This window comes from Xyrauchen texanus, chromosome 33, assembly GCF_025860055.1.
Source record: "Xyrauchen texanus isolate HMW12.3.18 chromosome 33, RBS_HiC_50CHRs, whole genome shotgun sequence".
Classification (NCBI taxonomy): domain Eukaryota; kingdom Metazoa; phylum Chordata; class Actinopteri; order Cypriniformes; family Catostomidae; genus Xyrauchen; species Xyrauchen texanus.
In genome coordinates, this window is record NC_068308.1 from 11750980 (window position 1) to 11868459 (window position 117480).

The 117480-nt window shown below is 41.2% G+C and overlaps 1 protein-coding gene across 1 annotated transcript; it reads right to left on the reverse strand.

The window, feature by feature from the left end:
- Nucleotides 1-9278: 9278 nt before the first annotated feature.
- LOC127627237 (uncharacterized) lies at nucleotides 9279-104050 on the reverse strand. The gene is made up of 60 exons (XM_052103579.1): nucleotides 103968-104050; nucleotides 98659-98767; nucleotides 97993-98096; nucleotides 97830-97900; nucleotides 95408-95522; nucleotides 95178-95305; nucleotides 89140-89285; nucleotides 88851-89001; nucleotides 86954-87101; nucleotides 86176-86249; nucleotides 85755-85872; nucleotides 85359-85495; nucleotides 81867-82013; nucleotides 79666-79866; nucleotides 79377-79510; nucleotides 67874-68022; nucleotides 67434-67582; nucleotides 66426-66557; nucleotides 64368-64441; nucleotides 63792-63933; nucleotides 63345-63443; nucleotides 63119-63198; nucleotides 62875-62961; nucleotides 62674-62752; nucleotides 62462-62557; nucleotides 60993-61073; nucleotides 60387-60497; nucleotides 60176-60283; nucleotides 59913-60023; nucleotides 59308-59347; nucleotides 55822-55971; nucleotides 49736-49853; nucleotides 43249-43352; nucleotides 43059-43129; nucleotides 41562-41673; nucleotides 35332-35462; nucleotides 35097-35239; nucleotides 34762-34912; nucleotides 34387-34537; nucleotides 34190-34263; nucleotides 33051-33168; nucleotides 32823-32959; nucleotides 32567-32713; nucleotides 32208-32411; nucleotides 30603-30736; nucleotides 26312-26454; nucleotides 25959-26107; nucleotides 25649-25780; nucleotides 24716-24789; nucleotides 24407-24548; nucleotides 17617-17715; nucleotides 17382-17461; nucleotides 17123-17209; nucleotides 16954-17032; nucleotides 16631-16726; nucleotides 16293-16373; nucleotides 16042-16152; nucleotides 14941-15054; nucleotides 10279-10389; nucleotides 9279-10168 (listed from the first exon to the last, which is right to left on the reverse strand). The coding sequence occupies exons 1-60, from the start codon at nucleotides 104011-104013 to the stop codon at nucleotides 10085-10087; spliced, it is 6894 nt and encodes a 2297-aa protein (XP_051959539.1). The 5' UTR covers nucleotides 104014-104050; the 3' UTR covers nucleotides 9279-10084.
- Between the last annotated feature and the right edge of the window lie 13430 nt (nucleotides 104051-117480).

Here is a 117480-nt window from a genome sequence, read left to right on the forward strand (position 1 = left end):
TGCGTTTCCTTCTAATAAGTTCATATTACAGAACCAGCTAACTGCCAGTTTGCTTCAGTTTTGGAGTCTCTGTAGAAAGAACTGTCAGCGGGCACTTGCCTCACCACTGCCAGGTTCTATGTGGCCTCCACTTCGGTTTGCCATGCCTCGGTGGGCGGGTGGGCATCCTTGCTAGGACCTCTTCATAGGGTAAGACCCCCCTTTTTAAAACCTCCAGAGTCAGCGTTTGGTAGACTTCTGACTCTCAAGATGGTTTTTCATATGGCAATTACGTCTCTAAGGAGACTTGGGTACCTACAGGCTCTGTCTCTTTTGCCGGCCTGTTTTGAGTTGCCCCAGGTAGGACCAAAAGCATTCTTTGCACCCTCACCCTGACTACCTGCCCAAGGTGCCTTTCGCGACCCTTGGCCAGTCATTCTCTAAGCCTTCTGCTCCCTGCCATTTGTAATGCCGGAGCAGCTAAAGACTACTCAGACTTTGTCCAGTCTGTGCCCTTCAGAATTATGTCCATTTGCTAGTGGCGTAAAGTCAGGGCAGCAGTTCTTCACTTTGAAGCCGTGACCGGGTTGTCACTTTGGGTGAGGGACCTTACTGCCCGGGTCTACGAGGCGCGCGGTCAAGCTTCGCCAGTAGGTTTTAGGGCGCACTCTACCAGAGGGCTCTCCTCCTCTAAAGCCTTGGCTAGAGGTCTCCCTCTGCAGCAAGTTTGTGGTGCGGCAGGTTGGTCCTCTCCGCACACATTAATCAAATTTTATGGTTTAGATGTTTATGCTACTCCGGGCTCTTACGCCCTTGAGTCAACATCTCAAGCTCATGTCTGAGACCTCTCGCGTTCTTGTGAGCACACCACAACCGTAGGGGTCTGGACAGCCCCAGTGCGGCGGCGTGGGTATTGCGTTCCCCTTAGCGCTTAGCAAAAGCGCAGCATCAAAGTGAAGCTTTTTGTAAAGGGAACGTCTCGGGTTACATATGTAACCCTTGTTCCCTGAAAAAAGCGGAACGAGATGCTGCGCTTCTTTGCCGCACTGGGACGTCCCAGGACTGCTCTTCAAAAAGAAGTATCTGATGACACCTGGTGACGTATCCATTTATAGCCTGGCCGCAGGTGCATCTAATGATTACATCAGCCGAGGCTATAAATTCCGGTCAATGTTCATTGAAGTGTTACACACATTATTCAGCTTGGTTCACAGCTAGAGCTGTTCCCCATAGCGCTTAGCAAAAGCACAGCATCTCGTTCCGCTTTTTTCAGGGAACAAGGGTTACATATGTAACCCGAGACGTTTTTCATGTTTCAATAAATGTATATAATTTTTAAAGCAAAATTAATAAAGCAAAAATATTGGTAGGGGTGTTTACCACATAATTGGATATCGCGATATATTAAAGGTGATTATCACTAAAATAATTTTTACATTATGCCCAGCCCAAGGGAAGTAACCTTTCTCAAAATGTTTGAACAATTGTAAATTGTAGTAACTGTAGTAAAAAGTAATATTTTGCATATTTGTTTGTTTTTGAGTAGTCTATGGGCAATGTACAATTTTATTTTATTGAAAAACTTTATGAAAATAGTAAAATATTAATTTGTGCTATAGCTCTTTTGAAAAAATGCATCAACCAAAAATGAAAAAAAAAAATGGCTCCTTAGTAAAAAAGGTTTATCAATTTGTGTAATTATTCAGCGATTATTGCACCTGAGAAGACAATGTTTCGGAGATTGATGCAATAACAGATTCAGATCCAGTTTTATTATAATTTCAGAGACTTGTGTTTAAATCTTGTCAGTTAAAAACAACATTTTATTTATTGGAATTAATTGTTAGAAAGGATTAGTAACAAAAATAACAAAAACGAAAATCACAATGAACAGTCTATGGCTGTGTAACAAACATTCAATTTAAGGTAGCTACAAGTATTATGCTGTTAAATCTCAATAAACATTTTCTAAACTGCTTCATCCACTTCACTTCACTTCCATCATACATCAGATTTGTGTGGGGGTTTAGCACAATCTGTGCTGTGATAATATTATACAGTATCTCACAAAAGTAAGTACACCCCTCACATTTTTGTTAATATTTGATTATATCTTTTCATGTGACAACACTGAAGAAATGACACTTTTTGCTATAATGTAAAGTAGTGAGTGTACAGCTTGCATTACAGTGTAAATTTGCTGTCCCCTCAAAATAACTCAGCACACAGCCATTAATGTCTAATGTCGACTGTGTCGATGTAGTGACACTAGGGGTCCCCATATGAAACGCCACAATGGCTGAACTGTGTTATGTGAACTGCCGATGCAGGGGTAAGCAAGCTACTTTGAGCATAGGAACAGAAGCACTCGGACTGCACGTAGCCTCCTCAGACACCCCAAAAATAACGTGTAGTTCCCCACATCCTTGAGGAATGTGATGTATCTGCGCCAGTCGCAGCCTTTTCTCTCTAAGATTTCTCTCCACAGAGTATTAGATTCGGCTGGGGAATTTAAATGCTCATAAATTGTGGGAAGGTGTTCTTTTCCTTTCCTATTCTTTCAGGGGGTAAAAAACCCCGTGGAGACCACACCCTGCCCCAAAGGGGGGATAAACATGTGGCAAATATGTAATATGGGCTCAAGGATGCACATGGAAGAGGCGCGGCATTAAGTTCTGCCCTTCGAAGGGGAGGAGCTCTACAAGCACAGAGAACGGGCAGAGAGGGCTCTGCCCAAGTGAGACATGGGTCTACGAAAGGGAGACCGTGCCGCAGAAGATACATCACTGGAGGTTACCAGGGTAACCGACACCTGTGGAGCACTTACCCCAGTAAATTGTATGTTAGCACATATACTGGGTCCGACTACGAAATCCTCCACTGAATTCGTGAGCCAGAGGGCTAGGAGGAAGGACATCCAGGGTTCATGGATCGTGAACACGCATGGGAGAGGAGAGCACACTGCTCTATAGGCACTATAGGCAAGCAGTACACGCGGCCAGCTGCCCCGCATTACGAAACTTACCTGTTTACACCTGAACAACCCGGAGATTGTAAAATCTCAAAGGTATTGGGTGTTGCCCAGCCCGCTGCTCTGCAGATGTTTGATAGAGAGGTGCCATTGGCCAGTGCCCACAAGGATGCCAGACTCCTTGTAGAGTGTGCTTGTATTACCCGAAGGGGCGGGAACGGCCTGGGCCTGGTAAGCCAACACGATGGCGCTCATGACCCAGTGGGCAAGCCTCTGTTTGGGGACAGCTTTCCCTTTCCACTGTCCACCAAAGCAGGCAAAGAGCTGCTCAGAGCATCTAGAGCTCTGTGTACGATCAAAGTAGATGCGCAAAGCATGCACCAGACACAGCAATGATAAGGCTGGGTCTGCCTCTTTCCGGGGCAGCTTCGCTTGCAGGCACACCATGTTCCCACTAAGGGGGATGTGGGAACCTTGGGCAGATAGCTCGGTTGGGTTCTCAGGATCCCGTGAGAGTCTTCCAGACCAAACTCCAGGCACTTTTTGCTGACAGAGAACATTTGCAGGTCCCCCAACCATCTTGATGGAACTGAGTGCAGTCAGGAGGGCGGTCTTTAATGAGACGGCCTTTAATTCGACTAACTCTAGGGCTCAAACTGGGCTCTCCAAAGGCCCAGAGGACCATGGCAAGGTCCCATGAGGGACGAGGCATGGCCTAGAAGGATTCAACCTACTCGTGCCTCTCCAGAACCTGATGATCAAGTCATGCTTCCCTAAAAACTTACCGTCTATTGCATCGTGGTGCGCTGATATAGAGGCTACAAACACCTTCAAGATCCTCCCACAGGATGGAAAGCACTGATCTGACTGCGCATCTCTGGGGGTCTTAGCGTCAGGAAGAACACCACTTAGCGAACACACGCCACTTCAGGGTATACAGCTGCCACTAGAAGGAGCCCCTGCCTGAGTGATCGTGTTTATCACTGCGGGCAGTGGACCACTTAAGTCTTCTGCCTCCCGTCCAGGTACCAGCCTTTGAAATTCCAGAGATCTGGACGTGGGTGCCAGATGGTGACCCGTCCCTGAGAAAGAAGATCCATCTTCAGGAGAATTTGCCAGGGAGGTGCTGTTGGTGCCCCGTCCCTGAGAAAGAAGATCCTTCCTCTGGGGAATTTGCCAGGTAGGTTCTGTCATGAGGAGCATGAGGTCTGAGAACCAAGTATGGGTGGGCCAATTACAGTGCCATGAGGATGACTTGTTCCTCGTCTTCCCCGACCTTGCATAAGGTCTGTGGAACAAAACTTCTTAAACTACTTCAAAGAATTCTCATTAAAGAGCCTTGGCATTCTAGTAGTCAGTTTGTCCAGAAACTCAGGTGACATTTCACTCCACGCTTCCTGTAGCACTTGCCATAGATGTGGTCTTGTTGGGCACTTCTCACGCACCTTACACGCTAGCTGATCCCAAAAAAGCTCAATGGGGTTAATATCCATAACACTCTTTTCACATTTTCTGTTGCCCAATGTCTGTGTTTCTTAGCCCACTCTAAACTTTTCTTTTTGTTTTTCTGTTTCAAAAGTGGCTTTTTCTTTGCAATTCTTCCCATAAGGCCTGCACCCAAGTGTTCTCTTGACCATTGTACATGAAACTGGTGTTGAGTGGGTAGGATTCAATGAAGCTGTCAGTTGAGGACATGTGAGGCGTCTATTTCTCATAATAGAGACTCTGATGTACTTATCATCTTGTTTAGTTGTACATCTGGCCTTCCACATCTCTTTCTGTCCTTGTTAGAGCCAGTTGTTCTTTGTCTTTGAATACTGTAGTGTACACCTTTGTATGAAATCTTCAGTTTTTTGGCAATTTCAAGCATTGTATAGCCTTCAATCCTCAAAACAATGATTGACTGATGAGTTTCTAGAGAAAGACGTTTCTTTTTTGCCATTTTTGACCTAATATTGACCTTCAGACATGCCAGTCTATTGCATACTGTGGCAACACAAAAACTAACACAAAGACAATGTTAAGCTTCATTTAATGAACCAAATAGCTTTCACCTGTGTTTGATATAATGGCAAGTGATTTTCTATTACCAAATTAGCTATTTAGCATGATTACTCAAGGATAAGGCGTTGGAGGGATGGCTGCTGGAAATGGGGCCTGTCTAGATTTGATCAAAAATAACTTTTCAAATAGTGATGGTGCTGTTTTTTTTACATCAGTAATGTCCTGGTTGTACTTTGTGATCAGTTGAATGCCACTTTGGTGAAGTACCAATTTCCTTCCAAAACAGCTAAATCTGTTCATTCCAAATTTTTGGCTGCTTGTATAATTAAAATTATAGTGACATATACAGTATCTCAAATAAATAGGCCTACAATAGTTCTTCCAAAACACCATTGTTTCTATAGTTAGTGTAACTAACCACAATGCAGTAAGAATGGCTATGTGTGGATTGAAAAGAATGTAATAACCATTGTGAATGACACATTGTTTTCCTGTTAACCTCAACACTGCTGTTTAGAATGTTTAATCTGCTTTCAAAGGGCTTTGCACGGCTTATTTAAGGTTTTCATATATTGCGCTGTGTTAACCGCTCTGATCTCGTGCTGCATGGTTTAATCGGGTAGTGGTGTTTAGTCATACTTCTGGAGTATTTGATGTTTTTCATTCAGATGCAGTAAATGGCAGTGCTTAATAAATTAGAGTGGGGTGACTGACTGGCCCAATACTCAACCGGCCCACCAGGAAAAGTCCCTGTGCTCCAGATGGCCAGTCCATCACTGAAAACATTAGACTACTTAACATAGTCTTAATTGTCTCTGGAACAATTACTGTAATTGTATTTATTGTAATGTACTTATGACAATGTGTAATTAAAGATACATGAGTGTAACTTTAATAAAAAAAAAGTTATAAATTAATAAATTAAACACGCCATAACCTTTTTTTTTGTATTATTTATTTAAAATATAGTTAGAATCTATTACTGCTTTGAATATAGGTCTCTAAAAAGTCTGCAAGCAAACCTTTTACAAGAATTGTATTCAATGTATTTCTAATTTGATATATCTGCTCTGTAGCAGAGGGTAGTATTTACAAATTGAATTGTATTTCACATTTCCAAATAATTGGAAATACAATAACTGTGAGCAAAAATTTTATTTTTAAAATTGTAATTGTAGTAATCAATCAGCCATCTAAAAATCAGCAAGCCTTCTCAATAATATGTTACATTTACATAACTAATTTCCAGTAGCCTACAGTAATGTTACAAATTATTAGGAGAGAGATATATTTATGGCTATATTTTACATAAGAACAATAAAGAACTATCACAAAAAACATACAATGTTTGCAAATTCACTGTGCCCTATAGTCAACTAGGCTATAAGCATTAACATAAAATCATTTTTTTTTTAATATTAATAAAGTATTCTCCTTCAGATTTTAAGTAATAAATTAAATCATTTTTCTTCTTGCAGTCGATCATGCAAGCCCTGTGCCTGGCTTGCCGATTCAGAACTGCAGTTACTTGCAGCCATCTCCTCCAGTGCATTTAGCACCATTTTGTATTGGGTCAGAACAGCATGAATGGCAGGTGACTGCACAGTCCACCTGGTGGGACATAAAGGCCTAATTGACAGAACTGGTCATTCTCCGGCAGCTGCAGCAATAGATTTAAAAGTATTTTTTAGTTTACCTGACCGTGCAAAGAATGTGCCAAGCTCATGTATCCACTGAAGTGCATTTCTAACAACGGGCAAGGCTGATCATGCCTGTTGTGTCACCAATTTTACACAATGGGCTCCACAATGTACATCTGGTGCTAGTGGCTGTGTTTGGCAAATGACTGCCTGTGCACCCGAGTATTTCCCAGCCATATTTGCTGCACCATCGTATGCCTGGCCTCTAAGGCCTGATATGGGCAAATTCAGTCTCAACAGTACATCCAAAATAATTTTGGCAAGATTTGCACCTGTTGTTGATGTTGTCTCATACAACCCAATTAACTCTTCGTGCACCACCAAATCAAAGTCGACATAGCATAGGCACAGGGCCTCTTGCTAAGCACCTGACACGTCCTGTGTCCCATTCATTATTACAGAAAACTGTAAAACAGGCATGGCCAGATTTCATCTGTGATTGCCCTGACAATTGATGAGCTCATCAAATTGATTAGCTCATTCTGACAATCCCAAGAAGTGTACACCTCCCTCTTGGCAGACAACCACCTTGTTAAAGATGGGTCGTCCTCAGCTTTGTATCTTAAAAGCTGCTCTAGGTTCCCTTTTCGATGATCATGTCCTCTAAAAGCCAAACCCTGTCTCACTAGAAACATCTCACCACCAATAACTTTTAACAGATTAGCTCTGTTTTCTTTTTGTTGCTCAATGTGCGCAGTGCTCAGCTGTGCACTGACTAATCGCTTTTCATACACTGCAGTTGTAAGAGCAAGTTTGTGGCCCTCTGTCTTCTCATGTTTGCTAAATTTTTCCAGAGCTTTTTTCCAGTTTTTAAAACCGGCACTGACAAAAGCTGTCTCTGTACTCTTTGCTTGTGTTGGTTTTCCTGTCTTAAAGTACTTAGAGCAGTGAAAACACAGAACGCCATCAATACCCTGACTGACATGCAGCCAGGGGATCTTATCATACCAGGTTTTTTGGAATGTTAATATCCGCTCACCAAGCACTTGCTTTTGAATAACTACAGGATCAGGTTGATTTGGACGTGTATATGTTATTAATGTGTCAACTTCTCCTCCTTCTATCTCTCCTTTTTCTCCTTCTATCTCTCCTTTTTTCCTTCTGTCTCTCCTTTTTCTCCTTCTGTCTCTCCTTTTTCATGCTGATCCACACTGTGATATAGGTCTCTTTCAACCTGACTTGGGCCTGCCTCAGTGTCATCTGTAATTGGCTGAAAATATTATGCCATGATGAAATGCTGTCTTTAGCAGTGACGATATAAAATTCTGATTGATTACTGCTGTAACAACAAATATCTAGATATTGAATGTTGACTGAAACACTATGACTAATCTTATCATTTTATTTAGAATTCATCTTCGAGTGCACTTCAAGTGCAAAACGTATTTGGGCTATTAGAGATTATTTCCCCATTTAAAAAAATGTCAAATGTATATCTGAAATAAAGAGTTGGTGGTGACCATTGCATTGGTGACCATTGCATTGAACATATGCTGTGTATGCATAGAAATAATTTAAGCCTACTTACATTGATTGCTTTGTGAAAAAACGCTGTGATGGTTTTTTGTTTTTTAGCTGGCTTCATTTAACATTTTGAATTGTGCCACCGAGCTAATTTGTGACAGGCAGAACTGAGGCAGCTGCGCAACTCAGTTTCCAGCATGTTTAGGACCCAGGAAAAGAAGGCAGGTTATGCATCGGGTAAACAAACTGGCGTATTTACATTTGCAATAAAATGTTTTAGAAACTAAAATCCAACGTTGCATTAGACTTGTCAAGCTTTTAGAAGGAAAAATACTGAAACGGTGCACATCATATTTGCACGTAATTTTGGGGGTGTCATACCGGTATTTTTCTGCTTTTCTGATGTCAGAAAAGCAAGAGGAGAGATACCAGCGTAGACACACAAGAACAGGACATGTATCAAAGGGATAGTATGTGTCTGAGCTTCCAAACCTGGCTAATAAGTGGTAAGTACCTTTACCTCTGTTATTATTCTCTTTGTTTGGGCTTGTGAGAGAAATCCTGGCACGCTAAACAAATGTCTAAACCAAGACAAATTGAATGAAAGATATAGGAAGTCATAACTAAACATTATCTTAAAATAAAACAATGTATTGACCTGTTGTGTAAGGACATTGTTGTTCCTGTAGTCTAGCATACATGTCATTCACTTGAATTTTTGATGGTGCTTAATGATTGAGACCAGTGGAATTATATTGTTAATAAGCTACTACTCTCAAAAGCATTTTTTTTTGTTCTTACTTCTGATATTTCAGAACTAATAAATGAGAAATGTGCTATCATTTCCTTTGGAATATCTCTCACTGTTAACATAAACACCATTAGCCTACATCCCAGGTGTAAATAGCTTACAGAACTTTACAGGGCATGCCTACCAACAGTAACTAAGAATGGTGGGGCACTGAATAGTGGACTATAGTGGACCAATGCTGGTAGCCTTATGATGGTTGTCAAAGTAGACAAATAAGCGAATGTAACTCAGGTTATGCTCATCGGACGTTTTAATAATAATAATAATAATAATAATAAGTAAAAAAAAAAATTATAAAAAAAAAGTGTGGGGGGTTCCCTACAAAAGTAGCCCCCTCCCTACTGCGCCCCTGTAGCTGAGATATTCATAAAACAAAATCTACTTTTATGTTTAGCAGATGTGAAGGTCATTCACATCTGGAATGGCATAAGTGTGTGAGTAATTGACGAGAGAATTTTAATTTTTGGGTGAACTATACCTTTAAAGCACAATTTATTCTGTTTATTTATTTATTCTGGTTTGTCATAAAGAAAATCTTCTGCTCCCTCCAGTATTAACAGCACTTAAAGGGACACTGCCTGTAAGTATTACTTATTTTGCTTATATTTAGTTTAATTTTGTATTTTATGAAGGATTGCAGTAGAATAATTGTTTTATATGCACTGACATGAGCTCTATTTCAGGCAGTAACCTTAAAGGCATCTGTATATTAACACTTTAGTGTATTCCAATGAAGAGAGAGGCAAACCTGCCATAAGAAGTCCAATATTTCTATTACGGTTCACACTCATTATCACTTTTGTAACATTTTCTTGATGTTACCACATTATTGAGCTCACTAATATTCTAATCATGTGCAATGATTATGTTAATTTGAGTGGTTAAAGAGATTTCATGTTACATTCTAAAATCGACCAAACTACATTTACATTTATGCATTTAGCAGACAATTCTATCCAAAGCAACTCACAGTGAATTCAAGGTATACATTTTATAAATTTGTGTGATTCCTGCATTATCCTGATAGCATAATGCTCTACCAGTTGAGCTACAGGAACAGTAATCAACCCTTACAGAATATAATTTATATAGGATTTTAAAAATTCTCATAAAACTTAACACTTAACATTTGGACTAAATCTATAGATGTAAACATTATTGTTCAGTCAATGGCTCCCCTCCTGCATCCCTATTTGCATCTTCCAGCATCTGCTTGTATTGGCTTTTGAAGAACCCAGCCTTGTAATTAAAGAAAAATACACAGTAACATTAATTAATGTAGATACATGCAAGTACATTTTTAACTGTGAAGGCAAAAATTGTATTATGCTGGTGATATATATACACACATAATGAAGGGCCGCTGTGATGAGCGCCAGTAGCAGCAGTCCTCCTATTACCCCACCAATGATCTCTTTTGTCAGATCCACCTCCTCATACACCTCCACTTGGGTATTAATCTACAGAAATGAAAGAAAGGGTGAGTCTTCAACCATGGTAAAAAAAAAAGAAATACAATGAAAGCACTGCTGTTTTCACCCTTAAAATAATCGTAATTGAAATTCATCAACCTTTTCAAATTGGAAATGTATTCTCAATAAATGCCTGACCTCATCATCTATAAACAAAGAAACTGCCCTGCTGAAATGCTGAAGTGCTGTGTTCCAATGATCTATAAGTTTGTCCTTATATAATTCTGCATGTTGTAAACGTGACAACATTAAACAAATAATGTCAATAAAAAGGCAGGATCTTGAAAGTGTAGTGTAATGTAGTGTAATTTCTCTGCCACTAGAGGCAAACTGAATTGAATTGTTTCCAAACAGGTTTCCCAAACACTTCTACCTCCCCTTAAGATTGCCCTAACACTGTTTGTTGGTTGCCAGTGAGTGGCTTGTTATTGCACGTGTTCTTGTGTTATCATCAGACAGTCAGCCTTGTCAGCATGTCAGGATGTAATTTTCCTGCGGCTTTAGAGTGATTAGTCGAAAGGTATTTATAGCTGAGGTGATTGGCTTAAAAACCTGTAAACAGAACTGAGTGCCCATGTGCAAAGATGGCAACAAGTGCACACATCCTGGGGCCACATACCAGTCTAGCAGCTGGCATTGAGATTAATGGGAATGCAAATCGTTATGGTTACTGTCGTAACCTCAATTCCCTGATGGAGAGAACGAGATGTTGTGTCGATGTAGTGACACTAGGGGTCATTGTTGAGAGCCCCAAACACCTCCCATTCTTTGAGAAAAGGCCAATGAGAATTGATGAGTGGAATTTGCATGCCATTTGGGTATAAAAGGAGCTGGAATGCCCACTCCGTTCAGTTTTTGTGCTGAGGAGCCGAGACAAGGTCCGGCCATTTCAGTGGCTACTTTGTGTGCAAGAGGGACACAACATCTCGTTCCCTCCATCAGGGAATAGAGGTTAAGACAGTAACCATGATGTTCCCCTTCTGTCACTCACTCAACATTGTGTTGATGTAGTGACACTAGGGGTCCCTATAGAAAAACGCCACAACCACTGAACCGTGTTACGTGAACTGCTGATGCAAATGCAATCAAGCTACTGTGTGCGTAGTAGGTGGAGCTTCAGTCTGCATGTAACCTCCCCCAATGCCCCAAAAGACGTCATGTAGTTACCCATATCCCTGATGGGGGGGAAGTGACGTAACTAGCATGGGAGCAGGCCGCACCAGCCGCAGCCTTTTCTCTATATGTTTTTCTCTCCAGAGAGTATTAAATTCGGCTGGGGCCAGTTAAAGCTATTGCGCGCACCGGGGAAGGTGTTCTTTTCCTTTCCTATTCTTTCAGGGGGAAAAGACCACACGGCGACCACACCCTGCCCAGAGGGGAGGGTAACATGTGGCGATACATCAAGTGGGCTCAAGAGTCGCACATGGAAGAGGCTCAATGGTAGGTCCTGCCATGAGAGGGAGGAGCTCTACAAACACAGTGACCGGGGCAGAAAGGGCTCTGCCCAAGGGAGACGTGGGTCCACAGACTGGGAGACCGTACCATAGAAAATACATCACAGGGGGTTACCGGAGTAATCGGCACCTGTGAAGCACCTATCCCAGTACAGGGCATATTAGTACCCATAGTGGGTCTGGCTGCAAACTCCTCTGCCGAATTCATGAGCCACAGGGCTAGGGAGGAAGGACATCCAGGGTCCACGACTTTGTGAACTTGACTGGGGATAAAAGTGCATGTTTTTGCCTCAGGGTAGTGGAAAGGTGCTGTACGAAAGCAATACACCCGGCCAGCTGTTCCATATTACCAAACTCTAACTGTTCGTACCTGACAAAACACAGGATGAAACCGGCTCAATCCGGAGATTGTTAAATCTCGCTAAGTGTTGGGTGTAGCCCAGCCCACTGCTCTGCGGATGTCTGCTAGAGAGGTGCCATTGGCCAGTGCCCACGAGGATGCCACACTCCTAGTAGAGTGTGCTCGTATTCCAAAAGGGGCGGGCACGGCCTGAGCCTGGTATGCCAGAGCAATGGCACACATGATCCAGTGGGCAAGCCTCTGTTTGGAGACAGCATTCCCTTTCCGCTTTCAGCCAAAGCAGACAAAGAGCTGCTCAGAGCGTCTAAAGCTCTGCGTGCGATCAAAATAGGTGTGCAAAGCACACACCGGACACAGCAACGACAGGGCTGGTTCACCACCTGATGCCTGAAGGGGGTCGTGTGAACCTTGGGCACATGGGCACACGTCTCAGGATGACGTGAGAATCAGCTGGACCGAACTCCAGGCAAGTGTCGCTGACAGAAAATGCTTTCAAGTCCCCAATCCTCTTGATAGAGGTGAGCGCAATCAGGAAGGCCTTCTTAAAGGAGAGGGCTTTCAGCTTGACTGACTCTAGCGGCTCAAAGGGGGCTCCCCGAAGGCCCAGGAGGACCGCAGAGAGATCCCATGAGGGGAAGAGGCATGGCCTGGGAGGATTCAGCCTCCGGGCGCCTCTGAGGAACTTGATGATCAGGTCGTGCATCCCTAGGGACTTACCGTCCACTGCATTGTGGTGGGCTACATTTAGCGGATGCCCACTTCCCTTAATGGGGCAAGAGCTGCCTCTGCGAATATCGTGAAGACATGAGGGGACAGGACGAAGGGGAGGACCTTCTACTGATATGCCTGAAAAAAACAGAGATGTGAAAGTACGTGTCCTTCTGGTCTACCGCAGCAAACCAATGTTGATGCCGGACGCACGTCAAAATGTGTTTCTGCATCAGCATCTTGAACGGGAGTCTGTGTAAGACCCGGCTCAGAACTCGCAGGTCCAAGATTGGCCACAACCCACTGCCTTTCTTTGGCACAATGAAGCAGGGGGGGGGGGGGTTCCATGTACCTGTGGACCGCCCCGCCGTCGAGGGAAGTGAGAGCGGACAACCCGGAAGTCTGTTTCGGGCAGAGTGTTCGGGGTGTCGGTACACGATCCGTTCCACCTGCAAGATCCGTTCTACGCATGCGCGTAATTACGTAGTAGAAAACGTCACGGTTTTCCTACACTATCAGTACCACGCATGCGATGAAACACTTGACGGCCAGGCGGCACAACTTGCGGCATATTTGTGTAACGTTAGTTGTATTGTGTTTAACATTTCACAGCGGGTCTATTTTGATGCTTTTAAATGTAGCTTACGCTATGCATTACGATATGCACGATGTGTTTACGTGGTTGCCAATCCAAAATAATAAAGGAGTTGTGAGTTGTTACATGAACATACATGATCAGTTTCCTCCATACTCTCCTTTGCGATTCATTGCTGTATGGTATTAGGCTTAACATACCGTGTTTTGGTCTGAGGTCAGTAGTATTGTCAAAGACGGTTTGTGTCGTTTTTTATAATTAAAAGCTGCTAGTATTATTTAACTTTTAAGTTGAGTAATTTTGTATTAGTATGGGTCTATATAGGCTAATATCTATATAATCTAAATGATGAAAATAATCCCTTCAATGTTGTTTACAGAAGACTATAAAGAACATAATATGCATTTCTGCCTAGACTATCTGCACTTACATGAAGAAAGAACTACAAACAAGTCTGGGGAAACGTTATAGTGTATTTCAAACTGACAATGGAAATGACTTGAAAGAAGCATGTGTACACACAGAAGTGACATGAGACCAGCGGTGAACAGTAGTGAAGCACACTTTTTGAGTATCTTTATTTAAGAGTAAAAAATTCTCTCTCTCTCACACACGCACACACAAACACACGCAGAGTGTGGGGTGCACAGTCACCCAGATACACTAACAAAATGTATATGGGTGACTGTGCACCCCAACTCCAGCATTTACTCTCAGGTTGAGGGTGTCTTTGCAAATAATCATGAAGGTTTCCATGTCCTGGATGTTTTCAAAAATTAACGTGAAAGGCTCCATGGCATAGCACTTCATTGACTCCTTCAGCACCCTCCACGCTTTCATTTGGTCATCATGATCCATCAACATGGATGTATATGGATGTATATGGTTGAAATGACAATAAACCCACTTGACTTGAACTGTTTGTTACAATCTTCTATTTTTGAATATATCACGTGACGTAACATGTTGTATAAATCTATATAATATATCAGTTTCAAGTTTTTACATTTACATTCCATTTGCGTGGAACAGATCGTGCAGTGTCGTAAATCAAAATCAGCGTCGCAAAACAGAATTATCATTTGCGCATGTGCGTTTTCTACTGCGTCTACTACGCATGTGTAGAACGGATCGTGCAGGTGGAACGGATCGTGTACCGACACGGGGCTCTCAAGCGCGACCCCTAGTGTCACTACATCGGCCACAACATCGAGTGAGTGGCAAAAGGGGAAGGATAGCTCTGGTTTGGTTTTTATATTCAACCAGTATATCAGGACAGACATATTACTGTATCTGCAAATGGCTTTTATGTCTTGTGGCTTGCAAGTCAGAAACATTTATTATCAACAGTTGTCAAGCAGAATAATATCTGTTAAAATCCAAGGTTCATTAAACTTTGACATGAACCATCACAGAATTACCTGGACAGTTGGAGCAGTGTCTTGAGAATCAGTGGAGAAGAAAACATATTTGCTCTTGTCATAATCCAGAGATGCTGTACTGACCAACTGAAAAATAGCAGCTCTGAGCCCAGTCTAAGTGATACAAAAATCATGAACATGATAAAGGTTATGCAGATATAAAAATAAAAAAAACTGTAAAACTACTGTTTTATATGGAAGCTCAAAGAGGCCATGCGTTATTATTATTTTTCTGTCTCGTTTTCTCGTGATCTCGAAATAACTAAGGTTGTTTTCTCGTGATCATGACTTAATTTTCTCGTGATCTCGACATAACAAAAAGTTGTTTTCTCGTGATCTCGACATAACAAAAAGTTGTTTTCTCATGATCATGACTTAATTTTCGAGATCTCGATGTCTCTCTGTCATTGACAACTTCCAGATTAGTGTCAGACACCTTAGAAGAAGACTATCACGTCTACAACTTTTTCGTAGAAAATACAGTGACCCTGAACGTTAGGTCAATTTCATTGCCAGCCAACTTGAGGGACCGGGACGTCTGCATGACTGCGGTCAAGCCAGCCGCGATTTAGATCCGAGTGCGCGCATATTACAGTATTAACGGTACTTTGCGGAAAGCACAGAAAGACTCCTGTTGAGCGCAGAAGAAAGCGAGTATTACTATTGATGAAAAGCGTTTATTAAGTGTTTGTGACGTGCTGCCTGGTGTTTATTAATATGTTTGATTTAGCCTATGTGAAAGGTGACTGGTTAGAATACTCTTGGATAGGGCAGGTGAATATTTTATAACCAAAGTGTAATGAATTAACATAACTTTACATTTACATATAAATTGTACTTTTCTGCCAAGGATCTCTCATTGTCCTTCATACCTTGTAATAAACATTTAATTGTAAATCCTGTAGTTCAATTAAAAACTGTATAGAAAATTAAAGGCAAAAACAACTTTTTGTTATGTCGAGATCACAAGAAAATTAAGTCATAATCACGAGAAAACAACCTTAGTTATGTCGAGATCACGAGAAAACGAGACAGAAAAATAATAATAACGCATGGCCTCTTTGAGCTTCCGTAGTTTTATATCCATTAAAATTTATTTACCTCCTCAATCCATCCAGAGCTCACATTTTCAGATATAAAGTAGTGTTTCCTTTCATTTTTCAGGAGATGTAAATCACAACTGAACACTGCACATGCTGCAACAGAGCAGTTCTAACAGAGATCAGGAGAGAGGGGGTCTCTTAAATGGGCAGTTTACTATCTCTCATAGTTTACTTTACGGGTTTGGAACAACATAAGCGTGAGTAATTGCTGGCAGGATGTTCATTTTTGGGCAAAGTATCACAACTCACCACCACACGTTTTTTTTTGACAACTTCCATAAAATTGGTTATTACAGTTTTTTCCTCTGCCATCTTTTTGCAGTCTGAAATCTGTAAATAAATAAAAAAAAAACTCCTGTAATGGAGGTTTGTTTATCACATTTAAAGCAAAATTTGTGTAAGCTGATGCAGTTGGAAAGTGATAAAGTTTTCCTTTGTGACACTGTCAATCAAATTACTTAGTATCAATGAGCGATGGTTGGGTCTTCTAAAAATACTATATGTGTATAGGGTAGTTATATATTAAGTTAAAACCATTTTAATACTACTTTCAAAACATAAGACAAGAAATTAAGAAAGCAATGTACTTGTAAATTTGTATTTGTCCAGATGTTAAAATCACCCAGTCTCACTGGCACTCTGATGACAACTTTGAAAGCTAATTCTCTGAGGTCATTTTCAACCTGAAAGAGAAAATAGTGCAGAACAAATGAGGATTTATTTACAGTATGGACATCTGAGTGATTTTCTTCTGTTGTTAATAAAAACAAGTGTGTATTTTCATTCCATTTTCCGATTATTTCCTGTTACACTGAGTAATTTGGTCTTTTGAAACAATTTTACTGTACTAAATGAAATGTGTTAAAATCCTTTTATAAGATTTTTCAAGATACTGCACTTGAACCAATACCTTTAATATTTGTTGCACTGGTCTCTGAAGATCCTTTTTTCCTGCAGTAAAATTAATGTGGATGCTGGAATTTTCATGCCTTATGATGTAAAACGAAGACAAATAATTGCAGTAGTCAGGATGAACAAAATATAGGTTCAGAAATGTAATAAAAGTGCAGATCACTGACCTAATCAAGGCAATATAGATGGCGTATTTGACACCAATGGTTTTCTCCTTGGATAATTCACTGTTTTCAGAGTGTTTGTCATTCCCACTGTAAGTGACAAAGGGTTTTGTTTAGTTGTTACATTATCAATTTCTGATATGTGAGCAGTCTTCTAGAGCTATAGTTCAGAGGCTGCAATACACTTGCTCTCAAACAACTTCTGGTAATTGCAGCAAAAACAATTTAGCCCACACAAGCAAAACAAAAAAAGATGCCATACCTTTTGACCAAAGCACTAAATGTCACATTTTGACCAAAAGTACTTCCTTTATTTATACTGTATGTAATCTCAAACACAGCCTATAATTGGGGAAAAATCCACAGAAAGATAAAAACAGATTTAGTTTTTATTGTTTTATTTTTATACTTTTGAAAGTCTGATTGCATTGATAATAAAGGACTAAATAAATAAGCATAAGTACATAAATGTTTGTGCCATGGGTGTTTTCGCTCACCTGAGCATTGGCTTTGAGGATGGGGTTACTGATGTGGCAAATGGTCTCTCCCAATAAAACCCCTGGCTCACCATCAAGAGGCACACACTCCACTCTGCCCTGTACATACAGAAGATTTTTCACATATTTGTATATACTTATACATTATTTTCCATATATATAAGTATATATATACACTCACCTAAAGGATTATTAGGAACACCATACTAATACTGTGTTTGACCCCCTTTCGCCTTCAGAACTGCCTTAATTCTACATGGCATTGATTCAACAAGGTGCTGAAAGCATTCTTTAGAAATGTTGGCCCATATTGATAGGATAGCATCTTGCAGTTGATGGAGATTTGTGGGATGCACATTCAGGGCACGAAGCTCCGTTCCACCACATCCCAAAGATGCTCTATTGGGTTGAGATCTGGTGACTGTGGGGGCCATTTTAGTACAGTGAACTCATTGTCATGTTCAAGAAACCAATTTGAAATGATTCGAGCTTTGTGACATGGTGCATTATCCTGCTGGAAGTAGCCATCAGAGGATGGGTACATGGTGGCCATAAAGGGATGGACATGGTCAGAAACAATGCTCAGGTATGCCGTGGCATTTAAACGATGCCCAATTGGCACTAAGGGGCCTAAAGTGTGCCAAGAAAACATCCCCCACACCATTACACCACCACCACCACCACCAGCCTGCACAGTGGTAACAAGGCATGATGGATCCATGTTCTCATTCTGTTTACGCCAAATTCTGACTCTACCATCTGAATGTCTCAACAGAAATCGAGACTCATCAGACCAGGCAACATTTTTCCAGTCTTCAACTGTCCAATTTTGGTGAGCTCTTGCAAATTGTAGCCTCTTTTTCCTATTTGTAGTGGAGATGAGTGGTACCCGGTGGGGTTTTCTGCTGTTGTAGCCCATCCGTCTCAAGGTTGTGCGTGTTGTGGCTTCACAAATGCTTTGCTGCATACCTCGGTTGTAACGAGTAGTTATTTCAGGCAAAGTTGCTCTTCTATCAGCTTGAATCAGTCGGCCCATTCTCCTCTGACCTCTAGCATCAACAAGGCATTTTCGCCCACAGGACTGCCGCATACTGGATGTTTTTCCCTTTTCACACCATTCTTTGTAAACCCTAGAAATGGTTGTGGGTGAAAATCCCAGTAACTGAGCAGATTGTGAAATACTCCGACCGGCCCGTCTGGCACCAACAACCATGCCACGCTCAAAATTGCTTAAATCACCTTTCTTTCCCATTCTGACATTCAGTTTGGAGTTCAGGAGATTGTCTTGACCAGGACCACACCCCTAAATGCATTGAAGCAACTGCCATGTGATTGGTTGATTAGATAATTGCATTAATGAGAAATTGAACAGGTGTTCCTAATAATCCTTTAGGTGAGTGTATATATACATATACACTATATATATATATATATATATATATATATATATATATATATATATATATATATATATATATATATATATATATATATATATGTCAAGCCACGTTTATATCAAGCCATGTTTAGTTTAGTTAATGTATGGAGTTAGGGTTTTCACATATGTAAATAAACTGCACTTGGGTTCTCCATCTTCACGTCATTGCCAGCGCCAGCAGCTACATTACACAGGCATTGTTGTAGACAAGACCACCTAAACTGAGACCAAGACAAGAGTGTACCGAGACAAGACCAAGACTTTGAGGGGTTGAGACCAAAGTGAGACCAAGACCAAGACCAGACCAGTGTTTGTCCCTAACTGCATGATACACTTACGATAAAATGTGTAACATGCAAATAGGCACTCCTCAAATTGATCTGAAAGATTCACATTCCCATAAAAACACCCACAGAAAACAACTGAATTTTCCTGTGTGTAATAAAACTGAATTCACTGTGTGTGCGCGTGTGTGTGTGTGTGTGTGAGAAATGTCTTGATAAAATAATAAAAAGGCACTGCAGAGGTGAATTATATGTGTGTGAATTGGCCTTTGTTTTCTATGAGCAAACAAATACAAACAAACACTAAGGAACTGAAATGAACTTAATATTTATTCAACACTCATTTTCCAAGTTTTACCATCCACCTAAAACAATAAAATATTTGTGCAAGCATCGCATCAGGTTTTTTGGATGACTCCTCTCTAGAAACCATCATTAAGTACAGAATACATCAAACAATTATTCAATACTCAAGTCTTCACTTTCCTCTGTCTTTTCTTAAACAATATATTAACTTTCCGAGTGGAATGGAATGCAGCAAGAGGCAGATTACTAACGTTAGCTAGCTACCTTTGCTAACATCACTTACACTTAGCTTCCCTATCTTTATCCTTCTTTTCTAAGTGCCGGTTTGACGTGGTCCCAGCTGTCTTGGTAAGCATTGCATTGCATAATTTACATCCTGTTGTGTGTTTTCTTTTGGACACTTTTTTGCAGATGAACTTTTTGTTGTTTATGTCTGTGTTTCCCAACCTTTTTTCTGCCACAGCACACTTTTTACGATAAAAAAATCCCATGGCACACCACTATCCCACATACCCATCGTCGATGGTTTTCCTTTTCAAGAATGTGTCCATGTTTTCTGTCTGTCTTTGCAGCGTGAACTTGTATTGTTTTAAATTCGGCTATGTAAAAAATGCACGTAACATAGGTAGTCTGTATAAGGAAGTCACAGATGCCAAGAGCGCTAATTGGATAATGAAAAACCAACAAATTTGTGTCTTTTCCAATTTGTAGATTTGTTCTTTCAAATTAATTCTTGCAACGGCACAGCAAAACATTTTTGTATTATTATTTATTTACTGTATTTTGCACCTAACTATAAGTCATAACGGGTAAAAATCGCATTGTTGAAAGAGCGAAAAAAAGTTGCACTGACAGAGGTTGGATCCGGCAGGCACCAGGACCTGAGAGCAGCCGACCGGCCTCCATTCACTGTTTAGATGTCAAACACGCTCTGTGAAGATTATAGTACCTAAGAATCTACACATCTAATAACAGTGTTTTTGGACTTGTTTAAAAAAGGAGAATTTGCTTTTAGTAATTGTATGTAACAGTTTATCATATTCTTTTTATGTTTCATGAGAGAATCTGTTCATAACATCTGTAACTCTATGCTATGCACAAATAAACAGCTTTTAGTCTTTGAGTAAAACAATACACCTGTTGTATTCTATTCATTCTTTCAGTTCACTGACTGAAAGTTTTTACTACAAGTGTGTTGATGAAGCATCATTTTGTGGTCACGTGAGGAGTTGCATTTAATAATGGACAAGTTTGTTAGAACAATAATTTTATGATGGACAAAATATTTAAACTGGTTGTATAAAATACTTAATATACATAAAAATATACTTAATTGGCATAGTGGCTGGGAAACACTGGTTTAAGTAGCAAGATTGTATTACAGAATATTTGGCTGACATCTCTCAGACAGCCACAGTTTCTTCTCCTGTCTCCCGCATTCACTTTCTTGGAGTGTGTGTGTGAAGGGGGGTGAGGAGGGATGACAGCCATTAACAGTAACAAAAATTTCAAATTGGAAATTAGTCAAGTTATCGCTTGCCTTTGAAGCAGGAAGTTTTACATCCAATCACAGTAATGATGTTAACAAAAAAATCAGACTACGCACAGGCAATTTAGTGATATCAACGAGCAATGAGACCGAGACCTTCAAAAAGTGGTCTCGAGACCAAGACCAATCTCGAGGACAACAACACTGGCAGCAGGACAATGATCATTCAAACACTGAAGTAAACCCACTAAAGAATCAGAATAAGAATGAGCTTTATTGCCAAGTATGCTTACACATACAAGGAATTTGTCTTGGTGACAGAAGCACAAAGCTTCCAGTGCACAAAATAATAAGAATAAAGAATAACAAGAATGAAATAGAATAAAAAGTGAAAAGAAAATACAAGTATATACAAATGTATATATATATATATTTATTTGTGTAATGAGGGAGGGTGTGGCGAAAGTGACTAACACCTTATATCAAGGTGTGCATCATTATTAGGCAGATTCATTACTGCAAATTAACTGCAAAAGACTTGAGAGGAATTAAATGTGAAGCTACCAGGAACCCATTATCCTCCAATACCACCATATTCCAGAACGGCAATCTACCCGGAGTGTCCAGAAGTACAAGGTGTCAAGTGCTCAGAGACAAGGCCCAGGTCAAGAAGGCTGAAACATGACCACTACTGAATAAGATTCACAAGTTGAAGCGTAAAGATTGGGCAAAAAAATACATGAAGACTTTTCTTTTTTGGACAGATGAAACAGATGAAGGTTTTATGGACAGATGAAACAAGAGTGACTCTCTATAGACCAGATGGATAGGCCCGTGGCTGGATCACTAATGGACACAGGGCACCACTCCGAGTCAGGTCCCAGCAAGGTGGAGGAGGGGTACTGGTATGGGCAGCTATCATTAAGGATGAGGTAGTTGGACCTCTTCAAGTTGAAGATGGACTGAAACTCAACTCCCAAAACGTCCCTACTTCAAGCAATGGTACGGGAAGTGGTCCTCAGCATTCAAGAAGGCCATGATCTTTATGCAGGATAATGCTCCATCAGCAAGGGCCTCAAAGATGCCCAAATAATGACTTGGTCCCTTCCTCACCTGTTCAAATCCTACTTAGAATTTGTGGGACCTTCTCAAACGTGAGATTTACAGTGAGGGAATTTAATAGGCCTCTTTGAATAGCATTTGGAAGGCTGTGCTTGCTGCTTCAGCGAAAGTTGATTGTGAACAGATCAAGAAACTGACTCATTGATGGAAGGCTCATGGCAGTTATTGCAAAGAAGGGTGGCTATATTGGTCACTGAATATTTTTTAAAGGCCAAAAATTTTATTTAATTGTCATTTGTGTTACTTATTTGTTGCACTTGCTCTAAAAATTGAGAATAAACAATTGAGTTGGGAGAAATTATTTTTATAATTTAGTTGCCTAATAATTGTGCACACTTATATATTCCCCTGAGAAAGGCAAAACTCGCTTTTCCTTTGTTAAATATTCAGGTTTGAGGTTCAATAACGCTTTGGATTGACTTAGAGCATTGTGTTTGTTTAACAATAAAATTGATCCTGAGGAATACAATTTGCCTAATAATTGTGTATGTGTGTATAAATGTGTGTGTGTGTGTGTGTGTGCGTGCGTGCATGCGAGTTTGTTTTGCTAGAAAAGTGTGCTTGTGCTATATTTCTTTAAAAATAAATGCAACTTTTTTAGATATTTTGTTACCTACTCCATTGGAATTCACATTTTTACGTGTGCCTTAACCTCATGCAACCCCGCATCCACGTGCGTGGATGTTGTATCTTGGCTTCACTATACGCAACACATAATTTAAATTAATAAAAACTGACTGAATACTGTTCACAAGACACTAGACATTTAAAGGCTTCTGTCGCACAAAACAGCATGCTGTCGATTTCCTTGAATTGCTCCTACTGACACAGCGCCACCAAAGAACATTGAAACCTGTTTGATTGTAAAGAGTAGCATCTTTAGTTTCTTTGTTATGCCACTTAAAAAAATCTGTTAATTGTTCACGTGTCTGCACACTGATAAACTTGATTGTCAGGCACTGCATTTCCACAAAAGTAGATAAAACATGCTCAACCCTAACACATCTGTGGGTGATTTAGCTTAATTTTAATATACATTTTGTTATGTTTAATTTTGTTATCTCTGTGCAATACAATTCAATTCATTAACATTAGTAAATGCATTCCTATATACTGTGTTTACTGTGCCTTTTGACATTGAGATTAAATCCATCCAAAAGCTGAAAAATTTTGCTTTCAGAGGCTTTATATGGAGTTAGGATGAAAATAAGGTGCATTTATAACTGTTCTGAGACCAGTGCAGACAGACAGCACACTGGAGGTTAAGTCGTTTACTAAAAAATGAGCAAGGGAGCATCTTAAAGCTTTCTATGCAGCTAAGTGCATTCAATCCTAAAATACAACCAATAAATCAGTTTCAGGTTGCAGATGATATTTGGACCACTCAACATGTTTGGCAGACATTGGGCAATGGTAATCAGTACATATACTCAGAATTGTATAATGCTACATTTTATTTTGACATGGTTGGCAGTGATTGGATGATGCTGGACATTACTTTGAACAAGAATTATTTTATTCAGCTTTACAGAAATCAGCTTTAAAGTCTGTAATGTCTCAAAAACATGAATAACCAACACTGCTGGAAGCATACTTAACAATTTGATGAAAAAAATCGGACTTCTATATGTTGTCGCGCTGTTCACATGTGTGGATATTCATTTTTAGGAAAACTATTTTCTCTGAAAATTATTTTTCTTGCTTGTTTATTAGGTGCTACTAGTTACAAATCAAAAAGGGAAATGGAAAATGCACACAGGAGTCACGCTCGGGTCTCAGGAGGTTAAGTATTCAAAACATACAATTCCTCTTCCTAAGTTAAAACATTAGTATTGTCTTGTTTAAAATGAATATGAGCTTCTTTTTTTTGCATTATTCGAGATCTGAAAACAATGAATATTTTTATTAATTAAACCATTTCTCATTTTCTGCAAATAAATGCTCTAAATGACCATATTGTTATTTGGAATTTTGAAAAAATGTTGTCAGTTCAAAAATGTTAATTTTACTCAAACACATGCCTATGAATATTAAATCCAGAGTAACTGACAATTTTGCAGTGGTCTCTTAATTCTTTCCAGAGCTGTATATAGTATCATCATTATTATTATATATAGAATTACTATCACCATTTCTGCAGTCTGGTATTACCTGTTTAGAGGTGATTCTTCTGTAAGAAAGTCCAAAAGGGTATTTGAGGGTGAAGTCCGTGTTGTACGAGTTTTCTCCTCTGTTCTCCACAAACACTGTCACATTAATCTCCTGCATGATCCCAACCTCTATGTTTGTAGATCTGAATCAGGTAAACAAAACAAGAGTTAATTCCTTCATGGGCATACAGACAGTTATAACGATTAATTAATTATCATTACAAGAGTGATAAAATAATTAACTAAACAATGAGTCATCTTATATCAATGCTGCTTTCTCCAGTATCAAAATATGAAATAATTAACTCACCCAGAGAAATTGAAATCCATTCTGAGGTTATCAATACAGATGTTATCAGTTCCACAGTTTATCTCAAAATCCAGCTGTAAAACATAGTGAGAGCAAACAAATATTTAAAACAAAATTGTTAACTGTTAAACATTTTTTTTTATTTTTTTATATAAAGATAAATTACACAAAAAGTACTGAATATAGGTAAATTTTTCATATTTGCATATTTTTCTGTACTTCGCGTCTCCTTGGTGTTGATGTGAGAACTTTGTTTATTAATGTAGCATCAGATAAATGAAATGAGTGCATGCCCATAATAGTCTGTGACGTGCAATCTATGGCATGTTTATTTAGCCTGATTGTTAAATCTGATGGCCTCCCCAAAAGTTTACAAGTTTATGATTAGTTTGCTTTCTGCATTTTTGTTTTGTAATATTGTGGCAGCGGGGGCAGGTGTGAGCGCCCTTACCGCTTTTCTCTCCCGGACAGGCGCTTGACCAGGCCCCCGCTGACATAAACATAGTACTTGAATTGTTTGGTATCCATACATAATGATATTGTTCCAGTTTTGGTCATTTAGATTTTAAATGAAATTGCACTGTGTGTAATTCTATTACTGTAAGATAGTATTAAGGAAGTGTTCATAATCATAAATATAAACTTTATTAAAATAAATAAAACTGCTGTTAATTGCATTTTTTCCAACTTTTTTTATTAGACAGGAATTAGTGGAGGAAATGACAGGGGAGAAGAACTGGGAAAGGACCTTGAGCCTTGACTCAAAGTTAGGCTACAGCTAAGACATGTATTTGAACATTAAAACCACACTGCAAAATGTATGAATGCCATTACATTAAAAACAAAATACCAATTGGCATTTATTTTTAAGAAAGATTGCACAAGATATATGAGATGGTACTCAATATGAAATAAGAAAAATGTAATTCTTACATTGTGATCTGAAGTGTTTTTTATCGCTGGCAGGAGTACTGGCCTCAAGTTTTCCATTTTTGTTGATGGAAGACCTTCAAATATGAAAGTTAACTGATTGGACAACGGGTTCAGGGCATCTTCTGAACAAGCCTGATTGATACAAGTAAGCCTTATAAGCAATGTTAATAACATAACAGCATGCATGTGAATAATCAAATCCTAGGGTATTGCATTATTAATACTCAGTCCAAGATTTTAGGCTTAATCAAAGTCACAGAACTTATCACACATATTAAAAAAGAAAATTCCAATGGCATTTGATGCTTACATCTATGAAGAAACGATGATCCTTGCATTCTTTCCTCATCCCAATAGTCATCTGATCATTGAGGACACGTTTTTTGACTGAGAAGTGTGCTCGAAATCTCTGTCGCTTGGCATCCAGCTTTATGGTGTAATTAACATTGGCAGCCACATCTAGAAAATGTATTTATTATATTTATTCATGTAGCAGATAACTTTATTCAAACCACTTGCAAATGAGGAAAACACGTGCAAAACAAGTGCAGGAGCCAAAAAATATTGTCATGGCCACAATACCAAATTCCAAGACATGTGATGTAATATAGCTTTCAAGACACCAAAACATTATTATAGGATGTAATCAGCCTATACATAAACCTGCAATGGTATGTTTGTATGCACTCATGGCGAAGCACACTGTCAGAGTGTTTTCCAGTGTCTTTTGGCAGTCTGTTTCACTGGTTGGGATTTTAAATGGAAAGTAAGTTACTCTTGTTTCCAAGCGCATGATAGGTCTGGACCTGAATGACACACACACACACACACACACACACACGGACAGACAGACAGACAGACAGACAGACAGCATGTTTGATATAAGAATGTTTAATACACCAACTTGTGTGCATCAATGAAAGCACAGAGTTTTTGTATAGAGCAGTTGACATGATCAAAAGATCGCTTATTTGATAAGTGACCTAGAAATCATTATTGATTTTATGTCATAATGTTTCTTTGTTTTATATTTTTCAAAATTCTAAACTTTTTTCATTTACAGGTTAAGATTTCATGCTGAATCCAATATTTTCTGTCTAATTCTTTTGGACACCATTATATACTGTAAGAAGTGGTAACCTGCAATTATTAGTTTAGGAGCTATTTCTACCTGATCTAACCCTTAAAATCAGTTTTGTTGGTGTAACTTAATGTATTAAGGTTGATTAAGTGATGTTAAATACAAGGATCAGTCAATTTTAGCCAGAATGACAGATTGCTCTCATGGTATGGAAGTACTGTACAAGCATTTAGACACTTACGTTAGCTGTGCTGTCCATGTACTGAATGAATTAATGCGCATCCTTGGTTTTCTGTGCATTTACTTGAACTGCTCATTCATTTGTATGACCCATTTTATGGCCCAGATTAGTCGAGGCTAGCAGATTTGTGATTAATTATCAAATTCAGAAATCACTTGGGAGGCAACAATATAAAATAATAATGAATAAGTAAAAAAAACAAAAAAAAAACAAGCGGAGCAGTATAGGCCAAATCAGTCACCTGTTCACTGGGATTCCCCCCGCCACTTCTGATGGCCAGTCCGGGCCTGAATCCACCCTAATATAACTTTGTATTTCAATAAAATAAGATTGCATCTGTACGCCAGTGAATGTACTGTATATCACGAGCGGTGACACATCTGTTTGCATTTTGCCTTGAAATATAACGGTAAAGGAGTGTGACCTGCGCAATAGCGCGGTGATTGGAGTGCATGTCTGGATCAGACACTATTTAGCAGAGAGGTGCCACTTCCATTAAAATGAATGGGAGAAATTGGAATGTCCAATGCCCCTCTTACAGGTAAAAGAGCCAATCATCTTTTAGATAGAGACATCGCCTCTCAATCAACTTTGAAAAAGTTGCTTTTAACTGCTTTTAAGTTGCTTTTGCTTAATCTAAGATAAAGAGACAAAATGATACCAGTGTTCTCAGATTTTACTGCTAATTTGAAATATGTTCTTTGATAGTAATCTTGACCAACCATTTTGGAGATTTTGTTTTTCCCCATTCAAGTAGACTGGAGCTGCACTTGTATGCTGCTTGAATCCGTTGAAAATAGTTCCCAAGGAGCGTTCCAAAGATGGCTGCTGAGTGGACTGACTTTCCTAGAAAGACACTTTGGTCTGTATATACGAGAGAACATCGTCGCACGTTGTCACTCAATATCACTGATAAAAGCCGCAACAAGGACGAATCATCACATTAAAATAACACATTCTAGTGCTGGATCGCCATTTATTATAACTCACAAACTAAATTGAAACTCCTGCTCGAGAACTAAAGATGTTTCTTTTGCATTAGACACATACCTGAAGAATACTTTTCAAAAAGTACAAAATTTGCAAATCTAAAAAGTTGTGAGGTAGGGTCCCAACTGTCCCACCTATAAATTATGCCTAGGGTTAAATAAATTGTTTGACTTGAAAAAAACTTTTGTTCCCCTTCTGTCACTCACTCGACGCTGTGTCGATTGTAGTGACACAAAGGGTCTCTTTTGAGAGCCTTGCATACCTCTAAACTTGAACTTGAGAAAAGGCCAATGTCAAGTTGGCAGACAGAATTTCATGCCCCACCCCCGGACATACGAGTATAAAGGGAGCGGGCGAGCGAATGCCAGACACATTTTTTCTTCGGTGCCGAACGGTTGTGTGATCAGGGAGATGTGTGACACATGACTGCTTCATCAACCTCTGCAAGAGAGCTTTCTGTTGAATCTGACGGCGCATTCCAGCGGTTTTCTCCTCTCTGCACTCTGTGCAGACTCTGCCACTGGGCGCTTCGACAGCGCTTCTCTTATAAAAGAGTTCACTTCTCTCGAATAATTTATTTTCCTCTAAAAGAGTTTGTTTTCTGGTAAAAGAGCAACATACATGTAACACAGTTAAAGGATGGGCAATGAGGAGGCGAGAACCGGCTTGTCAACATAAATCATAATTTTAAATGAAAACTTAAACCAAAAGCATAAACAAACACACACACGACGGACATGACCGTAATTCTCTCTCTCTCGAACCATCGTCACCGGCCACCTTTATCCCTCGCGCGCCTCATCAGGCCGATTGGGGTCCGGGTGCGTGATATTCCGACCCGGTCCCGCCCCCTCCGCTCCACACTGCACAAGTGAGTGTTGAACGTCCTTTTCAGGACGCGTCTTTTTAAAGACTTTCTTTTCTCACAAGAGAAAGCCACTTCAGCTCCCCCCGCGTCGTTCCTTCTTCCCACAGGACTGAGGATGACCCGGCTGGTGTTGAAGGCGATTCGGGGATGACGACGGGCTCGGTTTAGCCGGGTAAATCCCCACGAACCACCCACCCCCCGGCACGCTTGCTTGCTTCCGTCCAAGCTCGGGATGAGTGTGGCTCGCTTCGCGGCCAGCCGGCATTCTCCTTTGAGCCCCCGGAATTGGATGCCGATTTCGCTGCTGCATCGGAGAGTGTCAAAGCGGCCATCATAGTACACGCAGTCAGTGCTTACGTGCCTGGAACGCTTCAAGCCAGGCACAGCAGTTCCTCTCAAACAGTTCCAGAGGCTCCTGGGGCATATGGCATCCTCGGCCGCGGTCGCGCCACTCGGGTTGTTGCATATGAGACCGCTCCAGCACTGGTTTCAGACTCGAGTCCCGAGATGGGCATGGCGCCGCGACATATAACGTGTGTTTATCACCCCTTCCAGCCATCAGACTTTCAACCCTTGGCCAGACCTCAGTTTTCTGCGGAGAGGAGTACCCCTACAGCAGGTGTCCAGACGTGTTGTGGTTACCACAGACACCTCTCAACTGGGTTGGGGCACCGTATGCTATGGGCACCCAGCTGCTGGCTCCTGGATGGGTCCCACCTGCATTAGCACATCAACTGCCTTGAGTTGTTGGCTGTACTCCTTGCAACAGGTCTTGCTCAGCGGAGAGTGGAGGCTCCACCCCCAGTTGGTCCAGCTAATTTGGGGCCGCTTCAGCAGGGTACAGCTAGATCTCCTTGCCTCCCAAGACAACTCCCACTGCCTGCTCTGGTACTCCCTAACGGAGGCCCCTCTCGGCACAGATGCGCTGGCACACAGCTGGCCCCGGAGGCTGCACAAGTACGCATTTCCCACAGTGAGCATTCTTGCACTGGTGCTGTGCAAGGTCAGGGAGGACGAGTAACAGGTCACATTGGTGGCTCCTTATTGGCCACCAATTGGTTCACCCGGACCTGGTTCTCGGATCTCACGCTCCTTGCGAAAGTGCCTCCCTGGCAAATTCTCCTGAGGAAGGACCTCCTTTCTCAGGGATGGGGCACCCTCTGTCACCCGTGCCCAGACCTCTGGAATCTCCACGTCTGGCCCCTGAATGGGACGCGAAACACTTAAGTGGTCTACCACCTGCAGTTGAAGACACAATCAACCAAACCAGAGCTCCCTCTACCAGGCAGCTTTACGCCATCAAGTGGCATCTGTTCGCAAATTGGTGCTCAGTGAAAACCTGTCTGGCATTCGCTCGCCCGCTCCCTTTATACCCGTATGTCCGGGGGCGGGGCATGCAAATTCTGTCTGCCAACTTGACAATTCTCTCAATTTCAAGTTCAGAGGTACGTGAGGCTCTCAGAAGAGACCCCTTGTGTCACTACAATCACTTGTGTCACTACAACGTCTCGTTCCTTCCATTGGGGAATGAAGGTTACAACAATAACCATGACGTTTTCTTCTTTTTTGTGTACACCCTAATAAATGTGTTGTAACTTATGTGCTTCATGTTGTAACATCTAAATTAACCAAAAATTTAATAAATCTGAATAAATTAACATAACAAATGAATTATCACCAACACGTGTTAGATCTAGTAGAAATAGATCCTCGAGGTAACTGCAGGTTAACACTTTTTTAGTGCCTGTTAGTTTCTTTTTAAAAGCAAACAGACCTGAGAAGCAGAACTGCTCCCATGGACCCAACTGCAACATCAGGTAGGTTGTCTCCACTCTGGTCTAGAGAGGACTGACTTAATGAAATCCCAAAGAACCGCAAACCTGGTTGCACAGATGATCCAACGATTCTCTGTCATCACATACAGTGGAAAAAGAGGGAATTGGACAGATAAAGAGATATACACGTAACAGTCCAAGAAGTTAATAGAAAATATAGTGCAAGAGACAAGTTTTGGACCAAAAATACAGGGTTAATGATAGAAAACAAAATATCAACAGAGGCACAGTCTCTGTCCTGACTGACTGAGATGCTTTGTCCTTATTGCAAAAGAGCAATTCACTCCAGACATACCAAGAATATTGTGGAACTGAAATAAAGGCATGGTGTAAAACTCCTCCTGACTGTTTTGCAGATCTGAACCACACCTACTTGAAAGGTTTGGTGGAGGTCATTATTGCCAATGACAGTTGATTAGTTAATAGATTCAAGGGTTCATATACGTTTTCCACCATGCACTGTCATTGTTTACATGACCAGTTTATTAAACAAATGAAAATGTATTGTCTGCATGTAATTTGTTAAAACAGGTTGTAATTTTATGAAAAATTGTACATGAATACTGGTAAATCTAAGAATTCACAATATACTGTTTGATACAAGATGGTGCCATGGATGGCAGCCTCGGTGTGGAGCTCTCAAATTCTTTTGTTGTTTTTGTTTGTTTGTCCTGTGTTTAGTAATTTTTTTCCAAACAGTTTTACCAGGGATGAACTGCTGAACATTTGGCAGCACATACCAGTCTTTTCCCGGTTTTTGACTGTTTGGATGTTTTTCTGGACATTTTAGTCAGAGGTGCAGTTGTGTTGTTCAAGTGAGGGAAGTGAGCTGTGGAAAACAAGAGATAGTGGAACATGCTTTTACATCAATACAAATTGGTGTACAAAGAAGATGTACCCAGCAGAGGTTGTTCTTCTTTCGCCAGTTGAGGAAGTTCAACCTGCCACAGGTGCTGCTAATGCAGTTACTCAGCAGTCATTGAGTCTGTCCTCTGCACTTTAATAACTGTCTGGTTTGGTTCAGCTATGAAATCAGACATCAGAAGACTACAAAGGACAGTTCGGACTGCTGAGCAGATTATCGGTTGGCCCCTGTCCACCCTTCAAGAGTTATACACTTCCAGAGTGAGGAAAAGTGCTGGATAAAACACTCTGGACCCCACTCACCCAGCCCACTGCCTCTTTTAACTGTTGCCTTCTGGCCGACACTTCAGAGCACTTAGCACCAGAACCATCAGGCACAATTAAAAAAAAATCTCCCTCAGGTTATCCATCTCATGAACAGTTAAAACTGCCCCATTGTGCAATAATTATGTTCAATACACAGCTTAGTCTATTTATATTTATCCAGCATATCCTACCTCTTCTACCATACATTCCCTTGCACTATCTATATATAGCAAATTTGTATTTGTGCATAAGTACATACACACACACACACATATATATATATATATAAATATAAAACAAAGACTTGAACATTTTTCTAAATATTTCCTTTTGTTTTTTGATGAAAGAGATAAAATCATACATGTCTCTTTTACCTGTGAATATGTTGGCATTATTCTATCTACTCCTCCATTAAAAATGTAGATGCTGCCCTGTCCATCTTCTTCTAAGGGAGCTCCAATCAGAACATCCCTGAAACCATCTCCATTCAGATCTGCTGGACTGGACAGAGAAGAGCCAAATCGTCCTCTCTGACCTGCCATGCCCACCAGAACCGTATCCGATGAAGTAAAGATTGTCTGCATGATCAAACAGAGAGAGAGCATTACAAAATGTTATCAAGAATACTAAAATATATGTAATGCAATAAAAAAGAATTCTTGTTTAATTAAAAGTTTGTTGGTTTGTTTGTTTGTGTAAATATGTTCTTGATTATTTTTTCTCCATCACTTACCCATTTTGAATAGACGTAAATAAACACTTTGCCCTCTCGGTCAGCCTCTGTATATGTTGGTGCTGAAACCAACAGGAGGTCTGTGTTGGAGTCCGAGTTCAAATCCACCACACACACCTCAGCTCCAAAGTATGACCCAATCTGAGGCTAAAAAGAGAGAAAGAGGGATACAGTTTGAAATTTAGCCTATTTTGTGCTTAATTGCTTCACCAATGTCTGTTGTGCCAACAATTTACTCAAATATGAGAGTCACAACCTCAGGAGGATCCAATTGCAAGTCCCATTGATTAACACCAAGTTTTGAAACAATTACTTGTCCCTTATGCTTGTGTCTCGGAGCTCCCAGAACTGCATACTTTGATCTGGATATTGTTGCTATTGTCAAAGAATAACCTGCAAATATAATATGACACTCAGATTTTTAAAACAATTCTGACTGATTTGATTTCCATTCTAGATTACACTGTCAAATAAAATAACTCACCTAGATAACTGTTATGCTCACTTCCAGCTTTAAAAACATTTGTTTGATCATTTTGTGTGTATAGTTTATGTCCACCTTTCCACTGGAAAGCTCCCACTGCAGTCATTATCATATCTGTCTAAATGGAAATAGTGTTTTTTAAAAAAAAAAAATATTATAATAATTTAGATCTTTCATGTAAGCAGCTTTTAACACTCAAGCAGGGCTGTAGCTAGTACGGAGAAAGATGCTAACGATTCTAGGGGCCCAAAGGTCCAGGGGTCCTACAACAAATTCTAAACTGTATAGGAAAGGGGCCCAGAGTAATATACAGTCAGAGGGCCAAGATCACTTTGCTGCGGTCCTATATTCAAGTTCTACAGTATATTGAAGAGTGGTTAAAAACAGTGCCCTTCATAAGTATTGGGACAGTGAGACACATTTCTGAATTTTGGCTCTGTACGCTACCATAATTATTTGAAATGTATCAATATATGATTCAAGTAAAGACTGTCAGCATTCATTTGAAGGTATTTACATCCAAATTGGGTAAAAAGTTTAGGAATAAAAGCATATTTTATACACAGACCCACCATTTTCGGGGGATCAAACGTAATTGGACAATTTAATTTTTGAGTATCCACTAAAAAAGCCATGTGCAAGTTTGCTCTGTATGCCACCATAATGGATTAGAAATGAATCAATGTGTACAAAAGTGGAGACTGTCAGCTTTAATTTTAAGGAATTTACATTCAAATTGGGTGAATGGTTTAGTATCCACTAAAAAAGGCATGTGCAAGATTAATGATAACTAGAAAAGCTGTGGTTTTCAACAATGTTTGAATGTTTTTCAAGACATTTATGTACATTTCTGAGCATTATACAGATCTGACATGACTCAAAACTACTTTTAGTGCACGTATTGGGTACTTCTAAAATATGGTTTGCTGTTTAATTTAATTTAAATACAATTTTTATTTGTTTCATTTCAGTTCAATAAGTATTTTTTTTTCACAATATACTGTAGATAGACTTTTAATAAGATGTCTGATGCATGCATGATTTCTACAATAACTATATTATAACAAGGTGAAAAAGTGCATTTAATAAATTTGGTGTCACGTGCATTGAATACACATAAACATAATACATATAATTACATTTGATGACAATGCTGCACTAAAGCCGTCCTGTGCAAACTCCATTCTTGATGAATCACCAGATGTTTGGGTTCCTAGCAAATAAAACAAACAATAAACCAGTTAACAAGTAATTTATTACAAAGCCATTTGCTGAATAACAGTAACTACATTGAAATGACAGCTGCTAACTGTTTTCCTTTCCTCTGCAAACACACCTTCAATGGCAATAATGTTCTCTTTGAGTTTTTCACGAATACTTTCCAATGCATCAAAGTTTGTCACTTCGAACCTGTGGCTACTGGTTGGTAAAGATGCAATAGTTGTCAGTTCCTCTAGTGCTTTTGTGTCTGTAAAAGCATTGCCAACCTAAGAAAAAATTAAAGTATATTTCATAGAATGGATCACATTGAAATGCAATCTCTTCCAAGAGAAATCACAACAGAAAAGGCTGCATTTTAATTTTGCCAAACATGTTTTGCATCTAACATTAAATCAATATAAATAAGCACTGTGCACAATTGGGGAGTGCTTCAGTCCTTTTTAATCAAGCAGAGTAGGCAAGCCAAGAAACAGTTAAAATCAGATCTTACCCCAATTGCATATCGAATTATTTGATTTGCTTGTGCTTCTTGAACAGCATCAGTCAATGGGGTTTTATCAGTTGATTTACCATCAGTGATAACTAGTAAAACTTTACTGGATAATGGTCTTGCACCTCCCTTGCTTACAAATACATTTGTTCTGTGTATGAAAAACAGTACATGCAGAGGAACTGATCAGATTATTCAATATCTGTTTGACTGTCAAAACTCTAGGACCAATTTCTTATCGATGGTTTTAATTGTATAAGGAACTGAAAAATGCTTTAGGGTTCTGAGTACAATGACTGTCACACCTAAAAGAAATATCAGCAAGCATATCTTACACAAGCTGTTTTATAGCTGTTGCTGTGTTTGTCCATCCTCGAAGCTGATCTATGTCATTCACTTGACGTTGCCACAAGTTGCTTGTGATTTTTTTGAAAAAGGAATGAATTACACAGTTTGTAGAAAACTGTGCAATGGCAAACTGTAAAATAGATTAGCACTTGACGTTGATAAAAAGTAACAAATAAAATGTACACTCATGCTAAATCAAAATAAATGCATTGGCTATAATACCTGTACATCCTGGCCCATAAAACTTTGGATCATTGCTATAACAAAAGCTTTCATCTTTGTAAAGTCCTCACGATTCACACTTCCAGATCCATCCAATAAAAAGGCAATATCGATTTGTGATGTAGGGCATTCTGCAGAATCATGAAATGAAAAAATGATATAAAATTATATTGTACATTAATACACAGCCTGTGCAAAGGTATTTATATTAAAAGGAAACATCTCATAGTTCTAAGTATATAAACGGCTCCACAAGGACGTACAGTTCAGTTTGTATGCATTTTTTGTACTGTTAATGAAGAATAATGATAACCAGAAAAAAGCCTCATTATCAGGTTAATGCAGCGATAAGCGTTAGCAATAAAACTACATTTCTCATCATTATATGAGGCCACACAAGAATGATACAATATATAGATAAAGCATTTATTACACACCTAATGCGTGGCTTTCCTTCTCATTTGGTTGCATTGGTGCTAAAAAATCTTTTAAAAAGGCTTCCTGCCTTTACTAGTAAGTGAAAAAGAGAAAGAAAAACTCGGACAGAGTGAAAATATGAGCAATTAATCCAGACAGACAGACGGACGGACGGATGGATGAAAGTACACATCCAAAGGAGAACATACGCTGGTCTGGAGAGGGCATATACAATTTAATAGATAATTCTGCTGACCTATTTCAGAAACTCCCAATTCATTTGAGTGGATTCTCCTGGGGAAAAAGAGCGCACGTGATCACCTCAGTGGAGGAGAAAGGCAATATGTGCAAGCGGAACACCCGGTCAGACGTTCTGCATTCCCGAGTTCTAAGTGCTTAGACCTGAGAGAACACGGGACAAGACCGACTCAACCCTGAGATTGTAAAATCTCATAAAGGTATTGGGTGTTGCCCAGCCCACTGCTCTGCATATGTCTGCTAGGGAGGTGACATTGGCCAGTGCCCACGAGGATGCCACACTTCTTGTCGAGTGTGCTTGAACCCGCAAGGGGGCGGGCAGGGCCTGGGTGCGAATGCGATGGCATCAAAGACCCAATTGATGAGGAAAGCCTCTGTTTGGAGACAGCGTTCCCTTTCTGCTGTCCGCCAAAGCAGACAAAGAGCTGCTCAGAACATCTAAAGCTCTGTGTGCACTCCACATAGGTACACAAAGCACGTACCGGACACAGCAATGAAAAGGCTGGGTCTGCCTCTTCCTGGGGCAGCGCATGCAGGTTCACTACCTGGTCCCTGAAGGGGGTCATAGGAACCTTGGGCACGTAGCCCGGTCGCAGTCTTAGGACGACATGTGTGTCTGCCGGACCAAACTCTAGGCCAGTGTCACTGACAGAGAATGCTTGCAGGTCCCCAACCCTCTTGATGGAAGCGAGCGTGATCAGGAGGGCCGTCTTGAAGGAGAGGGCTTTGAGCTCGACTGATTCTAGTGGCTCGAACGGGGGTCTCTGAAGGTCTGAAAGGACTACGGAGAGATCCCATGAGCGAAACAGGCATGGCCTGGGAGGGTTCAGCCTCCGGGATCCTCTAAGGAACCTGATAATCAGATTGTGATTCCCTATGGACTTACCGTCCACTGCATCGTGGTGAGCTGATATGGCGGCTACGTAAACCTTCAAGATGGAGGGGGACAGTCTCCCCTCCAACATCTCTTTGACAAACAAGAGCAGTGACCTGACTGCGCATCTCTGCGGGTTTTCAGATTGGGAAGAACACCAATTTTGAAGAACACCTTACGGTGTAAATATTCCTGGTAGAGGGAGCACTGGCTTGGTTGATCGTGTCTATGACAGCAGGTGGTAGGCCACTTAGATCTTCTGCATCCCGTCCAGGGGCCTGACCGTAGGAAGGGTCATTGTCGAGGCAAGATAGAGACGTGGAAGTATGTGTTCTTCAGGTCCACCGCTGCGAACCAATCTTGATGGCGGACGCAAGTTAGAATGTGTCTTTGTGTGAGAATTTTGAACGGGAGTTTGTGTAAGGCCCGGTTGAAAACTCCCAAGTCCAAGATCGGTCGTAAGCCGCTGCTTTTCTTTGGTACGATGAAGTAAGGGCTGTGGAAACCCTTCTTCATCTCGGCTGGAGGGACAGGCTCTATTTCATATTTGAGTAAAGTGTCGCGATCTCCGCACACAGGGTGTTGGCGTATTCGCCATGCACCAAGGTAAAGCGGACGCCGGCGAAAGGGGGCGGAGGCCTGGCGAACTGAATCGTTAGCCGATTCGGATGGTCCTGGCACACCAGCATGACAGGTTGGAAAGTGAGAGATACGTGTCCAAGCTCCGTGTGAGGGGCACTAAGGGGACGATCGTTTTTGACGTACCTGGCGAGGCTTCGCAGTGGGGTGAAGCAGGTAGTGTGGCATCGGGAGGCAAAAGCGCGTCCCGAGGCTTTGGTGCTGAGAGAAGACTCGAAGCAATTACCTCCCTCCGCACACCTGGCAGGAGGTCCCATGTAGGCATCCTCTTAACTTATCAGTCGTGGGTCCGGAGGCAAGGAGTCTGTGTCCGGTGTGCCGGGACTGATGGAGTGTGGCACTGGGTTGCCGTGAGAATGGCAATTGCAGGCCAGGTGACCCAGGAAAAAAGGAAAGGGGGTGTGGCAAAGAAAATAACTTTGAGGATTCTCCTCCCAGTCCTCCACCAAAGGACGGAGTGGTCTGTTCACCAGCTCCGGAGTAAACATGTCGTTCCCTGGGTCATCTGTCTCAGGAACACTTGGGACAGATGACACAAACTAAATCGTTAGCCGAGTCGGATGGTCCTGGCACACCAGCATGACGGGTTGGAAAGTGAGAGACACGTGTCCAAGCTCCGTGCGAGGGGCACTAAGGGGACGATTGTTTCTGATGTACCTGGCGAGGCTTCGCAGTGGGGCGAAGCAGGTAGTGTGGCGTCGGGAGGCAAAAGCGTGTCCCGAGGCTTTGGTGCTGAGAGAAGACTCAAAGCACTTACCTCCCTCCGCACACCTGGCAAAAGGTCCCATGTAGGCGTCCTCTTAACTTATCAGTCGGGGGTCCGGAGGCAAGGGGTCCGTGTCCGGTGTGCCGGGACTGATGGAGTGTGGCACTGGGTTGCCGTGAGAACGGCATTTGCAGGCCAGGTGACCCAGGAAAAAAGGAAAGGGGGTGCGGCAAAGAAGATAACTTTAACTGAGGATTCTCCTCCCGGTCCTCCACCAAAGGACGGAGTGGTCTGTTCACCAGCTCCGGAGTATACATGTCGTTCCCTGGGTCATCTGTCTCAGGAACACTTGGGAGCCTTCCGGGTCCTCGAGGACATTCAGGAGACGGGGGGGCGTGCGCTTCCTGCGGGGTGCTCGACACTGGGGCTGAGAGCTGGGCCCAGGTTGAGGCGGAGCTGCCTGACGTTTGGAAGCCACATGAGGATGCCCTCGGCGAGTAGACGGAGCACGGCATGTGCTGGTACGGTGGTGGAGCATAATGTGGGAAATGGTCTCTGTCTGTTTCAACGCTGAGAACTGCTGGCCGAAGTTTCAACGGTGTTGCCGAATAGACCGAGCTGGGAGACAGGGGTGTTGAGAAAGCATCTCGACCAGGTTCAGCTCCTGGACCACGAGGGTGGCCATCGCCTGCCCGAATGTCTGCACTGTGACCTTCGTGGCACTGAGGGCGAGGTTGGTCACAGAGCGCAGTTCCTGCAACACATCGGGGTCAGGACTACCCAAGTACAGATCTTTGAGTACCTTGGCATGCAGGGCGGAGGTGGCCTGTCCAGAGGCGCTGCGGGCTTTGGCGGTCAGTGACGACGTCATCCTACAGGCCTTGGAGGGGAACACCGTGCAATCCCGCCAGGTGGCGGCGTTCTCGGGACGCAGGTGGATCACAACCTCTCTGTCCACCTGGGCAACCTCCGATTATCTGTGGGCCACCCCGCTGTCGAGGGTAGTGAGAGCAGATGAACGAGGAGGTCGGTTGCGGGCAGTGAAAGGTGCCCTCCACGACCTCGTCAGCTCATCATGCACCTCCGGGAAGAAAGGAACTGGGGAGTGGCTGTGAGCACCGCCCAGACCCGAGGAACCAATCGTCTAGCCGTGAAGGCTGTGGGGAGGACGGAGGGTTCCAGTCCAGTCCCACGCTGACAGCGGCCCGGGCAGGCATGTCGGGCATCTGGGCATCAGCCTCAGGCTGGCCGTGCGGACCCGAAGGCGGCAGTCCAGTCGAGTCTTCCACGTCAGAACGCTCTCCGATGCAGTGGCGAACTCATCATCCAGCTCGGGGGCTCGAGGGAGTAAGCAGACTGGCCCTGAGGCGAGCCGCACTCACCAAGAGATTGGACGGAAGTCAACGAGCGTTCGTGGGGATCTTCCAAGCGAAACCGAGCCTGCTGCCATCCCCAAATCGCCTCCAGCGACACGGGGGGTGGCTGGAGTGCCATCCACAAACACCACCTCAGTATGATCGCTGCCTAGACACACAAGGCTGCGCCTGTGACTGTCTGGAGCAGAGAGAAATCGACCGCATCCAGGAACTACACAGGGGCGGAAGTGCATCTTTATAAAGACACGTCCTGAAAAGGACGTTCAATGCCAGTCGTGTATTTTCTCTTTTAGAGAAAATAAACTCTTTTACAAATTATTCTCTTTTATCAGTGCTGTCGAAGCGCCCAGGGGCAAGCTGCACTGCCTTGCAGAGAAGAAATCTGAATGGACTGACGCATGATTCCCTCCATTTATACCCGTATGTCCAATTTCTCATTGGCCTTTTCTCAAGTTCAGAGGTAACCGAGGCCTTCAAGAAGTCACCTAAGTCACTTGACACAACGTCGAAGTGAGCAACAGAAGGGGAACTAATTTTACAATATAGTGCAACAGTGCTCACCCACTTCTTCAGCTGTCTAGGTTACGGAAGTATTTTGCCCATTAAGATTTCCCATCAACTTTTCATGAAAACCTTCATAAAAGAGTCATCACAACATCACAAACTTTACTTTGGGGCAAAAATGTTTTTTTTTTAATTGGACTGTTGGACCTTGTTTCATGAGGGCACAGACTACAATCCCCTAAAGCATTGTGAATGATATCATTGAATAAAAAACAATGGGGATATTCAAAACTATTGATTTTAGGTTGTTGATTATAAGTATAGAAACAATATTTCATGTTTATTGCTAAATATTTCGATATGTACAAATATATAAGTAGTTTAAGGGTGATTAGAAACTGACTCTATTACATCATTCATAAGTGCATCATGGGAGTGTAATGTTTCGACAAAACACATTTTGCAGGCTTGGTTGGCCGTGGCTTTCTGATTGGTATTATAATATTTGAATGTTCTATTATTACAATACATTGACTCAATTGCAATTCAGGTGATACCTTTTAAAAAGGTCAATGTTATAATAATATTCTAAAACATTGTTTTCAATGTGGATTTACGGCAGCAGCCATGTGTCTGATGGTTTGTGATTCACTGTTAGAGATTTAGAAGTCCTCAGGATGACATCTAAGATGTCATAGATTTGGGAGATACTTTGAATGTTAAAATACTTCATGAATTACTATTATGTAACATATTTGAGTCCTAAAATTAGGACTTTTAGTTGCTCCTAAATTTCCACGTTACGAACACAAACTAAGATTTTTAGAAGAATATTTCAGCTCTGTACGTCCATACAATGCAATTGAATGGTTGCCAGAACTTTGAAGCTCCAAAATCACATAAATGTAGTGTAAAAGTAATCCATAAAACTCCAGTGATTGTCTACTTTTTTGTACTCTAAATATCCACTTTCATTTTCAGATAAATTTCACATTTTCACTTGCATTGCATGTACAGTACAGAGCTGAGATTTGCTTGTGTTATGCTGGATAAAGAAAGTCATTCACATCTTGGATGGCATAAGGGTGAGTCAATGATGAGAGAATTTTTATTTTTGGGTAAACTATCACTTTAAGATCTTTTGCGAATAGAGGCCCTGCACTATAAGAGGTATGTATTTATACATTACATATATTATCATATTCTTATATATTACATATTCTCTATTTTTGAGGTGTTGTGTTTATAGGTGCTATTTAAAATATATAATTTTGTTTATATATGCTGTTACTACCTGATTTTCACTTATGTTTTACCTTTAATTAACTTTTTTTTTCATTGATTCCATTGCACAGCTATCTAAAACTATTTGAAACAACATTTGTTTATTTTTTATCCTGTAATGGGCAGTGTATTACACTATGGTTGTATTTGCCATTCCATAAGAAGCAAATACCTCTCAGAGTCCTTGGCACAGGTCTGCTTACAACACCATTTTTACTCAGTTTGAAGCACATGCCATTGTAAGTAGTTACTTCGCAGTTCTTGGGTATGGTTGGACCACAAACCTGAGAGACATTAAGATGTTATTTCAACAAGGCAAGCTCTAGTTTTTACATTTAAAAATAAATAAAAAATCTATTTGCTTAAGGTCCAAACAAGCTTCAAAATACACCCAGCTGCATGCACCAAATCTAGCATACCACTGTCTGTCAGAACACTATCTGGTCATTGACAAGCTTAAATTTTCTTAGCCAGCAGCCAAATCATCCTGTAGCTCTCGCCTGATTACACACTGAAGCTATGCAGGGTTGAGCCTGGACAGTACCTGGATGGTACACCTCCTGGGGAAAACTACATCTGGAGAAGTTCTTCAGCATTCTTCATTCAGAGGTAAAAAGACATTGAAACAGCAGTGCAACGGTATACTGTTCCCGAACATTCAGACACCTGCTACACTGCTGTAGGAAGCATTTAGAGGAGCATTTAAATATGAGGACGATCAGTAAAACCTCAAATAATGTGACATTAAAATGCGTTATCAATGACTTTATGCCTCATTCTATGAATATAATTCACATAAGGTCAGTAAAAGAAGCTGAATACTTTAGAATATTTGAGTAGATTTGATTGACAAATTGACAAAATAAAATCGCATGACATGGTCTTGGACGCAGGCGTGTTTACACTGAATACTGACTGTAAAACATAAATGAAGTAGTAGGTGGAGCCTCAGATCACATCTATCGATGACGTGGACCAATGGCAGCAAGGTGTTTAGCAGCCGGTTAGAAGATTTCTTAAAAGTTTGCCCAGGTGAGCTGTTACGAACCACCTAATTCCATCATACCCATTCGTTCTTAATTTTTATACGAATCTGAGCCTTAAGGTTTTTGCTGGAAGAGGTGTTAGGGAGGTCAGCAGGGGGTGCTCACCCTGCAGTCTTTGTGTGTCCTAACTCCCCAGGATATTGACGGTGACACTATACTGTAAAAGGGCACCGTCTTGAGGTCCCGACTCTCTGTGGTCGTTAAAGATCCTAGGGAACTTCACAAAAAGTGGTGGAGTGTAACCCCAGTTTCCTGGCCAAATTCCTCCTATTGGCCCTTCTCAGTCATGGCCTCACAATAATTCCCATCCATTAATTGGTTGTATCTATCTACTTTCACCTTTCCACCAAGTAGCTGGTGTGTGTTGAGTGTACAGGTGCACTATGGCTGCTGTTGCATCATCCAGGTGGATGTTGCACACTGGTGGTGGTTGATGAGAGTCCCCTGGTAACTATGTAAAGCACTTTGAGGGTAGTGTCAGAAAAGCGCTATTGAGTAAAACATTCATTCATAGCTGACACTTTTCAATCCAGTTTTAAAACTGGATTTCCTTTCATGTTTATGCAGTTGAATTTTTGACTGTGGATGGAATGGTGTGGATAGATTTAACATATCAAACTTACCACTGCCCTTGAAGACTGTGGATCTAGCGACATTGAAAGTCCAAGGGACATGTTGACAGCCTCATCAGGGACTTTGTAGAGACATAAAAGTGGATACATCATTTTATATAAATTTTATCATGGAATATATAAATCTACATTACTGAAACATTCAGTTCTTCTTGAAAGCATAATATAAAAATCTAAATACCTTTAAAATCCAGTGGTAAGCAGGTTTTTTCTTTGACATCACAATGATAAATTAGTCCTTTTTGAGTTTTACTTTCTTGTATTAAAGGATCACTCACAATTACACTGAGGAGAACAGGAATATTATGAGAACAGGAACAAACCAGACAAAAAAATACTGTGGCTTTTTTTAGTTTCGTTGGCTGTTTGAGATTTTGCAAACAAATGTAATCATATTACAAATAAATAAACCAAATAAAAAATGGTCAACATCAGCGTGGTCATTATTGTTATTATTTTATTATAAAAACAAACCAAAATATTGGTTTATATTAACTCCTTTTTCACTGTACATCTTGCCATTGCAGTCTCTCAACAAGATCATGATTTCAAACTCAATTACACTTCCTAGTGTTTGACGCTAGATGGAGGTATAGGAATTGAAATTGAACTTGAAATCATGATCGCCATTTTGTCTAGAAGTACAGTGAAAAATGTGTTTAATTTTGGTCAGTTCTCACCCAAAATCAACTAGATCGCTTCAAAAGACATTGATTAAACCACTGGAGTCTGATGAATTATGTTTATGATAACTTTATCTGCTTTTTGGAGCTTCAAAGGCCTTTTTCTAATTATTCTTGATGATCATTTTTGTGCCCTGCGATGGACTGGCGACCTGTCCAGGGTGTCCCCCGCCTTTCGCCCAATGTTAGCTGGGATAGGCTCCAGCCCCCCGCGACCCTGTACACAGGATAAGCGGTTGACGATGGATGGATGGATCATTTTTGTATTGTATTTCTGTAGAAATATATGAAAATCCTTAAAACAAGATAAATTTGCTTTATCTTCCTTTAGAATCAAAACTGAATAAGATGTTTACGTTTTTTTCAGAGAGAATATTTTTAATATGTGTCTTACTATACTGGCAGATTTTTTTTGTACTAGTTATTAACTTATTTATAGTCAAAATAAGTAAATAAATCAGCCAGTGCTTAAGAAGTAATCCAAAATATTTAGATTACGTTACTGATCTTGAGCAATCTAACGGAATGTGTTATAAATTAAAATTTTCAGCAGGTATTCTGTAATCTTTCGTGGAATACACTTTAAAAGTAACCATCCAAACCCTGGGTAGTTCATATAATTCAATACAATTATTGAATTACATGATAAAACCATGCTGTAAACATGGTTTACAGCAGAACTCAGGCAGCTTCGTCAGGCCAAAGAGGATGCTTACAGAGGTGGGGATACCAGAAACACACTGATTATGGAAATCAGAGTGTCTAAAAGAAGCTACTCTGAGAAGCTCTGAGAAAACAAGTTTTCAGCTAACACCCTGCATCAGAGTGGAGTGGCATGAAACAATTTACAAATTACATGACTTCTACCCCCAAACCTGTGGTGGACCAACAACTGGCTGATGACCTGTATGTGTTCTACTGTAGATTTGAAAGTCCCAATCTCACACCCCACACCCGCCCTGACCTTCACTTCACACAAACACCAACACCTCCTGCAACATCCCTCCTGCTACTCAAATTGCACTAAAGGTCTGTGAAGATGATGTGTGCTGTGTCTTTCGAAAACATAAGATAAGGAAAGCACAAGGCCCTGATGGTGATTCATCTGCATGTCTTAAATCCTGTGCTAACCAGCTGGCCCCCAACTTCACACTGATCTTCAACAGATCACTGGAGCAGTGTGAAGTTCCCTGCTGCTTCAAATGCTCAATCATCATTCCTGTCCCAAAGAAACCCAAAATCACAGGACTTAATGACTACAGACCTATCGCCCTGACGTCTGTGGTCCTTTGAGAGACTGGTGTTGGCCCACATGAAGGACATCACTTGACCCTTTGTAGATCCCCAAATAGGTCTGTGGATGATGCAGTCAACACGGTATTGCATCATATCCTGCAACATCTGGCCAGGGACATATGCAAGGATCCTTTTTGTGGACTTCAGGTCACCTTTCAACACCATCATCCCAGTTATTCTCCGGACTAAATTACACCAACTCTCTGTTCCCACGTCTATCTGTCAGTGGATTACGAGCTTTCTAATGGACAGGCAACAGCTTGTGAGACAGGGGAAATTCACTTCCAGCACCTGTACAATCATCACTAGTGCCCCCCAGGAATGTGTACTCTCCCCACAACTCTTCTCCCTCTACACCAACGACTGCATCGCCAAGGACCCCTCTGTCAAGCTCCTGAAGTTTGCAGACAACACCACTGTCATCGGCCTCATCCGAGATGACGATGAGTCTGCATACAGAAGGGAGGTTATACAGCCGGCTGTCTGGTGCAGTCAAAACAACCTTGAGCTGAACATGCTCAAAACAGTGGAGATGATTGTGGACTTTAGGAGGAACACCCCAACACTGCCACCCCCCTCACCATACTAAACAGCACTGTGGCACCAGTGGAGTCATTCATGTTCCTGGGCACTACCATCTCACAGTACCTGTAGTGGGAGACCCACATTGACTCCATTGCAAAAAATACCCAGGAGAGGTTATACTTCCTTCGCCAGTTGAGGAAGTTCAACCTGCCACATGTGCTGCTGATACAGTTCTTCTTGGTAGTCATTGAGTCTGACCCCTGCACTTCAATAACTGTCTGGTTTGGTTCAGCTACGAAATCAGATATCAAAAAACTGCAAAGGACAGTTCGAACTGCTGAGAGGATTATTGGTTGCCCCCCGCCCTCCCTTCAAGAACTGTACACTTCCAGATTCAGGAAAAAGGCTAGAAAAATCATTCTGGAACCCACTCACCCTGCCCACTACCTTTTTCGACTTTTGCCTTCTGGCCAATGCTTCAGAACTCTGAGCACCAGAACCATCAGGCACAGGGAGTTAAAACTGCCCCATTGAGCAATAATTAATATGCAATACACAGTTTAGTCTTTTTATATTATCCAACACATCCAACCTCTTCTGCCATTACATTCCTTTGCACTGTATATAATAGATTTGCACGTATGTATGTGTATGTGTATGCGTATGTGCATGTATGTCTGTGTGTGTGTGTATGTATGTATATATGTGTGTGTGTGTGTGTGTGTGTGTATATAATATATATATTAGGGCTGTCAAACGATTACAATTTTTAATCAAATTAATTACATGGTGTCCCGATTAATTAATCGTGATTAATCGCATATACAAATATTTGAAAGCCCCTCATATAACAATAATTCAATATATAAAGATTATACATATTTACAGTATATCAATATAGAATTATACATAGTTATCGTTAAATAGTAAAAAATTATATATATAAAAATAATAAAAAATATTCAGATAATTAAAATGCATTACATTCTTGTAGCAGAAGAGTTCATCATTGATAAGACAATACAAAAAGTACGGCTTTAGAATACAATGTATTTTTTACTACCATATTCAAGTCAATCATTGGCATACAGTTCACAGCAATCCATTTCACAAGTGAATTTGTCAATCAGTTGGAGATTTATTATGAGGGCTTGTTTAAGAGCCCGTCAATCTACACCTGCGTCAGACATGCTTGTGTGCCATTTAGGGTTCATTGCATCATAAACATAAAATGTTTAGTTCAATGTTTCAAGTTAAATATAGTTTAATACTCAATCTTTAAACACATCTTGAGATCCCTTAGTTCGCATTTGCGCTCCTTCAAGTGTTTTGAACGCAAGAATGTAACGTATGTTTGCGTTGTTCTTCCTACTGAAGTGTTTTCTTCACTGTATAAACTGTGCGCTGCTCATACAGCTGAAATTTCCCTTACTAATGGATAATGTCGACTAATCATTTCAGCCCTAATGTTAACATTAGTTACAATTAGTTGTCATCTGCCATAAATTTAATAGCGAAAAATAGGAAACAGCAAGTGCCTTATATCTTCTGTGTGCGTTGTGTGATTTTGATAAAAATTCAGCACTATGTTTGGTAATGGGGGCTGATCACATTGATATAGCTATAATAGGTCACGGTCATAGTGCCAAAAACTGACAGCAGGAAATATTGCACTTTTAACAGACTTTGAAATAGCCCACTTATGTTTACATGAATTGTTTCAAAATTCTATAGAATAATGTCAAGACACTGCTGATGTAAATTTGTCAAGGGATATTTGATATCTTAAATAGTGTTGCCATGGCAACACATTAATTGTTATTATTACTTTCTTCCTATATTTGGGTGTTTTTGACGTACTTGGCATGCTGAAAATGTCTTGAAATTTTGTACACACATCAGAGTCGTTGGCCATTAGAGCTGGGCAAATGTTCACGCATTGGTGTGTGTGAGGGTGGAGGAGAGGTGGGGGGCTCTGTAGCACTACCACTAAAATGGATGTGTATGACAGCCTCTGTAGCACCCCCATTTTTTATATTGCAGTCTCTGAACTTTTAAATACTTTTAAAATGTTAAATTGTGAACATATTTTTGATATATCGAATGGTGTTGGTATGGCAAGGCATTAAATTAATGGTGACAAATGGGAAACCGGAAGTATCTCATATCTTCTGTGTGCAATGTGTGATTTAGATAAACATTGAGATGTATGTTTAGTCTTGGGGGCTAATAACATGGATGTGGCTATTGTGGGTCACCGTCATAGCGCCACCAACTGGCAGAAGGAAGTATGGCACTTTTAACAGACTTTGAAATAGCCCTCTTATATTTACCCAAATTGTTTCAATTTTTTTTTTTAATAATGCCAAATGCATGTGTCCACTATGCATTGTTTTCCAAAAGCCACCGGGTGGAAATGGACCCATGATGCTTGGGCCCGTCATCACTGCTTGCAGCTATATTAAGTTGTTTATTTTTGTAATTTACACAAACGCCAGTGAATAAGGCTAATTATTTTAGTGACTCCAGAATACAGCATACATATACAAGTTATTTGTTTTCACAACAAATTTTTATAAAATGATGTGTTGTTTTTCAATGCAAAATTAATTAGAAATGCATAATCCACTTGGATCCCATATGCCATAAGCACACTGCACTGACAATGTCATGCAGTGATGACTTGAAAAGTTAAGATAAAATCCAGTAGAGAGAGTATTTTTTCACATTTAAGGAATGTGTAAGATAAATTTATTTCCACCAAAGTCATCACAGTGCTGACATGTTTCGAGTTTCACTGGATTATTTTTAATTTAAATGTGAATGGATATAATGTCAAATGGAATGCTACAAACATGGATTAACTTGTTTTCAATGCAACCATGTTTTAATAGAAGAACTGCACTATATACTATTTGTTGAAAAATTTAAAATCATTGTTTTTTGGCCGAAACCTCTTATGTAAGAGGAATTCGTCCACAGCCAATGATCTAGAGTGAGCCTTCACTTACTAGTTATTAATATTTGAATTTGAGGTGGGGAACATGATCCTAGACCAGCAGTTACCAGCCAGCATTTTCATGGAGTGACAGTCATAATTCTGTATCAGTTCACACATCACGCCCATCACCCGTGACTAGCCTTACACACGCTCTGGCTATGCTTATGAGCCGCAAAACAAATTAACATGGTTTGAAATGAATCACTTTAAAATATTTAATTCCAAGCAAAAACAGTTGTAAATCAAAATAATACCATTTAAATCTGTGTGCTTAGCATCTTTAATGAGGGAATTTACTATATGCTACTCATCCCATAAATAATTGTGAATGATGTAGGCAAATCAAGAGGTTCTCAAATGTAATAATCCAATGGTCCTCTAAGAAATCAAATCAAATGACATTATATTTTTTACTTTACGCCAAACATTTATGAGATTTTATGAAATAAGACAAGCATTCACATCTTTGCAGAGAAATTAACAATGCATATCCATAAAACATGATTCAAATACAACAACATATTTTCCCTACACAATGAAATTGTATTGTCTTTTAAACTAGCATAATACAAATTTTCAAGGAACTCTTGGCCTCCTTGCAATAAACGTGTAGCAGCCCACACTTTGGAAAAATGCGTGTTTGAATCAGTCTCACTTTCAATCAAAATGCTGGACTTTGCAGTCCAACATTTCTCATCAGAGCAAATTGTAACCTTTATATTAAATATTTTCTAATACCTTTCTTACAAGTAAACAAATTAAAATGTGTATGAGATATAATATTACAATACCTGTCATTGTAACTGGACAGAGTGGTGTGAGTGCTTTCTCAAGTGTTCCATATTTTGAGAAGTGCAACACATGTATTTTTATTCTAAAAAGCCCGCCTGGGGTATGCAGAGTGATGTCTCGTGATGGATTGAATGATGGCATATATTTTTCAAAGGCTGCATCTGTAGGTAACTACTTATTGAAATGTGAGGAGGAACAACAGGGCTCCAACATTGTCTTACTCTCCCTGAATTAAACCAAAAAAGACATATGCTTTCTGACCTCCACCTGGTAAGTGTTGCATTTGAACATATATTCAATGCATATTGCTCTTTTTCTATGGTGTCACACAAACTAGGTAGTCTAGTTTTCAGTGGTTATGTTTCTCTTACCTTAACGGTTCTCTTTGCATTATTCTATAGCCGAAGGCAACATTTGATTTCTGTGAAGGTCCTGTGAAACTTCTCCATGTAACAGGGTCAACGTTGAATGCCTTAACTGACTGAAACACTAAAATGTTCAGATATACAAAGAATGAATCATTACATTTACATTGATGCATTTGGCAGATGCTTTTATCCAAAGCGACTTACAGAGCCCTTCTTACAGGGACAATCCCCCCGGAGCAACCTGGAGTTAAGTGCCTTGCTCAAGGACACAATGGTGGTGGCTGTGGGGCTCAAATCAACAACCTTCTGATTAACAGTTTACCAGTACTGTGGTTTAGACCACTACACCACCACCACTCCATCTTTCCAGAATCATTACTCAATGAAAGTTACTTCAATGGCCAAATCCTAAATGTAATTTATGTAATTAAAATAGGTTAAACATTTATAAACATTTACAGTAGGAAATAATCTTTCCAGTCCTAGAAACTGATTGGTCAATACAGCAGTCCAGCTGTGCTAAAATACACAATATAGTAACAGTTATGATATTGCAAATCACCTGTTCACCTAGCTACTGTGTATATTATTGTGCAGCACCCATACAGGCAAATTAATAACTTTAGATGTTAGGGACTTTGGGCCCTATTTTCATACGTGCATTAGGTGCATGTGCTACAACCATGCAGAACTTCTTCATACAATGTATCCAGTTTTTACGAGTGTGGTAAATATAAGTTTAATTTCATGTCAAGGCAACTGGCCGTCAGTGGGAGCATTTGCGCTGTCTGTGGCCATTCGTAGTTGTATTCACAAAAAGATATGTGAGGTTCATGTAAATGAAGTGAAAAAAAGGTCACTGATTTTTAGACATCTGAGAACCATGGCCACTAACGTAGCGCATATACCACCTTGCATAAGAGGTACCGCTCTTAATACAGGGCCCTATCTTCTAGTAAAATGTGTTGGATTTACTTAAACTCACTGGCCACTTTATTAGGTACACCTGTACATCTACTTATTCAAGAGATTATCTAATCAGCCAATCAGCCATATGGGTCAGGAGCTTCAGTTAATGTTCACATCAACCATCAGAATGGGGCAAAATGTGATCTCAGTTATTTAGACTGTGGCATGTTGGTGCCGGACGGGCTGGTTTGAGTATTTCTGTAACTGCTGATCTCCTGGGATTTTCACGCACATTCGTTTCTAGAGTGTATAGAGAATGGTTGGAAAAACAAAAAACATCCAGCGAGCATCAGTAATGTGTGTGAAAACGGCTGGTTAATTACAATGGACAGACTGGTCCAAGCTGACAGGAAGGTAACAGTAACCCAAATAAACACATGCTACAAGAGTGCAGAAAAAGCTTTGATGAAGAAAAGCATTTCTAAACGTACAACACGTCGAACATTGAGGCAGATGGGCTACAACAGCAGAAGACCCCTCCAGGAACCACTACTGTCAGCTTAGAACAGGAAACTGAGTTTTTTCCCCCATTCTGATGGTTGATGTGAACTGAAGCTCCTGAAGCTCCTGACCCCTGAATGATTTTATACATTACACTGCTGCCACATGATTGGCTGATTAGATAATCGCATGAAGAAGCAGATGTACTGGTGTACCTAATAAAGTGGCCATTGTGTGTATATGTAGCATTTTTGTATCACATTTTTAAAGTAAATTCAACTTATGGTAATTTAATGTCAGCATAACAAAAAACACACAAATGTATCAGTTCATTAAACTTTTTTTACTTAAAAAGATATGTCACTCAAATATGAATTAACAACTAGTGGCATGTTTTTTCAAATTTACTTTAATATTACTATTTCAACTTAATATAATTGTCTTAAAAGAATATGAATATGTCATTAAACAATTGATTCCCTAAAATCTCTATGAATTCTTAATAACAGCTAATTAAATGCCCCAATAAGGTTTGATTTGACCAAACAAACATGCTTAAATTATTCAAGTGTAAAAGCTTATGGGTATTTTTCACAACCTCAGTTCCCCTTCTGTCACTCACCTCGACGTTGTGTCGAATAGTAACACAAGGGGTTGCACTTGGGAGCCCGATCCACCTTCAGATCTTTGAGAAAAGGCCAATGAGAAGTTGGTGAATTGGCGAGTTGAATTTGCATGCCACTTCCCCCGACATACGGGTATAAAAGGGAGATCGGGATGTGGATTCAGTCAGAATTTTTCTTCAGAGCCGAGCGGTCGTATTATAGCCAGCTGAATACCACTGCCGTTTCCCATTCACCTGACTCTTCAAGAGCATTCTGCTGTTGATACGCTCATTTGCTTCCGTCCAGCACTGGGATAACGCAGGCTTGCCTTACTGCCAGCCTTGCTCTTTCGGCACTAACGAGCCAGATGAGATGTTGATCGCTGCATCGGAGGGCGCCTTGGTGATGTCAGATTTTCCAGGCGTCCGCCCCGATTCTGCGGCATTCTCTTCACGTCAGTGAAGGACAAGAGCGCCACCGTCCTCCGGGCGGAGATCGTGGTCCTCCTTCAAAAGGACGCGATAGAGCCTGTCCCTCCAGCTGAGGTGAGACAGATGTTTTACACCCCTTATTTCATCGTTCCCAAGAAAGGTGGTGGGCTGCGGCCAATCTTGGACCTGCGAGTTCTGAACCTGCCCAGACTCCCGCTCAAGATGCTGATACAGAGGCACATTTTGACGTGCATCTGGCATCAAGATTGGATCGCGGCAGTAGACCAGAAGGACGCGTACTTCCACGTCTTGATTTTGCCTCGACACAGACCCTTCCTACGGTTCCCGTTCGATGGCCGATCGTATCAGTACAAGGTCCTCCCCTTCGGCTTGTCCCTGTCCCCTTGTGTCTTCATGAAGGTTGCAGAGGCAGCTCTTGCCACGTTAAGGGAAGTGGTCGTCCACATACTGAACTACCTTGACGACTGGCTGATTCTAGTACACTCTCGAGAGTTACTGTGCACACACAGTGGAGTAGAGTGGAGACGCCACCCTCAGCTGAGTCGATTCTGCTTGGCACAGGTAGACTTGATTGCCTCACCTCAGTACAGACTCGCTGGCGTATAGCTGGCCCCGAGGGCTACTCAAGTATACATTCCCCCCAGTGAGCCAATTTACACAGGTTCTGTGCAAAGTCAGGAATGACGAGGAGCAGGTCATCCTCATGGCTCTGTACTGGGCCACTCAGACCTGGTTCTTGGACCTCATGTTCCTCATGACAGCTCCTCCCTGGCAAGTACCCCTGAGAGTCTTCTCTGCCCAGTTGCTGTGCTTGTTAGAAACCCATCCCCTCCCCTCCCCTCCTGGGTTGGACCTACCACCGCACCTTTCTCATGTGTGGCCCCTGTGGGCCCAGATGACACATCAACGACATTTAAACCCCACCCCCCAAGAAGGGCAGGGTGTGGCCTCCGCGGGGTCTTTTCCCACTGAAAGAATAGGAACAGAAAAGAACTCCTTCCCCGGTAGCACCTGACGTTTTGGGGCATCTGGGGAGGCTCCGTGCAACCCAAATGTATATGTTCTTACGCTCGTAGTAGCTTGCCTACACCTGCTTTGGCAGTTCACGTGACCGTTCAGCCTTTGTGGTAGTTCCTATAGTGACCCCTAGTGTCACTATTCGACACAACGTCGAAGTGAGTGACAGAAGGGGAAGTCTCAGTTACTGTCGAAACCTCCGTTCCCTGATGGAGGGAACGAGACTTTGTGTTCCTCTTGCCACAGGCTGAACTGTACCGCTGTAATGTCCGGCACCTTGTCTCAGCTCCTTAGTGCAAAACCTGACTGAATCCGCATCCGATCTCCCTTTTATACCCGTATGTCGGGGGAGTGGCATGCAAATTCATCTTGCCAATTCGCCAACTTCTCATTGGCCTTTTCTCAAAGATCTAAAGGTGGATCAGGCTCCCAAGAGCGACCCCTAGTGTCACTATTAGACACAATGTCTCGTTCCCTCCATCCGGGAATGGAGGTTACGACAGTAATCGAGATGTTCTGTACTTAAGCATTTTACTTAGTAGTACTTAAAACTAAGTTCAAGGAGCTAATAATTATTATTTTAATTTATTTTAATTTTAATAATTTCATTTATTTAAATTAATGTGTCACTCTAAGATCACCTTATTATTAATATTTTGTGTTGTACACATTAATGCAAATTAAATAAAGCTCAAAATATTATAAATATGTACTTTTCTGAGTAGAAGTTATTTATTTTCATACATTATTGTTGTTAAGCCAAAGAATCGAGTTTTTCAATGTAATGTAATTAGTGTAATGAATATTACAATGTTTTATTAAGAGTAGGGACACACTTAATGTAAGGTGTCTTTAAATACTATAAGCATTTGCTGCAATGTACGTCTTATGTACATACTTGTTGTTGCATTGCACTAACATTTGAAGTACCTGCATTTAATTACATCTTTATTTACACTGTTAACCTTACCCCTAACCTAACCTAACCTAACCCTTATCCTAACCCCTACCCTTAACCTAAACTCTAACTCCTACCCCTAACCCTACTACTAAAACCAACATGTACCTCGACCTCAGTAGCAGCAAATGTTAATCTTGAGAGAATTTTGCACAACAACATGGAGTTACACAATAAATACATTGTATGGAATGTATACAAGTACAGAGAATTTAAAGACTCCTAATATAAAGTGGGACCAAAAGTTGTCTTTAAAATTTTTGATATGTAGTAACCGTTTTAAAAAAGTAATTAGGGCATTGGAGGTCATGCTGTACATCACAGCTGAAAGGGTTGCAGGAACTAATGTGCATCATGCCTAACAACACCCTTTAGCCATCTCTGTTTTCACAGACTAGCACAGCCTTGAGTGCTTTATTGCAAAAAAAGAAATGTGCTTGTTTAATCATATTGAAAGATCAGTTCAAAGCAGTCAAAGGACTTCATCACCCACAAATGCACGTTTGAATGTGTGAAATAACATCAAACAGGTCTCATGCTCAGACAGAGAGAGAGAGAGAGAGATAGAGAGAGATATTTCACCAGATAACACATTAAGATTATACCATACTCTTCACTCATTACATTTGGAAATATTAAATCATCATCTTTTACAGAACATAACAAATCCTTATATTTCCAGACATTCTTAAAACCTTCAATGTTCTTCATAGATTTATAAAACAAAAATTCTTGTTGCATTCTTTCTTTTATCAGATTTTTGAAAACTCAGTCTATATCTTGCACATCTACTTTTTTCGTTCTTGTAAAAATATTGCCATCTTTGCTTGACCAATAATGAAATTCTGTAGCTGATCCTTATAATCATATATAAAACCGACATTTGAAAATACAAAATTAAACAAAAAAATACTGCTTTTAAAAATAAAACCCCAAGACTTTCACAATATAAAAAACAGTGGAAAATCGTTTCTCTATGTTTGCAGAAAGGACATTTAAGGGAGAGAGAGAGAGAGAGAGAGAGAGAGAGAGAGAGAGAGAGAGAGAGAGAGAGAGAGAGAGAGAGAGAGATTTAGAAGTTCACACTTATTGCAAGCATTTTATTCTTGCCTCATAAGGACAGTTTTTTTTTATCAATAAAAAACTGTCATGGAAGGCATTAGTCACTATTTTGGGCATGTTTAGTCTTTTAATCTAAGAACCACATTCTTTATAAATAAAATTTTTGCTCCAAGCGTAAACCATTTGACACACATTTAAAACCACCAGTTTCGATTTTCATACACTCTCACTGGTACATTGGTTTTTCTTTTCTCAAAGTGCAATGATGTGGAAATACATTTGTTTTAAGAAACTATTTAATTTAACACTGATATAATAATATAATATATGATATATATAATTTTTGTCACTAATCTATTTAAAACCCAATCCTACTTTTAAAAATGTGTGTGGTTTTTAGTTTTGTTCAAAAGTTTGATGTGCTTGATGCGTCAAACCATGAACAATGTCTTGATATCAACAGTTAATCTAAAACTTTTTTTGTATTACTCTCCATGTATCACGTTATTGAGGTAGTGGTGATTGTGGAAAATAAATAAGTAATTAAAAAATAGATAATGAAAAAATCTAATAAATTGCTCTTACCACACAAGATATACAAGCTGATACACAAGGAATTCTGGTCCATCATTACTTGTGAAAAGATGTGGAGAATGCATGAGTTGAGACAGTCAGCAACATAATGTATGATAGTGAAGAGTAGTTCTCTGGTGCATGGGGGGTGGTAACCTCTAACTAAAGAGGAACAAAATTGAGGAAATGGACAGGGGGTGGGGGGTGGTAACCTCAAACTAAAGAGGAACAAAATTGAGGAAATGGACAGGCATGATGTGTCAGCTAAATTATGGTGGGTGGGGGGGGGGGGTTCTCTCTAATGGGAATAATCTTACATTGTCAATAGAGACTCTAAGAGGGCTATTCTGGGGTTTTATTCGTTCTTCAATGTCTGTTTGTTAATGAAAAGCACTTGTCATGTACTGTATACAGAGTGAAAAGGGATGAGAAATTGAACCATTTTAATCTATACAAAAACTCCATCTAGTTGTTCTAGTAACTGTGGTGAGTTTCTTTATCTAAATATGAGTTAAAATCAGAACTGTGTGTAATTGCAATCACATTCAGAAGTGCTATATAAACAGGAAATAGATGGTGATTATGTATACTGCGACTATTACTTAGTGAGGAATTTTTTTATAAAATGTTCTCTTGTATGGAGTGATAGCTACATTATTATTTTCTTTCTAAATGGACAGAACTAAAATATAAATCAACATGCAATAATCCAACGTGATCTCATGAGGACTATGTACTCTTCTGTAAAGTTTGATTCTAGCAACCATACATATTTGCATAGACACCAAAACTTGCAATATTGACATATTGACAGCAAGTAAACATCATAATTTTAAATATTAACACCTATAGAAACGTACAAATGTTTACGTGTACTGTTAATGTTGATTAATATTGAACAATTCATAGAATTAATCATTTAAATACATTTAATGTATAATCACTGAAATTAGTTAAATCAGTTAAAGTTTCATTCAGTTCTGCTGCCTTTAACCAAGACTACATTTTAAAATGTTGAAGACATTAAAAAAAATTACAAATAAAAAAAAGAATAAAAATGCTGAAATAGTTTCATCATTTATTAAACATTTAATTTATTTATTTTTTGTCATGGGACACAAAAGGGGTTTTTAGAATATGGCAAAAAAAACTCAATAAACAACAAAAAGCACCATAAAACAACAATAAATATAATCTATCTAATATAATCTATAATCCAAACCCTCAGACTGCTTTCTGTGAAGAACAGACTTAAATTGAAGACTTTTATTCAACGATCTCCGTCTCCAACCGCCGCAGGATTGTCACATCCACTGTAACCATCAGGCCGCGTTGGTTTCGTTTTCAAATTAAAATTCAAAAATTGCTGCCCCTGTGTTTTTACTCAGTGATGTCGAATGCTCATTGGCTCTCAAGTGTCTCGTGACCATTTGTGACGTACGGTATTTTGTGACGTAAATGTTTGAATGAGAAATGATAATGCCGTTCTGGAGTGCATCAGGAGAAGAGTTACAGCGATTAATAATTTAAATTCAACTCTCCCCCTCACACAAAGCTATTGTATGCTGTCAGGGAGCACATAGGATGCAGTGCATCGACCTTTGGACTACTTTTGTACTTTGCAATTTTTATTAATAAATTATTGAGATTAAATTGATCTGCCTGTTATGTGTTTTATATGCTTAATACACGTTTATGGTTAGGTTTAAGAGTGGGATTAGTGGCTGTAAAATATATATAAATTAATATATTTTAAGACAAAATTATTGCTACTGTACATTAATCTACTTGTTACATGTTTTTATATTGTTGAAATGGTTATGTTTAGAGGTTGGGATAAGGTTAAGGGATCTAAAATATCTATAAAACAGTAAGAAATTTACAAATACATTTATAATCGATTTGTGTATTCAAATATAGTTGTTATGGATTTGTCAATATCTTACGTTTCTAAAACTGTAAATACATAAAAATGTTTTAGATTCTTTCAAACATAAAAACGCAAAATGCTGTTTTTAAGTAATAGCAGTAAGTTGCTGTTTTCCGCAATGCATTATGTGAGGACTTGGTCGCTTTAAATTGCGTGGTGATAAGCAAAAGTATGACACATGTTATTTAACAGTATTAAACCATATTTTCTCCATGTGCATGGAAGAGGCAAGAGGTTTTGGATTGTCAACATGAGGTAATTTTGCAGCTCAGCCTATGACGTATTATCGATAAATTACCTATTACTTTCAAATATAATATTTTAAACATCCAATGAAGCTTTTGTGATTTAAATCTGATTATTCAATTGTGTGTTTTAATCAAGCAAAGGGGTTATTGAGCGAGTTCGTAAGCACACGACTGCATTGCATTTGCGCCGTCATATCAGACACACCTCCTCTGTGTTCTGCCCAAAAAAAAAGGAATTCATGAAAGTATTTTATAATGTACTTACCCTCATGTCGCTCAAAGCCTGTATTGATTTCTTCAATGGAACACAAAATCAGACTTTTTATAGATAATTTTTACATGGGGCATTCACTGACAAGCTCCATAAAGAACACAACGGCACCATAAATGTACTCCATATGACCTGTGTGATGTATTCCAAGTCTTCAGAAATTATACAATATTGGTGAGGAATTATTGCTTATTATTTGCTTATTATTTTTCAGATGCTTTATTGGAATACATCCGGAAAAGGGGATCAAGGCTGCTCAGGGAAAAGTGGTGTCTAAAAAACTGGAAAAACTCAGAAGAAGACTGTAACTGTCTTCAAAATCTCTTACAACTGATGGACTTTGAGTGGGATTTAATTGAAAATGTAGCTGACACTCCCCACTAATGCAGTTTGTTTTTCACATAAAATGGTGGGCTGAAGTGTTGCTGAAGCATTATTTTATTTTTTTACTTATTTGTATTTTATAAACCATTTGTTTTTATATTAAAAAAAAAAATGTGCTGGTGTTCGTTGAAGCCTGATTTGACTATAGATTTGTATTTTATGTAAAGGTAAGTAATTTAACCAGTTTTTGGATTGTTTTGATAAATGTTCTGCTTTTTACTTATTCATTTGTGTATTTTGATTGTTGATGGGTGCTTTTTTGTTACACCACAGCACTGAATATTATTTGAATACTTTATTTATTTATTGCCTGTTTTAGGACATATTGATAAACATGTTGTTTCAGAATAAGAAAAAAAAAACATAATTTGGCTTTGTTTATCTTTTGTAATCCACATATGCAAATAGAAAGTGTAGGGTGTAATATGCATTTAAAATTGTGATTATGGGGTTGTGACTGGTACAGCTATCTGCTTCTAACTTACAATTGTATACTGTAGTTAGCTGTAATACAGTATTTAGCTATTATTTATAGGATTCTTTTTACAGTGTATGAATTAACATTTTACACAATTTGTATGCTAGAACTACAGTAGAAGAAAAAGTAATTTATCAATTTAACATTCAATTGTTTAGATCAAGCTCATCGGCTTCTTGTGTCGCACTTTTCATCTGCTGCATGGACTTTCTTTTGAAAAACCCAGCCTATAAAAGAAACAAAGAGACATTATGAAAGTTGTATACTTTGTTCTACACTAGTTTTCCAAAAGTTTGTGGACACCCCCTTTTAATTAACATGTTTATATATTCCATTAATTCCTGTGAAGTTAAATCTTAATGCTGCAGTGGGATTTTAATGAATTGTGTGCTTCCAACATTGTAGTAAAAGTTTGGGGAGGGGGGCTTTCCTGTTCCAGCATATCAATGCCCCTGCGCACAAAGCAAGATCCATATTATGTACTGAGTCTGGTGTGGAAGAACTGGCCTGCACATAGCCTTGAACCTGAACCCACTGAACAGCTTTGGGATGAACTGGATGCTGACTGTGAGCCAGAGTCCACCACCTAACATGAGTATCTGACCTCACTGATGCTCACTCTGATCCATGCACCTATATTTCTACATCAAGTGGAAAGCCTTGCCAGAAGAGTGGAAGTTGTTAGCATTAAAGAGTGTGATTAATCCCTTTGGTTTTTAAATAACTGTTCAGGCATCCACATACTTTTGGCCATATAGTGCTAAGAATTATTAAAAAGCTGATGTATTGAACCTTAAGGAGGACAGCTGTGATGAGACAGATGAGCAACAGTCCTCCAATTACTCCTCCAGCGACCTCCTTGATGAGACTGGGTTCCTCATAGACCTCTACCTGAGTATTTACCTTTGAAAACAAAAAGGTCAAATCCAAATATTTCATAATTTTGAAGCATAGAAAGAAGCATGTTGAAAATGTTATATACACATCTGCACTTATCTCTGGTTATAAAAGTAACAGTTAGGAAATTCTGACTTGAGTGAATGCATATGCATTACCTCGCAAATTGGTGAAATATGTGAATCAGAGAAGTAAATATATTTATTCTCATCAAAATCGAGAGACGCTGTACTGATCAGCTGAAAATAAGCTGATCTAATCCCAGTCTAAAAAAAACAAAACAATTGACTATTAGAATGTAGATAAGGTTGACTATTACAATGGCAGAAATATCATATCTAATATTTCCAGCTCTGTTATTTTAGCTACCTGCTCAATCCACCCAGAGGTTACATTGCTAGATATATGATAGAACTTCCTTTCATTTTTCATTAGATTCAGATCACATTTGAACACTGCACACACTGCCACAGAGCAGTTCTGAAGCATAGACAGGAAAAAGAGATGGAGCCTCATCATTGTCTTTAATTATAGTAATAATTATTAATCATAGTATTACAGGTTTAGTTATCCAAATTTGAGTCACATCATTTTAAAACACTTTACAGTAAGGTTGAATTTGTGTTAACATCAGTTTATACAATAGTTAATGTGAACTAAAAATGAATAATACTTTTAGAGCATTTATTAGTCTTCGTTAAAGTTGATTTCTACATAAACCAATCATTATTTTACATTAAAAGTTGTATACATTAACATTAGTTAATGCTTAATGAATACAAATTAACAAACAATGATCAATTAACATTCATCAAAATTAATAAATACTTTGAAATATCCTTGTACTGTATATTGTTAGTTCATGATACCAAATGCAATAATTAATGATAACAAATAGAACCTTATTGTAAAGTGTTATCCAATAATTATTTAAAATTACAATTTAGAATAGCAAGTAAACAAAATGCAACTCACTATCACATATTTCTTTGTGAGTAGTTTTAGAAAGTCTGTGCTGTTGGGTTGCTCATCCCTTTCCCTCAGGCAGTCTGAAACCTTTTACAACACCAAAACATTTTAGTAACACCTAACTGTAATGGGGGATCTCAAACACATCGAACCAGGAAACACAATATTAGAGTCATATTTTTAATGTTTTATTATTATAAAATTATTTGACCTTATTTGTATATACACTGGTGGCCAAAAGTTTGGAATAATGTAAAATGTTCGCTGTTTCGGAAGGAAATTTGTACTTTAACTCACCAAAGTTGCATTCAACTGATCACAAAGTATAATCAGGACATTAATGAAAACAGCACCATCACTATTTGAAAAAAGTAATTTTTGATCAAATCTGGACAGGCCTCATTTCCAGCAGCCATCACTCCAACGCCTTATCCTTGAGTAATCATGCTAAATTGCTAATTTGGTAATAGAAAATGACTTGTCATTATATCAAACACAGTTGAAAGCTATTTGGTTCATTAAATGAAGCTTAACATTATCTTTGTGTTTGTATTTGGGTTTGGGTTTCCACAGTATGCATTAGATTGGCATGTAAAAAAGAAAGCTTTCTCTAGAAACTCATCAGTCAATTATTGTTTTGAGGAATGTAGGCTATATAGTCCTTGAAACTGCCAAAAAACTGAAGATTTCTTACAAAGGTGTACACTACAGTCTTCAAAGACAAAGGACAACAGGCTTTAATAAGGATAGAAAGAGATATGGAAGGCCAGCTGTACAACTAAACAAGATGATAAGTCAGAGTCTCTAGTTTGAGAAATAGACGCCTCACATGTCCTCAACTGACAGCTTCATTGAATTCTACCCGCTCAACACATGTACAACAGTAGACTCAGGGGTGCAGGCCTTATGGGAAGAATTGCAAATAAAAAAACACTTTTGAAACAGAAAAGCAAAAAGAAAAGGTTAGAGTGGGCAAAGAAACACAGACATTGGACAAAAGATAATTGGAAAAGAGTGTTATGGATCTTAAACCCATTGAACTTTTGTGGGATCTGCTAGACTGTAAGGTGCGTGAGAAGTGCCTAACAAGACAGACATCTTTGGCAAGTGCTACAGGAAGTGTGGGGTGAAATGTCACCTGAGTATCTGGACAAACTAACAGCTAGAATGCCAAGGATCTGTACATTATTCCAAACTTTTGCTGTACATATATATATATATATATATATATATATATATATATATATATATATGCCAAAAACAAAATCAAAATTCAATCCTTCACAAGAATCACAAGTTTTGATGTTGATATTACTTTATTTCAATTTCATAGTTCTTCTGGTGTATATCAAGCTCTTTTAATCCATCAGATTAAGGACAATTTGATTGCCTGTGATATGCTGTGAGATTCCATTTGTTCTCAATACTAATAGTATCAATAGTAAAATGTTAATTTTCCTTGATTTCTAATTTACCTGCAAGTTTCTATCAGTCCAGATGTTTTCAGCTCCCAATTTTATAGGCACTCTAATGTAAACTGTTAAATTCAGTTCTCTAAACTCGTTTTTCACCTTAGGGTGGAAAACAGAATGTATGGAAGATTTATTGATACTGACAACTGATATTATTTCAGTATAGACACAAAAAGAAAGGACACAGAGTACTATGTCAAAATAAATTTCTTCACCTCTAATATATGTTTTACTGGTTTTTCAAGATTGTTCTTCCCTCTAGTTAAATTGATGTATATGCTGGTATCTGTGTGCCTGCAGGAATGACAGCCAATATAGAACAGACAAGGTTTCAAATATAAATAGAAGAAAAGCTAAATATTAAATGGTCAGAAATCCAAACTTTTAATCATACTACAGAGAAGAGAAGCACTGACCTCAACAAGGTAATGTAGATAGCATGTTTTACACTGATATTTTTCACTTTCAATAATTCACTGTTTTCAGAGTGATGTGTATTGCCACTGCAAAATTATAAAGAAAGTTGGTTAGTGCTAGTATAAATCATATTTATTTCTAATAAATTTGACACATTTTGCTCATTTATATTCTCATTACAGTAATTCAACATTCTATAGAACAATTGTAATGGCTATTATTAGTAAAAATCTAACACCATACCTTTTAACAGATGCACTAAAAGTTACCATTTGGTCAAAATTACTTTTTTCATTAATACTATAATTAATCTCGAACATAGCCTAGAAGAATAAGGTGTGAAGAAAAATTGTAAACAACACAAATACAAAATGGATGCTTTAAAATAATTACAATTTTGAGAGTGTTTGTGTGTTTAAGTGTATGTGTGAGATATCTGTGTGTGTCTGTTCAACACATTTTTACTTACAAAAGTGCTTCCTGGAAATAGGGGGCTATTAACCTGACAATTTGTTTCCCCTGGTGAAACTCCTTGCATACCATCTGAAGACTGACAATTCAATCTGCCCTGCTCAAATAGAAAAGATTATGCTTTTTTTTTTTTTTTAGCTTAAAGGAGACCAGAATATCATAGAGACTTGGGGGGTGGGCTCTTTTTATTTGGGCTTGTAAGAAACCACCCAGAACACCCTAGCAACCACCTAGGAAAGCCCCAGCAACCCCCCCCAAACATCTCTTTTGCATGAGCAATTACCATTTTCTTCAGAAAATGGACTTACCTATCTAGTACTCTCTCCTCTATCTTTACAACACTATTGGTCAAGTGGATGTTTTATATTCCCATATATTTCCATTTGTTACACTTTTCATACCCTTTAAATCCACATGCCATGATCCTATGCCATCCTGGTCTTACCACTGTAGAGAAAACTCTCCCGTAGGAAAGTCCAAAGGGGTATTTGAGGGTGAAGTCATTGTTGTATGAGTTCTCTCCTCTGTTCTCTACAACAACTGTCACAGTAATGTCCAGCATGATCCCAATCTTTATAATTGTAGTTCTGAATAATAAAAAAATCCCATTAGCATAACACAGAAATTTCCATTTTTTTCTTCTTCTTTTTTTTTTTTATCTCCCTTGTTGGATATTTTATCTATGATAAATCTCTAAACATTTACTCAAATTTATGCCGGCTCAGATTCATATGAATTTCTTTCTTTTTTCAGAAAACAAATGAAGATATTTTGAAGGATGCATGATGTGTTATTGTGTATATAATGTAAGAAAATTTTGTCCAAAACTTTAAAGCTCCAAAAAGGTAATTCACTATAAATCTTGACATCCGTTCTAATTGGACTAGAGTGGTATGAAGGTGAGTAAATGATGAGAGAATGATCATTTTTGGTGAACTATTCCTTTAAGGCATTGATGCATGTACTACTAGAAATAGTTAGAATTGGTCAACTTTATAATTGTCAGTAAACATTAACTTACCCACTAAAGTTGAAGTCCACTTTGAGGTTGTCAACACAAAGGTTGTCTGAGCCACAGTTTATCTCATAATCTAACTGCAATATGAGGTCATATTTTAAAGATATGTAGTTGTTCTCATATAAATATGTGTCATACAAATGCTTTCACAGTAGGTCAACTACTATATATACTAGCATATCTTATAATGTGGCATCCCAGTGCTGGGAGGAGTAGCCCATAGCCAAGAGAGAAGGTCCCACCTAGGAGAAATTGTTAACCAATAGTACTTCCACATGCTCACCCTCCAAATGTGTCATCACCCACAGCTGAAGCCAATGATGAGCTAATTGAGATCCCCATAAAAGCTTGCACCCAACATTACTCCAGAGAAGATGTACCAATTGCTGGCTTGCCAACTACCGAAGAAGCAGAAGAAGAAGAAGAAGAAGAAGAAGAAGAAGAAGAAGAAGAAGAAGAAGAAGACGGCCCAGATGCTGGTCAGTCACTGAGGATCTAAAACTCTGTGGATATCCTGGTTCAGGAAAAACGTCTCGGTTTCTGTCGTAATGTCGATGTAGTGACTCACTTGAGAGCCTTGGTTACCTCTTATCTTTGAGAAACCTCTATTTGGAGACAGCGTTCCCTTTCTGCTGTCCATCAAAGCGGACAACTAGATGCTCAGAGAGTCTAAAGCTCTGCGTGCAATCCAAATAGGTGTGCAAAGCATGCACTGGACGCAGAAATGCTAAGGCTGGGTCTGCCTCCTCCCGGGGCAGCATTGCAGGTTCACTACCTGATCCCTGAATGGGGTAGTAGGAACCTTGGGCACATAGCCCGGTCGGGGTCTCAGGATGATGTGAGATTCTGCCGGATCGAACTCCAGGCAAGTGTCGCTGACAGAGAGCGCTTGCAGGTCCCCAACCCTCTTGATGGAAGTGAGCGTGATCAGGAGGGCCTTCTTTAAGGAGAGGGCCTTTAGTTCCAGCGGCTCAAATGGGGCTCCCCTAAGGCCCGAGAGGACAACGAAGAGATCCCATGAGGGGAACAAGCATGGCTTAGGAGGGTTCAGCCACCGGGTGCCTCTAAGGAACCTGATGATCAAGTCGTGCTTCCCTAACGACTTACCATCCACTGCATTGTGGTGAGCCGCTATGGCAGCTACATAAACCTTCAAGGTAGAGGGGGACAGCTGCCCCTCCAGCCTCTCCTGCAGGAATGAGGGCACTGACCCGACTGCAAAGCTCTGTGGGTTTTCAGATCGGGAAGAACACCAATTTAAGAATAAGCGCCACTTCAGAGCATAAATCTGCCTGGTAGAGGGATCTCTGGCTTGAGTGATCATGTCTACGATGGCTGGTGGTAGACCGTTTAGATCTTCCGCATCCCATCCAGGGGCCAGACGTGAAGGTTCCAAAGGTCTGGGCGAGTACCTGTACCTGAGAAAGAAGGTCCTTCCTCAGGGGAATTTGCCAGGGAGGTGCTGTCGCAAGGAGCGTGATATCCGAAAGTCAAGTTATAGTGGGCCAGTGGGGGCCACGAGAATGAATTGTTCCTCGACCTCGCACAGTACTTGCTGTGTATGCTCTTTAGAGTTGAGTGGAACAGCAGTGGGTTTTACTCAGCTCGCTGAAACACAACCGCTCTGCTCCGAAGAACAAATCTGTCTGAACAGATGCACGGTTCACTCCTTATGTCCGAGGGAGGGAAATGCAAATTCTGTTTGCCAATTCTCTTTGGCCTTTTCTCAAAGATAAGGGGTAACCCTTAGAGAGACCCCTAGTGTCACTACATTGACACAGCTTCGAGTGAATGACAGAAGCGGAACTTCAGTTTAAATTTCACACCCCTGCCTTTTTCCCACTCCCATGTTTTGGTCTAAAATACTTTTTTTAATGTGTTTTTTTTTTTGGTAAAACTACTCCCTCTGACTCTGGTCTTTTGTTGCAACTCATTCCTCTCTTTGCCTTGGGGTGCCACAATAAAATCTAAAGGATAGCACAGAAAAACAACTTTGTATACAACCATAAGAGTCATTGTTAAATGTAAGAGTTATTGTCTCTTATTATATACATCTCTCACATTGTGGATGGTAGTGTTCTTTATCCAAGGTAAGAGAACAGGCGGCAAGTTCCCCAGACTTTGGGAGGGCAGACCCTCAAAATTGAATGTTAATTCATTAAGCAACGGGCTCAGAAAATCCCCTGGACAAGCCTGCACAGATCAAAACAAGGTGATCAACTTCCTTTTTTTTGTAGCCAAGCATTGTTTCTCAATTCACTTTTAGCAGATGATTTTAAAAAGTACACTTTTGGGTATAGAGTAACAAAAACAAATATTGGTGTAAAGCACATTGGCATATACTGCATTAATTTGGTCCACAAAAAAAGCTCTAAAACAAGAATGTCCCTCCCCCTAATACTGCCAGACAAACAATATTAAGTAGTAAATTAGTGTTCATGAGACAAACTAAAGGCTATTGGCAAGTTGACTTTTATCAAGCCATTTCATAGAGACTTTCAGACAGCACCCTTTTGGTCAAGTAGTCAAGTGCACTGGCTTATCTTATGACCATTGCTCAAAGTGAATCATATGACATGGAAAGAGTTTTTGTTTTCACATTTCAATGATTAGTGTCTGAAGGGATAGCAATCTTTCACAAAAAAATTTAATAAAAAATACAATACAAAGTCAAAATTTGAAATTACTAATAAGCACATTTGGCAGTCAATACAACCTTTTATATATATATATATATATATATATATATATATATATATATATAAAAGGTTGTGTCAAGGTTATGTCATGTGCAAGTCTGAATTATTGTTATTCCAAAATGTTTTCTGCTATGTTTTTGCAGTAGAATGGAAAGGCCTCAATTGTACTGTAGCTCTAGAGATACACTTATCAATCAGACCAATGACAAAAGAAGGGTCAACAAACATTTTCTAAAGTCTCTGGTGCATCTATTTTGGTCTCTAGAAATTCCCTGGTTCCATTTCATTCTTAACGCACATAAATTTCAAATGGCTGGAAGAGAAATGTTTGATTGTTTGCTGTCTCAAAATGAGGCAATATGTCACTTACCTCTATGAGAAAAGAATGGTCTTGGCATACCTCTTCCAATGTAATCTTTACAACACCATTTATGACATGATTTTTGTCAAAGAAGTATGCTCGATGGTTATATCGCTTGGCATCCAGCTTTAACATATAGCTAATATTGGCAGCCAAATCTAGAAAAGAAATGTCTATGAATATATAAAGTTGTATAACATTGTATCAAAAGTTGTTTATTTTTTTTATTTTTTTAAAGGTCTGTTACTGTTGGGGGGGTGGGGGATGGGTGTTGGCACTTGCTATTACTATTCCATCACTGGAGGCTTGTCTATTGGCGCTCCAACCAAACCCACCCTCCCCCAGGTTGTTGGCGCCTATGACGCCGGCCTTGTTTGCCTATGCACAGTGAAGCAATTAAAGCATGCAGTCCATTACTTTATATTTCATTCACAGAAATTTGGGAAAACCTGTTATATCATGTTTGTATCCACTCATATTGAAGCACACTGTCAGGGTGTTTTCCAATGGCCTGGTGCAGTTTATTTCACTCAGTTTGGTTGGGATTTTGGATGGACTGTAGGTTACTTTCACATCCAAGGACACAATGGGTCTAGACCTGGTTGTTGTATATAAAAATACACTTATTTAAAGTTCCAATACATAAGGAGTGCTTTGTTGTCATTGATTAGAAGTAGTCACTGATTATAAGTTTAAAAATTATATTTTGTAAAGGTGATGTGTGCAATGGCTGTGCCACTTGTGACACACAATCAATATAAAAAATAAACAAACTTTAAAGCGATTTATCACAGTTTCAGTGTTGGTGTAGATTCTGTGTTCCCTTTTCAAAAAGCTACACTTCTGATGCTGCGCTGGAAAAACGCTTTGGGAACAGCTTTAGGTGTGACCAGCTGTAAATATGTGTGCAACACGTCAATGAAAATTGACCGTAATTTATAGCCTCTGCCGGTGTAATCACTGGATGCACCTGCAGCAGGGCTATAAATAAATGAGTCAGATCTTTTTTCTTCAGATCACTCTGTGTATGTGTGTTTCACGAGCCTGTCAGAACTTTCCTCTGTTAGGAGTTAGAATTTGTTAGGCAGTGCACATAAACCTTTCTCTTTCTCTTTTCTTTAAAAAAGAAGAAAAAGAATGACTGATAAACAAACAAGCAGTGTGTTCTAATGTTTACGTTCTATGGCAGAAACTGACACACACCAGTGTTGTTTTGTGTGTTTGGGGGGAAGAGCATGCTGCTCTTGCGTTGCGGCAGAGCGGGTGCAGGCATTGCGATCTGTTTACAGTCAAAATGCTTCACACTTGTCTCGCTTACTTTCAAGAGCCAGCGGCCACTTTTTCGGTTCCATGAGGCAAAGAGTCATGAGGAAGCCTTCAGGCAATTCCTTCCTCGCCACACTCAGGGGGAGGGGCCGTCGGCCACCCAGCCCCACCCCGGTCCTTCTAGATGGGAGGCTCAAAGTGTGGCAAATCGTGCTCCCCCTCATAAAGACTGGGGTCCGGTTCGTTGCTCTCAGCAGCCCCCAAAGCCAGACCTCAGGGCAGTTATTTCTAAAAGGAAAAAACCCTGACGGTTTTGCGCCCAGCCTTGTGGGCCTAGCCCCCCTCTGGACAGGGTGCGTGTATCATCCACTTCGGCCCTCCCGGAACCTCCACAAAACCTCTCCATTCCCGCCGCCTCTGGTGTTTTAGGAGTTAGAGGCTTCCAATGAAAAGTTGGGTGTACCGTTGCTTCCTGCCTTAGTCCAGGACGCGGAACACTCGACATCCCCTCAACAGGAAGTGTCGAAATTAATACCCATCTCAGAGAACCTGGCAGCGTGGAAACTTCTGCCAGGTATTTTTTTAGTTTTTTTTATTGAACAAAACACAAATTAACAAGACATAACAGCTTATACAAGTAAGGGACCAGTGAAATACATACATATATATATACACATAACAAAACACACAAAAAAGAAAAAAAACTTAATTATAGCTGTATAGATATAGTAGTGTCTAAATGTGTTTTGATAAGTTTAAGGTCTAGGTTAATTTAATGTCATATAATAGTATTCGTTATTATTAATAAAAAAAAATTCTGGTGATGTTGGTGAGATAGAGAAAGAGAAAGATAGATTTAAACTTTGATATGGAACAATCAGTTATAATAATAATATTAATAGTTGTATTAGTAGTAGTATAATACTAGTAATAATAATAACAATAATAGTAGTAGTAGTGGTAGCAGTAATAATAATAATAATAATAAAAACAATAATAGCAGTAGTAGTAGTGATAATAATAATATAATCTCAGCTTTATGAAATTTTAGACTAGTCAATAAAATGATTGCCGATATACAAAACTCTCTAGGTCTGGGAGCCGCTCCACCACTGCCAGCGAGCGCATCCAACAGACCCGCCCGACACAGACACCAACCCCAACTATAATCCCCACGGCCCCCCCTCCCCTGCCGCCGGCAATCCCATACCAGCGGTTAAGCTTCTGTGCGCCGCTGTGTCTTCCTCCACAAAGGATACTGGGGCACCACGACAGGCACCTCCAAATCAAGCTCACCTGGTCTGGTTGTGACCCGGCAGATGACCAGAAATCATTGTTTGGTTTGCATTTTGGTTTTCAATCTTTTGCTGGAATTGTGGTGTGCACCAGTTGTCTCCACAGCCAGAGACACCACATCCAACCCAGATAGCACTCCGACACAGTCAAGTTAAAATAAGAGAAAGGACCGCCGGCAGATGCGGCAAAGGGAGGGGCCAGGCAAAAAAAAATTCGCTCAGACAATGCCTATGCCGACAAGATGTGCTAAACACACCTTCCGACAGTACTAGAGCAGCCCCCAGACCCAGACAGCTAATATAGTATATAAGTTATGAGTGTATAAATAGAATGTTTTTGGAATTGGGTTTTATAAGGGAGACAGGTGGGAGGGATGATTGATTGTTCTATACTAACATAACTATCAGTACTACCACCAATACTACCCCATCAACAATAACAATAATAGCATTAACTATACCAATTACATGCATAATTAACATGCAAAGAAAATAAATGAAATATATTATAGCATATAAACCTATTTTTTTCCCTGTCCATTTATTAGAGCAAAGTATGAAAATACTTTTAACAAAATAAATATGAGATAAACAAACCAATAAACCAAAAACAAACAAAACAGATATTGCATGATATTATGTGAAGTGTAGGTGTGAGAAAAAAAAAAGAAAAGAAAAAAAATTCTGTAGTTTTATAGATATGTGTTTGTAACAAAAATAGGAAATAAACATTATTGTTATATATTAATAGGTTATAAATATAATTATGATATGATAATACTGTCATAGTAATTAGAAAATGTGTATTAAATCAACTAAATTATTGACAAAATTATGGAAATATCTTTATACAATGACATTGATGATAATGCTGACTATAGTTATAATAATATTGAAAGTAATGAAATAGTATTAACAATCATAGTGGTAATAATAGAGATGATATTAATGATGATAGTGCTATAAATAATAATATGAACAATATATAATATCACACACACACACACACACACACACACACACACACACACATATATATATATATGCATATACATGCAGATACCATACACTGCTCACATCTGTATATATACACGGATAAAACCACAAATATATAAATATTTCTTAAATATTTTTATCCTTTCCCCTTCTTTCTTTTTTTTTATTGGTCTGTAAATATATGATTGGGAGAGTGTGTGGGTCTGGTTCCAGGTGTTTGATATAGATTCAAATAAATAAAAAATGGGCTCCAGATGTCAATAAATGTAAGTATATTCTTCTTGTGGGTGAATGTTATTTTTTCTAATGTGATGTATTCTGTAAGAAGATTGGTCCAATGATTGATATGTATAGATTTTTTTGATTTCCAGTTTAACAGAATTATTTTCTTGGCAATAGTTAGAGAGATGAGGAATGGGTTTTTATATTTGGTTGGAAGATTATCGACTTCTATGGTGTTACCGAGTAAACAGAGTGATGGCGATGGAGGGATTCTACAGCCCATAATAGTGGAACGTTTATCAGTCACTGCTATCCAATAGGAATAAACTGGTTGACAAGTCCAGGTGGCATGTAAATAATCGTCAGTGCTACCCAAAGTGCATTGTGAGCAGGTGTCTGTGTCACTTAAACCCATTTTAAACTTTCTTTTTTGGGTGATGTGGGTCCTATGAATAATCTTGTATCGTATGAGTTGTAAATTTGTATTGTTAGTCATAGAGAAAGTGTTGTTACAAATTTCTTTCCAGAGTTAGGGGTTGGAGGAGAGCGCTAAATCATTTTCCCATTTGATTATTGGTAGTGTTATAGTTACATCAGTATGTGATATTAGTTTATAGAGTTTGGAGATACATTTTTTTAAATTAGTGATTTTCATTATTTCTTCCATTAACTGAGAAGGGTGTAATGGGTTATTGGTTATATTAATCTTTGATTTAATTATGGATTTTATTTGTTGATACTGCAGAAACTGTCCCCTCCCTAGACTGTATTTCTGTACTAGTGTGTTCAATTATATGAATTGGTTGTTTCGGAATAAATGATGGAGGTGAGTGATTCCTTTGTGCTGCCATGATGGGAAGTGGACAGGAATATTGTATAGTTGAAAATCAGGATTGTGCCAGATTGGGGTGTATCTACATGGAGTTAGTGGTGATTTATTAGTTTACTTTCCCCCAGGCTGTCAGAGTTGAAGCGATTGTAATATTTTTAAAGTAGTTAATTTTTTTACTGAGATTGGTAGGAAGGCAAGGTCTTCTAATTCTATCCATTAGTTATTAAAATTGTTTTTATGAATCCATTTCACTAAATATTGGAGCTGGTTTGCTAAAAATAAATTTTGAAAGTTTAGCGCATCTAGGCCACCTTGTGATTTTGTCTTTTGTAGTTTTGCTAGAGATATTTTAGGTGTCTTATTTTTCCAGTAAAATTGAGAGGTTAATGAGTCCAGTGATTTAAACCATTTATCTGTAGGTGTTGTTGGAAGCATTGAGAACAGATAGTTAGTTTGTGGTAAAGTTTTCATTTTAACTGTAGCAATGCAACCAATGAGTGAGAGTGGAAGATTAGTCCATCGTTTAAAATCATCTTCTATCCTTTTTAGAAGAGGGGTATAATTGAGGTTAAACAACTCTGACAGCCTGGGGGAAATGTTGATACCTAAACATGTAATGTTTCCAGTGCGGAGTGGGAGTGGAGAGTTATGAGCTATAGCGTCCCATGCATCTTCAGAAAGGGTCGATTTATTCCAGTTTATTGTGTAATCTGAAATTTTGGAGAACATGTTAATCATTTTGAAGGTTTCCTGTAGTGAACTGTGGGGGTCCTGTAAACACAGTAATAAGTCATCTGCATAAAGACAAATTTGATGTTGTGTATTGCTATCTTGTATTCCTTTGATTTTATTATTTTGTTGTATTGCTGCAGCAAGTGGTTCTATAAAAATTGCAAACAAAGCAGGAGAGAGTGGGCATCCTTGTCTGGTCCCCCAGTGTAGTGTGAAATTTTGTGATGTGACCCCATTTGTGGTTATTGTGGCCCTGGGTGATGCATATAATATTTTTATAAAGTGGATGAGTGACTCTCCTAAACCAAATCTATGTAGGGTGCTGACTAGAAACATCCAATTTACTTTATCAAATGCTTTTTCAGTGTCTAATGATGCAATTATAGTTCTGGTTTGTTTTTGTTGGTCAAGACTAATTAAGTTGAATAATCTACGGACATTATCTGAAGCATTCCTGTTTTTAATAAAACCTGTTTGATCATAGTGAATTAACATCGGAATAACTGTTTCTATTCTAGTAGCTAGAGCTTTGGTAATCTGCCAGGTATTTCTATGTGGGTCCTAAGAACAGTAGAAAATGGCTACAGAATAAAATTTACTCGCCGCCCTCCGTGTTTCAACGGCGTGGTCCCCGCCACCGTAAAACGTCTAGGTTACGTATGTAACCCCCGTTCCCCGATGGAGGGAACGAGACATTGTGTCAGAGAAGCGACACTAGGGGTCTCTCTTGAGTGCCGATATTCACCTCTGGACTATGAAAAAAGGCCAATGAGAGTTGGCAACCAGTATTTGCATGTCCCGCCCCCGGACATACGGGTATTTAAGCGGCGCAAATACGGGAGTTCATTCAGGATTTTTCTGAGGAGCCGGAAATGGTCCGGCCACAACAGTGGCTCGGCTCAGCGACGTGGCAGGGGAGACACAACGTCTCGTTCCCTCCATCGGGGAACGGGGGTTACATACGTAACCTAGACGTTCCCCTTCTGTCGCTCTCTCCACGTTGTGTCAGAGAAGCGACACTAGGGGTCCACTTATAAAAGTGCCATGCGCTGAGCCGTGTACGTGAACTGCTGATACAGGAGCGAGCAGGTATTCTTACGTGCAGGATGACCAACTGTATCAGGCTGCACGTACCCTTCACCAATGCCCCATTTAAGCCATCAGGATTCCTTATCGTTACCCTGGAGGGGGGAACAAGGTGCTGGCCGCCAACCTGGGAACAGGCCAAGCCTGGCCGGGCCTCTTTTCTCTCTATGTTTCTCGCATAGAGCAACTAAGGCCGGGGCCCTTACACGCATTGAGGGAAGGGGGTCTTAGCCCTTATTCAGGGTGGAGAAGACCCTGCGGAGGCCACGCCTACCCGAGAGGGGAGGCAAGTTTAAGTGGCAAAACCATCAGAGGCCTGCTTAGGGCCAATGTGGAAAAGTTGGTGCGGTGGTGGATCCAGCCTCATAGAGGGGGGAACATACAGCACGGCAACCGAGGCAGCCATGACTGCCTAAGGGAAACACGGGAGTCCGCTCGCCAGAGGGGACAGAACCGTGGTGTTACACACAGGGGGAGTCCGAAGGAGGCCTTACCTGTGGAGCACCTATACCAGTACAGGGTAGCTTGCGGTACCCGCAGTGGCTTGGGTCGGCGAGTTCCTCCGCTGAACTGCGACCCACGAGGGCTAGGGAGGATTCAACCAGTGTCCCAAACCTGAGATCTCCTGGGAATGAAGGCGCACTGTTTCCCCTGGTTAGGGGGAAGGGCGCTAGGTGCAAGCGATTCACCCGGTCAGATCGTGGGCATGCTACCGAGTTCTACGGGCTCGGTACCTGAGAAAACACAGGACGATACTGACTCAACTCGGAGATTGTAGAATCTCGCAAAAGTGTTAGGTGTTGCCCAGCCCGCTGCTCTACAAATGTCTGCTAGGGCAGTGCCCCTAGCCAGTGCCCATGAGGACGCGACACTCCTGGTGGAACCCGCAAGGGGGGGGGCACGGCCTGGGTGTGATAAGCCAGGGAAATGGCGTCGACAACCCAGTGGGCGAGTCTCTGCTTGGAGACAGCGTTCCCTTTCTGCTGTCCCCTAAAGCAGACGAAGAGCTGCTCAGAGCGTCTGGTGCTCTGTGTGCGGTCCAGATAAATACGTAAAGCACGTACTGGACACAGCAGTGAAAGGGCTGGGTCTGCCTCCTCCCGGGGCAGCGCTTGCAGGTTCACCACCTGATCCCTGAAGGGTGTGGTAGGAACCTTGGGCGCATAGCCCGGTCGCGGTCTTAGGATCACGAAAGTATCTGCCGAACCGAACTCCAGGCAAGCGTCGCTAACAGAGAACGCATGCAGGTCCCCGACCCTCTTGATGGAAGCGAGTGCGATCAGCAGGGCAGTCTTGAGAGAGAGGGCCCTGAGTCCAGCTGAGTCAAGTGGCTCGAAGGGGGGTCTCTGGAGTCCCGTAAGGACGACCGAGAGATCCCAGGAGGGGAACAGGTTAGGCCGGGAGGGAGTTATCCTCCGGGCACCTTTTAGGAACCTGACGATTAAGTCGTGCTTACCAAGAGACTTGCCGTCTACCGTGTCAGTGGTGGGCCGCGATAGCGGCGACATACACCTTGAGGGTGGAGGGGACAGCCTCCTCTCCAGCCTCTCCTGAAGAAACACGAGCACTGACCTAACTGCGCACTTCTGCGGGTCTTCGGCTCGGGAAGAACACCAGTCCGCGAACAGACGCCACTTTAGAGCATAGGGATGCCTGGTAGAGGGGGCTCTGGCTTGATTGATTGTATCTATGACGGTCGGTGGTAGGCCGGCTAGATCTTCCGCATCCCGTCCAAGGGCCAGACGTGGAGGTTCCAGAGGTCTGGGTGCGGGTGCCAGAGCGTGCACCGTCCCTGAGAAAGAAGGTCCTTCCTCAGGGGAATTCGCCAGGGAGGGGCTGTCGTGAGGAGCGTGAGGTCCGAAAAACAAGTCCTTGCATAGCACCTGTGCAAGAAGGCTCACTGGGGGAAATGCGTACTTGCGCAGCCCAGCCGGCCAGCTGTGTGCCAACGCGTCTGCCCCGAGGGGAGCCTCTGTCCGGGCATACCAGATCGGGCAGTGGGAGGTTTCTTGGGAGGCAAACAGGTCTACCTGAGCCTTGCCGAACCGGTCCCAAATCAGCTGGACCGACTGGGGGTGGAGCCTCCACTCTCCGCCAGGCAAGCTTTGTCTTGACAGCGCGTCCGCTATCACATTGAGGTTGCCGGGGATGTGAGTTGCGCGCAGTGACTCCAGTCGCTGCTGACTCCAAAGGAGGAGACGACGGGCGAGCTGTGACATGTGGAGGGAGCGTACTCCGCCTTGGCGGTTTATGTAGGCTACGACCGTGGTGCTGTCTGTCCTGACTAGAATGTGTTTGTTCCGAATTAACGAAAGAAACTTATGCAGGGCCAGAAAAACAGTCAGCAGCTCTAGGCAGTTGATGTACCAGCGCAGCGGGCCTCGGTTCCACCGGCCTGCGGCTGCGTGCCCGTTGCACACGGCGCCCCAACCCAGTTTGGAGGCGTCGGTTGTGACCAGAACACATCGGGACACCTGCTGCAAGGGTACTCCTGCCCTTAGAAAGTAGAGGTCTGTCCAGGGTTTGAAGGTTTGGCGGCAGGCAGAGGTAACTTTTACGTTTTGCGTGCCGTGGCGCCATGCTCGTCTCGGGACTCGAGTCCGGAGCCAGTGCTGAAGTGGTCTCATATGCATCAACCCCAGCGGCGCGGCCGCCACGGAGGATGCCATATGCCCCAGGAGCTGTTGGAAACGTTTTAGCGGGACCACGGCGCCTGGCTTGAAGGAAGCGAGGCATTTCAGCACTGACTGAGCACGCTCGTTGGAGAGACGTGCTGTCATTGGGACTGAGTCTAACTCCAGACCGAGAAAAGAGATGCTCTGGACCGGGGAGAGCTTGCTCTTTTCCCAGTTGACCTGAAGCCCCAAACGGCTGAGGTGGCTGAGCACCTGGTCTCTGTGTGCGCATGGTAACTCTCGGGAGTGGGCCAGTATGAGCCAGTCATCGAGGTAATTGAGTATGCGTATGCCGGCTTCTCGGAGCGGGGCAAGAGCTGCCTCTGCGACTTTCGTGAAGACGCGAGGGGACAGAGACAGGCCGAAGGGGAGGACTTTGTACTGATACGCCTGGCCGTCGAACGCGAACCTTAGGAAGGGTTGATGTCGAGGGCGAATTGAGACGTGGAAGTACGTGTCCTTCAGGTCTACCGCTGCGAACCAATCTAGATGCCGGACGCCAGATAGAATTTGTTTCTGGGTGAGCATTTTGAACGGGAGTTTGGACAAGGTCCGATTGAAAACTCGCAGGTCCAAGATCGGTCGTAAGCCGCCGCCTTTCTTGGGTACAACGAAGTTCTTCAGCTCTTCATGCACGTCCGGGAAGGAATCCGGGGCGCGGCTGTGAGCGGCGCACTTGCCCGCGGAACCAATTAAGCCCGGGGAAGCATAGGGGACCTTCTTGCGTCAGGCTCAGACTGGGCGGAGACCCGAAGGTGGCGGCCCAGGCGAATTATCCGCATCCGACGCCGCTGTTACGCTCTCCGATGCAGCGGTGATGTCATCATCCAATGCTGGGGAGCTCGAGGGACCGGACGGTAGGCTGTTAAGCGGACCGCACTAATCCCGAGCTCGGGGGAAGCAGGCAAGCGTGCCGGGGAGGTGGGAGGTTTTCGAGGGGATTTACCCGGCGAAAGCGTCCCGTTATTCTCCCAAGATCATTCTCCATCGCCCGCGGCGCCTGCCTCAATCCCGAGCGGCTGAAGCAGCTTTTTCTCACTACAAGAGAAAGCAGAGATCGCAACGCTGCCACGGTTATGTTCTCAAACTGAAAACATAACCCATTGGAGAGATTGCTCATCCCGAGCTCGGACGGAAACAAGCAAGCGTGCCGGGGAGGCGGGGGGTTTCGAGGGGGTTCACCCGGCGAAACGGAGCCCGTCACTGTCCCCAGATCGTTTTCATCGCCCGCGGCGCCTGCCTCAATCCCGTAGGAAGGAGGCGAGGCGCGGGGGGCGGCTGAAGCGGCTTTTTCTCACTACAAGAAAAAGCCTACGACCGCAATGCTGTCATGGCTATGTTCTCGTACTGAAAACATAGATAGACCATTCAGAAAAACGCTGCCTGCGTGTGATCGCAACCCAGGAATGCAAGGCAGTTTTTATGGCCGTCAGAGGTGGGGAGAATCAACGCATCCAGAAACTACACAGAGGTGGAAAATCGTCTTTAAAAAGACGCGTCCTGAGAAGGACGTTCAACGCCGCTGTGTTTTGCTCTTTTAGAGCGAAATTCACTCTTTTAGAATAACTCTTTCGAGTTGTCTGCGCTGTCGAAGCGCCCAGGGGCAAGAATGCACAGCCGTGCACGAATGAGAAAGCCGCTGTTATGCGCCGTCAGATCCAACAGCATGCAGAGCGTCAGAGGATTAAACAGGAACTGGGTGTGTGACTCGCAGCAGACTACATGCACGACCATCGGCTCCGAAGAAATTTTCTGAATGAACTCCCGTATTTGCGCCGCTTAAATACCCGTATGTCAGGGGGCGGGACATGCAAATACTGGTTGCCAACTCTCATTGGCCTTTTTTCATAGTCCAGAGGTGAATATCGGTGCTCAACAGAGACCCCTAGTGTCGCTTCTCTGACACAACGTGGAGAGAGCGACAGAAGGGGAACCCTGTTTGCCCTGTTTAGCATCTATTTTCTTTATATGCTTAATGGCATGAACAGTGGCATCATTCTGTACTCCCATGGCCTGTATCTGGGTTTTTGCAACCTCAGCTGCTCTGTATATCTCCATAGCTCTGTCTAGAGTTAAATCAGCTTCTCTAAGTAGACGCTCTTTCATCCTTGTGTCTGGTATACTGAAAACTATTTTGTCCCTGATCATATAATTTTCAGCTGCCCCAAATTCACAATGTTTATACTTCTGGCGCATTTCTATTCCCATTGATTCTGTCATCATCAGTGACCAGAACTGCTGGTGCTCAAAAACTACATTTTTCTTGGGGCTGCAGTTTAGATGTTCATGCCACTCCGGGCTCTTATGTCCTTGAGTCGACATCTCAAGCTCATGTCTGAGACCTCTCACGCTCTTGTGAGCACACTACACAACCGTAGGGGGTCCGGACAGCCACAGCGCGGCTGCGTGGGTATTCTCGCTCCCAAAGCGCTTTTCCAGCGCAGCATCAAAAGTGTAGCTTTTTGAAAAGGGAACATCTCGGGTTACTTAAGTGTAACCCTTGTTCCCTGAAAAAAGAGGAACAAGATGCTGCGCTTCATTGCCGCTCTGGGATGCCCCAGGACTGCTCTTCAGAAAAAATACCTGACGACGCGCCTGTGATGCCTCTATTCATAGCCCTGCTGCAGGTGCATCCAATGATTACACCGGCAGAGGCTATAAATTCCAGTCAATTTTCATTGACATGTTGCACATATATTCACAGCTGGTCACACCTAAAGCTATTCCCAAAGCGCTTTTCCAGCACAGCATATCATTCCGCTTTTGTCAGGGAACAAGGTTTACACTTAAGTAACCCGAGATGTTTTGTCTTTAGTCGGGCAGTATATTGGTGTGACAGGTAGCATACCTGAGAAGCAGAACTGCTCCTTTTGATCCAACAGCAATGTCTGGGAGACTGTCCCCGTTATGATCTAGAGAGGATTGACTCAGTGCTAGTCCAAAGAACTGTAACCCTGAACGCACAGATGATCCAGAAATCCTCTAAAATTACACAAAGAGAGAGAAAGGGATGGGCAGAGGGGGAAGGACAGAGTTTTAGAGTGTTGGACAGAGATAACCAATGACATGAGAGGTGTTTTAACAAGTGGTTAAATCTTCCATTGAAGGGACATCACAAAAGACTAATATTGACAGACCTGTGAATACGTAGAAATTATTCTATCAATTTGCCCATTAAAGATGTATATGCTTCCCTGTCCATCTTCTTCTAGGGGAGCTCCGATCAGTACATCCCTGAAACCATCTCCATTCAGATCTGCAGGACTGGCCAGAGAAGAGCCAAATCGTCCTCTCTGTCCAGCCATGCCTTCCAGCACCATAGAAAAACTGAAGTATGGCTGCAATAAAAAAAATAAAAATAATAATAATAATTTTAAAAGGAGAATAAGTTACCCAAATTTTGGAAAGAAAACGCTAACAGGATTAAATAATGAAATTGTCATAAATTGATAATTGAAAGGTACATGGCATATTTAATTTGACACAAATGAAAACAAAGTTATGAGGGATACTACTGTAATACAGTCCGTTCCATGAGTTAGACTGTTGTATAATTTTGTACTGATTGCAAAGTTAATAAAACAACAAAAATACTGCAAGTATTTCCAAAGAATTTGCAGACCACAGGGACCTGGGTATCTCAGCGAGTATTGACGCTGACTACCACCCCTGGAGTCGCAAGTTCGAATCCAGGGTGTGCTGAGGGACTACAGTCATGCTTCCTAAGCAACCAAATTGGCCTGGTTGCTAGGGAGGGTAGAGTCACATGGGGAAACCTCCTCGTGGTCGCTATAATGTGGTATAAGGTGGGGCGCGTGGTGTGTTATGTGTGGATGCCGTGGAGCATTGCGTGAAGTCTCCACGTCGCTTTTGGACAAAAAGATACAAAAATATGATCATAACACTGTCTGGTAACACGTGCATGTAAAATGGCTAGAAATAGCATTATAGCTTATTTATTTTTATTTCTTCTGCTCCAAACCTACTTCAAAATGACTTCTCTGTCTGCTCGTATGAATGTAACACATCATAAGAATGTGTTTCACCGCGGCTCAAATGCACTTTGGATCACATCATTAAATGAAACAAATGTCAATAAAATGCAAATATTCTCTTCATTAATCAAAATGCTTTTTTAATGTAACTGTATTCTAATTATGAATTATTTAAATTGTGGAATACAGTTACTTATATTTTGTATTTTAAAGACGTAATCCCGTTACATGTATTCCTTTACTCCCCAACCCTGTTGGTGCATATTATTGCCGTGTATAGCTTGTGAGAGCATCGTCATCAATTCAGAATGTAAACAAGACAAATTGAGCATTTGGGTCCTATTTAAATGCTCTTCTAAACGACACCCAAAGTGGTGTGACCGGTGTCTGAATCTTCGCAAACTGTATCCTGTTGCTCAGCTGTTTTGAACTAATTTTAACCCCTGAATGAAGAACAAGGAACAACTTTTCCGGAAGTATATCATGGCCTAAAAGGTGCGTACACACTGCCAGCGACATCGCGCGCGACAGCGATTCAATACCATTCATTTTCGATGCGAGCACAGCGACTTCCGGCGACACGAGCTGTCGCGACCGTTGGCGTTAGATGTGGGCGTGTCCAGCGACGCGACAAAGTTGAGAAAAGTTCAACTTTGGAGCGACTAACGGAAGCGACAGCCAATAGGAGAGACGACGGGAGAGCTCACGTGATCCTTCTCTCTCTCTCTCTCTCTCTCTCAGCTCCTGCAGTAACGGAAAGATGGATGAAAGGCTAATTCTTGCTGTTAGAAATTTTCAAGTGCTCTATGATATGTCTCTTCCCACGTACAAGGACATTTTTAAGAAAAATACTGCGTGGAAAGATGTATCTGGGATCACTGGGATTTTATGGACCCAGACAGACCGGCATTTGCATTTTCGCCGCAGATAAACAGCCGCTCTGGCAAACAGCACGCCTTGTTTCTCATTCATCTTTGATATAAAGCATTTTATGTACTGATTCCATTTATATTTAGTCTTTTCCCTCCAAAATGTTTGTTTTTAGTGGCAAGAAAAGAGATTCGCTGTCAACAGCAATGGAATGACATCCGTGAATGTCATTTATAAACGTTACTAGGCAACCAGTAGTGGGAACGCCCACTAGCGACTTCACCGCCAGCCACTGGCGACCTGCAGTGACAAAGTCGCTGGCAGTGTGTACGCACCTTAAGACTTCAAATGCCTCACAGTCTAGCTTTCCATTGCATCAAATTAAATATGTCATCTACCCTGACATCCTTACTTGGCTCTAAATTCATATTATGAGTTAGATTTTAAATATGGAACAGATATTTTTAACTTACCTGCCGTGAATATAAGTACACAAAAACTTTGCCTTCACAATGACCGTCTATATAAGTTGGTGCAGAAATTAAGAGAAGATCTGTTTTTGTATCAGAGTTCAGATCAACCACACAAACCTCAGCTCCAAAATATGAACCAATCTGAGGCTGAGAAAGAAGAGAGTCGATTAGCAGGTAATTTACACAAGTTATTTGTGATACAGCATGACATCTACACTTCATTATAAAAGTGCAAAATTACTGCAGCATGTACAGTATGAAATATTAGTACAACATTCCTATGGCTTGTTAAGAAATTCAAATACAAAATTAACTGAAATGTAAAGGAATGTACTACAATTAAATGCAATATGCCACACAACGTAAAACACAGATGAGGCACTGTCTAGGTAGGAATGGTTGTTATTGCAGTCAAATTCTTATCCCACCAAATGAAGATTTTCTTTAACGGAAAGAAAAGTCGATCAATCAAATCACTTTATTGTCACACGACCATATACACAAGTGCAACAGTGGATGAAAGTCTTGTGTGCAACAGTGTATAAAAAACTAAACCAAAAATTCAGTAGTTGTATTGTGAAGAGAATATAATTTATGAAAGTCCAGTGTGAGATAATAAGATTAATAAAGTGCAGTGCTGATGTATATTGATTGTGATAGATCAAGTGTTCAAAAGTATGATTGCTTGGGGGAAGAAGCTGTCATGTAGTCGGCTGGTGCGGGTCCTGATGCTGCGATACCGCCTGCCTGATGGTAGCAGTGAGAGCAGCCCATGGCTCGGGTGGCTGGAGTCTCTGATGATCCTCCAAGCTTTTTTCACACACCGCCTGGTATATATGTCCTGGAGGGAGGGAAGCTCACCTCCGATGATGTGTCTGGCAGTTTGCACCACACTTTGCAGGGCTTTGCGGTTGCGGGCGGTGCTAACCAGGCAGTGATGCAGCCAGTCAGGATGATCTCTACAGTGCTGGTGTAGAACCGAATGAGGATGTGGTTGTTCATTCCAAACTTCTTCAGCCATCTCAGGAAGAAGAGGCGCTGGTGAGCCTTCTTCACAACGGCCTCAGTGTGGACGGACCATGTGAGTTCCACAGTAATGTGGACACAGAGGATCTTGAAGCTGCTGACGCTCTCCACCGGTGCTCCATTAATGGTGATGGGGCTGTGTCCACTACAAGCTCCTCAGTTACTTACTGACGTTGAGGGAGAGGTTGTGCTCCTGACACCAGCATGTCAGAGTGTGCACCTCCTCTCTGTAGGCTGTTTCATCATTGTCAGTGATCAGACCTACCACCGTCGTATAGTCAGCAAACTTAATGATGGCATTGGAGATATGTGTTGCCAAACAGTCATGTGTGTACAGGGAATACAGGAGTTGGCTGAGAACACAGCCCTGCGGGGCTCCAGTGTTGAGGGTCAGTGATGAGGAGATGTTGCTGCCCATTCTAACCACCTGACCTCTGCCTGACAGGAAGTCCAGGATCCAGATGCACAGCGAGCTGTTTAAGCCCAGAGCCTGGAGTTTCACATCAAGTGTGGAGGGCACTATGGTGTTGAATGCTGAGCTTTAGTCTACAAACAGCACTCTCATATGTGTTCCTTTTTTCCAGGTAGAAGAGAGCAGTGTGTATTATAGATGCAATGGCACCATCAGTGGAGTGGTTGTTGCGGTAGGAAAACTGCAATGGGTCCAGTGAGGTGGGCAGCAAAGAGCAGATGTAATCTCTGATTAGCCTCTCCAAGCATTTGCTGATGATGGGGGTCAGAGCAACAGGATGCCATTCATTTAAACAAGTGATTTTTGATTGCTTTGGTACAGGCACAATGGTGGACATTTTGAAGCATGTGGGGACTACAGACAAGGAGAGGGACAGGTTGAAAATGTCTGTAAAAACACCAGCCAGTTGGTTCGCGCACACTCTGATGATACAGCCCGAATGCCATCTGGACCTGTGGCTTTACGGGTGTTCAACCGTGGGAAGGATCGGGTTACATACACAACAGAGACAGAGTGAACCAACATCTGTAGCGTCAGCCGCGAGTGCTCTCTCCGCGAGGGCAGTGTTATTTCCATCGAAACAAGCATAAAATATATTTAGCTCGTCCGGGAGAGAGGCAGTGGTGTTCAAGGATGAGCTTTTATTCCCTTTGTAGTCTGTGATGATGTTAATTCCCTGCCATATACTTCTAGAGTCGGTGGTGTTGAACTTTCCTTCAATCTTGTGCCTGTACTGGCATTTGGCTGCTCTGATGGTTTTATGGAGGGCATAACTGGCTTGTTTATGCTCCTCCGCATTCCCGGAATTAAAAGCGGTATCCATGGATTCTGGTTGGGGTAGATCCGTATTGTTTTGGTCGGAAACAACGTTCTCTACTCACTTCCTGATGAAACATGTAACGCTATCAATGTAAACCTCGATGTGGCGGACCGGAACATCTCCCAGTCCACGTGATCAAAACAGTCTTGTAGCATAGAGTCTGATTGGTCTGACCAGCACTGGATCATTCTGAGAGTGGATGCTTCCTGTTTCAGTTTCTGCCTGCAGAAGCAGAACGGAAGAGTTGTCTGATTTGCCAAATGGTGGGTGGGGGAGGGATTTGTAGCCATCCCGGAAAGGAGAATAGCAATGGTCCAAAACCTGGTCCCCTCGTGTGTTGAAGCTGATATGTTGGTGGTATTTTGGTGCGATAGTTTTCAAAATGGCTTTGTTAAAGTCTCCAGTCACAATGAACATTGCCTCAGGGTGTGAGGTTTCCTGCTCACTTATACTCCCATACAGTTCCTTGAGTGCCCGGTCTGTGTCGGCTTGTGGGGGGATGTACACGGCAGTGATAATGACCACTGTGAATTCCCTCGGTTGACAGAATGGTCGACACAGAAGCATGAGAAGTTACAGATCAGGATAGCAGAAAGACTTGATAAAATGTATGTTCCTCTAATCACACCAGGATTTGTTGATCATAAAACATACACCACCACCTCTGCTTTTACCTGAGAGGACTTTCGCTCTGTCCGCTCGGTGCACGGATAACCCTGCGGGTTCGATGGCTGAGTCTGGAATCTCCGCAGACATACAAGTTTCTGTTCTCATACAAGTCCCTCATCTCCCGTTGGAAAGAGATCCGCGCTCTCAATTCGCAGAGCTTGTTGTCCAGAGATTGAACATTTGCCAGTAGAATACTGGGTAGCGGGGGTCAATTTGCACGATGAGATGTCTTACTCTGATGAGAACGCCGGCTATTTTTCCCCTTTTGCTTCTGTGTTTCCACATCCGGGCTGTCCAGACAAAGGGCTCAGCTGCCGTTTTTGTAAACAGCTGGTCAGCATTGAGGAATTTGAAGTCCTACTGTACATCACACCATTTCGTCTTTATACATATACTGTATGTAAATATGTGGATGAATATATGTTGTCTTCTGGTGTCAAAAAGCTAAAAATATTTGATTAGAACATAACCTTACAGTATAGTTTTGTGGAAATTTTCATACAACCTTGGGGGAATCCAGCAGCAGGTTAGTTGTGTTGGTCGCTAGTTTTGAAATGCTCACTTGTCCTTTATGCCGGTATCTTGGTGCTCCCAGAATCACAAACTTTTTTCTCGACCTTGTTGCGATTGTCATTGAATAACCTTTCAAAATTGATGATCAATGTTTTAATTATTAAGGCATTTATTTTGTGGAACACAAATCATTTTGTAGAGTATCCACATTGCTCTCAGGCTATTTATCTGGCAGTTGAATTTGCAAATACTTGAATGAGATTTGAGAGCTACAGCAGAAGGCAAGATTTAGAAGACTTGGAGTATACAGTAGCACAAGATGCATTTAGATTATCCACACTGGCTTCAATGTGTTGTATTTTTGGCCTGTATTTAAGCAGGGTCTCACCTAAGTAGCTATCAAACTCATTTCCTTCCTGGAAGACTGATGAATGGCCATTTTGATAGTATTCTTGATATCCACCCTTCCCCTGGAAAGCTCCCACAGCACTCAATATCAGGCTTATCTTAACAAAAATAAAAAATAAAGAAAACAATTATTTTTCTTATATGATATTTCTATTGTAGTCTTTTCAGTTATATTTTCGTCTAGCATTGTCCATGCTAACCTATTGAATACCATATTCATTGTGTTACTTTAATAGTGTATTAATAATGTGTATATATATTATACTCTTCATTCTTGATTATGAGGTTATCTATCTATCCACTGCATTTTTGACAGCTAACTTTTAATTGGTTTAACAAAACAAATTCATTTGAAATTACACTTATATTATTATCATAAGCTTTTTTAAGAGTTTAGTTACATTTGATGTAAAAACTGCACTAAATCCATCCTGTGCAAATTCCAATGTAGCAGAATCCCCAGTGGACTGGATTCCTAAGAGAAAATGTTTAAGAGTATAAGCATTGCAAATAATTAAATATGATATAAGATAACAAAGGGTGAAAAAAGGTGATTGAGACAATGGGACACCAAGACTCTTATGTGTACATTTCATGTTCCATCACAAACAAAATGCATTAACATTACAATATGCTAGCTGAGTTTTCATGCGATAAAGTATCACATTATTAATTGGTCTGCACTTTTGGGGTAGTCTCGAATATTCTGGACAAAGTTCTGAATTAGCTTATTCTGGACAAGAACCATGCATTTAGACAGGAAGAGGAGTCTGACAGATATGTATAGTGATCAGTCACAATTCTTATTGTTCCATGGCATTTAGGGGAGAGTTTATTTAAGAGATAACTAAGAAAACAAAGCAGAATATACAGGTCTGCTCATAGATATTTAGTTTACTAGCTACTAAGTGCCTCAAACAAAACTCTGAATAGCGTTAAAATATTTGATGCTGCTGGATCAACCCTTGTGATCTTGTTATGCTGCTTGTCCAGTCAAATAAGTGGACTAGAACTGATGGTTGTATATCCATATTTAATAAGTTGATCAGATTCATTAGAATGGAAATCAAATTGTAATCACTAGGTCAACCACTGATTAATTTGCATTCTACACAGCTTGTGATTTTCAATCTTCTGTCTTCACTTTCACCATACCCCTCTTTGTATTTACAAGCATACCTTCAATTGCAATGTTCTCTTCCAGTTTTTCACGAATACTGTCCAGTGCATCAAAGTTAGTCACGTTAAACACATGTTCGGCAGCAGGTGTGGATGCAATAATTTCTAACTGTTTAATTGTGGAGAGATCATCAAAAGCTTCACCAATCTTTAAAAAATAAATAAAAAGACAATGTTACAAAATATAAATTGTCTTGAACAGTATCTGAAGGTTCTTGTTCTTGTCTGGTGCAATAAAAAAGGTAACAAAATAGTGTTAAAATCATATGAAGATCACGCAATCTTTGGGAATTTAGTATTGTAAAGTAAAGCGTCTATTTTAGTGTTCAGGAAACTACTTCGAAATTGTAGCTCACCAAGCTACAAGCTACACAAAGTAGTTAATCTACAGTTAAACTACTCTTTTGAAAAATGTATTAGCTACAGTGCAAGCTACTGACAAAAAGTAGTTAAGTACATTGAACTTACATAAGGGGGCAATATATTTTCAAAAATATAATTACCCAATGATATCATTTATAATTTAATCTCATACATATTTTTTCTGAATGTATGAAAAATATGTTCATTTACATGAACCATCCACAAAAACCAATTTAATGGAATTAATCTCACTTTCACATGCTACATATGAGAGTTAGGAACATTTTAGGTGATTGTTGCCTCAGTTCGCACACTTATAAAGGTGTGTGCACATTACAATGTGTCATTAAAACAATGATGTAGAATTTGGTCAAGCTACAATGCATCTTCATAGAAAGAAGCTAGACTATTTTGAAAACAATTTAGCAACTGCCATGCTGCTGAAAATGATTAAGTTCAGGTATCAAGCTCTACATGTTGCAAGTTGATAGATTCTGGTTATCTATTAGCCAATTATCTTGAGTTATCTCTCATTGTGTAACATTTAAATTGTTCAGTTTTGCAGATAAGCCAGTTTCACTGCAGCACACTGTTAGCATTTTTTCTCTAAAAATGCTATTTACTCAGGTGGTTGCCAGGGTTCTCTTGTATCAGCTTACACTAGAAGGTTTTCTTTTGTCCATGGCACACATAACTTGGCTAATTCACTAGTTAAATAAACTTTGGGCTTTCCTGGTCTAGGTACATGTTATGAGTCGGCTCACTGGTTGTTTATCCATTCTGCCAAGCTGGCCCAGCTACACGTTTAGATTTAGTACATCAGCATTACGAGTTGGGAGGAACAATTAGCTAGCATACTTTTGGCACACATAGCTCTTCAGAGCAGTAATACAAGTCTTGGTGGTAGATCTGCATTGTTGGGGGAGTGTGTGTTTTTTGTGTGTGCTTGTGCAACTTTCCAAAGTGCAGCTTTGTTGGGGGATTGTATATATGGCTAATTGTACAACAGCAGAATGCCCCACTTGCATGCTGCAGCATGTCCTGTTTTTCAAACTGTGCAAGAGCAGCAGCATGTCCAAATGCTAACACATTATGTTTGTTTATGTTCTTGCAGTAACAAGTCTTTGTACTTGCTTTCCAGCAGCGTAGCAGATGTAGTACGCCAATACCAATATGTTAATATGTCATACCCACATTAATGTACTGACTGAAATGTAGTCAAGCTACTAGTTTCTTTTAGTTTACATTTACATTTATGCATTTGGCAGACGCTTTTATCCAAAGCGACTTACAGTGCAATTATTACAGGGACAATCCCCCCCCAGAGCAACCTGGAGTTAAGTGCCTTACTCAAGGGGCACAATGGTGGTGGCCATGGGGTTCAAACCAGCGACCAGCGACCTTCTGATTAACAGCCCTGTGCTTTAGCCACTACGCCACCACCACTCCGGGTGGTTTTAGTTATCTACTACTTAACACTGATCTCTTTCACCAACCTGATGTCAAAGAATACATAAATGAAATGACATCTTACCCCAACAGCAAATCGAATGATATTCTTCTCTTCTGCCTTTTTAACAACATCTATGAGATGTAGTCCGTCATTTGAGTTACCATCAGTAATAACAATTAAGATTTTAATTGCTGATTGCCTCACTCCTCCCTCAACTGTGAATAGACCAGCACTGTACATTGGAAATAAGATATCTTTATATGGCAAAATATTATACACAGTGTTGAGAACTGTTAAAATATTTAGGTTATGTCATTTATACACTGACATACTACTCAAACTGTTGTTGATAACAATAGAGCTGGCATACACAAGTTGTTTTATGGCGCGTGCAGTGAAGGTAAATTCTTTTAGTTGTTTTATCTCTTCCAATATTGTCTTCCACTTTTGGAGATCTTTGGCCATTTCAAACTTGGAGTGAACTTCATATTTAGTGGAGAACTGTGCTACTGCAAACTACAAGACAAGGGAAAGTACACAAGAAAATTGGTATGTACAAACAAAACAAACTGGGTTTGCATGTCAAACAGAGGGTTTCTTCCTGTTTAAGTTGGTTGTGGACTGCAATGTTAAACCACACATTATGTTGTCACACAAAAGTGTGGCATTCTTGTGACTATAACTGTGTACATCTAGGTTACTAGTGTAACCCCCGTTCCCTGATGGAGTGAACAAGATGTTGTGTCTATTGAAGTGACACAAGGGGCTTTTTTCGGGAGCCTCGGATACCTCTAAATATGAAAAAGGCCAATGCCAAATTGGCGAACAGAATTTGCATGTCCCGACCCAGACATAAGGGTATAAAAGGCGGGATGTGCCTCTGTTCATTCTTTTCCAGTTCTATTCTTTCAGGGGGAAAAGACCCTGTGGAAACTACATCCTGCCCAGGCTGGGGGGAGGTGAAAAATGTGGCAAATACGTCACATGGGTTTTCAGGCCACATATGGAAGAGGCGCGGTTGAAGATTCTACCTAGCAAGGGAGGAGTTGCTACAAACACAGCGAATGGGGGGCAGAGGGCACTGCGCAAGGGAGATGCGGGTCCGCCGGCAGGGGACGAAACCGACTCAACTAGGAGATTGTAGAATCTCGGAAAGGTATTGAGTGTCGCCCAGCCTACTGCTATAAAGATGTCTGCTAGAGAGGTGCCGTTGGCCAGTGCCTACGAGGACGCCACACTCCTTGTAGAATGTGCTCGAACCCGCAAGGGGGGCGGGCACGGCCTGGGTCTGATAGGCCAATGCAATGTCATCGGCTACCCAGTGGGCAAGCCCCTGTTTGGAGACAGCGTTCCCTTTCCGCTGTCTGTCAAAGCAAACAAAGAGCTGCTCAGAGAGTCTAAAGCTATGTGTGCAGTCCAAATAGGTACACAAAGCACGTACCAAACACAACAGTGATAAGGCTGGGTCTGCCTCTTCCCAGGCAGCGCTTGCAGGTTCACTACCTGGTCCCTAAAAGGGGTCGTAGGAACCTTGGGCACATATCCCTGTCAAGGTCTTAGGATGACATGAGCATCTTGCCTGGATCGAACTCCAGGCAAGTGTCGCTGACAGAAAATGCTGCAGGTCTCCAACCCTCTTGATGGCAGTGAGCGCAATCAGGAGGACCGTCTTCTGGGAGAGGGCACTCAGCTTGACTGATTCTAGAGGCTCAAAGTGGCTCTCTGAAGGCCCGAAAGGACCATGGAGAGATCCCATAAGGGGAACAGGCATGGCCTGTGAGGGTTCAGCCTCCGGGCTCCTCTTAGAAACCTGATAATCAGGTCATGCTTTCCTAGGGACTTACCGTCCACCGCATCATGGTGGGCCACTATAGCGGCAACACATACCTTTAAGGTGGAGGTGGACAGCCGCCCCTCCAGCTTTCCCTGTAGGAATGAGAACACTGACATGACTGTGCACCTCTGCGGGTCTTCAGATCGGGAAGAATACCGATTCACGAACAGGCTCCACTTCAGGGCTCCCAGTTCTCCTGGGAAGCAACCAGGTCTACCTGTGCTTTGCCATAACAGTCCCAGATCAGTTGGACCACCAAGGGGTGGAGCCTCCACTCTCCATTGAGCTGTCATGTTGAGGCTGCCCGGGATATGAGTGGTGTGCAGCGACCTCAGTCGGTGCTGACTCCAAAGGAGGAGATGGCGGGTGAGTTGTGACATATGACGAGAGTGCAAGTCGCCTTGTTGATTTTTTTACGCTACCATCGCTGTACTGTCTGAACGGATCAAGACATGCTTGCCTCGGATCAGTGGGAGAAACCTCTGCAGGGCAAGAATTACAGCCAGCAACTCCGACCAGGAACCGGCAGCTGCGTGCCCGTTGCACACAGTGCCCCAACCCTGTTTGGAGGTATCGGTGGTAACCATGATTCACCTGGACACCTGCTGTAGGGGGACTCCTGTCAGCAGGAAACAGAGGTCTGTCCAGGGGTTGAATAACTGGACTTTTTCACCACAGGCTTCACTATGTAACAATACATCTTTTGAATTCCATGCCATTACTACAATGCAAACCACAAAATGACATGTTGTTGTCATCTATCGCCCTCCAGGTCAGCTGACAAGATTTCATGAGGAGTTGGATGTCCTGCTGTCCTCCTTGCCAGAGGATGGCAGGCCACTTGTGGTTCTTGGCGATTTCAACATACACCAAGACAAGCCCCAGGCCATTTAACTGAATACTCTTCTGGCCTCATTTGACTTGGAAAGAATACACACCACAGCAACCAGCTGGACCTCATTTTTACACATAACTGTACCACCTCAAGTATTCTTGTTACACCTTTATATGTCTCTGATCACTACTTTGTTCAATTCAACATGATTCTCCCATCCATAGTAAAACCGACTCCACCTTTGAATTTCCTTTCTCCATAACCTCTGTTCCCTCTCACCCTCTCGCCTTTCCACTGATGTCTCTGCCTCTCTTCCCACAATAAATGCATTTTCCATGCTTGATGTAAACACTGCCACAGACACACTTAGCTCTACTTTAACAACCTGTCTAGACAACATCTGTCCTCTCTCCTCTAGACCAGCACGTACTACACCTCCCAGCCCCTGGCTGTCTGACGTCCTTCGTGAACATCGGACTGATCTCAGGGCAGCTGAGAGGAGATGGCGGAAATCTAAAGATCCAGCCGATCTAGGTAAATATCAGCTTCTGCTTGCAACTTTTTCAGATAACGTTAAAGCTGCAAAAACTTCATATTACCAGACCAAGATCAACAGCACCACAGACACTCGTAGCTTGTTTAGAACATTCAACACACTTCTCTGCCCTCCCCCTCCACCACCTGACACATCACTGACAGCAGACAGCATTTTTTACTAATAAGGTTACAGCCATCAGCAATACATTCACAGCACCACACCCTGTCAAACACCCACCTCCTGTATGCAACTCTTCTTTCTCTATGTTCTCTCCTTTAACTGACACTGAGGTCTCTAAACTCCTCCTCTCCAACCACCCCACCACCTGTTCCCTTGACCCCCATTCCATCACACCTTCTCCAGGCCATCTCTCCATCCATCCTACCTGCACTTACACACATAATTAACACATCTCTTCTTGCAAGCACTTTTCCCACTACATTTAAGCAGGCTCGAGTAACCCCACTGCAGAAAACCTGCACTTAACCCCACACAGATAGAACACTACAGACCAGTCTCTCTCATCCCATTCATGGCAAAAACACTTGAAAGGGCAGTTTTCAATCAGATCTCTGCCTATCTCTCCCAGAACAATCTGCTGGATGACAATCAGTCAGGCTTCAAAAGTGGACACTCCACTGAGACTGCCCTGCTGTCTGTCACGGAGTTGCTGAGACAGGCATAAATTGAATCCAGATCATCCGTTCTGATTCTGCTGGACTTTTCTGCTGCCTTTGACACCATCAGATCCTACTCTCCACCCTCTCTAAACTGGGCATCACCGGAACTGTGCTTGGCTGGTTCAACTCCTATCTCTCAGAAAGGTCCTTTGAGGTAGCCTGGGGAGGGGAGGTATCCAAGCCACATCAGTTACTTACTGGGGTACCTCAGGGATCAGTGCTTGGGCCACTTCTCTTCTCCATATACACAACGTCATTAGGACCCATCATCCAGTCACATGGTTTCTCTTACCACTGCTATGCTGATGACACGCAACTCTACTTGTCTTTCCAGCCCAACGACACCACAGTGACCACTCGAATCGCTGCCTGTCTGGCAGACATCTCAGCCTGGATGAAGGAACACCACCTGCAACTCAACCCAGCCAAGACCGAACTACTTGTCTTTCCAGCCAACCCTGCTGTTGAACACAACATCACCATGCAGCTGGGTCCAACTACAGTTTCGCCTTCCAAAACGGTCCAAAACCATTGATGATGAGCTAAATTTCACAGACCACATCTCAAAGGCTGCAATATCATGTACATTTACACTCTACAATATCAGAAAGATAAGACCTTTCCTCTCTGTACATGCCACACAACTGCTCGTTCAGTCACTTGTCATAAATAGACTGGACTACTGTAACGCTCTCATTGCAGGCCTTCCTGCATGTGCTATTAGACCTCTCCAAATGATCCAGAATGCAGCAGCACGTCTGGTCTTTAATGAACCTAAGAGAGCACATGTTACGCCACTCTTTGTCTCTCTCCACTGGCTGCCAGTTCATGCACATACTAAATTCAAGGCTCTGATGCTGGCATACAAAACAGTCACTGGGTCTGCTCCAGCATACCTAAAAACATTTATGCAGAGCTACGTTCCCACCAGAAGCCTGTGGACGGCTAAGGAACATCGCCTTGTCGTACCAAAACAAAGAGGCACCAAAACACTTTCCTGGACTTTCAGTTTCATCATACCATGTTGGTGGAATGATCTTCCCAACTCAATCCGTGAAGCTGACTCACTCTCTATCTTTTTTTAACCAGTCACTAAAAAAGAAATGTGTCTTGTTGCACTTAAATCTGTTTTGTATACTATTCTGATGATAGTGAAACTTTGTAGTATGGCACTTTTCATACCACTGTCTCCTTAAGATGATTCGCTTATGTTTTCCTCTTTTGTAAGTCGCTTTGGATTAAAGCGTCTGCCAAATGAATACATTTAAATTTATTTAGCTGACAGCAGAGGGGGGTGAAGATCACACGATACGTGCCATGGCACCATGCCCATCTCGCGACTTGAGCCTGGAGCCAGTTCTGGAGAGGTCTCATATGCATCAACCCTAGCGGCACGACCTCTGGAACTGCTTTAGAGGAACCATCATGCCTACTTTGAATGACGAGAGGCAATTCAGCACTTTGCCCTGACTGGAGGAACCAAACGTCTAGCCGTGAGGGTTGAGGGGAGGACGGAGGGTTCCAGTACAGCCCCACACTCACGACGGCCTGGGCAAGCATATCAGGCATCTGGGAATCAGCCTCAGACTGGGTTGGCAAGCCTGAAGGCGCTGCGACACTCTCCGGTGCAGCCGCGACGTCATCATCTTGCTCCATTGCCCCAACGGAGACATCAGTCTGGCTGTGAGGTGAGCCAGACTAACGTCGAGCCCGGACGGAAGCAATGGAGCGTGCTGGGGGACGGCTGGGCCGCACCCGCTGAACTCCCCAAATCACCTCCGTTGCCAGCCAGGTCGTCCTCAATCCCGTGGGAAGAAGGAGCAACGTGGGGGGCGGCTGGAGTGGCGTTTCCTTTGAGAAAGGAAAGACACGAGCACAACGATGCCATAGTCAGGTTCTCGCAATGAGTACATAAACCATCCACAAATGCTGCCTCGGTGTGATCACGACCCAGACACACAAGGCAGCGCCTATGGCCGTCAGAATCTGCCGCATCCAGGAACAACGCAAAGGTGGAAGGGCATCTTGATAAAGACGTGTCTTGAGAGAAAAGATTGCTCTTTTAGAGGAGTTGTTTGCTCTTAAAAGTCTGTGGAACGCCCAGGGACGTGGACTGCACTGGCGTGCAGAGAAGGGAGAAAGCCACTGGCAATGCACCGTAGATCCAACAGGAAAGCTCTCTAAGAGGTGAGTGGAACAGAAGTGAGGTTTTTCAGCTCGCTGAACACACACAACCACCAGGCTCTGAAGAAAGAATCTGACTGAACAGAGGCACATCCCGCCTTTTATAACCATATGTTCGGGGGCGGGACAGGCAAATTCTGTTCGCCAATTTGGCATTGGCCTTTTTCATATTCAGAGGTATCCGAGGCTCCCGAAAGAAGCCCCTTGTGTCACTACAATCGACACAATGTCGAGTGAGTGACTGAAGGGGAACTCATTTCTATGCACTTTGTACAATTGAGACCAATAAAAATCAAGTATTTAAGTAAATAAAATAATCAAAAGCATTTACTCCTACCTGAGCATTGCACTTGGAAAAAGTCTGCATTATTGTTAAAACAAAAGTTTTCATTTTGATAAAATCTGTATCATCTACACTCTCAGAGCCATCCATTAGAAAAGCTATATCTACTTCTATGGGGCAGCCTGTGAATGAGGAGTTAGAAGGAAAAAATACATATGATTAGATAATCAAAAAAGCAATACAAAATTATATAATGTATGTATTTCATTTTTAATCTTACTTACTTCTCAAAGCACTTGGTATGGATGTACTCACTACATTGTTTTCACTGATATTAAAGCACATGCCATTAAAGGTAGTAATTACTTTGCAATCTTTTGGAATGGTTGGACCACAAACCTGAAGGAGAGTGAGAACATCATGGTTACTGTTGTAACCTCCGTTCCCTGATGGAGGGAACAAGAAGTTGTGTCAATTGTAGTGACAAAAGGGGTATTCCTTGGGAGTCTTGCATACCTCTGAACTTGAGAAAAGGCCAATGGCAAATTGGCAGACAGAATTTGCATGTCCCGCCCCTGGACATACAGGTATTAAGGGAAGCGTGCATATATCTGTCAGTCAGGTTTTTGCACTGAGGAGCCGAGAATAAGGTACGGCCCATTACAGTGGTAGGAATAGTGTCATGGCAAGGGGGACACAACGCCTCGTTCCCTCCATCAGGGAACGGAGGATACAACAGTAACCATGACATTCCCCTTCTGTCACTCACTCGACAGTGCGTCGATTGTAGTGACACAAGGGGTCCCATTTAAAAGGCCATGCACTAAACCGTGTTACATGAACTGCTGGGAAAAGGTGCAAGCAGGCTGTTGTGTGCTAGAAGCAGCTGTGTCGGCCACACGTAACCCTCCCCAATGCCCCCAATAAAAGGAGTCATATACCGTTCTTAGGTTCCCAGTACCCGCATGGGAACAGGAGACATGACTCTCTCTATGTTTCTCGCATAGAGTTTAAAGCGGCTGGGGCTATCTTAACGCTATAGATGCGTCGGGGAAGGCGTCCTTTTCCATTCCTATTCTTTCTGGGGGAAAGGCTCTGCGGAGACCACAGGTTGTAGAATCTAGAAAAGCTGTTGGGTGTTGCCCAGCCACTGCTCTGCAAATGTCTGCTAGGGAGGTGCCATGGGCCAGTGCCCACGAGGATGCCACACTCCTTGTAGAGTGTGCTCAAACCCGCAAGGGGGCCTGGGTGTGATAGGCTAGGGAGATAGCATCAACAACCCAATGAGCCAACTTCTGTTTGGAGATGGCATTCCCTTTCTGCAGTCTGTCAAAGCAGACAAATAGCTGCTCAGAGCATCTAAAGCCCTGCATGTGGTCCACGTAGATACGCAAAGCACGTACCGGACACAGTAACGAAAATGCTGGGAAAGAAAAAGGGAGAACTGAGGATTCTCCTCCTGGCCCTCCACCGGGGGACGGAGTAGTCTTGCTACCAGCTCCGGGGCAAATGTCTGACTTCTTGGGTGCGTCATCTCAGGAGCGTTTAGGGGCTTTACAAACTCTAGAAGAAGCTTATGCCCCCTGGAGACTGCTGGGCAAAGTCGTTAATGGTGTCGCTGAAGAGACCGAGCTGGAAGACTCTTGACAAAGTTCAGCCACAGGTGCCGTTCCTGGACCACGAAGGTGGCCAACGCCTGCCCGAGTGCTTGCACTGTGACCTTCGTAGCTCTGAAAGCGAGGTCGGTGGCAGAGTGCAGTTCCTGCAGCACGTCGCAATTGGGACTACCCAGGTGCAGATCTTTGAGTGCCTTGGCTTGGTATACTTGCAGGAGAGCCATGGCATGCAAGGTGGAGGAGGCCTGTCCAGTGGCGCAGTAGGCTTTTGCAGTCAGTGACGATGTTGTCCTACAGGACTTGGAGGGGAGTATCGAGCAGTCCCACCAGGTGGCGGTGTTCTCGGGACACAGGTGGATCGCAACCACCCTGTCCACCTATGGGACCTCCATGTACCCCTGGACCACCCCACTGTCCAGGTAGTGAGAGCGGACGAGCGAGGAGGTCGGTTCCGGGCAGTTAAAGGTGCCCTCCACAAACTCGCTTGGGCTGGTAGCGGCACCTGGAGCCGAAGTACCAATCATCAAGCCGTGAGGGTTGGGGGGAGGACGGAAGTTTCCAGTCCAGCCCACTGCTCACAGCAGCCCAGGAAAGCATGCGTGTCAGACTCAGACTGGGCAGGCGAATCTTCAGCGTCAGATGCCTGAATGCTCTCCGATGAAGCGGCGATGTCATCATCCCGACCTGCGACGTCAGTTCCAACAGAAGCTCTCTTGCAGAGGTGGGTGAAGCAGTTGTGAACACAGCTCGCTGATCACACAAACGCTCGGCTCTGAAGAAAAAATCTGACTGACAGACGCATGCCCGTTTCTCTTTATACCTGTATGTTCTGGGGCAGGACATGCAAATTAATTCTGCCAATTTCACATTGGCCTTTTCTCAAGTTCAGAGGTACGCAAGGCTCCCTAGGAAGACCCCTTGTGTCACTACAATCGACACAGGTCGAGTGAGTGACAGAGGGGAAAGGTTTTAAAAACATATATTATTATAAATTCAATAATGTCTGACTGATTATTATATTAAGTGAAATATTAAAAGCAACAGGTAAGGCATGAGGTCTCTTTAATATAAAATGTAAAATGTAACTTACAACGGAATTGGAAGATTGTGGATCCTTAGTCATAGAAAGTCCAAGAGACATGTTAACAACTTCAGAAGGCACTTGGATAATAAAAATGATTAAAATCTATATGAGATTTTACAAGAAACAGGATTTCAACAAGCTGAAGACAAAATTAGGAAAGGGCAAATACCATTTAATGTTACCGGCGAGCAAGATTCCTCTGAAATGGCACAATTATAAACTTGTCCTCTCACATTATGACTGGATTGAATTAAAGGATCACTCACAAGCAAACTATGGAAAAGAAAAGGAAAATATGTGTTAGGTTTTTGAAATGGGTGATCTATAAATTATATCTCATGATCTAACTTAATCTAAATTCATATGATAAGGTAAATTGTATCCTGTCCAACACAAGACCCACATAGTTTTGTGACATACCAATTCTGGATGTTAAAACAGGAAGTTTTGTACTTGTTTTTATTCGACAAAAATTACAGCACTAGTTCTCTTTAAAAGAGTAATGTCTTAAAACACATTAAACCCTCATATATGTACAGTAGTTGAATGTAAAACTCAATTTAATCCTAATGCAGTTGTTTTTAATAACATGGACAAATTAAATATGCAATCAGTTGGTAATCAGCGGCCTCATCCTTACAAGTAAGTTGACTGTCCTTGGTGTAGACAATAAAATATGTGACACTCAGTTCAAAACAATTTTATGCAGTCGTCCACAACAGGAACAAACAATATTTTAACATCAAACAAGTCAAATATAAAGTTATTTTCCTTAAACATGTTATTTTACTCTACTGTAATATTATAATTGGATTATACATTGTTTTTCTCTCACCTATATGTATCTCTTTGTATCACTCTATAGCCAAAGCCAACATCATTGTTTCTTATGAAGTACTTCCAGGTCACAGGATCAATGTTGAATGCCAGCACTAATTGAAAGGCTGGATGGTGCAAATTAGGACAAATATAACACAAATATACACATTCTGCAGTTAAATACATGTTCATTTTAGGGTGACTGCTTATTCTTCCTGGCAATGTTTGGTAACAGGCCAACATTTTACAGAAAGATCTTACTCTTTGTCATTGATCTAATAATCATCATGGTCTTTTTATATTGATATAGTGGTGGAATGTGTAATGATATTTAATTTTTTTGTAAACAAAAAGGGTGTGATGAAATTCAGTGCTGTAAAGGTATAGTTCACCCAAAAATTTTAATTATGTCATAATTTTCTCATTCACATGTTGTTCCAAACCAAAATGTCTTTCTTAACCCTCATTCACCATTCACTTTTATTACATCATGTTCCCTGTCAAAAAGCTACACTTTGATGCTGTGCTGATTTAGCACTTCGGGAACAACTTTAGGTATGACCAGCTGTGAATATGTGTGCAACACGTCAATGAAATTGACCAGAATTGATAGCCTCTGTTGGTGACATCATTGCCTGCACCTGTAGCAGGGCTATGAATAGATGCGTCATAGGTGCATCATCAGATCTTTTGTCTTCAGATCACTCTGTGTGTGTTGTGCTTCATGAGCCTGTCAGAAACTTTCTACTTTCCTCTGTTAGGAGTTAGATTTGTTAGGCAGTGCGCAGAAACTTTTCTCTTTTTTCTAAAAACAAATGACTGAAAGACAGAGCAAGCGGTGTGTGTTCACTTGTTTACGCTATATAGCTGAGAGGGACACACACCAGTTTTGTTTTGTATGTTTGGGGGAAGAGCATGCTGCTCTTGCATTGGGGCGGGGCGGGTGCGAGCATTGCGATCTGTTCTCAGTAAAAATGCTTCGCACTCGTCTTGCTTACATCCGAGAGTCAGCGCCCACACTTCCATCGTGGGGCTCTCATATGGATCTGGCTGAGGAGCGAGATATGGGTCGGTCCCTATCGCTCGCTCTCTCCCCAGATCCAGCTGGTCTTTCCCGTGATCCTGAAGCGCTCTCCGGCGCCTCTTCGGTTCATGAGGGGGACCGTGAATCTCTTGAGTCTTCGGACTTCGAGTTACCCACCTCCGAGCATTCCGGGCATGATAATAAATCATCTGAGGAATTACTCGAGGTGATTACTCATGCGGTGGCCAGGCTTCAATTAGACTGGCCATGCGAACAAGAGACCCCCAAACACTCAAATTTGGAGGGCAGATTTCTGTCTGGTGACCAAAGGAAGGGAACATCAGTCCCTTCCTTTCTTTGATGACCTCCATGACGAGCTCTCTCGTTCATGGAGGAAACCTTAAACTTCCTGTGTCTTCATGCCCTCGACGTCGATATATTCAACTATCGTGGGTGCTGATATCGTGGGGTATTCGGTGATGCCGCTGGTTGAAGAGACACTTACGGGTTATCTCTCGCCTGGCTCGGCATCATCGTTAAAAAGACCCACTCTCCCCACAAAGCCGTGCAGGACCAGGTTGGTGCAGGTCAGGTCAGGTTGGTGCTGCCCTGCACACTATGGCAGTGTTACAGGCATAGCAGGCTGATCTGCTGAAGGACCTGAGTCGACAAGGAAGCTTTCTCTGAGCTTCGTCGAGCCATGTATCTGTCTCTCCGTTTGACCAAGTAGACGGCCCATGCCATTGGCCGGTCTATGTCTGCTTTAGTCAGCATGGAGAGACACTTATGCTCAATCTGTCGGGCATCAGAGACAAGGACAAAGTTTTCCTTCTCGATGCCGCGGTTTTGCCTTTTGGCTTATTTGGTGATTCTATGAATGTAGTTATCACCAGGTTCCAGGTTGAATCGCTCAGTTAGGGCGTTCAAGTTCAAGATGCTAACTATCAAGACGGTCGTGTCCCAAATCCAACATCACAATTGGTTGGTCACGATCAAACCTCAACCCCGAGGTAGTGGAACAAATCTGGGTGAGATTTTACAGGGCAGAAGTGAACCTCTTCGCCTCTCAACAGACAGTGCAATGTCCCCTCTACTTCTCTCTGAGTCACCCAGCCCCCCTGGGTCTGGACGCGATAGCGAAAACATGGCCCAGAATGCGCCTGTATGCATTTCCCCCGGTTTCTCTGCTCCCAGGAGTCTTGAACAGAGTTCGCCAGCAAGGGTCCTGCCTCTTACTGATAGCGCCGCGCTGGCCGAACAGGGTATGGTTCTCGGACATAATGTCTCTCCTCGACGGCTCGCCTTGGGCGATTCCGGACAGGAGGGACCTTTTATCTCAGGCGCAGGGGACAATATTTCATCCCTGGCCCGAGCTGTGGAACCTTCACGTTTGGCCCCTAAAGGGTACCAACAGAGGGACACTGGGCTTTCACCTGAAGTTATAGAGACCATTCTAAGTGCTAGGGCTCCCTCTACTAGAAGAAGTTAAGCCAATAAATGGGGTGTCTTTGAAAGATGGTGCAGTGCACATAATGCAGATCCAGTTAACTGCCAGATTGCTTTATTTGTGGACTTTCTGCAGGAAAAATTGTCAGCAGGCACATGCTCCGCCTCTCTCAGGGTTTACGTGGCCGCTCTATCGGCTTGCCACGCCTTGATTGACGGGGTGCCATTCTCGTTCACTTCGTTCATGGAGCCATGCGACTGAGACCTCCTGCTAGGGCCAGGATCCCTTATTGGGACTTAGCAATAGTCCTTGAGGGTCTGGTTGAGACTCCCTTCGAACCTCTAGAGTCACCGTCTGATAAACCTCTGACTCTCAAGATGTTTTTTTATGGCAATTACTTCTCTAAAAAGAATTGGGGATCTACAGGCTCTGTCTGTCTTGCCACCCTGCTTAGATTTTGGGGGGCGGCCGGCACCAAGCAGACTATGTCGCATTGAGTGAGGGACACTATTGCCCTGGTCTACGAGATGCTTCGCCAGTAGGTATCAGGGCTCACTCTACCAGAGGGGTTGCTTCCTCTAAAGGTTGCCTCCTGCATAAGAAAATGAAACCGTAACATCTTATTGATGTATAAAAATACTGGGATTGAGTACCTAACAACAGTGTGCAGAGTCAGAGCATCTCTGTCTTAAAACTTGCACTGTGTTCCAATTGGGCCAGATGTCAAGATTTACAGTGAATAAGCAGGATTGCTGCACATAAAAAAATGTAATAAATACAATCTAATTTATGACTTTTTTAAAACCATTTTCTAGTCATGAACAAACTAAATTAATATTGTATGTCCATAAAGAACAAACCCACACAATCTCAAAATAAGTAATGTACCACAGATTATTTAAGGGATTGTTCACCCAAAATTGAAAGTTCTATCCACATTTATTCAACCTCATACCATCCCAGATGTATATGACTTTCTTTCTTCTGCTGAACACAAACAATGATTTGTAGAAGAATATCTCAGCTCTGTAGGTCCAGAACTTTGCATGTACATAAAGCACATAAAAACAGCATAAAAGTAATCAATATGTCTCCAGAGGTTAGATCCATATCTTGATATGATGAAGTGATATGATAGGTATGGGTGAGAAAAAGATACATTTTTAAGTCCTGTTTTATTATAAATTCTCCTCCCTACCCAGTAGGTGGCGATATGCACCAAGAATGTGAATCGCCAAAAAGTAAAGAAGAAGAATGTGAAAGTAGAGATTTATAGAAAAAATATATAAAAATCTGTTTTTCACCCAAACCTATCATATCGCTTCTGAAGAAATAGATTTAACCACATGAGCCAAATGGATTTCTTTTATGCTGCCTATATGCTTTTTAGACCTTAAGAGTTTTGGTCACCATTCACTACCATTGTATGGACCTCCAGAGCTTAGATATTTTTGTAAAAAATATATACAGTATATATAGACTTTTCTTTCATTTCTTTCAATTTCATTTTTGTGTAAACTATTCCTTTAAACACGCTAGCGCACATTGTATTTAATTTGACACTATATAGTATACACTTCTATTCCTGTCAAAATACATATATTTCCTTCTTAGGGAAGAAAACAACTCAATATGTTACAATATAATGCTTTATTAATATTTTCCAAACAAAGCCTTCGACAGTATAAAGATAAGAATGCACTAAATTAGCACCAATAGAACAAATGTTTCCCTTTTTGCTTTGAACTCCACACGAAAAATGCTTGCAGACAAAAACGTCTCATTCTGTGTTTTGGTGATAGTTAAGACTTGACGTTCTTCGGTTATAATTAAAATTAATATTCATATAATGTATTAAAAATCAATAGATTTAATGTGTTGAAAGTGTTCTCAGTCTCTCTTTCCTGTGCTCAGGCAGCCTAAATATAGAGGCTACTAGAGTCCAAACTGAATGAAATCCTCTATGCTGTTTATTATGCAACTAATAATTAGAGTACATCGGCAATTTTATTTTTAAATATCTGCACTCCCTGCTCACACAAACAGATACGATAACAAATATTGACTCTTTCAATCATGAACAATGTATTACACATTGTCATATAACAAATATGAGCTGTCGTTCATCAACATTAGATCATCTGTGATGACTTGTCATAAATGTACAGTATATATATAATAAATAATGAGAGAATTATAATTTTTGGGTGAACAATGTCTTTAAGTACACAATCTTATACCTTTGTTTTTTTTGTGTTTTTCTTTTTTTCGATTTACAAATACTACTTTTTTGGCTTCAAATCAACTGGTTGATCAGGTTCTTGTCTTAGAACTCTGTAATAATTATTTTGTTTATAATCCCTATGGAAAAAATTAATGGGAAATATACTTGCGGAACCGAGATGGCTGAAAAATTTGGTGGGCACTGTTGCACTCTATTAATGTTGCAGTATTACCACCTCATCATCCAGACAAGCTGGTGTATATTCCCAATTAAATGTGTCAGATTGCAGTTGTCTGCTAAATCCTCCACAGTCTACTGTAGCTCTCAAGAGTCAGAACCAACCCGCAACCTGGGGAATTTATTTGAAGGGAATTCCGCCCTGTGTCTTCTTTCACATTTTTGTCTCTCAAACTAAAATAACCTTAACACAGTTTCACAGCAATTCAATAAAATGCTTAAACACAATAGCAATAAATACAAAATACTATACAGTTTTATTACCAATATTTTCTCTGTTGGTCAGCAGGTGCTAGAGGAGAACTGTATAGTTATAAGGCAATTTAAAAACCTTTAAACATGCTAGGTGGAAGAGTATCCACATGAGAATACTGTTGCACTGTTTAGTCTTACCACAAAACAGGTACAACCAGATGCAGAAATTCCAATCCATGACCATATCAGGGTAACAAACGCAGGGGTGGTGAATGTATGAAAGCATGTACCGTATGAACGGCAAAAATAGAAAAAGTCTATTTATTGAGAAAGGTGGAGATCAAGCTAGCACATATGACTAAGGAGAATCAGAAAGTGACAAAAGGAAGTGAACATGCAATATTTGAAAGTATCTGAACAACTGAGTAAGAATAATTCTCTGAAAGGTAAACTCTGAGCAAAGAAATGACAATGAAATGGTTATATTACCCAAAGCACATGCAGCCTCTCTTTAGCTAAATAAACTCTGTTATCGCATTACTGAGAAATGGAGAGGAAAATCAAAAAGCAATTTGGTCAGTTTGTACAAGGAGCTCTGAAAACAATCAAATCCAAGATGGCGACCATTCTAGCCAATGGCTTCAGTAATGTGTAACTTTTTCTAAAACTGAAATAGCGTCATTCTGCTGTTGGTCTGGGGGGAGGGGGACAATCTATCTATTGATATATCTCTTCAATATCTATTTGTCAATAAAAATGTTGTTTAACTTATACATTAAGAATAAAGTTTACATTGCTCGGTGAGCAGCTGGTTCTCAACACTTTTCAGCTTCCTGTAGGTTCAGGACAGCATCAGTTTTGCTTTCACTAATTTTAACTTCAACACAAACAAACATTTTCACAAACCGCCAGCTTCTCTAACAAATATGTAATTTAGAATAATTTCTCAGTGGTGCTTTACATTTTTGTATGGCATTAATTCAACAGAATGATACTGTTCAGAATGAACATGTGGTACCACTATATTGAAAAGGACATTGATTAAAACAGTTGAGGCATTTATTGCACCATACCATGTGTGTGTAAATAGATAAAGTGTTGCATTTGTTGCAAGATCTTGTAACAGAGGACAGAGGTGAATGTCACACCCTTTCGCTCTTTTCACATCTCTTTTATGTTTCACAGTCTCTTCCTTTCTATTGCTCTAGCTATCATTCTTTTTTCATTCTGCCCACTGCTTCACACATTGAAACATTATAACATATAGTGGCTGTCACTCACACAGCCACCTGTATGCTAGGAAATTACTCTTTTTTTAACTATTAAATGCAACATTATAAATTAAACATATAAATGCATGTATAGGCCCACCCACATGCACTCATTAACACTAAAGGACACATTTTAAAGAATGCTCGTTCGCTGATTTCAATACAAATAAAGGATATTCCAGTTTTAAATACGGAAAACTTTTTTTCAAGCATGGATCCTGCATGAGGTGCTGTGCAAAGGTTAAAAGGGTACACCCAAAACTTGTTTACATAGAAAACAACTGAAAACAGCACTGACGGACGCAAAACACATCCATGTGAACAGCCCCTAATATGCATAAAATTAAAACTGCTACAATGGAACTTTCTATAAATCATAACTTTTTATAAACACTATGTTTTGCCCAAAAAATAAATAAATAAATACAAATACGAAGCTGCAATCAATAAAGAAAGACAAGCATATTCTTCCCCATAATTAATACAACACCCAGAATTTTTTTTCAGTAATCTTCGTTTTTAAAGGTGCAGTACGTATGATTAAGAAACCCTTGTTGTTAATGACACCTGTGGCCATTAAGTGAACTGATCTGCAGCCAGCTTCCTGTTGCTCATGCAAAGTTACAAAGCAAGGTATCCTGCAATTCGTCAGCGTTAGCAGGCAAAGTCAAGCTAGCTAAAAATTACAGAGATCAATCCTTCTGGCACTATATTTCACATGCTATGCAGTTAAGCTTGCCTGTCCAATAAGAAGAACGCCAATTCAGGGTTTTTATCCCCAAAACCTAACTAGGGTCCCTAAAGGAATAAAATGTCCTGCCGATGTTCACTCTAGCTTTCGCTCGACCCAGAGCCATATAGAGAGAGAGTTGCGACAACGGAAGTTCTAAATGCTTGATCGTCACTTGATTCACGTAGCCTTCAGATAGTTCCAGGAAGTGCTTTGGCGGGCATTTCAAACCGTTAGAGTAGAGTGACAGAACTGCGATTTCTGGTAATTAGTAGTCAATAAATGCATTTATTTTATATATTTATGTAACACACCGACATATGTATGTAGCATGAGCATGTTGTTACAGCGATGTTGTTTTTTAAAGATCAAATCAGCTAATATTTGAGGATTAGTGTTCAGCTACCGTTATTTGCCTCAACTTATTTCAGGCTAGGGTTTCTGTTGCCTTTTTATGTTACCTCATGTTCATTGTTTTCACTAATCTCATGGTAACTAATGTCATATTTATGACTTTTCAGATAGTACAGAGACAGGCTGGTGACAGGTGATTTCCAGCTCGCACCGCACAATGGGTCAATGAACTATTAACTATTAGCATCAGTTACGAAATGTAAAATTTAGTGAAATGAAGCTTATTGTTTACAATTCTTACAATTCTATATATAGTAATATAATTATTTATGTATTATAAATATTATATATCTAATGTATAATTCTTACAATACTTATTCATATACACAATATATTCAGCTTTAAAACAACTTAAGCATACTCATATATAAACTGCCGTTCAAAAGTAATGAGGCTGAAAATTCAGCTTGGCATCACAGGAGTAAATTACATTTTAAAATACATTAAAATAGAAAACAGTTATTTTAAATTGTAATAACATATTACGATATTACTTTTTTTATATTTTTATTCAAATAAATACAATAACTATTTACAGCAATTCATGAATACATTTCTAATAAATTAAATAGCATGCCAAGCATTTTGTATGTGTCCTTTCTTTCATGTTGTCGTTGCATAGTCTTCACCATGGTTTGCTGTGCTGCATGGGGATGCTCCAATCGCTCAGAGAGAGGTGTGCAAATGTATGGCTTCCCCACTGACATGGAGAGGTGAAAAAAATGGTTGGCTCAAGTCAGCAGGAGCAATCTAAATATAAATAAAAATTACAACAACAAAAAAATGTGTGAGGTATTTGCAAAGATTTTACAATTAATAGGGTGTTTAAATTTATAAACTAAATTTATCCAGCTCCAATCCTTGCCTTATCTGTTAGTTATCCAATAACATCCCTTATCTCCTAATTTAATGAGTAATACTCAACTATAAGGTTTTAATTTACAAGTTATTTTTATTTAGATGTACTGATAATATACAGAATAAGATAATATTATTCTTTAAACGTCTCACCTTTTAAAAGTGCGTCGCAAACGGTTTGTTCTGCTGCATCTGTACGGCGCGGCATGTGTTTGCTGCTACTTCCGGGAACTATTGAGAGGCTCCACGAGCCGCCATTGCTGTAAAAAAAAAACGTTCCATTGGAGTCAATGGAGTTGTCGCAACTCTCTCTCTATATGGCTCTGGCTCGACCACGATCATGTTCCCGCTTAGCCAGACGCGATTCAGTAGATACATTTTTTTTTTTTTTTCAATTTGGCTTACTCTAAGTTTGTGTATGGGAGTATCAGAAATGGTATTTTATATTTAGTATAAGAAAAATAGTATTTTTATCATTAAAAATAAAAGTACAATCTAAGTAGTAACCATGCATTATATGGATTTTTATGGGAGAGAAAACAGTTAACATGAAACAGTGTATTTCTCCTTAGATTACAGTGTCGTTGTTTTGTCAGTAAATAGTGTTTATCACAAGAGAAATGTAAAAAAAAAAAAGGGATTTTACTAAAGCTGTACTGTATTGTACTTTTAAAAAGCACTGCAGTTTTTCTCACTGTCATTTAGCTGAATCTCTCTTCTAGAACGAGCAATGAAATATGCAATTTAACGTAAGGTCATATTTACTGGTGTTTTTGAAATCACAATTGTGATAAACAGTTAGCATGCACTCGAATGCTATGTTTGACAAAATCCTCCTGCTTCTGACTGAAAACACGACAGAAGATGCATGCTGATTTTCATTGATCTTTTCTCCAACAGCATCTGTCAAGTGTTGCGTCCGTGTAACGTTTAACAGACGTTCCACTTCTGTCAATCACTCGAAGTTGTGTTGATGTAGTGACACTAGGGGTCTCTCTTGAGAGCCTCGGTTACCTCTTATCTTTGAGAAAAGGCCAATGAGAATTGCCGAACAGAATTTTCATGCCCCTTCCACAGACATATGGGTACATAAGGAGGGAAGCATGCGTCTGTTCAGACAGATTGTTTCTTCGGAACCGAGCAGTTGTGTTTCAGTGAGGCTGGCCACGCCATTAGGGTTGATGCATATGAGACCGCTTCAGCACTGGCTTCAGACTCGAGTCCCGAGATGGGCATGGCGCCATGGCACATACCGCGCGACCCTCACCCCTTCCTGCCATCGCTTATTCAGCCCTTGTTCAGACCTCTGTTTTCTATGGGCAGTAGTCCCTGTTGTGGCAAAAAATTATCAACCAACCATTATCACTGCTTAAGAGACACTCTGACTCAAACAGTCTTTTTTTAAATTATTTATTCTTGCAAGAAGGACCCGGTCATTACACAGGAGTTAATCTGTGCCGTGAGTGGGACCCAGAGGGGAGGGCTGACTTGTATTTTATACTCTTTTATCCCAAGGTTTTCTGACAGAAGCAGATCCTCCCCCTCTGCATCCCTCAGACACAGAGGCATTCCCCTATAATGACTATTACTGATCAATGAGCATCAAAATTTCTACAACAATTCCCCACTTTTTATCATTCAGATTACTCAATCACAATAATAAACAATAAGACAAATTTTAAGTCATATCATCACACTTCATCTCTGATTTTCGCATAAATGATCACTCTCTTAAACATTTGTGAAATAACAACAGGAGAGAAAAGAAATAAACAGCTTAGGCTTTTTTTGTGGGGATAGTCCCCTAAGTATTAGCAAGCAAGTAAAGACTTTATCTGAAGCCGGGCTAAATGAGTAAACACCGTTACTCCACGTCTGACACAAAATCAGACCCTCAGTCACCTCAGTATAAACAAGAAATAGTGTACAGATTAAGTAGAAAAAAAAAAAAACACATCAATTTAACATTTTGGTTATGTCAGCAGGCTATAAAAATACAAATAATAAATTATAATAAAATCCCTCATTTCAAACCCTCTCCTTGTACGTCATCTCGTAACACGGATAACAGCTGCTTATAACCCTCTTTACCGATCAAAACATTCTCAGGGGAAGAAAAAAACATATTTCACAATTTAACACATTTCACAGTAGCTCTCGCTACTCCTATCATCATATTTGTTTTCGTCACCCTCTGGATATACTGTCATTTTTACCATTTGAACAGACACCCCTGCTTTAACCAGTCTCTGTACTGAGCTGGAAACACACGTTATGATGCATGGTAAACATAACAATATTAACAGTCCTATCACCGCAATTGGTAACACAGTTTTGAATCAGCCAATACCCCCATCCTCACCAGAGATTCATAAACCAAGTAACCCATGTACTTTCAATATGTTCTGGCTCCTGTACGGCTTTTCTCATGTGTTCAATTACATTTGTGATGTTGTCACTGTAATCTGGAATATTGAAACAACAAGACATTCCCAACATTTTGCAAACTCCCCCTTTCTCTGCAGTTAACATGTCAAGAACCAACCTGTTTTGAATGACTGCATCTCTCAACTGTTTCATTTCATCATTTATCATTGTCAAAGCATTTTCTGTGCTATTAGCTATTGCTTAATACTGTCCATGCTAGCCCATTTATCTTATTAATTGTTACCGTTGTACCCACCCCTAAGAACAATGACCACCCCACATTGCTGCATAGTGCTTTGGTAAAACCCCAGGTAAAATTTCAACATTTATTTTTATTTCTTCCCACCCCGGGTGCCCTGTTTGGCAAATACACAGATGTACCCACATTCATTAACGCTGGATAACAACACCCTGCCCAATTCTTTGGCATCCGATGAAATGCCCTGTTGCCACACACCCACACAGCTGCAGGTGAAGTTTCATGTGGCTTGCCGAATGGGCATGTGAAGTTGACTTCTTTGTCGTTGATGACGGCTGTACAATTGTCCATTGTTCCATCCTTCACATTGATTCTGACCCTGCAATCGGACCAACCTGTTTTAATCCGTCTCCCATTGTCCAGACAGATGCATACATCACCCTGCGTCGCCGTCACTCTCAAAGGTGGAATCGCCATATTAGTGTGGTTATACTGCTGTACATGGTCGCAGTTGTCCGCAGGTCGCCTCGTTGGTGTCTTTCCTTTCTCCAGATCACTGACAGCTTTGAGCACATCAGTCATTTGCTGTGGAATCAGACACTTTGTTTCTTCTGCTGTTGCTACAGTCAGTGGGACCGCTTTCCAAGCATGAGACGTTTGCAGACAGAGCCAGCAGCTCGTCGATATCTCCAGTTCTTCCTTTCGCAACATCGCCAGAGCACAGGCTTTGTTCCCTTGACAACTCATCATGGCCTTCTGCACTTCAGGATTCGCTTGACCTTTTCTTATGTCTCCATTTCCCATCCAAGCCATCTCTTCCTCTGTCTCTCGTTCGAGCTCAGGTGCCTCAAAAGGTCTTGTCATCGTTGTTGGAACTGCTTCAACTGTAATTATGTCAATCGTCTCATACCAGTCGGTTCCTTCTTTATCCAGTCCGCAGTAGTACCTGCCTTGATCAGAATTCCTTACTCGTCTCAGCTCTACTCGCATTCCATCCCTGTTGCTGCTGAGTCTGTGGTTCGTTTGCACTCTGAATCTTTCGTCGTTCCCCTTCTTGTAGTCGTAGTAGTACGCTTTCACGTCGCCCCACTTGCATGGATCTCTGCAAACATAGAAAGGTGCATACTCTTCGCTGCGTCCCTCACAGTTCGGACAGTTCTTTTGGAACGGGTTGCAGTTGAAAGTCACATTCGTTCCTTCCTGAATCGTGATGATTTCTCCTTCCAGGCCATGCGTTGGCTCCACGAACATAAATGCGCTTCTCTTGAACCGTCGGATGGTATCGTTGGAGCAGTTGTCTCAGTCCAGTTGGTTTGGTTTTCTGTTAATAACACTCTCAGGCCCTTGGTAAGGTGCAGAATTATCATACAAATTGTCACTGCAAGCAAAATCATTATGCACATACTCTTACCCAGACCACACATTCCCTGCACTCTGAATGGGTGCCACGGTCTTGGACGCTCCATTTCTTTCCGTTTGCTAGATCAGTACTGCAGCTGTGTGACCAGAATGCAAGTTAGTTTGCGCTGCGCATTTGCAAATCGCGACCTTGTCTGGTAAAAGAATGGCCTCCAAAAGCTCAGACACAAGAGATGCATTTAATATTGGTTGACCATCTGACTTCAGAAATTTTCTGTGCTTCCATAAAGCACCAAAATCTTGTGTTACCCCAAAGGCATAACGCTAATCTGTGTATTTTGTCACACATTTGTCTACCATAAGTTTACATGCTTCTGTTAAAGCAACCAGTTCAGCTTCCTGAGCTGAATAATTTGATGGCAGTTTGCCAGATGTCACAACCTCAAATTCAGTGGTTATCGCGTAACCAACCTTTATTCTTTCCTGTTTGTCAATCTTTGAAAGCCGACCCATCCACAAAGAGGATATTGTCACAATTGTCTAATGGCGTGTCTAATAGATATGGAAGCGGTGTGCACACCTGTTTAAGCGCTGACAGACAACAGTGAGGTCCCTCGCCATCCTCCTCTGTCAGGAGAAGTGTGGCAGGGATTCACAGTTGTGCATCTTTTAACAGTTATGTTTGGCATGTCAAATAAAATTGTGTGGTACCTCAGCCATCAGGCTGTAGATAAATGTGACGTTCTCTGCTCTTGCAAAATCATGGAAACTGCGTGTGGAACCATCAAAGTTAAATCAGAATACCCCACAAATTCCCTGGATGCCAGTTCAGCAGCCGCCACAGCCCTCAAATAGCGTGGTAGCCCTGCTGAACTGCATATGGTTGAGAAATATGCCACAGGTTGCAGTCTGTCTCCATGAGTCTGCAAAAGAACAGAAGTCATAAACCCATTTTTCTCATCACCCATCTGAACAAACGGTTTGTTTACATCCCGCAGACCCAAAGTGGGAGACAGAGCCATTTACTCTTTCATGTTAGCAAATGCCTCTTCGGCTTCGCTTGCCCAAACAAGCTTGTCACATGACCTCAGCCCTTTCCCTGTCATCAGGGCTCGCAAAGGCTGTTCAAGAATGTCATAATTAGGAATAAATGTACGACAATAAGCACACATTCCTAAAAATTACAATAAATGTTTTTTGTAATTGGTTTTGGCACATCTTTTATGGCCTGTACCCGTTTGTCACAGATGGATTTACTGTTTGGTCTGATAACATGACTCAGAAACTTTATTTCCTGTTTCACAAACTGCAATTTCGAAAGACTGACTCTGTGTCCCTCCTGTTCTAAGTGCTTCAAAAGAGACACTGAGTCAGTCACACACATAGCTTCATCACATGCACAGATCAACAAATCATCCACATGCTGCAACAATGCCGTTCCAGCTGTCAGTGTTAGGGGTTCAAGGCTTCTTCGAAGCGCTTCATTATAGATCGTTGGGGATTCAGTGTACCCCTGGCACAACCGTGTGAACGTATGACCCTTATTGTCAAAATCAAACGCAAAACCAAAACTGACTCTTCTGGTCCACTGGTACGCTAAAGAAAGCATCAGCCAAATCCACCACAGTGAAATACATTGCATTTTGCGGAATTTGTGACAAACTTGTGTAAGGGTTTGGTACACGTGCCGCCCTAGCAATGACAGCTGAATTTACGGGCTGAAGATCTTGCACAAATCGCCACTCAGTTGGTGAATTCTTATCTCTTATTTTCTTCACAGGGAAGATTGGAGTGTGCACTGGAGAATCATGACACGTTATAATTATGCCCTCTTTCAACAAGGAGTCAAAAACTGTCATAATACCCTGCAATGCCTCCTCTTTTAGGGGGCATTGCACTTGACACGGTCTGTAATCAGATTTTGGTTTGACTATCCCATCCTTTGATTAAACCCACATCATATTTGTGTTTAACCCACAACCTAGGAGGTACTTCTGTCAGAGCCCCCTTCCATGTTTCTCCACCGCACTCTCCATAATAGCAGTTATAGTTCTCTGTACCTCGATCTCAAAATCACATTTTGACAAATGCTCCTATACTTTTGGTGTGTTTCATGCCTGCACTTATTTAGCCCAATCTGTTGCTTTAATGCATTCTCTCACAAAGGGGCCCAAATCTTTTTTTTCAATGAAAGTGAATGGTGACTGAGACTGAACGCTCTTTGGCCTTGATCACTGATAAAGTGTCTCAGTGTTCCCTGCTATCAAAATAGAACTGCATTTGTTTTTCTGTCAGGCAAGCTGAGAGCACCCACACACACTTTTTCCCAGAAAATCTTATCAAGCCTCACGGTCTCATTTTTCTACCCGCTAAACCATCCCTCCTCAGATTATAGTTCACGTTCAATTACGACATGTGACGTGCAATGCAATTGGTCAAGCGTCATATTTTCTGTGTTAAATGACATTGTTCGATCCTTTGCCAATTTCAAGATCATTTTGCACAATCATCATTTTTTCACACACCATTCATAAGCCCACTGCGGTTCAAATTTAGAACAACATATTTACTTCCAAAGGGAGTAAGGGTCAAATTTAATTCATACATTAAATCTCTGGCCCCTAGAGGTACCGGACAAGCTGGTGAACACAAAAAAACGCATGTTTAAATGTTCTCCCCTTCTTCTTTGACTCATAATCTAAGGGCACTGTGAATTTTTCAGAAATCAAATGGCCCTAGGCCAAAGTGCTCTTTATGCACTGAACCTGTCAATTTTGGGACACATGGCAAGTCACATGATCGTATAGTAAAATTGCTAGCCCCAGAATCTACCAAAAAGTTTACTAATGTCCCATTATCTAACATTTAATATTTAGGCATTTGTAAAAAAAAAAAAAACCCTGAACTTTTGTACATTCTCAAACATTCATCCGAAACATTATCACATAAAACTTCATCAGTCACACTGAAAGATTTGCAAGCATTGTCTTCATTGCAGAGAGCAGTATGTAATCAGTGTATGTGTATGTGTATGTGTGGGTAAAGAAATTCTTGTAAAGATTCTGTCTTGTAGCCAGCAGCCGATCGCCCTGTGTCCGGCCCCCACCTTCGCTGCTCTCCTCTCCTTTCCTCAGTCTGCCTTTCTCTTCAGTTGGCAGTCTACAGCCCAATGGCCCACTTCCTTACACAGCCTGCATCTCGCACATTCTCTGAACGCATGGTCGTCAGTCTCACACAAGCTGCAACTCAACCTTCGCTGGTTTCCGTAGCCTTTCTTCTTTCTGTCGGCCCACTTCTGCTGTGGTTTCGATGTACTGACATTAGACGCCAGCTGAAGATCTCTCTCTCCCTTCGCCTTCACTTTGTCTTTCTTTGTCAGCAGCTGTTGCTCTGCGTGTACAGTGTGTGCCAGGGTGGAGGTCAATCGCCCGCTCCATTCAATGTAACTTGCTTTCACTGCTTGTGCGATCTCAGGTCTCAGGAAAGAAAGTTTATTCAGGTCTCCTTCACTGTCAGAGAGGGGAGAAGCTGCTTGTGGTGCTTGTCTTCTGGGCGGAGAGCAGTCGAGGTCAGGGTTCAGTTTCAGGGCTCTCAGCTCTGCCACGGGATAGTGATGTTTGTATGCCGGCGGCACCGGCACAATTGTCGTTGCATGTGGGAAAACACAAACATACTTTTCATTAGTCGGTTCTGGTGATGTTGACACACAAACAGATCTTTCACGCGTTTTATTTTTACATTCCACATTTTCAACCCTACATGCTAATTCTTTCTGCATTTGCTTTTGTTCTCTCCTATCTGCTTCCTTAAAGCAACAGCCCACTATCTGTTCACATTCTTTGCACACATGTTGAACGCAGCCACAACAACCTTTTTGTGCCCCGCTGCCCTGTTCCACTGATACTCGCACCACTCTCAGTGCTCAGTGTTCCCTCCCCTTGGGAAATCATGGTATTTGATCAGTTTCTCTATGTCCTGCATACATTTTCTCCTATAGTTTTTTCTCATTTGACAGAAAACCGGTGTATCAAATTTAGCAAGCTTGCTTTGAGATTTCCCCATACTGGCTGTTTCTGTTTCTCTGTGGGTTACTGTTCGACGCACGTCTTATCATCTGTCGGACGTCTCCAACAGATCTGATTTTTAACCCAAGATCAGCTAAGGGTGCACTCCCTAGTGCTTTGTTAATTACAGTTTGCTCAAAATCTTCGATTTCAGCTAACCTAATTAAACAATTTCTTTTTTTTTCCCCAGAACTCAGTCTCTGTTAGCAAACTTCTTGTACCTACTCAATTTATGCGAGAATTCAGTCCCTGTTAGAAAACTTCTTGACCTGTAAGGGTCTCAGTTTCTGGTCGAGAACTTCTTGCACTCGCTCCACAGAACATAGATCTCAGTTTGTAGTCGAGAACTTCTTGCACTTGGACCACACTCAAAACAGTCTCAGCCAATATGGTTCACTCACTTTCATACCAAAAGAAAATAATTTAGTCGTCCCTTACCAGAGATATTTGGGTTGCCACGGGTTCGTTTTCATTTGATTCCAGTGGAGTTTCTCCTGGCCCTGGTGCGGTCGGCCCCTCTCTCTTAAAACTTACGAGGTAGAGCTGGAACTTCTCAGTCCAGGTGGCCAAACACCGTCCGCACTCAGGTCCAGAAGGCACTTCCAAGGAATCCCACTTCTGACACCAAATTGTTGTGGCAAAAGATTATCAACCAACCATTATCACTGTGTAAGAGACACTCTGACTCAAACAGTCTTTTTTTAAATTATTTATTCTTGCAAGAAGGACCCGGTCATTACACAGGAGTTAATCTGTGCCGTGAGTGGGACCCAGAGGGGAGGGCTGACTTGTATTTTATACTCTTTTATCCCAAGGTTTTCTGACAGAAGCAGATCCTCCCCCTCTGCATCCCTCAGACACAGAGGCATTCCCCTATAATGACTATTACTGATCAATGAGCATCAAAATTTCTACAACATCCCCCTATAGCGGGTGTTCAGATGTGTCGTAGTTACTAAAGACGCCTCCAAGTTGGGCAACGGGCATGCAGCCGCTGGCTTCTGGATGGGGCCCCGGCTGGGTTGGCACATCAACTGCCTAGAGTTGCTGGCTGTATTTCTTGGCCTGCGCAGATTTATGCTGTTGATCCGCAGCAAGCACGTGTTGATTCGCTCAAACAACACAGCGACAGTAGCGTATATAAATCGCCAGGGCAGCATTCGCTCTCGTCACATGTCACAACTCGCCTGCCATCTCCAACTCGCCTGCCAACTCGGATGAGGTCGCTGCACGCCACTCATGTCAATGATGGGTGTATGCTCGCAAACTGTTTGTGTATTTTATGTAAATTAAGTGCCGCAAAGTGCAATTTGCTTTTGCTAATGAAATAGATTATTGTGTTAAGAACTTTCAATACCTTGTCCTATCTCAGCGCAAAGTCCAAATTCAGTTCTTGCATTTGCAGTTTAGAGATTCCACCAGCAGGTGGTAATAAAGTTAATGTCCAAATTTTAAATATAGTGGAACATGAAGTCCCTGACAATCACTGTCAGATTTGTGTTAAACAATCTAAAGGTCTTGGTTTTTTTTTTTTTTTTTTCAATTATTATTAATATTTATTAGTATTTTTCCACCTGTTGTTGTAGAGTGAAGTTGGAGAGAGTATAATGTTTGTATTCTGTATGATTTATTTTGAATAATATTTTCATTTTGTTTGTTGTGTCATTTGAATTAAGAAATATTTTTGGTTACATTTTATTCAGGTTTCAATAAATGATTTGTATTATTATTTATCAAAATCGACCAGTTAAAGTGAAGTGTCTGTTCTGTGTCTGTAAAGCGACATTGGATTTTAGAAAGGCACTATATAAATAAAAACGTATTATTATTATTAACTTCCTTATGTTCAGACACAATCAATGTTAATACTACGATTTGTTGGTCAGTAGATCGATATGATTAATAATAATGTAATAATGTATACATTCTCTATTATTTAAAGGAGCCTAGATCCAAATCCTGACGAGAACCACATTTTCCATTCGTATACAAGAAGCGTGTCACTTTTATAGAAATATGCCTGACATATAACATGGATGCAGTTAATGCAGAAAATAATATAAGTTCTTATTTCTATTCTTCTAATTCATTGCATACAGTCTATTAACACTACTACTTTTAACTTCTTATGAATGTGCTGACTTTGTTTACTGGTGCTTGACATGGAATGGTCTATATAATAGGACACAAACAGTGCAATAACCAGAGAAAAACTTGCCTAGACTTAGGAAAATCTTGAATGAATATACATAAACTTCATGTCCAAATCAAGCCATCAGTTGAGCCAGTAGTTTGCCATGTCAGGCCACTCAAACAAACAATGTTTTGATAGCACCATAGTGTCCAGTGTTTACACTATTCAGGATGTCAACTAACAAATGGTGTTCTT

Coding starts and splice junctions, on each gene's coding strand:
- LOC127627237 (XM_052103579.1), bottom strand. CDS start 104,013: ATGGTCATGGATTGGAATTTCTGCATCTGGTTGTACCTGTTTTGTG. Junction 41,674..43,058: donor CACAGTCTTCAAGGGCAGTG/GTAAGTTTGATA, acceptor AATGTCTCTCAG/GTTTGTGGTCCAACCATACC. Junction 30,737..32,207: donor TAATGCCAACATATTCACAG/GTAAAAGAGACA, acceptor ATGTGATGACAG/AGAATCGTTGGATCATCTGT.